The 110,084-nt window shown below is 43.6% G+C and overlaps 1 protein-coding gene across 3 annotated transcripts; it reads left to right on the forward strand.

Annotated features, from left to right (window-relative positions):
* Positions 1-12,325: 12,325 nt before the first annotated feature.
* On the forward strand, positions 12,326-109,780 carry EPS8L1 (EPS8 signaling adaptor L1). 3 transcript variants are annotated; one of them, XM_077259574.1, is made up of 22 exons: positions 12,326-12,567; positions 43,441-43,486; positions 45,924-45,964; positions 84,829-84,887; positions 89,058-89,219; positions 91,532-91,681; positions 91,770-91,852; positions 92,972-93,191; positions 93,588-93,687; positions 93,782-93,831; positions 97,075-97,201; positions 97,730-97,818; positions 97,904-97,978; positions 98,186-98,334; positions 99,026-99,161; positions 100,534-100,583; positions 101,854-101,950; positions 102,651-102,797; positions 103,927-104,038; positions 104,872-105,052; positions 105,275-105,407; positions 108,856-109,780. In XM_077259574.1, exons 2-22 carry the CDS (start codon positions 43,470-43,472, stop codon positions 108,940-108,942), a joined length of 2,265 nt encoding a protein of 754 aa, XP_077115689.1. In that variant the 5' UTR covers positions 12,326-12,567; positions 43,441-43,469; the 3' UTR covers positions 108,943-109,780. The 3 variants fall into 3 exon arrangements, with proteins under 3 accessions (XP_077115689.1, XP_077115691.1, XP_077115692.1); XM_077259576.1 differs by having other exon boundaries at positions 12,428-12,567; positions 103,930-104,038; positions 108,856-109,082; XM_077259577.1 differs by lacking the exons at positions 12,326-12,567; positions 43,441-43,486; positions 45,924-45,964 and adding an exon at positions 72,254-72,335 and having other exon boundaries at positions 108,856-109,398.
* The last annotated feature ends 304 nt before the right edge of the window (positions 109,781-110,084 follow it).

Here is a 110,084-nt window from a genome sequence, read left to right on the forward strand (position 1 = left end):
CCAATTTTTGACTAAAATGAATGTGTGCTTAGGATCATTGTCTTGCTAGAATTTCCAGCCTCTGCGTACTTTGGTTTTACCATGTGGCAGCATTACATTCTCCAGTATATCCTTGTACATGGTAGCATTCATATTTCCATCAGTCTTAGGCCGGCGTCACACTAGGCGCGTGAAAATACGGTCCGTTTTTACGGCCGTAATACGCAGTAATTGTCCCAAAACACTGTTCCGTATTCAATGCGAGGATGCGATTTTTACGGACAAATTTATCCGTGTGTCATCCGTATGGCATCCGTAGGGCTTCCGTACGGCGTTTTTTTTTTCTCGCAGGCTTGTAAAATGGACATATCATAAATCCATCTGAAGGGGTTAAATCATTTTACACCCAGGAGCTCTGCTAATGCAGCTGTGCTCCAGTCTGTAAAACTTTGTGAATGAATGGAATGCAGGGGAATGTCCTGTAGTTACCTCGAGTCGCGGTGATGCGCCCCCTGCTGGATGAACTCATATGAACTCGAGCTTGGAACTGAAAAGACTGAAGACGGACGGTATGGAATATAGTTGTTTGTTTTGTTTAACTTTATTTCAGGTGACAAAGGTCTTCAGGTGGATTAAGAGTATAATAAAATATTAAAACACCATGTGTCTTTATTTCATTAAAATACTTTTTAATAATGTGTATGTGTTTTATTAACCATTTTGTACTATTGGATTAATAATGGATAGATGTCATAATTGACGCCTCTCCATTATTAACCTGGCTTAATGTCAATGACATTAACCCTTCATTACCCCATATCCCACTGTGACGGGGTGTACGACAGAGCAAGAAGGGACAACAGGCCGAGGGACGATTCAATGAGATTTATTAAAGCAGGGAGCATACAACATCAAATATCCATAATGTCCTTCAAGTCCACGAGAAGTCCACAATAAGTCCAAGTAAAGAAACAGATCTGGAGGTGCTTTCCAGTAATCCTGCACCCGATAAACGAAACAATAGTCCTTCCACGAGTCCAACAGATCCCAAAACAATCTCATGAATGACGAGATATGTCCTCAGCTCAAGTCTCGCCCCGTTCGCTTCCGCAGTCACAGATGGACGTGGAGTCTTGCCTCTGCTAAGAATCCCCACTCCTTCTTCTTTAAGGATCAACTCACATCTGATCTCAAAAATAAGAATGGATTGTCTGAGCTCCTGGGATCAGCCCATGAAGGAAGGTAGGGGTCACACCTTCTATTCAATGGTTGGGTCCACCAGAAGATTCTAGACTGGTCGGCTCCGCTTAGTCTATCTAGTATGTACATTTGACTAGCCACCTGCTGTGAGGAAGAATGGCTATTCTTCACTAGTGGTGTTGACAAAGCTTAATTACATTATAGCTTAGGGCTGCAAGTATTAGGGGAAGGAGGTGCAGCGCCCCAGAGTCCTGGTCGTTGCAGTACTGTGGCTCCGCCACTAAGGGGAGCTATGGCACGTCTAATGGCACTGAAGGAGTTCATCTCATCAGGTATCACAGACACCAATACATTTCATAGTCGGGCCTCCGGGGGGAGCTAAGGGTTCTATTCACTAGGCCACTCCCCACCATTGTGGGTAAACTGGGGGTCAGGCAGGAAGTTAGTGAAGAAAGCTGACTGGGTTGGAACCAGGCAACACCTTGTGGCAGAGGGTGTTGTGGGGGAAGATACAGTAGGGTCTCTGTCAGGGGTGGGATCCTGACAGAGGCTTGGCAACTTGAGCGAACGTAACGGGACCGTGCCTACTCAGGATAGCGGCGGTGCCCAAGGAAGGATCAGAAGCGAGATAGATTGTGCTGAGTGAGAAACAAGATCAAAGCAATAAGGAGAATACCAGTAGGAGTCGTGCTGTAAGACCGAGGCAATATCCTATTGAGGCGCACAACCGGTGGCCGGAAAGCCGAGAGAGTATTACAATATTCAGCTTCAAGCAATACTCTAAACAGCGGCAGGACAGTCAGTCTAAGGCGGGCTGTCTCACTTAAATCACCTATGCAGTCTTGGGGGGCAACTTGTGGAGAGGGGCGACTCTAGGGTCCCGGAAGAGCTCCGAGCCTACCCGTCAAACGGGTGCCGTCCCAACCGTAACATCAGGGAGGGACGGAGGATTAGCAGAACATCATCTAATCGAGTTGTGAGGGAACTTAAGAAACAGACACAACAGTTGTGGGGACTTTCTGTAAGCACAGCAGGGAAGGACCACAACACATAGCGCTAGAGGGAAGGCACAGATTTCCACCTGTGAAGAGAACTCTGGAGGTGCCATTGGACCGGCCGGACTTGCGCAGCCTGGTGAACCGTATTCCGGACTGAGGACCCAGAGATCTTCAGTAAAGAGGTAAAGAGACTGCAACCTGGTGTCCTCGTTATTTCCTGCACTACACCACTAAAGCGGCATCATTACCACCATCATCCATACCCCGTAGTTATCATTCGCTGTGCGCCCCATGGCAGGGTCACGGACTGGGGCCTAGCCACCGTGACAACCCCAGAGCAGAGACTCAGAGTCCCGGTACCGGGTACTCCTCGGCCCTGCGGCGGTGGGGGCGCTCCAACTTGGCGTCACGAACAGGATCTACTTAAGCCTGAAGAATCAGGTCATGTGTGCCTTGGAACTGTGATTTATTGTGCTTGGACTGTACTTCATTGCAAAGACTGTGTGTTGTCACTTGCCGCCAAAAGTTCCCGCCAAAAACCGCCGCCATTGCTGCGCCAAAGAAGAAGGAGGGTGTGCCATGGGAAGAGACTATCAAAGTGGCGCCAGAAACGGCGACCGCCCCCTGCGCCTCTTGCTGCAAAGCGATGACCTGCCTCAAAGCAGAGGACAGCCCCCTGACTTCCAACGGCGGGAACGAGGTGAAGGAGGAGCTCGACCCTGGAGAAATGGCGGAGCCAGATGCATGCATTGCCACCGAATGTCGGACCGCGATGATGATCAGCAAGTGCCCGGGCATGGAAGGAGCGGTTCCGACTTGCCCTCGCACGCCAATAGCGGACCAGTGCCCACCGCCGCGGAAGGATCTGAACTCCTTGGAGCCGGCGGCGGAGGAGCCGAATCTACCTATCCCAACCTTGGAACTAGCGGAGGAAGAGCCATGGAGAGCGGAGCTGCATCCAGAGGCTGCCGAAGAGGAACCGCGGTCCGGGCTGCAGCCGATTCCAGTGTCCTTGTCAACGGAACAGATCGACATCGGTGGAATCACATCAGGCGCAGGTATGGACGGCACCCCTACTCCGCCGGCCGATTCTGCTCCCCCGACCGATCCGGCTCCCCTGACCGATCCCGCTCCTGTGACCGCTCCTCACCCCAGCAATAATCGTTTCTTCTCGGTGGAGCGGGTGATCCTCACCTCTAACACGATGGGGAAGCTAGTGCCTCCGCTACCAACCAAGATGGGAGAACCCATAGATGTGGGCCCAGACGGGGTGATCCTCCGGTGGGACACCCCCTGGACCGGGCCGGATGGAGCCCGGGAGGACGGCCTCACCCTTGCCGTGCTCACTTGGGAGCAATATAAGCAATGTCTAATCCACCACTGGAAGGATCGAGACGAGGCCGGACAACATGATACACAACGTAGAAAGTCTGCGCACGGCAGGAAAGACGTGGTAAAGCGGGGAACTGTGCTGGCCTACCACCCGAAGAGGGGATGGGGCTCCATACAGGAACCGGGACTACCAACTGACGTCTTTGTTATTAGTTACAACGTGAAAACTCCCTGCTGCAGCCGAGATGGGGATCCATTGCAAAGGGGGGATCAGGTGACCTATACCCGCCACCGGAACGCACAAGGGTGGTGCGCTCGGAACGTCCGACGGTGTGAGCCTGAGGGAGCATCACCTGTTGCCCCGATCATGACTGAGCCTGATTTGCCAGATCTTGTTACTATCACCACCGTACGCCTTGTCGCGGCCACTGAACTTGCAAGCAGGATTAGTCTTCAAATCCAGACACCGGCTGATCTGATGGCATCTGAGAGACCAACTACCAGTACGGGTGCTGCATCGGCCGGGGAACAAAGGCCACCCCCAGACTTGGAAGGATAAACCTCGATACCATGAGTATGTATATAGTTACTGTTTTACTATTTTGCTGCTAAACCCGTTCAGGGTAAACTCTTAAAGGGATCCCTTTGTTGACCCGGGATCCCTATTGTTTTGTTTATTTTTCTAAGTTTTTGCACAAGTTTCCAGAACTGCCGCAATCATGAACAGTGCATGATACGAACTTTTTGTAAATAGTTTGCACCTTATTAAAGGTGCTCCCTACTGGTTTTACTTCAAAAAGGACTCTTTGTGAAGATACCACACTGGAACCTTTGCTGAGTACGGACTGGTAGCTTGAGAAAATATGCTACCTCATAGAGACTTGGTCCCCTCTTAAAGGGGATGTTCATTTGTTGCACTTGAAGAATGATATTGCTTTAAGGCTAAGAGATAGCAATAATGTTTTGATAAAGAGAACGTGATGATAATGTTTGTGTGAGAAAGTTATATGTATCCAACTAGTTAATTGTAGAGAAATGCTGATGATGTTCCCTGAAAGAAAGTGAAAGCTGGAAGAAGGATGCAGTGGGCCCGTAGGGGTAGACGTGGTGTCCAGCATGCATGTTAGTGAGAAAGATAATGAGACGGTTTAATGTTCTATAGAAAATGTTTGATATTGTTGATAGATAACGAGGACAGAAGGTAAACCCTGAGTCCTCATAGGAGTCATGTAGAGATGGCTCGGTGCTCTTAAACTGAAAGTAATGTTATGTTCTATACTGTGTATAGTAGTTGAAAGACAGAAGGCTCGGGCTGAAAGGAGCGGTCCTGTGAGAAAGGAGAGGCAGTAGGTCTGGTGCCGATAGGACAGGCGGTCCTGCAGATTTAAAGAAGGAGAATGTAAAAGTTAAATTGCCTTATAATGTGATTATAAGAAGGTCTTTAGCGGATTCCGAGTGTACATCCTTAAGGACAATGTTAACTTATTATTCAAAAGTTTGCACTAAGTAGAATACCCGGTTGGGTAACAGGAGTTATTTATAGCCTGTAATTTATAATGTTAACCATGTTTGTAACGTTCAAGCGTCCTCACCTCCCATAAAGGGAAGCTCTGTTCAAGCTTACTTATTGTTATTGCACTCAACAAAACTGTATGTCTTTTTGCGAACTTGTATTGTTGTTTTCTTCCCAGTCCCGGAGTACTGTGTTTAACCAGGGGGGAGTGCAGCGCCCCAGAGTCCTGGTCGTTGCAGTACTGTGGCTCCGCCACTAAGGGGAGCTATGGCACGTCTAATGGCACTGAAGGAGTTCATCTGATCAGGTATCACAGACACCAATACATTTCATAGTCGGGCCTCCGGGGGGAGCTAAGGGTTCTATTCACTAGGCCACTCCCCACCATTGTGGGTAAACTGGGGGTCAGGCAGGAAGTTAGTGAAGAAAGCTGACTGGGTTGGAACCAGGCAACACCTTGTGGCAGAGGGTGTTGTGGGGGAAGATACAGTAGGGTCTCTGTCAGGGGTGGGATCCTGACAGAGGCTTGGCAACTTGAGCGAACGTAACGGGACCGTGCCTGCTCAGGATAGCGGCGGTGCCCAAGGAAGGATCAGAAGCGAGATAGATTGTGCTGAGTGAGAAACGAGATCAAAGCAATAAGGAGAATACCAGTAGGAGTCGTGCTGTAAGACCGAGGCAACATCCTACTGAGGCGCACAACCGGTGGCCGGAACGCCGAGAGAGTATTACAATATTCAGCTTCAAGCAATACTCTAAACAGCGGCAGGACAGTCAGTCTAAGGCGGGCTGTCTCACTTAAATCACCTATGCAGTCTTGGGGGGCAACTTGTGGAGAGGGGCGACTCTAGGGTCCCGGAAGAGCTCCGAGCCTACCCGTCAAACGGGTGCCGTCCCAACCGTAACATCAGGGAGGGACGGAGGATTAGCAGAACATCATCTAATCGAGTTGTGAGGGAACTTAAGAAACAGACACAACAGTTGTGGGGACTTTCTGTAAGCACAGCAGGGAAGGACCACAACACATAGCGCTAGAGGGAAGGCACAGATTTCCACCTGTGAAGAGAACTCTGGAGGTGCCATTGGACCGGCCGGACTTGCGCAGCCTGGTGAACCGTATTCCGGACTGAGGACCCAGAGATCTTCAGTAAAGAGGTAAAGAGACTGCAACCTGGTGTCCTCGTTATTTCCTGCACCGCACCACTACAGCGGCATCATTACCACCATCATCCATACCCCGTAGTTATCATTCGCTGTGCGCCCCACGGCAGGGTCACGGACCGGGGCCTAGCCACCGTGACAACCCCAGAGCAGAGACTCAGAGTCCCGGTACCGGGTACTCCTCGGCCCTGCGGCGGTGGGGGCGCTCCAGAGGCATATTGTTACAGGTGAACTCCCAGCACAAGAACATACATAAATTACAGCTAATAGAAACCAGAGAACAGTTACATACATCAAATGGCATATTATTCAAATACAGGACAGGGCAAAAGTACATATCATGACAATCCCTTCCCCTCCCAATTTGTGTACGTACTAGGGACCTCTACAGGTCACTGGTTAAGTACACACAGGCAGAGTGTAACTTACATGTGGCTTCATGCAGCCACGAATTGGCATCGTAGCTCTCCCACATCATTGCCCAGGAGAACATCTGCAGGCAGACCACCCATCACCCCAACCACACATCGCCTGACCCCAAAACCAAAGTTCAGATCCACATTGGCAGTGGGAATAGTCCTCCATTGTCCACCAGCCAGTTTAATGACAATCCCAGGTCCTCTAGGAATTGCCTCAGGCCGAACCACTTGGGGATCAGCCAGTGTGAGGAAAGCCCCTGAGTCACAAAATCCAATAAGTCTCTGTCCATCCAGCACGACCTCCTGCAAGTGCTTACCTCGATGAGCAGAAGTCGTCATAGCTGCAGGTCGCACACCATAAACTCTTAGTGGTGCAACAAGGGTGGGTGAGGCACTAGGCCAGTCCTCACGTAGTGGTGACACGTCTTCCTCCATGGCACTTGGCTGTACATTATTAATAATACGACTGGGTACAGGATCAATCATTTGAACAGCTGAGCAGGAGGCTTGCAGATGCCCCAGCTGCCCACATCGATAGCATCTGTGCTGGGTCTCACTCCATCCAAGGCGTCCTCTTGGGCGAGGGGTAAGGGAACCTGGAGGCCGGCTCCCACCTGAAGGTGCTGTAGGGGTTTGAGGACGACTCCTCCATGGGCTGGCTGGGCATGAGGCCTGCAGATGCCCCGGATGCCCACAACCATAACACCTGCGCTCTGCTACTTCCTCTCCTCGTCGTATTCCAGAAAACGCAGTAGAAGCAACTGGAGGCACATTTACCCGGGTATCAGCATGAGGTGGTGGCTTAGAGGAACGGGGAACAATGGGGACAGAAGAACTGGGGGCTACCGGTGTTGTGGAGCTGGTAGGCCTCTCTCGATCCTCTAACAGAACCCTCCACTGAGGCTTGATGGTGAGAGCCTCATCAGCGAGAGATGCAGCTTCTTCCACTGTCGCTGGTCTCCTCTCACGCACCCATTCCCTGATCTCAACGGGGCACTGGGCAAAGAATTGTTCTTTTAGGATAACCCGGAGAAAGGTGTTCCAGGTTAAGGCCTCCTCTGCCTCCAGCCAGCGATGACATATTTGTTTGAGTCTATGAGCATATATCTTAAAAGACACTTCCCCATCACAGGCTAAAGTACAGAACTGAGTCCTGTAAGTGTCTGGCGTCACAGCATAATATTCTAGAATAGTCTGTTTAATCTCTGCATACTCACGGTTTCCCCGAGGGTCCATAGCTCTATAGGCTTCGGCAGCTCCACCCTCTAAGAGCCCCACAAGATGTCGGACTCGCTCCCTTTCCGGGACTTCCATTAATCGACACTGATGCTCAAAGTCCTGGAAGAAGCCCTCAATGTCGCCTGCAGCCTCATTAAAGGGCTTAAAGTCTTTGCGGGACACTCTGGGGAGTTCCCTCATGGTGGGTGCTGAGGTTACAGTCTGTCTGGAGCTTCTAGCTGCTTCCAAAGTGATCTGCCTCTCCAGCAATGCCATCTCCTGAGCTCTGTGAATGGCCTCCCTCTCCCTCTCCTGAGCTCTGTGAATGGCCTCCCTCTTATCTTCTATGGTGGCCTCCTCTCCCAGCACTGCCATCTCCTCCTCGTACCACACAGCCCACTGACTTTTTTGGGTATTTACCTCCGGCTGCAGTCTTTCCTCCATTTGCTGTGAGGATCCTTCCTCAGCATCATCTTGCAGGGGAACTCCTTCCAAAGCCTCAATTAGCTTCTCCTTGGAGAGTCCTTTAAAACGGACTCCTACTTCACGGGCCTTTGATTGTAGGCTCCCCAAAGTCCAGTTCTTGTACTCTGCGGTGCTGGTTCCCGATGTTGGGCCATTGTCCTCCATTCCTTCTGCTCTGATCCCACCGCTGCCAACCAGTTTGTGACAGGGTGTACGACAGAGCAAGAAGGGACAACAGGCCGAGGGACGATCCAACGAGATTTATTAAAGCAGGGAGCATACAACATCAAATATCCATAATGTCCTTCAAGTCCACGAGAAGTCCACAATAAGTCCAAGTAAAGAAACAGATCTGGAGGTGCTTTCCAGTAATCCCGCACCCGATAAACGAAACAATAGTCCTTCCACGAGTCCAACAGATCCCAAAACAATCTCATGAACGACGAGATATGTCCTCAGCTCAAGTCTCGCCCCATTTGCTTCCGCAGTCACAGATGGACGTGGGGTCTTGCCTCAGCTAAGAATCCCCACTCCTTCTCCTTTAAGGATCAACTCACATCTGATCTCAAAAATAATAATGGATTGTCTGAGCTCCTGGGATCAGCCCATGAAGGAAGGTAGGGGTCACACCTTCTATTCAATGGTTGGGTCCACCAGAAGATTCTAGACTGGTCGGCTCCGCTTAGTCTATCTAGTATGTACATTTGACTAGCCACCTGCTGTGAGGAAGAATGGCTATTCTTCACTAGTGGTGTTGACAAAGCTTAATTACATTATAGCTTAGGGCTGCAAGTATTGGGGGAAGGAGACATATTGTTACAGGTGAACTCCCAGCACAAGAAAATACATAAATTACAGCTAATAGAAACCAGAGAACAGTTACATACATCAAATGGCATATTATTCAAATACAGGACAGGGCAAAAGTACATATCATGACACCCACCGCTACACGGGAGTGTGGAGAGAGGCTAAGTGCCAGAATAGGCGCATCTTCCAGATGTGCCTTTTCTGGGGTGGCTGGGGGCAGATGTTTTTAGCCAGGGGGGTCCTATAACCATGGTACCTCCCTAGGCTATTAATATCTGCCCTCAGTCACTGGCTTTCCCACTCTGGCGGAGAAAATTGCGCGGGAGCCCACGCTAATTTTTTCTGGGATTTAACCCTTTAATAGCTAGAGACCCCAAATTTTACATAGAGACACTTGTTACATTAGTAAAGAGGAATATGTAATAAAAGAAGAGATATGAGATGGTTTACAGTATGTAAACCATGTCTCATATCATGTCGGGTTTGTGAAGGAGAGAGCAAAAGCCGGCAATTGAATTACCGGCTTTTCTGCTATCTAGCGCTATATGAAATATAAATATAAATATATATATATATATATATATATATATATATATATATATATATATATATACCTATTCTATGTGTAGACATTTATTCTACCTATTCTATTCTGTCAGTGTGATTTTACTGTACACCGCACTGAATTGCCAGCTTTTCTAGAGAACACCGCTGCGTATTTCTCGCAAGTCACACGCATGGTCCGTGTGTAATCCGTAATTTTCTCGCCCCCATAGACTTTCATTGGCGGATTTTTTGCGCAATACGCTGACAAACGCAGCATGCTGCGATTTTCTACGGCCGTACAAGACCGTATAATACGGATCCGTAAAATACGGCAGATAGGAGCTGGCCCATAGAGAATCATTGTACCGTATGCAATCCGTATTTTCTGCGCCTCTCATACGTCCATAAAACACGCCAGTGTGACGCCGGCCTTATGCAGAGGGCCAATGGCAGGTGCAGAAAAGCAGCTCCAAACCATGACATTGCTACCACCATGCTTCACTGTAGGCGTTTGGTACCTTACATCATTACGTCTTCCAATTGTGCGGTATATATAGTGCTTCCATCACTACCAAACAGATTGAACTTGGATTCATCTGATCACAATACCTTAGACCAATCTATCTCTTTCCACTGGCTGTATTCTTTGGCAAACTCAAGTCGGACGTCTGGTTCTTTGCAGAGGTGAAAGGCTTCCTGACAAGAACTTGTGCATTCAACCCTACTGCTCCTAGCCGTCGTCCCACAGTTTGACGACTCACTATGACCCCATACTCTTCATTTATTTCATGTGAAATCTGTACAGCACTTTTTTTTACATCAGATACTGACTGTTTCTTAATAATGTGATCAACTTTGGAGGAAGTTTTCCCTGGTCGTCCACTTCTGGGTTTGTCAGCTGTTCCACAACCTTCTTTTTCTTTCTTTATTATATGTGACACTTGACTCTGAGAACAGGTGAATTCCATAGTTCCCTCTTTTTGGCTTTTGCCTGACTTCACTCTCATAATAATAAGATTCTTGACATCTGGTGATCAAATTGGATTAGTCTTAGCCAAGTTTTAACCGAAAAACACACACAAAAAAAAATGTAGGCAAAATTTGACTACCAATGACAAAATATGCAAAACATTTGGCCCAGCAAATGTTGAAAAGTAACACATAAAGAGATAAGACAATGTCAAACACAATATTCATCCTTATATCTGACAACCATTTACTTCCAGTTTACTAAAATCACCAGGAAAATTGCATCACAACAACCAGACAGAAATAATCACACTTTAAAAAAATGCTAAACTTTTGGTCGCCGCTGTAAATACCTTATAAATAATTGTGCTTCAGTGTCATGCTGCATGATGTGATGATCTGATATCTGCTACATCCCAGGATGGATTGTTTCCAGCATGACTTCATCAGATGTATGTCATTACAAGCATGGCTGCAGGCTGACTAAGCCCAGCGATGAGAACTATTTACTGCGTCATGTGATAATGTTACACCTCCAGTTGCTTCACAATAACAGAACAATGCACTTATTACAATATCGTGCCATCACCACCACGATGATCTGCGACAAAGTGGGAAAAACGGTCAAACTTCCAAGAAATCCAAATTCCTTTGATGCTAATTCAACATGTCTCTGTTTTTATTTTTTGGAAGCCTCAAAAAAATATGGACATGTGAAAAGCTCCATAGTACATAAGGGGTGTGCGTTATATGCCTGAAAAACAGGGATTCGACTGTCAACGGGTAAGCAGAGCCCTGATTTCCCCACGACGACAATTTTTAAAAATTTTTTTTTTAGGTTTGTGCAATCCGTATGCAATATCATGGCAAATAATTATTTTAGCGTTGGGATTTGGATGTAAAAGAGTAATCAAATTTGCTCAAGACTTCTATTATGGTCTACGGTGGCAAAAGCTGCGTGCGTCTTGCTGCCAAAAGTCTAGGAGGTTGTGTCGTGTGAAACATTAGCAATCATTAACACAATAATAACACAATGCAATATTGTGATTTTCATGACCCCCCCCAAATAAAGTCACGCTCTTTCAGAAGTAATATATTTTTTTTTTTTTTTTTTTTTGCATATGAGATAAAACAGACCATTTTCCACTTTTCGCCCATTTTTGGCCCATGTGTCTCCAAATACCATCAGTGCATCGTCCGTTTCTCATATTTCAAGAAAAAGATTCTCACTAAACAGTAAAAAATGGACAACACAGAGTGCTGTTTTTTTCACGAATCCATTGATTTGAATGGGTAATTTTAACTAAAAAATGAACATGGCTCCTTTTTCTAGTGCAAAAACACAGACATGTGAACAGCTCCGTAGACTGTTGTGTGTGTTCTGATTAGTGATGGGCGAGTTTGCCCAGCCCTCGATCGAGGTAACCCACAAACTCCTTACAGACATTATCCTTTGGGGGATTTGAACCCAAGACCCCCAGCGCTGCAAGACTGCGATGCTAACCACTGAGCCACCCTGTATGAATTAGAAAGCAGGGATCATGGCCTGATACAAAAAGTAAAAAAAATTGATTTTTTTTTTTTGCAAAGGAATCCTCTAAAATAATTCAGTCTCATATCAAAAACTATATGGCTGCTTTATGAGTGCGGCTCTTTCTGTCCTTTTAACATCGCACCCTTGGGCTTCTTATAGGGCCACCTTGGCCTCGTTCTGCAGCATATGTTTGAGCAGGTTGCCAAACTACACCTAGTTTCCAAGTGTTCTGGAATGTGGGTGTGCCCCATGTGAGAAATACGGGCGAGGGACCTGCACCTGTCACACTAGTGGCTGGGGACCTGGAGAAGGTGCACACACTCCTGGAGCTGTCCTTGGGCCCTTTATAGAAGGAATGTGTATTTATCGCTCTGGGATTGTGGATTAACCCGCTTGGATTTGCCTGACTGCTCCTGTTCTAAGGTGAGCGCTTCACCTTCAGCTCTGTCTGTGGCGTTCATGTTACCGTCAGCGGGGTCCGCAATGAGCACGGTGCAAATGACGACTCCCTGATTTGGAGAAGGGTTTTTTATACTGATGAGATTACTCATGCGGTTCTTATTATTTTCTTACTTTATTTTCGGTCGTTATTTGATTTAGATATTTGCGCTACGAGCTTAGAATATTCTGCGTCCACCTCTATGCTTCGTCATACCGGTATATTTACGCAAATGTGTAAAGTTCTTTTCGGAATGTTTGCTCCGGTGGATCGACGCTTGGGATCGGGATCATACATTGTGGTTGTGCCCTTTTCCAATCCCCTCTTTGAACTGACTGGACATTTGTCTTTTTTTCAACCGTATTTAGGTTTTTTTTTTTTTTCACGTATAGCACTCGTACCTATAATCGTAAATGGGGCATTTACATGTCTGTGATTTTTAGCAAAACTGTGGAGACATTCTGATCCAATGTCTGCAATGGGTCCGTGAAAGAATCAGACAGCGCTCGGCTGCCATCAACGTGCAGTCCGATTTTCACAGATTCTTAGCTAGGGGTAGGTGGAGAATTTTTTTTTTTTTTTTTTATCTTACATGCAAGAAAAACTATTGAAACTCGGACCAAACTCTGATAAAATGTTGAAACTTGGAGCGAAATCAGTGATGAAATTCGGTCAGTTTTTTTCAAAGTAAATGATGTGTGAATGAGCCCTATCTCTGTTATCTGTCGATCTGTATAAACATTCTGTAGACAGAAGAGATACATTTCCAGAATAAATATCAGTGGGACTGGATGTATAGAAAAAGGATGTCCTTTTGCCATACATTTAGGTGCTAATCTTTGGCATACTGTTTTTTTGTTTTTTTTTCTCGCTTTATTCAGGTTCCATGTTTATCAATCACTCAAGACATTTTTGGACGATTTGTGATGTTTTAGAATACTTTCTTAATCCACTGCAGGCAGCACAAATTCTATGTCCTTTACTAAGGTTGTTGAGCAAGTTTTTGGCATATTAAGCAGTTTTTTTTTCCTTGCTATGCTTAACACTTTTGTTTTTCTGCTCCTATGTTAGCTTAGTTTAGTGTTGGGGTTTGTGCCAAATGTATTACTGGCATGTGTCAATTTGAAATCTGCATCTTGTCAATTTTTGCAACATTTTCTCAGCAGATTTGCTCTTTGCAATGGAAAGGCTATGTTCACACATTGCGTATTCAGAGAGGATTTTATGCACAGATTTCTGAAATCCGTAGCATTTATGTTTCTACAATCCATTAGGATTTTATTCTTATTCATGCAATTTTATGTGTTTTTTGTTGCAGAAATGTAACAAAAAAAAAAATCCTAGGTTAATGGATTAACCTGCAGATTTGGAATAAATGGGTAAAATCTAAACCAAAAAGATGCATTTCTGCAACATAAATTGAAATGCTGCTATAAAAGCCAATTTCATGCACATTCCACACCAAAAAAATAAAAGCATGTGGATGAGAGTAAAAGGAATTGGTCAGCAAGATTTCACCCCCAAAACGATTTATATGTGCATGTAGCACTTTCAAAAGACCAGTCCAACAATACCTCTACATGGTCGGTCGGCTCCTACTCGGAAATCGACATTTAAATTGATATACCAGTGGCCATTAGTCAAGCAGGGAATAGAGCTGGAGTGACAGAGGCTTCAGATTTAAGGTAGCTCTTTAGCCTCATTTGCAGGTCAATTCAAACCCTGATTTCTCTTTAAGGATCAAATGGACTTGCAGATTGGTGGTATTATGTCGATGAAGTCTGCTGTGTTTTTTGTTACTGTGGGTATTTCACTGCGAGAGTCCGCAGCGGATTAGTCCTTGAGGACCTACCTTATGTCTGGGTTTAGATGACCATCTGCAAAAACATAAAGCGTGACCTAAGGATGAGGACCTGTATGTGATCCATTTTTTACCCATCCATTGACTTATAATGGGCGAGTCTGATCCAGAATTTGGATTTTACACTCGGGCCTTTGGTCGATGTGTAACGAAAAACACATGAACCATCACATTAACTGGGTTAAAATTCAACCCTTGAGCAGAGAGCTTAAGGACCCAGGAGTGGATGGTTATGTTTTTTTCATACCTGCTCTCATCCATGGACGCGTAACAGTTCCATTTCCTTAAAAACAAATCTTTTCAGCCATGGTCCTCAAGATTAGGAACTAGCAAAGTATTTAGACCATGACGTGTAGCTTATTTTTAAAATTTTTAATAAAATGATCAATCCTATTACATCTATGGATCTTTTTGCCGACTACCGTACAAGAAGTAATTTTCAGTGCATCCAACGGGAACTGAAATAACTCTTCTTGGGCTTTCAGAAAAACGTAGATTTGTACAGCTGGTAAAGGCTCGGCTTGAATTGCGTTGGCTCATCTATTTTCAGCTTTTCACAGTTATGTTTATTATGACACAATGGCCTTTTATTGACTGTAGTGATGATTGGAAGTGAAAGATCAGTTCTGACTCAGCCGTGCACTATGGTCCGTCACGGGACGTACGATCGCTGTCATCTTCATGTAATCACATGGGAGTAGTTTGATGTATTATGGGGCAAATTTCAGCTGAATCACTGATGAATCACACAGCTTCTGTATTTAGGCCCAAGGAGGGTATTCGCTAACGGTATCGGTGCGGTTATGGCAAATACAAGTGTCAGAAGTCACTTCCGAGTTTTATGACATTCATAAAGCTTCTGTATATTACAGTTGTTCTCCTGTCCCGTGATGTTACTGTGCACTGAATACATACTGTCACCCTCCTGCTGTAAATGCAAAATATAGACATCAAATAGGGCTCGGCAACTCGTTATGGTGCTTTCTTATTGTTTCAGTGGTCAATAGAAAAAAAAAAGTGGACTATTGGAGTGGTCAACCATTTGGAAACATTTGTCAGATTCAGCAGTGATTGGCAGGTGTCATGTCCAATGAGATTAGATAGAAGTGAGTCCAGTTCAGAAGATGGCTCAGAAAAAGTGAGCTTAGGGTTAAGGCCCCCATAAACGATAGTTGAAAGTCAATCAAAATTGTGGAAAGTATGACCGTCCATTTGATGTACATGAGGGGGGGATGGACTTCTAACTCGCAAAAATAAAAAATTGTTTCAGCTCACCCTTGTAAATCAAATCCAATGTGGTTGAAGATGGGTCCGACACAGAGGTAGCGTTGCTGCCAAACAGACCTTGCCGGCAGATCGGCTTTAGAGTATATATTTATCTTTCTCACTTATATAGCGCCATCATATTCCACAGTGCTTTACAGACATAATTACTGTCCCCATCGGGGCTCACAATCTAGATTCTCTGCAAGTATGTCTGTAGTGTGGTAGGAAACCGGAGAACCTGAAGGAAAATCGTGCAAACATGGGGAGAACATAGAAACTCCTTGGTGGGATTTGAACTCAGGACCCCAGCTCTGCTAGACTACAGTGTTATCCAGTGAGATAGTCTCCCTGAATCATGGTTCAGTTGATTGTTTGGCGGCTATATTTCCAGTACACCGGCGCATTTGTTCATCTGAGTTCTTCAGTGTTCTATGGGAGAACAAAGGGATTGTCAGTCCAAAATAAGAAATTCCGGATCCTCATGTTTCGGGAGAGAGTTAGGGGCCTCCATATACATTAGACTGTCTTCCGAAACCCTTGGTCGAAGTTGGATTAATGTGTTTTGTGGCTTTAAGGGTCTCAATAGAGTTTTTACAGAGCTAACATGGCTACCATCTAACATTATTAAAAACCTTTCCATTACCAAGATACCGGCCTCAAGTCAACCTCTCCTCAACCTGACATGGTGGTTTATAGACGGCAGATGACCCTCAACAGCCGAGCCAATGTACATAACAATATTATCCTTAGAAGTCATCTATCCATAATCATTGCACAGAACAAGCAGTATTTACCTGCTTGTAGACCTTGGTCAGTTGTCAAGCTAATTATGTTAATCCCTTTCCTACCCTGAGGGGGTCAACTGGTTGAGCAATTGTCAAATACAACACCTTGTGATGGAAGTATTCTGACTGCTTTTACAGAATGTGCTTTTGCAGTGTGTATCAATGACTTCAACTGATTTCTTTGGAACTATTGGTTTTCAGTTTCTTTCGGGAACCATTTCGAGTTTTTCTCTGAGGCACATTTCTATAGAAGCCCATTGAGGTGTGCCAATAATCATTGAGAGAGTGTTGTAAGAACTCTCATCCCCTATTACCTACCATTAACGATGAAATAATCTTTGTGTAGACCTGTGATGTGCTGACGACAATGTGAACAATTTTATTATGGTACTGTAGGGGACAGGGACCTGGTGAGCTGTGCAGACGGGTGGAACCATTGTTGCCGGGAGTCGGGGTTCCGGGGGACGGATTTGAGGGGTGCATGGGAAGCCAGGCTCATGTGACAGGAGGCAGAGTGACGCAGGGAGAGGAGAGGATAAAAAGCAAAACGCGCGAAAGCAGGGGCAGAGAAGCGCGGGAAATCTCTGAGGAGAGGAAACTGCAGCGCAGTTGCTGTGAGTGTGCAGGCCGCAGTGAGACTTGCAGGAAGCAGGGGGAAAACGTGCAACAGACACTGCGGGCAATTACTGGAGCCCCAAAAAAGAGACGCATTCGTCGTCAGCGACCCCCCCCAGGCAGAGGGGTAGTGCTGACCAGCTCAGGGACAGTATTACCGCGCTCCCTGAGAACACCTTGCCAGAGAGTGCTACAGACTCGCATGGTTTCGTCTCAGCTGTGACTGATACTGATTATTCTCCTAATCCTCCTCAAAAAGACTCTTCTCTAGACTGGGAGGCTGTTACCTCGGATCAACGTCCGCCTGCAGGAGGGAACGCAGCACCGCAAAAGACATTCTGGACTCGACTCTACGCCTGGGCCCGTCGCCAGAAGACACCTCCTTCCTCCGCCATCAGGACTACGGCGTTGTCGGAGCCTCACCGTCAGGACTACATCGCTGAACCAGCACTGATAAGTGACCGTTGTTGACTTTATCTTAGTAGGGAGTCACTAGTGAGGCGCTGCCGCGTTCTACGGGTGTAGTTCAGGGCGGCCATATAATAATTGGGATTTACTGCGAGATTGTGTTCTTGTATATAAGTTCCCTGCGTGGAAAACGTTTGTTATCTTTTTGGTTGGAAGTTAAAAAGAAAGTTAAAAACGCTATTTGCTTTCTGGCTCCTATTTGTCCCTGCATCCTTCTTTACCTGCGGTCTCTACATTTGGCGTAGTCGGCAGGATGCAGGATCCAAAGAAGGAGCCAGAAGATACGGAGGATGGGGCTGGGCCTAGAGCTTCTCTCTCATTGGGGGCCATGTTAAACAATTTGCCCAAGTTTAATGGGAGCAACATGTTGTTGTGGAGCTGGACTGAGAGGATGAGGGGGCTGTTGAGAATGCATCCTATGACCCCGGCCCTGGAAGCTGAGGTAGCCATTATGGCATTAGACGGAGAGGCCCGAGATTCAGTGATGTTGAGACCCCCCACAGAGCGGAATACTTTTACCGGGGTGTTACATGTGTTAGAGGGGACGCACGGGGATCCCACCGACGTGGGAGAGCTGCGGGCCCGGTTGTTTGGACGGCGACAAAAAGAGGGCGAGACTGTCACTCAGTACATGAATGCTCTGCAAGAGCTAAACATTGCAATCGTGCGGAAAGATGGTATGGGGATGGGACATGTCGACGTGACCCTGCGCGACCAACTGGTGACGGTCCTGACAGGAGAGGCTCGGGTTATCCAGACCGCTGCACCAGGAGGGGGTGAGCCGTCGTGGGTTCAGGAGATGCGGCAGGAGCTCAAACAAATCCGAGACGAACTGGCCGAAGTAAAAAAAAATGCGCGAAGCCCAAGGGAGCTACCCCGGGGGCAAGGGTCTGGGAGTCCAGCTCGTGGCGTTCGTTCAGGATATTATCCGGTCTCCGGTGCTTGCTATGGTTGCGGGGAGGCAGGACATTTCGCACGGGAGTGCCCCCGGAGAGGGAGGGCCTCGTCACGGCGGGCGTTAAACTAGAGGACTCCGAGCTAAGGGGACGACGCTCGGAGTCAGAATCCCCGCGGATGGGTGGTGAAAGTCCCGAAAATTTGGTTGCCAGCTGCCCCCTGGTTTGGGCAGAGTTTGAAGGGCGGGCTGTACGTTGTCTGGTGGACACCGGATCTCAAGTCACGACTATGCCCGAGGCCTGTTTTAGAAAACACTTCCCTGTGTCAGTCAGACCCCAATGGGGCCCCGTAATCCGGTTGCAGGCCGCCAATCAGCTGCCCATCCCAGTGGAAGGGGTCACCTGGATGCAAATATCTTTATGTGGGAAAGACCTGGGCCGCCGGGGGGTTGTGTTGACACGGGGGGATCCCAGCCCACAACATATCGTGACTTTGGGGATGAATGTATTGAAGGTCTTTGGCAGTTTGCTGTTAGGGGAGACCACACAAGAGACACTCAATCAGTGGGGGACCAGTACACCTCAAGGCTCCGTGTTCAGACAGTTAGTGAGGGAAGTCCGTGTGCAAGAGACCTTTCAGGAGGGAGACATACTAGGGAAAGTAATCACCTCCCCGACAGCAGAAGTGACGTTTCCCCCAGGACAGACTGTTATATCCCTGCCCATCCGAGCTCGCATCCCTCTGGAAGGAGTGCAAGTGCAGGTTGAGCCCACCTTTACGTCCCCTTTGCCCACAGGACTGCTGGTGGCCCGATCTCTGGCTACTGTTAAAAATGGGGCCGTACCAGTGCGATGTGTGAATGTGGACGAACACGATGTCGTGCTACGGGTCCGAAGTGAGATGGCCAAAGTGTTACGACCGTTAGAAGTGATGCCTCCTCCAGATACTTTACAGTTAAAGGTGGATTCCCCTGATCCCTGGATGGTCAGTGTCCGGTCTACACAGGATCCTGAGCTGATAGCGTTACGAAAAGGTCAAACTATTCTGGAACATATGCGAGCAGAATTACCGGGTCTGGATCCATCACAAGTCTCGCGAGTGCAGCGGCTCCTTGGACACTATGCTGAAGTGTTTGCGCAACATGAAGATGATTTTGGCTGTACCACGGCCATCGAACATGGAATTCCGACCGGAGATACAGTGCCCATCAGGGAGCGGTACAGACAGATTCCCCCGCAGATGTACCAGGAAGTAAAGACGTTGTTAGGCCAGATGCTACAAAAGGGAGTGATCCGCGAGAGTCAGAGCCCGTGGGCTGCCCCGATCGTGCTGGTGCGGAAAAAGGACGGCACGCTCCGGTTCTGTGTGGACTATCGTAAGCTAAATGCATGCACCGTCCGAGACTCTTATCCACTTCCCCGTATCGAGGAGTCTCTCTCCGTGCTGGGTCAGGCCAAATATTTTTCCACCTTAGACCTAGCCAGCGGATACTGGCAGGTCCCGATGACAGAAGCAGATCGTCCTAAGACAGCGTTCATCCTTCCCATGGGACTATTTGAGTTCAATCGAATGCCGTTTGGGCTGGCCAACGCTCCAGGCACCTTCCAACGATTAATGGAGCGGTGTCTGGGGGATTTGAACTTCGAGGCCACTCTCATTTATCTGGATGACATCATCATCTACGCCCCAACATTCGAGGAACATCTGTGCCGACTGGAACAGGTACTAGACCGGTTGCTGAAATACGGGCTTAAGGTGAAGCCCCAGAAGTGTCACTTGTTCCGGGAACAGATCGAGTACCTGGGGCATGTGGTGTCCGCCGAAGGAGTCCGGCCATCGCAGGAGAAGATTGCTGCAATCCAGGAGTGGCCCACACCGGAGACCGCTAAAGATGTACGGGCGTTCTTGGGCCTCGCTGGGTACTACCGGCGCTTCGTGAAGAATTTTGCTCGCCGTTCTCACAATCTACAAGTCCTGCTGAAAGGAAGCTCCCCCAAGGAACGGGGAAAGAAGATACAATGGCAGGAGCCACAAGAAGCAGCGTTCCGGGACTTGAAGACAGCTCTCATGGAGCCGCCGGTGTTGGCTTATGCGGACTTTTCGCAACCGTTCATCCTACACACCGACGGCAGCTCTCAGGGATTGGGGGCTGTGTTGTCTCAGGTTCAGGATGGGCGGGAGAGAGTGATCGCCTATGCGAGTCGGTCTCTTCATGACTCTGAGTTGAACCCAGACAATTACAGTTCTTTCAAGGTGGAGCTGCTGGCCGTGGTGTGGGCTATGACGGAGCGGTTCGCTGAGTACCTGGCTGGTTCCGAGGTGCTGATACGCACGGATAACAACCCATTGGCACATCTGGAAAATGCGAAATTGGGTGCCCTAGAACAGCGCTGGGTAGCCCGGATGGCCAAGTACAGATACCGTATCCTTTACAAGCGAGGAGCGGAGAATGTTCATGCTGACGCATTATCTCGTCTGCGGAAAAATCCCCCAAGAACTAACCGAGATGAGGAGCTGGAGGGAGAAGAAATCCCCTACGCCATCGGGGGCGCTGCTCAGACGGCTGTGAGCCTGGAACAGACCGGGAACGGAACGGCTGCAGGACTGTTGGTTCAGAGTCGGGACGAATGGATACGGCTACAACAGGAAGACCAGGAACTAGCTCCATTGCGACAGTGGATAACGAATGGTCTATTGCCCGTGAGAACCCCTGGACAAATTCTCCCGTCAGATCTGAACCTTCTTCTGCGGCAGTGGGAGCGCCTAACTCTTCAGGACGGGCTCTTATGCCACTTAACCATGGCTCTGGCAGATTCTGAGCCGACCTGGCAGATGGTCTTACCAGGGCCTGTGGTGGCCGCAGTTGCTAAAGAAGCTCATGAGTCCGGGGCACACTTCGGAGTGAAGAGGACGTTTAAGTGGCTGCAAACTCGGTTCTATCATCCTCGGCTGCTTGCGGAAGTACAAACTGCCTGTAGACAATGTCGACAATGTGAGCTAACCAAGTCACCGGAGGAAAGGGCGCCTGTGCAGAGCATCACGACGTCTGCCCCTTTTGAAGTATTAATGATAGACTACATTACCATTGGAGCAGCGCATCAAGGCTACGAACACTGCCTCGTTATGGTAGATCATTTTTCAAAATTCGCGGTAGTCATCCCTACCCATGATCAGACAGCTGATTCGGCGGCGAGCGCTATCTGTAAGAACTTTATTCAAGTTTACGGCTGTCCGAGGCGAATACATTCGGATCAAGGCGCCTGTTTCTTGGGCAAGGTCATGGAAGAGCTGCATCGCCTCTACGGCATTGATAAGTCACGCACCACACCGTATCATCCCCAGGGAAATGGGGCTTGTGAGCGGTTTAACCGGACTTTGCTTCAAATGCTGCGTGCGCTAGAACAAGATCAGAAGGCCCGCTGGCCGGAGTACGTGTCTGACCTAGTGTGGGTCTACAACAATAGAGTTCATCAAGTCACAGGACGCACCCCGTATGAAGTGGTCTTTGGGCGCCCCGGAAAAGGCATGACAGATCTGGAACTGTCTTCGGAGGAAGAAGGCCCCCGAACAGGGATGGCTTCGTGGGTGCGTGATCATCGGCATCGGCTGCAGACCTTACACCGACTGGTACACACTCGAATTCGGGAAGTGGAGCATCGGAGCACCCCTACAGCAAAACCCCCAGAGTTCCGGCCAGGTGATCGAGTACTCGTTCGAGAGCAAAGACCGCAAAACAAGTTAGACCATCGTTGGGAAAAAACACCCTATCGGGTGCTTCGCCGTATAGACCCGCATGGACCTGTATATGAAGTGCAGTCTGAGGCCCTCGGAAGTACAGGTACTCGCATTCTTCATCGCAACATGCTCCGGTTGTGTCGCTCTGTTGACTCGGACACCCCGGAATCCGCAATCAGGGAAGAGCCACCTACGACTGAGTCCCTCAACAACCATTGGTGGGATGAAGAAGATGATGAAGAAGAAGAAGAATGGCGTCAAAATACTCCCCCTATCTCGACTACTACACTACCCCTGACCAGTCACCCTTCCGCTGACGACATTCCCCCAACACCCCCTACACAAGGACCCGAGCCACGACGTTCTGAACATTCTACTGCCGGTAGACCCCCAACTCGCTACAGTCCTGACTTACACACTAGACAGACCCAAGTGTGGAACAATCCGTCAGGTGGGCGACCTGTCAGTGCGAAGGCCTCGCCCAGGGACTGGCGAGCATACAGGGTGGGGGAATGTAGGGGACAGGGACCTGGTGAGCTGTGCAGACGGGTGGAACCATTGTTGCCGGGAGTCGGGGTTCCGGGGGACGGATTTGAGGGGTGCATGGGAAGCCAGGCTCATGTGACAGGAGGCAGAGTGACGCAGGGAGAGGAGAGGATAAAAAGCAAAACGCGCGAAAGCAGGGGCAGAGAAGCGCGGGAAATCTCTGAGGAGAGGAAACTGCAGCGCAGTTGCTGTGAGTGTGCAGGCCGCAGTGAGACTTGCAGGAAGCAGGGGGAAAACGTGCAACAGACACTGCGGGCAATTACTGGAGCCCCAAAAAAGAGACGCATTCGTCGTCAGCGACCCCCCCAGGCAGAGGGGTAGTGCTGACCAGCTCAGGGACAGTATTACCGCGCTCCCTGAGAACACCTTGCCAGAGAGTGCTACAGACTCGCATGGTTTCGTCTCAGCTGTGACTGATACTGATTATTCTCCTAATCCTCCTCAAAAAGACTCTTCTCTAGACTGGGAGGCTGTTACCTCGGATCAACGTCCGCCTGCAGGAGGGAACGCAGCACCGCAAAAGACATTCTGGACTCGACTCTACGCCTGGGCCCGTCGCCAGAAGACACCTCCTTCCTCCGCCATCAGGACTACGGCGTTGTCGGAGCCTCACCGTCAGGACTACATCGCTGAACCAGCACTGATAAGTGACCGTTGTTGACTTTATCTTAGTAGGGAGTCACTAGTGAGGCGCTGCCGCGTTCTACGGGTGTAGTTCAGGGCGGCCATATAATAATTGGGATTTACTGCGAGATTGTGTTCTTGTATATAAGTTCCCTGCGTGGAAAACGTTTGTTATCTTTTTGGTTGGAAGTTAAAAAGAAAGTTAAAAACGCTATTTGCTTTCTGGCTCCTATTTGTCCCTGCATCCTTCTTTACCTGCGGTCTCTACAGTACCATCAGGTTTTGATGGCCCCATGTAAAAAGGGCCAGTAAACGAGCGCTGGTCTTCTCATAAATAGACTGAAATCGGCAGGTCTGGATAGTCCTTTACTCTTTCTGGGAAGTGACAAGTTGTCTGTCTATTTTTTTCTTTTAGAAAACTCCACTAAAAAAACACAGCAGAATGACGTTCAGGGGAGTAACTATGTATAGTGGAAAGATAATGGCTGCCCCCTGGTCCTGTAGCCTGTTGGAGCCCAAAGGTCCCTCTATGTATTTGAGAAGCCCATTAATATAAATGACATATAATGGTTGTGGACAGGAGATGAGAAAATTTGCAGGACCCTGGTTAAGAGGCCAAGTCAGTATTCCAGTGCCGCTGACGATGAGGCATGAGAACCACCTCCTAGCCGCCGGCATCCTCTTTAGATTAGCCAGCCTGGTACAACGTCGTTTATGCATCACGCCAAAAGATTGGACTATCAAAAGAGGAGTCCGAGATGCCAGCAGGTAAGAGGCGGCTCTTAAGGTTCCAGTCCAGCGGCCATGGAATACTAACTGAGATTGCCGGGTCCAATGGATCGATTCGCTCCTCTCTAGTCGGGACCTGTTACAGTTTTTGCCCTGGGATCCATGGGCTTCGAATCCTGTCTCTCATGAAGTTGGTTAGGAGAAAAGGTGAATTAATATTTTCTGCGCTCTCACTTTGGAGTTCCATATTATTAATGTAGAAAAAAAAACATTTTTCCACTGTTGGGCGTCATTGAGATGTCAAGAGCTGCAGTTTTCCCACGAATGTATAGCACCTCCCCAAGGTTCTTAATGGATATGTACACATTTTATATTGACATGTACATACCTGGGGAAAATCCAAGTGATTGGTAAATGCAACATTTTCATGGTCCGTAACCTACATTGTTGTTGCCTTTGTTAATACCTTATTTGAACCAGTCATATATATATTCTTTTAAAAGGGCTATCAAGGGTTAAAAAAGAAAAAGGTAGTCCGCCTTTTTTTTTTCCCCTCCAGAAAACAGCCACCCTTGTGCATGTACTTCGTTTAGTATTGCATCTCAGTCCTACTTACTTAAAAGGGGAATTTATACATGCCAAATAAATCCTGGGAAAGGAAGCCAGCGCCATTTTTTGTAAAAATAAATAAAGTATATATTTTTTTCTAGTTAACATTTTTGATACAATGCTTAAAAATGTATTTAAGGTCAGTGGAGGTGTTGCTCACTGAACCCTTGCTGATCAGGTGTTGGTGGGGCAGTGGCACTCGTGAGCTCTGCAGCTACCTACCTTCAGGCTAGTGAATGCTGTGCAGGTAGGCCGCACAATGGATATATTAAGGCTGAAGCGATTGCCCAAAGGCTACAATACTCTTTAAAACAATTGAGAACAGGAGTGCCAAGAGTTTGACCCATACAGAACCAAAATTAATCTCCCAGAAAACCCATTTGAAGTGACACATGAAGATTTTCCGCTTGATTTTCTTTGTCAGCTTTTGTTCCTTCTAAACTGCAGAATTAAAGGGGATTCGTTACTATGAAAATGCAATCCCATCCTTGGGCACCATGTTATAGAGCAGGAGGAGCTGAGAAGATTGATATATAGTTTTGTAAGAAACGATTCAGTATAACCGATGTTGTCGTCATTTAAATCTCTGCTTTTTCTGGGATTTTTGGTCTAGGACCGCCCACTGAACCAAAAATCCCAGAAAGAGCAGAGGTTTAAATGGTTAAAGCACAAATTATACTGAATCTTTTCTTACAAAACTATATATCCATCTACTCCGCTCCTCCTGCTCTATAACATGGTGCCCAAGGATGGGATTGCATTTTCATAGTGACAAATCCCCTTTAATTCTGCAGTTTAAAGGATCGCACTGAACAAAGCTGATTTAAAGAACAGAATGTTAAAATTTATACCTAATTTTTCTTAATCTCTCCTACCCTTGAAGGAGCTTAGTTATCAGATAACTATGTGCACATACCAACTGATGCAATATGTAAATACCATAAAGGGGTGAAGTCTGATACTGGTGTTTGTATTGAAGTAAGAATCTCTACCAGATACACTAAGGTTTCTTCTCTAATATTGTATTAAAGAATCCAAGGCTGATGTGAAAACCTGCCTTTTACATTAATTCTCCTTTTAAGGGCGCACAGTTATATAAATTGGACCATGCATGGACTGGCTGGCAGCTCTCCCGACCACAAAGAGACATCTTCATGCAGCTGTCACGCTCAGCTCGGTTGAGCCACTGGCCAGTTCTTGCACGATGTTCCAATCGTGGTCTGTTTTATACATCCGTCTGACTGTGCTCCAATGATTGTTCATGCAGCACCACTCCCCAGTCAGCAGACTTTCTGGGGGACGGTGCATCATTGCACCAAACTGTGCGTTCCCAATGCTGAATTATCCAGGCAGCGTTTCTTCTTGTGCATAAGCATCACAGGGGGCCGGAAACTAACTGTATGTTCTAGCAATCCTGGCTATCTTCAGAGCAGTGCTTACAAGCTCAACTGGTAAGAGCTTGTAAGCACTGTGCATGTTCGTCCACCACTGGTAGACAACAGCAATGGCCAGACCCCTAGGCAATGAGCTGTAAACTATAAACGGAGAGGAATTTTAATAAATGTCAAATTACAAATTAGAAAAAAACAAACCTATTGATAAGCAGCTATAATCCCCAGAATGCTTTGCTTCACAGATCATTCCATTCTCAGATAATTATACAATACTCACCTGTTGCCCGACATACCAAGATGATTTAGTTCCTGTTATCTAATAAAATGTCAAGCCTTCCTGTCTGTCCTGGGCAAGGCGCAGCGCGGAGGACACCTCTTCACACTTATTACGGTATATTTTTGGCAGTGACACGTTGTGCTGATAGACGATTGATGAAGTACATTTAATTACACTAATGAGTGTGAAGGGGCGTCCCCTGCTTCTCCTCATAATGTCGCCCAGGGCTGTGTTACCTGCAAGAACATTTCATGCTATTAATAGTCCTAATAAATTTGCAAAAAATTATAATTGACACATGGTTTATATATAGCAAAATATTCATTACAGGGCTGTCTGGATTAGGAAATTAATTTCCTGACACCCTACAATGAAGGACAATCCCATACCTGACCCTCCTTTATTAACAACTTGCAATATTCACACTGGCCACTGGGGCTTTTTTAGACTTGTACGTCCTGTCCTTTCAGCAGGCTCCTTATCATCAGAGGCAGGATTACAGTGGCAGGTAACATCTTTATACCCAACTGATAACACAGGATCCACCAGTCCCAATAGGCGAGGTCACAGCTGACCCTGCTCCATTTCATAATGACCTTTCTACAAGCTCATTAGAAGCTTCAATACAAAAGATAGTGTCAGTCTAAAAATTGTCTCTCTGTACATGTGTTGTTTCCTGAAACAGGAAGTTAGAATCTAAAAAAATCCAAGTAGCCGGTATGAGAATTGCAAGAGCTCTATATTTTATTTTTCATATGGATTGTGATATGTTAAAAAAAGCCAAAAATATTAAACACATGAAACCAGAAGCAATAGGCCATTTTCTGATTATTGCTTCCCTTTAATCAGCTAATTGTCCAGTTGCCTAAAGTTGAATGCTCCCTGAGCTCATGTGGAAGGAAAACCATTCTCATGTACACTATTTAGTTGGCATTTATCACCACTGCCACCCCAAATATGCGATGTGATGCGTGTGATGGACACTATAATAAAAATCATGCATACTCACTGACTAAAGTTGGCCATACGCCTTGGATAACTCCCGGCTGAACATCAATTCAGCAGACCATTTTCTTTCCCGACTCCCCCAAACACGTGAGGACCCTGCTCAGCACCCTCCACGATCAGTTGATTGAAGGGGCAGTGGTGCACCAGGAGTGGCACAGCGCCATACATCCAGTAGTGGCCATTAGTGGTACTGCAAGTGGTCTACCATGCAGTTGTATGGAAGACAGCTTGCATTGGAGACATATTTGTGAATTACTTATCCTGGGAGAATCCATATATAAGTTGTTGCCCTTCTCCATCACATGCATTACTGTTTTTACTGGAGGAGGCCACCAATGACAAAGTAGTGAACACCCTAGAACACCTATCCCGTCCTGTGTGCATCTTAGTAGGTTAATGCAGGCAGATCACTGTCTGATTCTTGTGGTTACGGCCCGGTATTTGTACAGGTGAAGAGGTGGCTTCTGCTGATACTCAGCTACTTCTTCTAAGGGTGTTTATGAAATCTATGAAATACTAACCGAGCTTATGTAGCTGTTTACAATGCACTTTATGCAGATTTTAGTACTGACACTGGTTGTTCATTCTTGGGATTTTTTTTCTTACTTAAATGCATATATTTGGAGCAAAAATACTTTTTACAATTGGGTTTAATTAAAAATTTAGCACCATTTGGCTTTCAGAGGTTTTGCTTTTACTGCACATTCAACTTTGATGTGGTCGTAAAGTAGATGAGGAGGTCAAAAACAGAGGCCTATCTTACTGACAGATTCTCAGTTAGCTCTTTCTGCAGCCAACAATAGACAACACTATAGAAGGCAAACTGACAAATTTTTAATGAAACCCAATTGCAAAAATGATTTTTAGCGTAAAATACATATTTAAGCTTAAAAATATTCAGAAAGGTGGACAACATCAGACCAGCCGAACTTGCCTACTGGGGATATGTCCTTTCTGCAGGCCAAGTCAAATATCGTTCACCACTCAAGGAGTCCACAGAAATTATTGATGCCCAATGAGCCCTGTGCGATATTTGGTTTTTTTTTTCTGGGGCAGTTTGCAGGGGAGATGAAGTAAGAGGTCATTAAAGATTTATGGGTTACGAGATTGTGATGGACTGACATTCAGTAATCAACACAGCTGTCATGTCCGACGGTGGTGGTGCACACTCTATAAAAACCACCACTTTGGTCACCAAGAGAGTTTGTCCCATTGTTGATTTTTCTAACAAAACTAGGATAAAAACAATGATTAGAAAATAAATAAATAGTAATAGTATATGTATATAACATACTTAGTTGACGATATTCTGAGTTAAAAAAAAAAAAAAAGCACAAGTCATCATCCCACAGCGACAAGGTGACAAAATCGGGATAGTCCCTATCTCTAGTATTTCGCCATGTGCCAGAAGGCCTCAAAACGTGGGCAGAGCAGGCCCAGACCTGAGTGATTTTTCTAGCATCGCTTGCCAAGATGGTCCCTAGCACAGAAATAGGAGCATTGGGACGCCATAAGAAGAGCATGTTCTAACTAACTTTTAATGGATAAAGTGAAACCTTAAAGTGGCCATATCGAGGTCCTTATGAAAAGTTAAGATGTCTTCATATCCTCCAAATGAATTTCTGCAGATGCATTCCTGGCCCATTAGTGTGTGAAGGGCTGCCAGGTTTTATTCTATAAATGTACAAGGTGTGTCTGTTTGCACAAATCTTAGCGGCCCCTCCTGGGCCATTTACATGTGCAGAGTGCTACATGTAACTGCGTTAGCACAACAGTGATGTGAGCGAGGGCTGCGGCCATGACACCGAATATCATTCTCAATATTTCACTGTCTGAGATACAAATGGAGGCTGGGAAAACTGTTAGTGCCAATTTTTTACTTATTCCCTATTGATTGGAAAGGAAAAATTTTACTGGCCACTGGGGGTCCAGCCCTACGATCCTTAGAATGGGGTCCTTCTGAATGGATTGGAGGCTGGCCATGTGCTCCTCTGCGCCATACTTTGTCTATGGGGACAATGGATGGTGCACATGTTCAACGTCGGTCTTCTGATCACTGGGGTACCAGTAAGTTATCCTCTATTGATACCCTAAAAACTTGGTTAAAACCCACTAAGAACTAATATGGATATGTGTAGCCATACTTCTACAGTATTTGTGGTGTGTATCTTAACCCTTTTAGGGCCAGTTACACCCCACTACCAACCTTTGAACGGGACTCTGGACATTGGAGCTCAGCATCAATACCTAGAAAAACTTTTTAAGGAATTTCGGAAGTCCAAGGGATCTCTTATTTTTACCCCTGAGCCTCCCAGCTGTTCTAGAAGCTTTGGTTAAGCATGTGTAAAGCTTATAGGGTCATCCAGTACTGGACAACACCTTCTTATTAGCTTCACTGCCCATCATAAAATAATAAAAAAAACACTCCTGAACCAGCACCGTTCCTGCAATTTGTCACATGACCACTGCAGCCAATCAGCAGCCATTGATTATCTGCAGTCTTTCAGTATTCCAGATGTTGGCTGGTTGCTATGGTAACCAGGACGCACATTATATTAATAAGGCAGTTTGAGAACTAAGAATAATTTGTGTTTTACGATGGGCATTGGCGCTACTAAGAAGGGGTTGTCCAGTAGTGCGCAACCCCCTTAAGGAAATGCAGAGGCATCAATCTCACGCAAGCATTATATCAAACCACCAGTATTGTAAATGGCGTATGGTAGATCGGACCCTGCTACAGGTTTTACACTGGGCGTGAATCCCCAAGTTACGCATCTATGAATGATCTCAGCAGGTCCAGGATGATCATTTTCTAATCCAATTAAAGGAAATCGGTCAACAAAAATCTGGTTACCAAACCACTGATGAGATGTTATAGGGCCAGACTTGAACTCGGCTTATTTTTCAATCTGGAGTGAAAAAAGGGCTGCAGTTTACGTAAATCTCACCCCAAAAACTAGGCATTTGGAGCATGTGTTTTTAGGGCGTAATCAGGGCAAGGACTAAATGTCCCAATATTCAAATGTTGGAAAGGACGTAGTTCTGAGAACTGAGGATAAAAATGCAAATACCCTGCAGCAAGTAAATAAATAGTAATGATACATGTATAAAACACACAGGGGATGTACTTGACACTAGAGAGAATAAAAGTTGTACCCAATCCGGATGGATCCGAACTCTTGTAGCTACATGCCAGAAGACCTCAAAGTAGATGGGGACAGAGCAAGATCCAGACCTGACTGTAGTTCGTAGGCCTCATAAAAATATTTGTCGATCTCCCCTGTGACCACACAGCATTTAATCTTAATTCTGCCAGATGTATATTTTCAGAAGGCCGAGTCATAAACTATTGTTCACATAACTCTTAACGTTGACTCTTGAATTGATGTTTTTCTTTGGTGTATCAGGAGTCATAGACTATTGTTCATATGAGTCTGAATGTTGGCCCTTGAATTGATGTTTGTAAATTATTGAATGACTGCTGTTTACCTTCTATATCAGTTAATATAGGTTGTTGTCTATCTTTGGAGGACAGGGACGCAGGGTCATTGAACAATAGCAGTATTATGCCCACGGGAAAGGAGAGCCGGCGTTCAGTGGGACGAGTCCTGGTCCATGTCATCTCAGGGCAGTGGACAATAGCACCCACTGATAGCCGTGTCTCCACATCTCCTAAAGAAATCTCTTCTAAGATGAAGAAATCAAGATCTAAAACACCAAATCTGTTAGTAATCTTTGCGGTGCTGCAGTAGTGACTTTTAGGGCTCATTCACACATTTTTTTCATGTACAAGTGCTATCCATGATTTTGACAGAACTTGTACCTATGATGCTTTATGGGGCTGTTTACGGATTTATTTTTTTTTCCTGGTCCAGCAAAATCACGAAAACATGTCTGATATTGATCCAAGTGTTGGATGAAAATCCGCAAAGTGAAATCTATTTAAGTAAAAAAAAAATCAGCCATCTCTCAGATATCCTAATTTTTCACGGACTGATAGAAGGTAGAGAAACTTTTTTTTTTTTTTTTTGTTCTTTTGATAATGTGAGAAAAACTACTGATAATGATTGACTTGGCACACCTAGGTGATATGTCAATCAAAGAGTGGACGTGCGAAGAGCCGCAGCACCACGCAGATTACTATTGAGACTGGTGCATTGCGGATTATATAAATGTTTCCATCCAAATAAAATCCGTAATTTTAGCCATGACCCATCCACAGAGGTATTTACGAGCCTTCTATCACCCTGCCGCAGTTTAATAACCATAATTTTGCTGCCAGATTCCTTTAATTCCACATTAAGTGGCCCTTTACGAAAAACTTAGATAACGCACTGCTTGGTCTACACCCCTATAACCAGGGGCAATGTTGTCATTGTGGGGTTTAGCACTTTTTTACAATCCATAAAAGAAATCCTCTTAGGTTTATGAATTCAGTGAAGTTTATGTAGAATGCCGCTCTGTAAATTCCGCTCTATATGGTTATCTGTGTCTTCCTAGTCTTATATTGACCTCTCTTTATGTGCCATGGCCAAATGCTGACAGTAAACATGTCACAAAGTGCCCAAACACAATGGACGTCCTGCTATCGGCAGAAAAATCATTAATTCCTCCAGCATTTCTCCCATACTAAGAAACACTTATAGCCGAGCGATCCTGTGTTCTCATTGAGAAATTCACTAACCAACTTTTTCCAGTGACCGGGAGTACAAAAAGATATTTCCCCATATACAATACATAGATGTGCGATTTCATCCATATTGACTTTTTCAGATGACTTTTTATACAATGTGAATGGGAGCCTTAGGATTTTTCACTGGATTTTGTTCCATTTAAACTGAACACATCCTCCAATTGCTGCTGTTCCGCTGATTCTGGAACAGTTTTTCTTTTCTTTCTGTGCCTTTTAGTTCCAAAGTTATGCCCTATGGCACTAAAGAAGAAAATTTTCACTTCACTAAATGGGCGTGCATCACAGAACTTCTCTGTGGGTGTGGTCATGTTTTGATTGGTCAGCTTCAAAGGGAGAAAAAGCAAAGTTCTGTGGTTTTCTGGGTGGAAAATTTGCATCTTTATTTCCATGGGGCATAACTTTGGAAAGAAGAGGCAGAGAAGAAAAAAAGAAACTGTTCCAAATTCAGCGAAGAAGTGACAATTGGAAGAGATACTCGGTTTAAATGGAAAAATCCAGTGAAAGGTCCCCTTTTAAGTAAACTGAACTCATTGATATGTATTGGGAGGAGCTTTCATAATACCAGATATAAAATAGAGGCGTTCAGCATGTTGGAGATGAGCAAATGTTTATTCCTATTGACTCATTAATTATATATTATACGTATATTATATATGAACTAAGAGGAAGCCAACAAACCAATTTGTTTTTGCCAATATATCCAAAAACAAGATGAGGGCAGTGCAATGTACCTTTTACCGGTACATTGAATCTGAATTCATTGGCCCATTTAAAGCTAAGTAATAGAACCCTAGAATGTTAGAGTTGGAAGGGATCTCCTGGTCATAGTGTCCAACCCCCTGATCAGAGCAGGAGTCACTAAACCACCTCAGACAGATGTCTTTCCAGCCTCTATTAGAAGACTTCCATTGAAGGAGAACTCACCACCTCTCATGGCAGCCTGTTCCAATTATTGATCATCCTCACTGCCACAAAGGTTTTTCTAATAGCTAATCTGTACCTTCTCCCATTCAGTTTCATGCCAGTGAGTCTGTATCCAATATGACCTCTTTTTTTATGCCCATGTATGAGCTTGTGCCTACTTTGGCATCATCTGTTCTACTCATGGGCGGACATACCGCATGTGCAGCCTGTGCGGCTGCACCGGGGCCCGGAGGTGGAGGGGGCCCCTACAGGGTGGGTAATAATGAGGGCAATCTGGCCTTCTTATCCGGCTCTGGGGGGCCCCTGGCTAGATTGCCCTCATGTGCAGCAGGGAGAGATCCCTGTAGCTCCGCTGCCTACAAGAAAGAAAGGCAGTGGAGCTGCAGCGATCTGTCCTGCTTTCTGCCCGTGCTTCTGCAGCGCCCCAGAGTCCTGGTCGTTGCAGTGATGTTGCTCTGCCACTAAGGGGAGTGATGTTACGTCTGATTGCACTAAAGGAGTTCACCTGACCAGGTATCAGAGTCACACATTACACTTCACACTCTGGCCACCAGGGGGAGCAAAGGGTTCTATGTATTAGGCCACTCCTCACAATCTGGTAAAACTGGGGGTTGGATAGGAAGTTAGGGAGAAGCTGACTGGGTTTTTCCCAGGCAACATCCTGTGAGAGAGGGAGTTCCTGGGAAGATTCAGGGGGGTCTCTGTCAGGGGTGGGATCCTGACAGTGGCCTAGCGAAAAGGACAGATCGTTATGGAGCCGCGCCTGCACCCGTTGCGGTGGCATCTTAAGAAAGGACACGAAGTGAGGTTTATTGTGGAGAAGTGAGAAACGAGATCACAGCACAAAGGAGAATAGAACCAGTAGGAGTCGTGCCCTAAGATCGTGGCAACATCCTACTGAGGTGCGTGGCCGGTGGCCGGAATGCCGAGGAAGTATTGGGCTCTAAGCATTACTTCAAACAGCGGCAGGACAGTTAATTATAGGTTGGCTGTCTCACCTAAATCACCTAAGCAGACAACGGAGGCAATTGTGGGAGAGGGGCGTCTCTAGGGTCCCTATAAAATAACTCCAGGCCTACCCCGTCATACGGGTGCGTCCTAGCCATATCATCTGGGGGACGGAGAGAGAAAGAACATCAGAAACAGACACAACAGTTGTGAGGACTATCCCGTGGTGCTCAGCAGGGAGGTACTACAACACACAGGTGCTAGTAGGTAGGCACTGATTTCCACCTGCAAAAGGAACTCTGGATGTGCCCTCGGACCGGCCGGTCTCAGCCAGCCCTGTTAGCAGTGCTCTGGATTGCGGATCCCGAAGCCTTCAGTAAAGAGGTAAAGAGACTGCAACCCTGTGTCCTCGTTATTCATCGCACCTTGCACCACGCACCATCATCACACCTTTCATTGGACGCCCGTTAGCAGGGTCACGGACCGGGTCTAGCCACCATGACAACCCCAGCACCGAGACAGAGAGGCCCGGTACCGAGTACCCCGCGGCCCTGCGTCTGGGGGCCCTACACTTCCTCTCACACAGACAGCAGCGCCACTGGATGACGTCATCATTCAGCGGCTGGCTGTGCCAGAGAGAAGGTGGCGACGGTGATGCTGCGGCAGAGCGTGCGGAGAGGTTCTGTGTGTGTGTGTATGTGTGTGCACGTGCGTGCATGCGTAGCACTGCAGGGCAATGTGCAGAGAAGTGAATGGTGCTATGTGTGTGTGTAGGGGGAGGAGAGGGCAATGATGGGGTGATGGAGAGGGAAATGATGGGGATGGTGTGGGAGGAGGAAATAATGGATGTGGTGGAAAAGGCAATGATGGGGCTGATGTGGAGAAGGCAATGATGGGGTGAGGGAGAGGGCAATGATGGGGATGGTGGGGGAGGAGGAAATGGATGGAGGTGGTGGAATGGGCAACGATTGGGGTGGTGGGGGAGGAGGAAATGATGGAGGTGGTGGAAAGGGCAATAATGGTGGGTGGAAGGGGGAGGAAATGATGGATATGGTGGAAAAGGCAATGATTGGGTGGTGGGGGAGAATACAATGATGGTGGTGGTGGAAAGGGCAATGATGGAGGTGGTGGAATGCGCCATGTTGGGAGTGGTGAGGAAAAAGACAATGATGGGGTGGTGGGGGAGGAGGAAATGATGGAGGTGATGGGATTAGCAATGATATAGGGTGGTGGGGGAGAAAGCAATGATAGTGGTGGTGGAGAAGGCAATGATGGAGGTGGTGAAGAGGACAATGATGGGGTGTGTCTAACACAGTCCCTTAGCATAGAATGTACGTACTTATTATGTATAACACAGTCCCTTAGTATAGTGTACCCACTAATTCTGTATAACACCATCCTTAGTTGCATAGTTTCCTCTTTTATTATGTTTAACATTGTCCCTTATTTTATACCATCCTTTCTAGTTATGTATGGTTCCATCCCATATTATATAGCTTCCTCTGCTTTTATGTACAGTACTGTCTTTTACATAGTGTATTCTTGTTGCTTTTGTTATTTACAGCGCCCTCTTTTATTACATAGTCCCCACTCTTTTTAGATATAAAATGATTGCTGATGGAGGAGCCGGTGACCAGACGACCAGTCCATCAGCTCCTCCATTAGAAAAGAAGCTTTCCCATGCTCCATCAGCCATCATTGCATTATACATCTAACAAGACAGGATGGAATGTAATAAAAACAGGGCTCTATATAATCCAATATGTAAGGGATGGTACTGTACATAACAAGACAGGGCATTGTATAATAAGGGATGGCAACAGTACGTGTGGCTATACACACGCACGCATATATATATATATATATATATATATATATATATATATATATATATATATATATATATATATATATATATAATTTTTTTTTTTTTTTTTTTGTGGGAGGGTTCATCTGTAAACAGTACACCCCTTTGTCAGGGTGTAATATATTAATTTCCAGAAGTAACATCCACCTGATGTAGTATTACAGGGTGGTATTTGTGACATATAGAGAAAAGAGGGGGGGGGAGAAAAAAAAAAACATGAAAAATGTATTAAAAAAAAAATGTTCCCATGCTTGAAGAGGAACGGCTGGTATTTGGTGTAGATACCATTCCTTCAGGGTTCAGTTTGTTTCCTAGAATACATTTGATACAGTAACCACATTTGTGAGGATTATGCAAAGAACTTGCAAACTGTAGTATAATTTAATAGTAAAAATAGCATCTCAAAGTACAATATCTCATGTGTTACTGTGGAAATGAAGGCCCTGTGATGTTTTGACACAATTCTGTTTTTTTCAAAATATCATTGATTGTCTTACACTTTTTTTTTTTTTAAATTGTTAGTTATGGCTAAATTTTGCTTATATACATGGCTTGTGCAGTGTGGATATGAGCAGCAATCATCATATCATACCGTGGCAATAGGAGGATCTCATAGCAAAGGGAACAATGGTTACTGGGTGTTTTGGGGGAAACACTACTTATTTTTTTCACTGATAAGTTCGTTCTTTTTATAATTCTTTCCTTTTGATCCCTCTCTTGGCATTGACTGAAAAAAAACAAACAAACAAAAAAAAACCAAAAACTGATGAACGAAACATTGGTGTATCCAAAAAAAACTTGTGCTGATTTACTATGGGCAGCATGTTGGCTCAGTGGTTAGGATGTTGGCTCAGTGGCTGGCACGTTGGCTCAGTGGTTAGCACTGTTTCTTTGCAGTGCTGGGATCAAAACCCACCAAGGACAACATCTACAAGGAGTTTGTATGTTCTAAGTAAAAAAGGGGGAGAAGCCAGCGCTGCTTGTGGTCAGAATGCAAAACATAAAGTGCACATATTGATTTCTAACTGAGTTTCAAAAATGAGACATTTAGCAAACAATTGATCAATTCTTTGAACTACCCCGCCACTTCACGGCATTCTCATAATGGGGCAGTCCTACTCTACGTTTTTTATGTTCGCTGTGCCATTACAGCCTCTAAAAAGCAAGACCACATTAAATGCAAGCTGTACCTGAAGCATTTCTGAATCACTCCCATGGCACCAGAGGACAGCACGGATAAAGGTTGACCAGGTCTGGACATAGACATTTCAGGTCTGACCATAAGCAGTGCTGGCTTCTCTCCTCTTTTAGTCTGTATGTTCTCCCCGTGTTTGCGTGCGTTTCCTCCCACACTCCAAAGACATACTGATAGGGAATCTAGATTGTGAGCCCCAATGCGGACAGCGCTGATGATGTCTGTAAACACTGCGGAATATGATGGTGCTACATAAGTAAGCATAATAAATGCTATCCTGAATGCACCAGAATTCAAGGCAACATGTCCGACACCACATTTATGTGTTTTAGATCTTATTTCCAACACACTTGACAAGGAAGTGATGCCAATCAGATGGGAAGATTCAAAATGATGACACCATGTACCAAAATTTGGAGCAGATATTTGGACTATACTACATTTCTAGACTAGACTATCTGAAGATACACCCAATTTGTGAGCCACTTTATTAAGTTTGGTGCATTTAAAAAAAGCTAGAACGTCTTAGTAAATCGGTCCCACCACGTAAATCACCCTTGGGCTAAGATCCAGGACTTTGTGGACCAGTAATGGTTGTGACGGTCTCCATGCGCTCAACTGCACAGCATAATCTGTTGGCCAAACTGTTCCTTCCCGACTTCGATGGCCCCCATATAATTCAGATGATCTTCCGGTCTCTGGGAAAAATTGGCAAATTAGAACATGTATGGTGATCTTTAGGCTCTTCTGAATGTACCGAAGAAAAGGTGTTTGGAGTTGAGTCAAAGTAGGGCAAAGTGTGCAGTTGCAAACCAATAAACACCTATAGCCTTGCTCATCACCCAGTTGTCAGGTTACAGAATTTATGGAATTCTAATTACATATGCCCTATAAAACAATTATGGGGCACATGCTTATTTAGGATGATAATGGTGCACATAAAGTCGGTTTACTAGACCTAATGCATGGAGAAGGTTACTGTGCCACTGGTGTAAGTATAGTATCTGCAGGTCACTGTTGTGCTCAGACTATATCCTTATCTTTATGATGGGTAGTTAGGTTCCCATAAAGTAATTAATGATCATTTCTGAAAAAATGCACAAAAAGAAGCTTCTTACTTTTTTCCTACCGAATGGCCAAAGGGGAACATATTAAGTCACTTGCCACACAAAACCGGTTCAAATGAAACAGAATCTGTGCTCTGAAACGGAATATTACTGAGACACGATCAAGTGATGCCCTTCTGCCGGATAACACCGAGGTGAGATTCCCAGATAATGTTGGAAGCTTTTGTGACTCTATATTTTGCAGTCCAGGATGACACCATAGATGGCTCGCCGAGAAGACTGAATACCACGTCCTGCACAGGCACACTATTTTTATTCGGTGATTCGAGTCTGTGTATTATCGGTCTTCTTTATTATAGCTGCTCTAAGGTTATTTATGATCACGGACTACATCAAAGTTGAGCTGACCTTTGATGTGGTCATAAATCAGTTGAGTGAAGCTGATAATAGAGTTGCAAACTCTTCGGTCAAGAGGTGGAAAAATTTATGAAATCGGACTGCAAAACTGATTTTTAGACAAAGATAAATGAGTTTAAGTTAAACAAAGACTTTCGGATCTTTTATCTCTTGCTTTACTGCTCTTCTTATTGATGCAAACAGGTTGTCAGCGCAAGGAGCAATGTCAACACAATGTCCTTAGTTGACTGCAACAGGTATCAGATCACGTCTCTGCACCGTCCATAGTCTATAGTTTAGCTCAACTGAAAACGAGCTGTCGGCCTCGTTCCTTCTAATCTGCGTGTCCTGGAAATTATAGAGCTAAAAATTCCAAACCCTACTGATAGTTTTTTGTGGGATTGACCATCCTCATTAGTTAGGTGTTTTATCGGTTTCCTTTCTAGAGGGAACATTGCTTGCCGGTAGTTTCTAAACTGTCCTTGGTAAATGGAACAATACAATTTAGTAGTCTTTTATCAGGTGGTTGATAGATCAGGTGCCCTCTGACTATTGAAGTCTCCTTGCAGTCACTTTAGCCAATGGCACGTCCAAATTTTTCTACTCCATATTTGATCAGTGCTTGGTAGATCCAGCAGGAATCCAACTGACTTAGAGTGCTGCCGCCGTTGCTCAGTCTCTGATGCCTTTGGGCACATTGTGGATGGGTTAGGAGAATGACCCTACGTTCCTCCTGCTCTTGCTTTCACTCAGTAACCTATGATGCCATTTCCTCTCGGTACTACACTCCTCTCTACCAAACCCAACACAAAGAATGGCTTCTTTTAAACGGCAATGCCTTTATCCAATGTTCTGTGAACCTCTTCCCGCTCTCGTATTTGTTGACTAAACTCCTCGCATGACCCGTTCTTCTAAGCTAATGTCATGGTTTCTCATCAATCTTCAAAAAAAGTGAAAATTTTAGGAATATCTAGAATGTGATTTGAAATGTTAGAAGCCTCCATCAACAAGGAGCTTTGTTCTGCGGCACAAACCAGTCTCTTGCATTTAAGGAACCAAAAAATCTCCAACTCGATTGTGACTTTATTGCAATTATTTGGTGTTCCAAAAATCTTTTGGTCAAAGTGAAAGATCTGGGAAAATTTTTTTTAAATTCAGGTCTTTTGTGGGTGTTTCTGTCCCCCTAACCCATACTCCTTTTTAACCTTTTTATGTATTTAAATTGAATTCCAAAAATTCCAAAATTACTGTCAGGACCAATATGGTGCAAAAATTGATGTTCACTACTCTACGAGCTCTACTTTAGTAGCACCTTGACTGCTCCATTTCTTTGGTCCAATGGCACCTTGGAACTGGTGTCTATCCCTACCACCTTCTTTATAAGTTTTGTGGACCCGTGAAGTGCTCTCTATCTTCCAAGAGCTTGTTGGCAGTTGAATGGAGGTTACCAATGAAGACTGCTGGCACAATTTATCACGCATGAAGGATGGCAAAGCTGGGAGAACGTGTCAGTGGGAAGACCTCCAGAACTAGCGTCACTGAGCCATTTTTCCTTTTTTTGTAGGGTCTTACTCAGACATGAAGATGATGAATGTATCTGAAAGTAATTAGTTACGTTCTAATTTTTCTAAGCGTCGGTGACGCATCCAACCTGCTTTCCCTATACTTTTTACCGAGTCGGCCATGAGTATTTACAGTCGCTCTGATAGTAATGTTTCCACGTTGAGGAATGTAACCTATGAAAAGACCTGTGTATTTGCCACTCAGTCCCTCCTCCCCTGCGTCAGAGCTCAGCTCAAATTATTTGCTATCTACGAATGCCAAAATAGCCTCAACATTGGGCTGGAATTTAAGGCTCCGCATTCTCGAGATATAAATCTTCAAAGAGCATCACGCACCTACCTGTAATCGAAGCGTTTTTGCATGCTATCATCCTTGTTTGTCTCGTGATTTATAACTACATTTTTAATTGATGGCACACTAACCCTTTAATAACCAGGTAGACCCAGACACAATTTTTGGTATGTGCTGTTATTGTTTCCGGTACTGCAGGTGTTTTTATGCACAGGTGTCATGACACGGTCTCTTCTGGCCAGAAAGAAAAAAAAAAACCTATGTCCTGTACATTTCGTAAGGCATAGTGCAATTGTCCTATAATTTTTTTTTTTTCCTCCAGCAATTTTATATAAAGGTTTTTACAAGTAAAAAGAAAATTAAAGGACCGTTTCTGCTCTTCTGTTTTATTCTTTTTCTATTCCTGTGAGTATTTCATTGTTTGGGTTTTTTTTTTCTTTTTTTTTATTCCTCCGTATGGTTCTAGAGCAGTAATTCCTAAACTCCAGTCCTCTCGGCTCAAACAGAGCCTGTTGTCAGGATTTCCATCATTTTGCATAGGTGATGGAATTATCAAGGCATCAGAAGTTGCCACAGGGTCTCTCACCAGTGCAAAACTAAGGAAATCCTGACAACATGATATGTTGAAGGGCTGGGAGGTCTGGAGTTTGGGAAAAACATTTGTGGAAATATGGGTCTTCTTTAGTGCAACTTTTTATTGTTTTTAGCAAAAAGGTGTTGCTCAGAGGATCCTCTGGGGCGTGTGTTTAGACTACTCTGCAATATTACCCTGTGAATCACGCCCCCCTAGTGAAAACCAGAAAAAATAGCACTAAATAATGGCCCATATCTCAGGAACCGTATGACGCATTAAGAAAAACGGAAAACTCAGGAGAGCAACAGGAATTCATAAAATACTGACTACATTTGAACTAGTGATAAGTCATTTTTACATCAGATATACAGTTAATAGTAAATTACATAACTTATTTATTATTAAATCTTTTGTAGCCAATCCATCCTAGGTCCCAGCCTAAACCCAGGAAAGAATTTACCTTGTCTGGTCATTTCAATAGCTAACCCAGCTCCTTCTACATAAAAAGGGGCTGGCTTAGCTATTGAAATAAGCAGTTTGCCGACCCCTTTCACACATCACTGTCACCACTTACTGCCACATGGGAAGAACACCGGTTTATAAATGTATTGTTTCTCCTTGCGGAGAGTGACATGTTAAGCTAGAGATAAGGAGACTTAAAGCTGCAATGCTCCTCTGGGAAATATGCAAATTGTCTCATCAGAGAGGAAGAGGACTAGAACTCTAGTGCCACCTATTGGAAGTAGCAATCCTAACAGTCAATTTCGACCCTTTAATGAGCCTTGTCACATGACTTAGGATAAGAGCCAAACCAGAATCTCAATTTGAAGACACACAGTATTTCGGGGTACTGCCCCTCGTCAGTGCAAGTGAAATGTACATACATACTGTACTGTCAGCTATCGCCTTTGCATACAAGACTACCCGCAGCAGTCGTCTTTTGGAATGATATCTATCTATCTATCTATCTATCTCAGATGAACTGGATGACTTGATCTTTTTCTTAGCCTTACATCATTGTTTTAGTAATGCTCTGGATTAAGAATAGTTAATGTGCTGGCACAGTTCATCTGATTATTCAGAACTACACCCTGGCACCGCCTTCTGCTAATGTTACACTCATCGCTAAACGATGTATTAATTATATGAATTCCAAGGCGTGAATCAAACAAAACAAGCAGTTCCATCTAAAATATGAAAGGGTAAAAAGGTTCATTAAAAACTGCAAATAGCAAATTTACTACTTCCACATGGAAATTTAATTTTTCATCTCCAGCTATTTAGAGCATTGATGATCTAGTCAGAGCCCTTATTGGCACTGCTGTGTGACTACCATCTACCAGGCCCATCTAGACCCATTTTTTTTTTTTTTGGTCTTGAAACATAAATTACATAATATGTCTGTCCTGTCTACAGCTTATTTCTAAGGACCAAAACAATAAATAGGTGTTTTTAATAAAACTTAGTACATTAAACATTAACATTAATAATACAGAATGATTTTCAATATTTTGTGTTTTCAAAGAGGAGCTGTCACCAGGTCAAAAGGGAAGAGTTTTTGCTCTTATTTTATTCCCACTGCTCTCTTGACTATACCACTTTACTCTTTATCAAGGGGCGTGGCTCACAGGACTCCTTGTGGGCGTGGCTCACAGGACTCCTTGGGGGCGTGTATAAATACTGTGCACATTACCTTGTCTGCCCCCTTAGTAAGGTCATAAAACTGATATTCCAAGAAACATAACTTTTTTTTTTTTTTTTTAAATCCTATAGCAAAATTGTTGTACAAGGTTGTTTTTTTGCTGTTGTTGTTTTTTTGGAATGAACTGTAAGAAAAAAAACTCCAGGTGCTGTGAAATTGCGGGAAAAAAATACAATTCCGCAATCTTTTTTTTTTTTTTTTCTGTTGGGGAAACACAGGGTTTGTTTTTATGGTGTTCATAGGAGACATGTACTTAAAATGTATGTGCTATTTCAAAGAAAATATGGAAAGAAAAGAATATAAAACAGCTATTGATGAACATACCGGTTTAATATGTCCATGAACTGTCCTCATTCTCATGCTCTGTCACTTAGCATCCACTACTTTTGAGTACCTAGTTCCTTTGTCATTCTGCTAGCCCTATTGGTACCAGAACTTCCTTCACCTTACTTACCAGTCTGCATTGATCCATATATGTACTAAAGTGGAAATTCCTCCTCTTTATGCAGTTTGACAAATGGTAGAGCAGGAATAGATAAAAATCTGCCCCCACTTCCTGCAGTCCATGTTGCATACTTTCCTGCCGTCATCTAACAGTTGCCACTTTCTACTCATTTTTCGGGAGTTAGGCTATCGTATTTTGTATATATTTTCGTCTGTTTATGAAAAAAATAATTGATATTTCTATATTATACATAGATTATATTTGTGCCCATGGTTTCTTAAAATGTTAAATTTAACTTTTTTCCAATATTGTGTATGTTTTAGAAATTAAGATATAAGAAAATTACCGTAATATATATATTTGTTTTTCCACAATTAGGAAGAAGATCTCTTAACCAAAGTATCAAAATGAGTTCCTCACCTCGGTACGTACCAAGGATGACACTAGAAATAAAGCTGCATTTAGTTTTGAACTATGTGTGCCGCCATATAGTGCATCCATGCAATACCTCCTCAATACGGCACCTCGTCTGTTTGCTCCTTCTACGGGGTGCATGAAATATTCCGCTATTCTAATTCTTTGAAGATTTTTTTTTTTTCTCTGCTTGGCTTACATTGATGGCTTTCCAGGTTGATCTGCCATTTCCGTTTCCTCGTCGCTCCTGCCTGTGCAGTAACCACACATGATCTGATATGTTCCCGCTTGTGGATGTTGCTGTTTGTTTTGACTACCAGCTTTTACATTTTGTCCTGCCTTTTCTCTGTTGTTTCATTAAGTTAATGTGATATAATGGTAGAAAACTTGGCAGCTGCTGTGTTAGCAATCTCTTATCTTCTCCCTAATCTGGTCTGAAACTACATGACAGGTGTAATGAGGAACACAGAGGACTGTGAATAGAGGGTGGGAAGCGAGCGGGACTGCGCTCAGGACAAACCACTCCAGCTGGATTCTTTTGGGTTCACCCATAACAACACTTCCGTTTTTTTTAGCTTTTTTTTTTTTTTTGTTTAACTTTGTTTTCTCTTTCACATTCATACAGGATGAAATTTTGTGGTAAAAAATTCTATAAATGTTCCATTCCAGGCATTTGTCTGGTGCACGTTCACCACCACTGAGTAACACAACCGTTTACCTTAGGCCAGTCTCACACGTCCAGATAATTCCGGTACAGGAGTTATCCGTGTTCATGTGCTCACGTGGCACATCAGTGTGGCACACGAGCGGCAGCCGTGTGCCGCCCATGTGCCGACTGAGGACCACACGGACCGTGCAGGAGACAGTGCTAGAGTTAAGCGCTGTCCCCTGCTTTTGGTGCTGAAGCCGGCATTCATTCCTTCTCCCCAGCAGCATTCGCTGGAGAGAAGGAATGAAAAGGTTTTTTTAATTTTTTTTTGTGTTTAAAATAAAGTTTGTGGTCACCTCCCTCCTTCCACCCCCTGTGCACCTGCCCGCTTGCATTAAAATACTCACCCAGCTCCCGTGATGCTTCCTCTCAGCGTTGGCAGCTTGTCCTGTGTGAGCGGTCACGTGGTACCGCTCATTATAGTGATGAATATGCGGCTCCACCCCTATGGGCGGGCGCACAGGGGGTGGGAGGCGGGAGGTGACCACGAACTTTATTTTAAACACAAAAAAAATAAAAAAAACCCTTGATTTTTCATTCCTTCTCTCCAGCGAACGCTGCTGGGGAGAAGAAATGAATGCTGGCTTCAGCACCACACGCAGGGGGGACAGCGCTTACTGTAGCACTGTTTCTCATGCGGCGGTACGTGCACACGGAGGAGAGTGCACACTGTTCTCCGTGTGCGGGACGCTTTGCGAACCGTGCTGCCGGAGAAACGTAGACATGTCTCCGTGTTTTGCACACGAACACACGGTCCGCGAAAAATCACTGACATGTGCAGAGACACATTGATTTTAATGTGTCTACGTGTGTCAGTGTCTCCGGTACGTGAGGAAACTGTCACCACACGTACCGGAGCCACTGACGTGTGAAACAGGCCTTAAAGCGTAACTAAACTTTTTTTTTTTTCCTACATAATTTTGTCCAGCAGGAAAAGTTCTAAAACTTTGTAATTCATTTTATAAAGGGATGTGTCTAAATTTCTCTAAAAAAATAAATGCAAGTAAGTGGCTTCCAAACTTTGGCTTTTCACCAGTCTGTTTCCCTGTCTTCTGCTGCATTGTAATCATTGTAATCCTATGGAGTACAGATGATGGCAGTGATGGGTCAGCACCTGTGTCTCTAACTCTGGGGATACACTGCTGCAGGAGTCTGATCTGATGAGCACATCACTGATTGGAGGAAACGCGAGCTGACCCATCACTGCCATCATCTGTACTCATCTGAGAACCTGCTGATATCAATACAGGTGAACGAACTGGGCAAAGGCTTAAGCTTGGAAGCCACTTACATGCAACTTTATTTATTTTTTTAAATGACTGAAGAGAAATCCTCTAAAACTAAGTAATTTGCACAGTTTCATCACTTTCCATACTGGATTAAATAAAAAAAAAAAAAAATATATATATATATATATTTTTTTTTTTATATACTTTTACATCTATAAAAGAAAAACATCTCAAATGTGTCATGTGATCGTGTTGTGCCACTAAGGGTCTGTGCTGTGGATTCTACATGCCGCCATGCAGAGGCCATGCTCACAACACTGGTGTGTGCACATTCCTTCTGTATCACTGACAACCCATGTAAGACCTGTACGGGTTGTCCTCTACCTTTCCAACCAATAGATATAACGAATAACCAACTGAATGGAATTGATCAACACGGTAGCATAGAACGCCTGTGTGTTGTAAGTGCAATCGATATATTCTAACAGTTGCTTTGTGTTCTGTTTTAGAGTAAATGGGGTGTCCAAACCAAACGCCAAATCCATTTATGGTAAGTCCAATATTGTGATCCCATTCAGCAATGTTCTGTACTGTCCTCCTTTACCATATGGAATAATCAGTGGATTACAATGTGGTTTATTTTCCACAACACTGGCTGTCCAATTGTGCTTTAGGGTTATTCTCAAGAATCCGGTTCAGGAGCGCAGCGCTCCTCTGCCTCATGACTTCCTGTTAGCTAGGGAACGGTGCGCTCCTGATGATTGACAACTCCAACCTATGGCTGAGCTACTGGCCCAAACAGTGCACTTTCCCATGTTACAAGCAGAGGCAGGGGCGCTGACTGAAGCTGACCTGATGCAACAATCCTTGTAGCTTTTTATGCACAAATTTTGAAAAGATATGTTCTACACATTTGGAAGTCTTTTGCTTTGTTGCCATATGGCGCAACCATGCAATAATATACTCTCACTTAGAACTAAGGCTTCTCGAAAGAATACCTCTGTAATATGACGGTTGTCAAAGCACCACTCCAGCAAATTTTTTTTTTTTCAGCGCTTGAGTGGCACTTTAAATTATTATTATTATTATTTATTGTTATAGTGCCATTTATTCCATGGCGCTTTACATGTGAGGAGGGGTATACATAATAAAAACAAGTACAATAATCTTAAACAATACAAGTCATAACTGGTACAGGAGGAGTGAGGACCCTGCCCGCGAAGGCTCACAATCTACAAGGGATGGGTGAGAATACAGTAGGTGAGGATAGAGCTCGTCGTGCAGCGGTTTGGTTGATCGGTGGTTACTGCAGGTTGTAGGCTTGTCGGAAGAGGTGGGTCTTCAGGTTCTTTTTGAAGATTTCAATGGTAGGCGAGAGTCTGTGGTGTTGTTGCAGAGGGTTCTAGAGTAGGGGTGATATGCGAGAGAAATCTTGTATGCGATTGTGGGAAGAGGAGATAAGAGGGGAGTACAGAAGGAGATCTTGTGAGGATCGGAGGTTGCGTGTAGGTAAGTACCGGGAGACGAGGTCACAGATGTATGGAGGAGACAGGTTGTGGATGGCTTTGTATGTCATGGTTAGGGTTTTGTACTGGAGTCTCTGGGCAATGGGGAGCCAGTGGAGGGATTAACAGAGGGGAGAGGCCGGGGAATAGCGGGGGGACAGGTGGATTAGTCGGGCAGCAGAGTTTAGAATAGATTGGAGGGGTGCGAGAGTGTTCGAGGGGAGGCCACAGAGCAGGAGGTTGCAGTAGTCAAGGCGAGAGATGATGAGGGCATGGACTAGGGTTTTTGCAGATTCTTGGTTGAGGAATGAACGGATTTGTGAAATATTTTTGAGTTGAAGTCGGCAGGAAGTGGAAAGGGCTTGGATATGTGGTTTGAAGGAGAGATCAGCGTCAAGGATTACCCCCGAGGCAGCGAGCTTGTGGGACTGGGGAGAGTGGGCAGCCATTTACTGTAATGGTTAGGTTCGTTGGGGGGGTCACGTGAGATGGGGGAAAGATAATGAATTCTGTTTTGTCCATGTTAAGTTTGAGAAATCTAGCGGAGAAGAAGGATGAAATAGTGGACAGACATTGAGGGATTCTGGTTAGTAGGGAGGTGATATCTGGTCCAGAGATGTAGATCTGTGTGTCATCAGCATAGAGGTGATACTGAAAGCCATGAGATTCTATGAGCTGTCCCAGGCCAAAGGTGTAAATGGAGAAGAGCAGGGGCCCAAGGACTGAACCTTGCGGGACTCCGACAGATGGGGGGCGAGGTGAGGAGGTGGTGTGTGAGTGGGAGACGCTGAATGTCCGGCCTGTTAGGTATGATGAGATCCAGGATAGGGCCAAGTCTGTGATGCCAAGGGATGAGAGGGTCTGTAATAATAGGGAATGGTCCACTGTGTCAAAGGCAGCCGACAGGTCGAGGAGGAGGAGAACAGAGTAGTGTCGCTTGCTCTTGGCGGTTAAGAGGTCGTTGGTGACCTTAGTTAGGGCAGTTTCAGTGGAGTGGTGTGACCAGAAGCCAGATTGTAAGAGGTCAAAGAGGGAGCAAGAAGAGAGATGGGAGGACAGTTCAAGGTAGATGTGTTGTTCCAGTAGTTTGGAGGCATAAGGGAGAAGTGATATAGGGCGATAGCTAGATACAGAGGATGGGTCAAGAGAGGGCTTTGAGGATAGGTGTGATGGAGGCATGTTTAAAGCTTGAGGGGAAAACACCAGTTGTTAGTGATAGGTTGAAGACATGGGTTAGGGTTGGGATGAAGACTGTGGTGAGGTTTGGGATGAGGTGGGATGGGAGTGGGTCAAGTGCACAGGTGGTGAGATGCGATCTTGAGAGTAGAGTGGAGAGTTGATCTTCTGTAATGGTGGAGAAGTTGGTTTTGGAGGTGGAGGGCTGGGAAGTCAGGAGGAAGGGCTCTGGGGCTTGTAGACCAAAACTGTCTCTGATGCTATCAATCTTCTGCTTGAAAAATGAGGCAAAGTCTTCAGCTGAGATAAGTGGGTAGGGAGGAGGTGCTGGGGGACGGAGGAGAGAATTGAAAGTGTTGAATAACTGTTTAGGGTTGTGAGACAGGGAGGATATGAGAGATGAGAAGTAGGTTTGTTTAGCTGTGGCGAGTTTGATCTTGAAAGTAGTGAGGGACTGTTTGAATGCGATGAAGTGGTCGTTGGAGTGGGATCTTTTCCATCTGCGCTCAGCAGCCCTGGAAGCTCGCCTCAGTTCTTTGGTCAGGCTGGTGTGCCAGGGCTGTCTGTTGATTTTGCGAGCTTTGGTATGTGTAAGTGGGGCAGCAGATTCCAAAGCTACAGCTATTGTGGTGTTATATAGAGCGGCAGCGTCATCCGCATTGTGTATGGAACTTATATCTGTGAGAGGGAGGAGGGATTCCGAGAATGAATGTAGGTCAAGACGTTTAAGATTTCTGCGAGGGTGTGAAAGTTTGTGGGGTGGGGATTGTAGACATGGAGTGGAGAGAGATGAGAATGTGAGAAGGTTGTGGTCAGAGAGTGGAAGAGATGAGTTAGAGAGGTTAGATAGGGAGCAGAGGCGGGTGAAGATGAGGTCCAGTGTGTGACCATCTTTGTGAGTGGCTGCAGAAGACCATTGAGTGAGGCCGAAGGAGGAAGTGAGAGATAGAAGTTTAGTGGCAGCTGAGAGGGAAGTGTCAATGGGGATGTTGAAATCGCCCATGATGATAGTGGGGATGTCCGCAGAAAGGAAATGAAGTAGCCAGGTGGTGAAGTGGTCAAAGAAGGTGGTGGCTGGCCCTGGGGGGCGGTAAATGGCAGCCAGTTGGAGGTTGGAGGGGGAGTAGATGCGCACAGAGTGCACCTCAAAGGAAGGAAGGGAGGGTAACAGAGGGTGGCAGTGGGATTGGGGTGAAGGAGCAGTTATCTGACAGGAGAAAACCAACTCCTCCGCCATGCTTGCTGCTGGGGCGGGGTGTGTGAGAAAGGTGGAAGCCACCGTAAGAGAGTGCAGCAGGGGAGGCTGTGTCAGAAGGGGTGAGCCAGGTTTCGGTAATGGCGAGGAAGGAAAGTTTGGTAGTAACAAAGAGATCATGGATGTAGGAAAGCTTGTTACAGACAGAGCGAGCGTTCCACAGAACTCCTGTTAGTGGGACTGGGGAAGTGGGGGCTGGGCGAATGGGTATAAGGTTAGAGAGGTTACGGAAGTTTGTGATAGAGCATGGATGGGAGGTAGAAATGACTGTGGGAATATGGTGAGGAGGACCAGGATTTGGAGAGATATCACTAGCAGTGAGAAGGAGCAGAGATAGTGTTAGCAGGTGGGAGCAGGAGAGGGCATGAGGGGGCTGCCTGTGCTTTGAGACAGAGGATTGTATGTTAAGGAACAGTTCTGAGGAGGAGGTGAGATGGATGGGGAGGATTGAAGAGGAGACTAAGGGTACCGTCACACATTGAAATTTCCATCGCTACGACGTTACGATTTGTGACGTTCTAGCGATATCGTTACGATATCGCTGTGTCTGACACGCTACTGCGATCAGACACCCTGCTGAGAATCGTACGTCGTAGCAGATCGTTTGGAACTTTCTTTCGTCGCTTGATCACCCGCTGACATCGCTGGATCGTTGTGTGTGACAGCGATCCAGCGATGTCTTCGCTTGTAACCAGGGTAAACATCGGGTAACTAAGCGCAGGGCCGCGCTTAGTAACCCGATGTTTACTCTGGTTACAAGCGTAAACGTAAAAAAACAAACCGTACATACTCACCCGTCGGTGTCCTTCAGGTCCCTTGCCGTCTGCTTCCTGCTCTGAGTGCCGGCCGGAAAGTGAGAGCAGAGCGCAGCGGTGCTGCGATCTGCTCTCACTGTACGGCTGCACTCAGAGCAGGAAGCAGACGGCAAGGGACCTGAAGGACACCGACGGGTGAGTATGTACGGTTTGTTTTTTTACGTTTACGCTGGTAACCAGGGTAAACATCGGGTTACTAAGCGCGGCCCTGCGCTTAGTTACCCGATGTTTACCCTGGTTACCTAGGGACTTCGGCATCGCTTCAGCGTCGTGATTGCAACGTGTGACCGCAGTCTACGACGCTGGAGCGATGATTATACGACGCTGCGACGTCACGAATCGTGCCGTCGCAGCGATGAAAATTTCAATGTGTGACGGTACCCTAACAGTTCCTTACTTGGTGTGGGGATTGGGGGAGGTAGCAGAAAGTGAAAGATTATAGGGGTAAAAGTGACAACAAACAGAAACATTGTTTGCAGTGCCTGGCCAGTTACCTTCAGTTCCCTTCAGGTTCAATTCAGGTTTTAATTCTAATGTAATCCACACTTTTAGGACACACTTCTAGAAATCACACTGCAGACTGAAGTCTATGCAGACTTTTGCTATGTAATATATGGAAAACTAAGTGCGTTCAGGTGTGAAGCAGAGAGGAGTGGTCTCTGCTCATCTTGGTCAGAGAATTAAGGGTGGACCAGATGCATACAATCAAGCCTAAGTAAACAAGGTCATAAATATCACAGGGTAAGTTGGGGTTAGCTGAAAGGCATACCATGAAATTGCTAGGAGCAGAGGAAAGTCTGTGTGCAAAGCTGGGTGATGTACTATGTGCACTTCATAGCAGGAGAGCTGGGTGGATGAACATACCATTAAATCTAAGCTTCCTGACGCCGGTCTTATACTCACCCTCTGGCATCTTCAGTTTTTTTGGTGTCCCTACGCCATCTTGTGTTCGCAGCTTCTGACTGGTCAGAAGTCAGAATTGCGTCACAAGAGCTCCGTGCAAGTCTACGAGAGCCAGAACGAGGCCAAATGAAGCTCTCATGGACTTGTATTGTAAAGTGACCTCCGCGCCACTCCAGGAAACACTGGAGCTGTGAGCAGGTCGTTTTTCAACCAGAGACCACGGCAAAAAAGGATGAAAACGCTGGAAGGGGAGTATAAGACGGGGCGGGGGCCCAGTCCAACCCTGTCAGTAGTTTCTGGCCACTGGACGGGAGGTTCGCAAATCTCTTACCTTCCTCGATGCAACTTTTGATTGGCTGGGCTGGTACGAAGTCATTATTGCTGCATGATACGCCAACCCAGCTAATCAAAAGCCGCTCTCTGGGTCCTGTAAGGTCAGCGGTCACAGAACACTGACCTACCCAATGGTCCAGAGTCCTGTGAATCAATCCGGCCAGGACGGTAACATTTTAAAGGCATTGCCTCCACCTTTCTTTATATTGAATATGACCAGGTGGTCCACACATAGCTCGTTGGAAAGCTCGGACGATATATTTCCCCGGCACAGGGACTGCTACGTTCCAGGCTCTCTGCGCTGGGGCTGAGGACCCTAACCCTAGACAGATAGCTGACATGTATGCATTCACTTTAGCCTTGCGTTGTTGATGGGGGAGTTTAGTTTTGCCTTCTGATCTAAAAGATCAGTTACTAGAAAATCAAGACTATCAAGTCTCTCCATGTGTAATTACGAACACAAGGTCTGTCATGATGGTCTAGGAAATAATTAGAACCGGGAGGACGAGCTCGTCACACCCGTCACAGGGATGGATCTCTGGTCTGTAATTACTGTATCAATAGGTGTACGTGCATGACTGTATATCACCGTCCTCCATTCCCATATTAAGCACTTAGCAGGGGGGGATTAGGGGGTCCCCAATGTAAAGTCCATGACTGGAGAACCATACAGACATTAATGTTCTTCATTTCGGGACTGATACACAGGGTGGACTGGCACTTCTACTAGAAGAGAGAAGACCACATTTACTGATTAAGTTTTTAGATCAGTGGTATTTGCCGAGAAAATGATATTTTTCTTGCCTTTATCTCTGCAAATTTGCATGATCTGTATGTTCAAAAAAATTGCCCCATGTTCTGACGAGGCCAAACATAATTCTGTAGTTTTTACAAAGACTTGCACCCGCTTACTAATACCAGATAGTGATTCATATTATTTTTTTTTCTGAAGTTATTTATTATGATTATTGTAGCAGCAATTTTTCCTAAGTTGCTGTTAGAGATTTTTTCATCAGTAATTGGTAAAATTGCAATGTGTTTTTTGAAAACAAACAACTTTGTAATTTATTTCTTGTTAAAAATCCTTCCCATACTCAAGAACAGAGGGATTTTTAATTCTATTTTGTACCGCTTATTGCCTAGGTTACCGGCCACTGCTGCATAGGAGGCGGGTTTCCTCGGCAAAGGAGCGTGCACTTGTGAGGTGTTTGCTATAGAGCTTACATGTGTAACTGGATCAGATCCTTCTAGTTTCAGGGTCCCTGCACCGCTCCGAGTGCAGAGGCAAAGTGCACTGTTGGGGCTGGAGACTCAGCCGTATCATTGGTCCAAACTGTCAATCACCAGAAGTGTACTGACTGCTGGAAAGCAGGAATCCGGGACCTAGGGCAGCTGTGCACTTCTGAGCTACAATCTTCAGAATAACCCACTAACGGCATTTAGAGATTCGCTTTACATCAGTCAAATGGATATAAGGAAACTATAGTATAGAGATGTTCATTGATGTCTATAGCAAAGTGTTGTGGGCATGCTTTATGACCTGTGCAGACGTCATTGTGCAGGGAGGGGAGGAGGTTCACTGACCTACGGTGGATCCTGTATTATCTGTACATAGAAGTATGGGTCTGATGCTACAGCTTATATAATTCATGCCAAGCTGTGACATTCCTTACTCCAGTCTTTGACTAGAGTAAGATTTCTGGTGTAAGATTTCTGGCGAGGTGCATTCTGCTTTTTAGCACACCTGATTCATTAATTGTGCAATAGTGATGAGTGCTCGTTACTCGAGTTTGCCCAGGGTGATCAGGTATGCAGAGTAACGCGGGTGCTCGAGGGACATGTTTGCATCCCCACGGCTGCATGTTTCGCTGCTGTTAAATATGCAAGGATTGCACGTGTTTGTCAGGTAATCCCCGCTTGATTTGTGCCTGTCTAACAGCCATGAAACATGTGGGGTGGGAACACGAGCACCCTGGGCAAACTCGAGTAACGAGCACTTGAAATCACTATTTGCACCTCTTAATGAGTCAGGAGCGTCTGACTCCAACATACCCGCTCATTAAGACCGGTGAGACAAACGCAGGTCTTGATGAATCGAGGCCAACGTACAAAGCTGTCCAATTTCAGACTCCTTCACGCAGATGATTAGTGACTGTGCCGGGAATGCTAGAGAGAATTAGGAATTGCCTCCATATTATCGGAGCTCAAATGAGGTCCAAAGTTTTAAAAACTTTTGTTTGCGTTAACGAGTTTCATATGGACACTGGAGATTGGCAATTAAGTCTTGATTAATTGTGGGTTGGAGTAAGATGGGCGTGAGCCTCTTGATGAATTTCAACTGATAAGCGTCTGCGAAAGAAATGTAGTAACCGGAGTACATTTCTGCGGTTGATTACGCCACGTTAATGGAATGAATTCTGCGAATTGGAATTAATTTGTTGGGTTCGATCAGCCACAGACCTTCTTGGATACAGGACTAGTCCAGAGAATGTGTCTCCTCCCCTGGACTAATCTGACCTTTTAATCACGCCTCCTTGGGTACGATTGACAGTCTGCACACACTGCTGTTTACTGTAGCACCATTATGTGCTCTGTCAATTATGGCCAGGGAGGCGGAATTAGTAATCCATGGGAAGGGACACCACGCCGGACAAGTCTGCCTCTGAAGCTTTAAGGATTCAAGCTGCTACAAGTGCATCTCACTAAATTAGAATATCCTCAAAAAGTTAAATTTATTTCAGTTCTTCAATACAAAAAGTGAATCTCATATGTTATATAGAGTCATTACAAACAGTGATCTATTTCACGTGTTTATTTCTGTTAATGTTGATGATTATGGCTTACAGCCAATGAAAACCCAAAAGTCGTTTTCTCAGTAAATTAGAATACTTTATAACACCAGCTTAAAAAATGATTTTAATATCTGAAATGTTGGCCTACTGAAATGTATGTTCAGTAAATGCACTCAATACTTTGTCAGGGCTCCTTTTGCATCAATTACTGCATCAATGCGGCGTGGCATGTAGGCGATCAGCCTGTGGCACTGCTGAGGGGTTATGGAAGCCCAGGTTGCTTTGATAGCAGCCTTCAGCTCGTCTGCATTGTTGGGTCTGGTGTCTCTCATCTTCCTCTTGACAATACTCCATAGATTCTCTATGGGGTTAAGGTCAGGCGAGTTTGCTGGCCAATCAAGCACAGTGATGCTGTTGTTTAATCCAGGTATTGGTACTTTTGAGAGTGTGGACAGTGCCAAGTCCTGCTGGAGATTGACATTTCCATCTCCAAAAAGTTTGTCGGCAATCACTGAGGAAACTTCACACTAGACCTCCAGCAGCTTGGATTGTGGCCTCTCCACTGTTCCTCCAGACTCTGGGACCTTGATTTCCAAATGAAATGCAAAATGTACTTTCATCTGAAAACACCACCTTGTACCACTGACAACAGTCCAGTTCTTTTTCTCCTTGGCCCAGGTAAGACGCTTCTGGCGTTGTCTATTGGTCATGAGTGGCTTCACACAAGGAATGTGACACTTGTAGCCCATGTCCTGGATACGTCTGTGTATGGTGGCTCTTGAAGCAATGACTCCAGCAGCAGTCCACTCCTTATTAATCTCCCCCAAATTTTTGAATGGCCTTTTCTTAACAATCCTTTCAAGCTGCAGTTATCCCGGTTGCTTGTGCGCCTTTTTCTACCAGAGTTTTTCCTTCCACTCAACTTTCCATTAATATGCTTGGATACAGCACTCTGTGAACAGCCAGCTTCTTTAGCAATGACCTTTTGTGGCTTACCCTCCTTGTGGAGTGTGTCAATGACTGTCTTCTGGAAATCTGCCAAGTCAGCAGTCTTCTCCATGATTGTGGAGCCTACTGAAACAGACTAAGGGACCTTTTTAAGCGCTTAGGAAGCCTTTGCAGGTGCATTTTGTTAATTATTCTAATTTACTGAGACAATGACTTTTGGGTTTTCATTGTCTGTAAGCCATAATCAACATTAACAGAAATAAACACTTGTGTTTGTAATGATCCTATATAATGAGTTTCACTTTTTGTATTGAAGAATTGAAGTCATTAACTTTTTTGATGACATTCTATTTTAGAGAGAAGCACTTGTAGTTGCCCTGGAATGATAAAATTCAGGCTGCCTATAGTCACCACTAGGGGGCACTCATAAGCTTACTTCTGTTACTTTTGAAATTTTATAGTCAAGGCTTCTTCATGGGAATTAGGCCATGTGCACACGCTGCGGATTTTTCCGCAGCGGATTTGGATTTGCACTGCGGTTTTCCAGGTCGTCCCTTATGACAGCACCACAAGGAGGTTGCTCTTCATATCCTTGATAGGGACAGGAACACAGAAGAGGTTAAATAGCCCCTCCCCACCTCCACCCTTCAGTGTTTTTCCTGTCCCTATCAGGGACAGACGCAGGAGAGATCTATGGAAGATCAGGGTTACCTGATTGGAAGCGGCGCTTCGGTCGCAGGCAGGCTCAGTTGAGCAGGACCTCCTGAGTGCGGTCCCATCCTCCTGAAGGGGGCTCTGGCCGCGGGAGTCTGAGACTCCCCAAGTCGCAGGATACCGACAGAGGTCCCTCCACCAACAGAGGTAGAGCTGGGTGCTCCCACACACAACCTCATCCCCTCACAAAGGGGGCTCTGAGGCAGCGGCTGCTGCTGCAGGTGTTCGGCTCCACGTGCGGCCGGTGCTGGCGTCGTTCCCCGGACTTCCGGTCCGGCGCTTCGGTGACTTCCGGGGGGCGTGGCCGGATTCCCGGGGTCGGCGGCGCGGAGCATTTCCGGGGCGCCGGGAGGCTGGGGGAGCTAACAGAGAGGCCGGACAACACCGGATTTTTCGCCGGATCTTGGTCCCAGGCTGTCGGCGTGCGTTCCAGATGACGCATGCGCAATACAGCTGGGGACCTGTAATCACCATGGACGCCAGCAGGTGAGCTCGGAAGGAGGACGAATCAGATGTCATGAAGCCGGGTAAGACTGACTACTTAAATGACTGACAACTGACAGCACACTTGACTCAGATAAAATGGAAGGTGCTAGTCGTCCAGACGTCCAATCCTTAGAGCCGCCCACGGACCATGTGAGTAATACGTGGTATGGTAAACATTACAGTGCCTTAGATCCGTAGCTACAGGGGTCTCCCTTACGTTTACAGGACAAGGACACCTCTGAAAGGCCGACTGTTAAGAAAAGGTCCACCAGATGTCCGTTATGCACCGTCAAGCTTCCCGATGGCTATAAAAAGAAGTTATGCGAAAAATGTATCTCTAAACTTCTAAAGGATGAACAGGTTTCGTTACTGGATAATATTAAAACCATGATTCGAGACGAAGTCCAAGCTTCGGTGTCTACAATGGTGCCACCCCAGTCTCCACGACCCAAAAGGCCCAGATGGGATATGGACCTAAGTTCCGAGGAAGGAGAGGTCTCGGGGTATTCCGATCCAGGCTCAGAGGAACAGGGTCCATCCGCGGTATCACCAGAAGAACAGAAGAGATACCGATTTTCATCCGAAAATACGGACATACTGCTCAAAGCAGTTAGAAGCACCATGAAGATAGAGGACTCGTCTGAACCACTATCGGTTCAAGACAAGATGTTTGGGGGCCTAAGAACTCGCAGAAATAGAGTCTTTCCGGTCAATAACCACATTACAGCAATGATAATGGAAGAGTGGGAAGACGTAGGGAAAAAGCTAGTAGTCCCGAGAGACTTCAAGTACCATCTTCCCTTCGATCCAGAAGAAACTAAAATCTGGGAATCGGTTCCAAAGATTGATATTCCTGTGGCTAAGGTCACAAAGAAAACGGCTATCCCCTTCGAGGACTCATCAGGATTAAAGGATCCGATGGATAAGAGGTCAGAAGATCTTCTCAAAAAAGCCTGGGAGTCGTCGGCCGCCATTATGAAAACGAACATAGCGGCTACCTCTGTTGCAAGGTCTATGAGTCTTTGGGTAGACGAGTTGGAGAGTCATATTACAGACAGAACCCCAAGAGAAGAGATCCTAAAATCTCTTTCAGTGCTGAAAATGGCGACTGATTTTATGGTGGACGCTTCCGCGGAATCGGTACGTTTTGCTGCCAGGAACAATGCACTGTCAAACGCAGCAAGAAGAGCCTTATGGCTGAGATCATGGTCGGGAGATACCCAATCCAAAAACAAGCTGTGTTCGATTCCATTTTCAGGATCTCACGTGTTCGGTCCAGTCCTTGACGAGCTACTCGAGAAGGCGTCCGATAAGAAAAAAGGCTTCCCTGAAGAGAAGCCAAAGAAGACACAATTTTTTCGTAGAACTCGCTCTCACCCAAGACAGGACAACAGAGGAAAAGGGAAGTCCGGCAGATGGAGCTACCCTAAAGGGGGCAGAGGAAGAGGTTCCTTTCAAGACCAGTCATCAGGACCCAGCAAACAATGACGCCAACAATATAGGAGGAAGACTACAATACTTCCTGGAGGGATGGCAGAACATTACTCAGAATCACTGGATTCTGCAGACAGCGGCACAGGGGTACAAGATAGAGTTTACTCATCTACCCCCCAAGAGATTCTGTTTGACACAGACGGAGTCAACAGCAGTACATCAAAGACTGCTAACGGACATACAGGAACTCTTAGAGTTACACGTCATAATACCGGTACCCCATCATCAGCACTTCCAGGGGCATTACTCCAGTCTGTTCTCCATAAGAAAACCAAGCGGAGAATACCGCACAATAATAAACCTAAAACCATTAAACAAATGGGTGGCGTACAAGCGCTTCAAGATGGAATCTCTCAAGTCAATCGTACCGTTAATAAAAAAGAATTCGGTAATGTGCACGCTAGACCTCAAACATGCGTACTATCACGTTCCCATCCACCCATCACATCAAAAATTCCTCAGATTTGCAATAAGAAGTCGCAAGGGGATTCTGCATTTCCAGTTTCAATGTCTACCTTTCGGTCTCTCCTCTGCCCCAAGAATATTCACAAAGCTCATGACAGAGATCATGGCCCACTTGAGGGAAAAATAAATTCTCATTACACCCTACCTGGACGATCTGTTGCTGGTAGCAAATTCATCCCAACAGATGGAAGAATCCTTAAGAGTTACCATGTCACTCCTGAAACATCTGGGGTGGGTAATAAATTTAAAAAAGTCGAGTCTCGAACCAGAGACACAAAAAATATTCCTGGGTGTACTTCTAAATTCCGAGCTGGAATACTCCTTCCTACCAGACCAAAAACAACGGTCAATCAAAAAAGAATTTCAAACGATAAAAAAACAGAAATACATTTCCATCAGGAAAGCCATGAGGAACCTAGGACTGATGACTTCGTGCATTCCCAGCGTACAGTGGAGTCAGTTTCGCTCCAGAATGCTCCAAAAGGAAATTCTTTTGGTATGGAATGGAAAGGAAGACTCCTTAGACAACAGGATGCGGTTATCCAGCGAAGTAAAACAGTCCCTCTCATGGTGGATTGATATAAAAAACCTCAAAAGAGGAAAACCATGGAATATATCTCCATGCGTCAACATAACGACCGATGCAAGCTCAAAGGGCTGGGGAGCCCACATAGAAGGACGATACCTTCAGGGGACATGGCCACCATCGATACGCAACAGTTCCTCCAATTACAGGGAACTCAGAGCGGTCTGGGAAACACTAAAGGGGTGCCAACACGAAGTGCAGGGACACCATATCCGAGTCTTCAGACAACTCGACCACGGTAGCCTTTCTCCTACATCAAGGAGGACCGAGGCACTGTCCACTTCAAGCACTAGCAGAGACAATATTCTCCTGGGCAGAGGATACTGTGAAGTCCATCACAGCAGTTCATCTAAGAGGCTCACAAAACCAAATAGCGGATTTTCTCAGCAGAGAGAAATTGCAACCGACAGAGTGGTCTCTAAACGGAGAAGTCTTTGCTCAGCTAATCCAACAATGGGGCACTCCGCAGGTAGATTTATTTGCCACAAAGGACAATACAAAAACAAAAGAATTTTTCTCATTAAATCCAGGAGACAATCCAACTGGCATAGATGCCTTGGCTCAACATTGGGACATGGAACTTGCATACGCGTTCCCTCCCCTAGCTCTAATTCCCAGAGTTCTGAGGAAAATTCAGGAAAGTCCAGCGGTAGTGATCCTAATAGTGCCATATTGGCCCAAGAGGAGCTGGTTTCCTCTGCTGAAGTGGATGGCGATAGAAGACCCAGTGCTACTACCGCTGAGGCGGGATCTTCTGACGCAGGGACCGCTGGTCCATCAAAATCTAAAGATGCTACAACTCTCAGCATGGATCTTGAGAGGGAAATCTTGAGATCAAAAGGACTGTCGGACTCGGTTATCTCAACCATGAAGAAAAGCAGAAAGCCGGTAACCTCGGCTATATACCCAAAAATTTGGAAGAAATTTTGTACTCAAACTAATACTCCAATATCCGTTCTACGAGAACCAGATATCTCTCAAATCTTAAATTTCCTCCAAACAGGTTTTGATATGGGCTTGAGGCCTAGTACGCTAAAAGTACAAATCTCAGCGTTAAGTGCCTTTTATGATTATCCATTAGCAAACCATCCTTGGATAATGAGATACATCAAAGCTACGCAATGTATCAGACCGACAATAAGAAGTTCAGTACCCTCATGGAACCTCACATTGGTACTTAATGAATTACGGAAGGCTCCTTACGAGCCGCTTGATCAGTCAGACCTAAAATTCGTAACATTCAAGACTGTCTTTCTGGTCGCAATAACGACAGCAAGGCGAATAGGCGAAATTCAAGCCTTGTCCATAACAGATCCATATTTAAAGATACAGGAAGACTGCATCATTCTAAGGTTGGATCCTTCGTTTCTTCCAAAAGTTGTGACGGACTTTCACAGAAGCCAGGAAATAATTTTGCCTACGTTCTGTTAGAACTTTAACAACGAAAAAGAACATTCTCTCCATTCCCTGGATGTTAAGAGAACAGTTTTGCAGTATTTGAAACTTACAGACGGATGGAGAATTGATACAAATCTCTTTATACAGATGTCGGGGAAAAATAGAGGCAAAAAAGCCTCAAAAGCGACTCTAGCTAGATGGATTAAATCTACTATTTGCGCTGCGTATACTTCAGCCGGTGAATCCCCTCCAGAACATCTAAAAGCCCACTCTCTGAGAGCAATATCTGCTTCATGGGCAGAGAGTGCGGGTGCATCCATGGACCAAATTTGCCGGGCAGCAACTTGGTCTAGTTCAAATACCTTTTGTAGACATTACAAACTAGACGTTCTGTCAAAACAACAGACCGGCTTTGGGAGGAAGGTCCTCCAAGCTGTAATCCCGCCCTAAGTAGGAGTTATTTGGTATTTCTCCTTGTGGTGCTGTCATAAGGGACGACCTGGAAACTAGGAGTTAGACATACCGGTAACGGTATTTCCAGGAGTCCATTATGACAGCACCCATTATTTACCCTCCCTTGAACTCCTGTCTGATGTGTGATATAAACATGTATAGAGAGGAAGTTCAATAAAATTGCGTTGTATCCATCCTGGTGTGGTACTTTGTAAAATCACTGAAGGGTGGAGGTGGGGAGGGGCTATTTAACCTCTTCTGTGTTCCTGTCCCTATCAAGGATATGAAGAGCAACCTCCTTGTGGTGCTGTCATAATGGACTACTGGAAATACCGTTACCGGTATGTCTAACTCCTAGTTTCACTGCGGATTTTATTGCGGTTTCTTCTGCGGATTCCTCTGCGGGTTTTCAACTGCACTTTCCTATTGGTGCATGTTGAAAACCGCTGCGGAATCCGCAGAAAGAATTGACATGCTGCGGAAAATAATCCACTGCGTTTCCGCGCGGATTTTTCCGCAGCATGTGCACAGTGTTTTTTTTTTCCCATAGGTTTACATGGTACTGTAAACTTTGGGAAAACTGCTGCGGATCCACAGCGCCAAATCCGCTGCGTATCTGCAGCAAAATCCGCAGCGTGTGCACATACCTTTAATCTGTCTTGAAATACCAGTGTATTAGATTCAAATTGATTAAAAAGTTCATCCACCTGCAGTGAAGAACATCGGCAGCATAAATTTTCCAGAGCTGCGGATTTGCAGACGTTCACCACAAATTGGGTGGTCAACAGGATATTTGCGTTATGTGCAATATTTGCACAATTTAGTGCAGTTATTGCCGCTGCGAGTTTGCTGCAAAAATTTGGTTACAAATATGTTACTTAGCTCTTAGTTCTGAAATTTACCATTTAAACCTATGGCTGCACATCAGATCTAAAGCTCTGTTTTTACATAAATGATGTATTAAGAGACTACAGTAAAACCCCAAATTTAAGTCACGGGTGGACATGCACTAACTGGAAAATCAGACCATGAAATCCGGACCTCAATAATGTGTTTTCCTACATACAACCCGTGCACTGATATGTAAAATATTTTTCGTTTGCCTATCCCTAAGTAGGAGAGGATATACTTTTTGTTAAGTGTGTGCCTCGCCCTGTTTTGCTCCATTCCTTTCATATTTCTTCATTTTGCTGTAAGAAGTTTCTTATCTTGAGAACGCATCCCTTCAGTTGGTGACATGTTCTTCCGGATCATCATCCAGATCATAATGTAGATTTCTCTGTTTTGATACAGTGCTAAGTTAAAACAAATTACCTATAAAGGGTTATCCCCAAAATCCTAATTAGGTCTTATAATAAAGTACACCTATATTTATTCATATGAACCAATATAACTCCTTTTTAAGTCTGCCCTGTTTTGCACATATTACCCTCCAGTGGTCATTGGGACCATCCTGCTGAAAATCCAGGACTCCCGGTCGATCATGCGCAGCACTGTCTCTCTAAGCTGCTTCCTGCCAGCACTGCTCTGCTTTGCCTCTTTCACTGACTGTGTGTGCTACATTTACAATACACTCTATGCCTCTGTGGTCTCAATGCTTCTGTACAGTACCGTGCCTAGACAATTTTATCTTCTGCCACTTGCGTTATAGCTGACTGTTTTTTAATCATTTATAGTTGGTTTATTTCATAGCTCAATTCTCCAATGGAGCCTGTAAGGATCAGGCAGTAAAGAACTGTATTTCTTGCCCACAGCTGACCTCTCAGTGATGTGAAACTAAAAGTGCTTTTCTGGTGATGCATATGGCAGAAGATAATCCTTTGCTATATGCATCAATAACACAGCATTTGCAGTCTAACATCTCTGAGCTATTAGAAGCGGGCAACAAACAAAGTTCAGCTCTGCTCTACCTAGTTATTATGGGCTCAGTTGTGGAGTGCAGGAGAGTTGAGCTTTACTAGAACCAGCAAATGATGTAAAACCACACTGCAATATATAGCGATGTATATGTTTGAAGATCAAATCGGTCAGGCAGGGTACTCCAAAGGTGCAAAGCACCCATAGAAACATAAGGAGAATTCTACACTGAATTCTACACTTAACTTGATGATATCTCAGAGAGGATGGGCTAGTCCGGAGCATACAAGATAGGGAGGGAGGAGGCTGCAGCACTGAGGAGAAACAAGTGCTGCTGGGAAAGGTAGTTTTATCAATATAAGAATAGGACCACCCTTTCTGCTATGTGAAGCTGGATGCACAGAGGGACAGAGATGAAGTTAGGACACAAAGTAACAAGAAAAACCATATAATGGGCTTTGACTGTATAATAACAATAAATATGCTTTTACTAGGCTTTATATAAAAAAAAAAATTAAGCTTGTGAGAATAACCCTTTAAATACAGTAATAATGAAATTTAGAACTATGATCTTAGTTAATTAGAAAACACGTTTCCATGTCTCCTAATCTGGGTAGAACTGTAGCAGTCGGTGGCATAGCTATCCTAGAGATCGATTATGGAGGTGAAAGGTCCGTTCCCATCCATTCCGGACCTTTTACCGTGCTATAATATTTATTGTTCTTAATCATTTTCAGCAGTGCTTTACAGCCCTCATCATCACTGTCCCAATTGGGGCTCGAAATCCCTACCAGTATTTTTTTGGAGTGGTAGGAAATCAGGAAACCGGAAGGAAACCCAGGCAAACATTGGGACACCGTACAAACCCCACGACTGATACCCAAAAAAGTCTGCATAAGTTATAAAGTATGTTGTGTCAGAGGAGAAATGTGCTCATGATGTTTGGGACAAACCCTATGGATTCCCTGCCGTATTGTGGGTGCGTCATGGTATGGGGCACCATGAAATGCACATGAAAATACATTAAATTCAGTCCTTTGTGTTGAAGACTTGCATAATCCGACCAGCCCTTGTTGCCAGGAACATACAATCCGACAATCACTGTATTGCTCCAAATAACACATATTAGATTGTCATGTGCTTCTCAAATATTAGCTAAGGGAAGGATGTCATCAGTAGCCGCTTGGGGCCACACAGTGACATCATCGGCAATACAAGACTCATTCTTCAAATAGTCACATAATTCCTACCGAGTAAACAGGTTACCTGCCGTCAGCCCCATGTAAGTCACGCGTGCCGCATTCAGGGCTCCTGCTCCGGCTTCACAACTTGGAATTTACTACAGGAGTATATCTTGCTATAAACTATCTAGTGTCTGAATCTGTTGCCCAAGGCCCTCAGGTAGAATTGACTCTAGGGACCCACATTACAGCTAAATGCAAATATCAGGTATTGTCCCCAAAAGAGCAGAGCGTCGACTGTGAAATACAGGTGGCTCCTGCACATCTACTGTGTGCACACCATAACTGTGATGCACAGTCATGGTGGATTATATTAAAGAGCTGCTCCTGTTTAAAACCAGTTATCACCTATCCTAACTTATTTATCGGTTTGGGTCTGACTTTTGGGACCTGCACTGATCAGCAGAACAGGGAACTGACAAGATAATTTTATTGCCTTTACAAATCGGAATGGCAGACCAGACGTCCGGCCGTCGCACCATTTATCAAACATGGGGCAGCCAGAAAGTGAATCTCAGCGCTCGATAGCCAATTAGGAAATGAATGGGGCAGTGGTTGAACGTGATGCTCCATTCTAAGTGTGTAGTCAGACGGTCATATAAATTGGACTGAGATTGGAACGCAATGCTTGGACAGGCCAAGGCTTTCCGGACCCAAGCGTGACTGCGGCTTAGAAATGTATGAAGCTGTCACGCTCAGGGTGAGTCAAGCATTGCGTTTCGATCTCTGCGCAAGCTATTTGGCTGTCTGACTGCACCTTTACAAGGATAAAAGTTCCCCATTCTGTCAATTGGTGGAGGTCCCAGCAGTTGGACCACCACCAATCAGTTAGTTGTCACTAGTGATGAGCGAATATACTCGTTGCCTGGGTTTTCCCAAGCACGCTCGGGTGTCCTCCGAGTATTTGTTTGTGTTCGGAGATTTAGTTTTCCTTGCCGCAGCTAGATGAGTTGCGACTACTATACAGCTTGATTACATGTGGGGATTCCCTAGCAACCAGGCAACCCCCACATGTACTCAGCCTGGCTATTAGCAGTAAATCAAGCAGCTGAATCAACAAAAACAAAATCTCCGAACACTAACAAATACTCGGAGATCACTGAGCGTGCTCGGGAAAATCTGTAGACATCTATATCTTGTTTTCAACAGAGAGAATCCCTTTAAGTGCATCTCTGTGACCATGTAATAGGATGTCACAGTATCGGGGAGGGGTTAAACTTTATTTAAAGAGAACCTGACTGCTTTCCCGTGTCACACAAACAGGTCCCATGTCTTTATCCCACTCTTTACACTGCTTCCAACAAGCCACTTTTTTCAGTTTTAAGCTTAACTTATCTCCATAAAATAATTTATATAATTTTAGCCACGGACATGAAAATCAGTAGGTGACTAGTCAAGGGGGCTTTTTCTTCACCCTGATCGCCCCATTAATCATGTTTATTCATCGGCGCACTGCACATGCCCACTGAGGCAGCGATGATGTAGGACATAGCCAGCCATTACTGCCGGTTCTGCAAATCTCATGGCTGGCGGTGTTCTACATCCCCGCTGCCTCCCTAGGTATGTGCAGCGCACTGATGAAGCCGGGGGAAAATCAGGGAGGCGGTGAAGAGATACATGGAAAATAAATTGCATAGAAGGACCTCTGAACTTCTCAACCACACCAAGGGTGCACCTAGCAAAACCTTAAAAATCACTTATTACCTTTATTTGGTAGAACATAAAGATGGCAGCCCTCATCGTATCCGCCTCAGATATGTGACCATTGGAATGGCTGTGGTTTGGCGCTATCAGGAGGCATTAAGTGACTATACAAGGACGGAAACTTCCTCTCCGGGTAGGATGCGGAATGTGCTTTGTCTTTGTGCAAACACTAGAGAATAAATATCTTGTGTCTCCAGTTTTCTTCTGCTTGGAAAGTGTTACACTAATAAAATAAGACGTTCTCTAAATAATGGTGTCCTGCCAAGTCCTCAATAAATATGGCTATACCGAACCCTACAAATGTGGCTGTACATAGTAACGGAGGAAGACGCGGGTCCTAAGACTGTGCGAAGAGCTGAGAATAGTCAAGCTCATCATTTGGTCGGGGTCACCACGGTTATACACATGAACGGCCACGGATTAATCTTTATAAGAGCTCTCCATCTAATATTTACAGACGTGTTGCGGGAAGTGCAGCAGATTATGTCCCTTTATGTAAATCATTACTTAGCACTTACCATTAAATTCTAAAAATCTCCTGTGAGTAGAAGTCCCTGAGTTGTCCTCAAGTCTTTCCAATAGTTTCCATAGTCCGATTCTAGAATGAGGAAAAGGAGCGATAACCAGGGGGCCGCTACCACCTAGAAAAAACCAAAAAAGACTAACAAAGACCTAAAAAGATAATTTTAATGTAGTAATTAAAACAAGAAGTAGACCAAATAATATATATAAATACCAAAAGTAGAGAGCCTGTAGGGTCTCTGGTACCTAATATGAAATACCAATATATATATGAGGAATGACTAGGGAGGATAGGAGTGCCTTATCCCTACATAAATTCCCTTCCTTGCAGCGGAGGTTGGCACCCTGGGATACGATATGGCGCCCCCGCTCAACGTAGACTGACCCTGAAGACCCTAGCAGGTTTCCCTACCAAAAGCCACCACCAAAAACACCAAAAAAAACACAAAGAAAACTAAGTGATGATATACACTAAAACAGTGCTACCAATGCTGTCTGTTGGTGCAAGACAATAGCATAAGCAAGCTTGTATTCACTAGACTCTGGCTTAAAGTGTAAGCTAAAGATAATAATTAATAAAAAGATAAGAAACAATAATATATTCAAATCTAGTATTTGGTAGAAAAACTAGAGCCAGTATTTTGGTTATAACATATAGTGTAAACTAAAAAAGGTTTGAGAGAGATTGAATGAATAGATATGTCCAAATGTTACACTTAAATTCAGATGTTGCACAAAACTAGTCTCTTATATCTGGTATGTTGCACAAAACCGATCTCTTATCTGGTATCAGTAATGAAAGAAGCAAATGATATCCCAGATGTATTAACCTAAATAGTCAAGGACACAGATATCTCTACAAAAAACTTAGTTAGACACCATGGTGTCCTCTATAGAGAGGCACCCTTGCCAGAGAATAGATGAAAAGAGATGCTCAATAGCATCAACGCCAAAAACAAAAATAGCCCTACTGGTAACATATTTGTCAGGCAGAATGATTCCAGCACCTAAGGACAAAGTCACCTCAAGTCTCGTTACTCAATACCAGTAGGATCTCTGCTGGAACGAAAATGCGCTCCATATACCAATGTACATATGGTTAAGCAACATTTGCATTAAACTTAATGATCAACATAATGTCAAAAAATGGCGTAATCACAAGCCACCAACATAGCAGCACGTGTATATGATAAAAATACACTTATCTCAGAGAGACAAATGTCTCATCTCTCTGAGATAAGTGTATTTTTATCATATACACGTGCTGCTATGTTGGTGGCTTGTGATTACGCCATTTTTTGACATTATGTTGATCATTAAGTTTAATGCAAATGTTGCTTAACCATATGTACATTGGTATATGGAGCGCATTTTCGTTCCAGCAGAGATCCTACTGGTATTGAGTAACGAGACTTGAGGTGACTTTGTCCTTAGGTGCTGGAATCATTCTGCCTGACAAATATGTTACCAGTAGGGCTATTTTTGTTTTTGGCGTTGATGCTATTGAGCATCTCTTTTCATCTATTCTCTGGCAAGGGTGCCTCTCTATAGAGGACACCATGGTGTCTAACTAAGTTTTTTGTAGAGATATCTGTGTCCTTGACTATTTAGGTTAATACATCTGGGATATCATTTGCTTCTTTCATTACTGATACCAGATAAGAGATCGGTTTTGTGCAACATACCAGATATAAGAGACTAGTTTTGTGCAACATCTGAATTTAAGTGTAACATTTGGACATATCTATTCATTCAATCTCTCTCAAACCTTTTTTAGTTTACACTATATGTTATAACCAAAATACTGGCTCTAGTTTTTCTACCAAATACTAGATTTGAATATATTATTGTTTCTTATCTTTTTATTAATTATTATCTTTAGCTTACACTTTAAGCCAGAGTCTAGTGAATACAAGCTTGCTTATGCTATTGTCTTGCACCAACAGACAGCATTGGTAGCACTGTTTTAGTGTATATCATCACTTAGTTTTCTTTGTGTTTTTTTTGGTGTTTTTGGTGGTGGCTTTTGGTAGGGAAACCTGCTAGGGTCTTCAGGGTCAGTCTACGTTGAGCGGGGGCGCCATATCGTATCCCAGGGTGCCAACCTCCGCTGCAAGGAAGGGAATTTATGTAGGGATAAGGCACTCCTATCCTCCCTAGTCATTCCTCATATATATATTGGTATTTCATATTAGGTACCAGAGACCCTACAGGCTCTCTACTTTTGGTATTTATATATATTATTTGGTCTACTTCTTGTTTTAATTACTACATTAAAATTATCTTTTTAGGTCTTTGTTAGTCTTTTTTGTTTTTTTGTGAAATATTAGACCTTAGTCATTATTTTGGTTGGTCTTCAACGGCCGCTACCACCTAGGAGAGTCCACCATAGTTTCTAACCTCTTGGTTGGTAAAATAGAGACACTTATGTCTTGCACATAGAATCATTGCATGAACGACAGAAATAAAAGGAATACCCAATTTTGGGCAGCATGTATGTAGACCCCCAAAACTTTGCAGACCAAATATGACGGAATTTTTTTCCGAAAATTTTGGACAGTCCCAACCGTTTCCAGAGTGTTGGAAACTTTGCTCAGCCGCCAACCTTTTCAGTCCCTAAAGACCATGAAAATTTTAATATATGGCAAAAAAAGGATATTGCCGCTTTGGCTGATATTTATGGGTGGTGTTCTACAGAAGTAGGATAGATCCCAACTTTAATCGCATGGTTATAACTGGAAATTCTAAAGCTGTTGTGTATTGAGCCTCATGTATTTGGCGGGCATAAGGGTCCATTTACACAGACTGGCGGCACTATATGTCCCCCCAATCAATAAACCTTACATAGGCAGACCAAAGGAAACAAGGCGCACTGAGCCACCTTGTAGTAATTCGGTCAGTACACAAAAGCTGCCGAGAACCATGGAAACCTGAGTCCTGTTTACACAGGACAATGTGCTGCCGAGAATGATTATTTTTTTTGTGTTGTGTAAAAGATCATATCACTTGAAAAATCGAGCATTTTCCTCTTTCATCAGGTCAACGTCAGCCTGTTTACACTGCACTATAATCAAGAAATGAGCATTTTTAAGAAAGCTCATTTGATTATCTTTCAATGTAAATGCACCTTTTGTTATATGATCCTGATACTGTAAAGAGAGCACTATGAGCAATTTACCGTAGTTATAGTCAACTAATTTGCCACGTGAAATTGATAATTGGCTTGAATTACACTAGACACACCCCGGCCTGGTTACTGCCGGCACTGTTGAAGGGTAAACCTATAAAGTAAACAGGTAGGAAAGCTTTGCAGCAATGTGAAGTGGGCAGAGTTGCATTCGCACTTTAGCAATGTAATCTGTATGGCAGCACAGAGACCACCATGGTAGGTCTAACACTGAACCACAATGCCGGCGTGTGCATGAAAACCAGCTCTGCAAAAAGCACAGAAAGAATGACATATTAGAACACAAATACACAAGGAAGAACATATAATTTCCAAATAATAAAAACACTTTAATGACAATAAGAATATGGAAGAATGAATGCCAAATGTATGATGCTCCTGTCCTGAAAATGTGCTGCATCCTACAACTGGAGGAAAAACAATTTGTGGACCACATGGAAGTTAAAAAAAACAAAAAAAACATTGCACCAGTAATATTACATTTATCTGACTTTTTAAATATTTTTTTTATTTTAACAGTGTTTGGTACATAAAGGGATCTATCCATAGGATACTGGAGATCACCCCTGATAATAGGATTCTGACCCTCATATATCTCATAGTGGTAGCGACTCCTGTTATTTCTCATGTGTCCTGCTGCCGAGAATTGCAGCACACTGACGACCTGATCCCTTTAGCCCTTTTCCTTCTGTGTTGCTCACGTTTCTTTATATTGATTTTTAAATGACTGATCTGGCTGCCAGCCATGGATATATTGCTGACTGTTCTTGCTCAGGTATCAGATGTGTTTGCAAATGTAATTGAAATCTATCGCTCTGAATTGTTTGGCTATCTTTTATATGTACTGATGCCCGTGTGACCTGAATAAAGTTCATGTCAGAGATCATCCTGATTATTTCTGGGCACAATATCTATATTCCACCCTTACTTTGTGGTATAAAGACTCTAGTATTAGACATGAAAGAACACTTCTCCATCACATCCATTCACCTTCACACATATTCTGTGCTGATCCCCATAATTATAGCACAGGGTATGCTCATTTATGATGTTTGCTGGCGTTGCTTCATGACGCAGGGTGGAGTGTTGCTTACTACCAGACCACGGAACAACTCTAGTGTAAAACGGGTACGATGTCACTGCAAACCATGTGGATGCTTCTGGTGCGGGACTTGTTTAGGTCAAGGTTTTGGTTCTCTTTTTAAGAGCATACTATAAGCGGAGGATGGGTTTGCAATTTACTTTTGACTCCATATTTTCTAAGACGGTTGTTCTTTATTGGCCTAAGAGTTAGGCAAAAAGATCCTGTGAGTTTCCCCGGCCAGTATTCGGGGGTCCTTATAAAAGTCATAAAATGTGACGTGCGTCAAGGGTGACTTATAAATACCAAAGGCGCCAAGGATGACTGCATTCAAATGGAAAGTTCACATGACCCTGATCTGGTTACCATGATGTTCCACCACTGAAGCTAGACCAGGATTCAGAGAATATTTTTACTGATCTCTAATTGGCATCAGCAAGAGCGTTACATAGAAGTAAGAAGAACTCGTAGCAAATTATAAATGGTGCTTTCTGCTGGTGCAGACTGACGCCACCACAGAATTTAGACTCGTGGGTCCATAAACGTTCATTTTTCAGACTAATACTAAAAAAAGCGTCCGTTGGGTGGTCATACCTGGGGGGGGGTTCCCATTTTTTTTGTGTTCTGTAAAAGCACAACAGACCTCACTACTGTGAGATATGCACGGGGGTCTATATGTGATAGATGACGCTCAGTGGTGGCTTCTTTTGTGGCACAGGTACCAGTGATGTCAGTGGAGAAACGATGGCAATCTCAGGGGGTGCAACCTACACCGGAACTATAGAGATAGGAGTCTGCCATTCCCACCTTGCAACTCCAACAAATAGGCAGTTATGCTCAAAGTGCTGAAATAGTGGAGACCCCAGATTTATAGCCCTCGCATCAATTAGAAGAATCGCGGATGTTGCCTGCAGTGAGTGACATGGGAAGGACGTGGCCACTGCACCTTCTCATTTCCTCTCCTGTCCCTCTATTTTTCACATGTACCCGATGCAGGCTCTCCAGGGAATGATTTATGGGCAGTCACCTGGGAAGCCTCCTTCTCCAACCATATCTTCTAGTGATTGACAACTAGCCACCTCATTACGCAATTGATCAGCACCTAAAATAAGCAGAGATCTCTTTCCAAACCCCAAGAAGGCCATTCCTATCACTATACTCCTAAACATCTGATTCCAGCAGCCCACCTTGTCCTGGTGCCCTCAGGTCTACATATACCAGGTACAGTGTACATTGTCTATACATGATTTTAGATTGGTGTTAATTTATTTTCAGGATTTATGTTTTTCATTTGGCATAAACTGAGCACTTTAATAAGTGACGTCTTTTTTAAGCCAAACCTTTTAATAAAAGGGGGACAGAGAGGAACATTACATATATGTGGGCAAAAATGGTGACAATACTACAATAAGGGGATATAAAGTATTACAACTCTGTGTTGGCACAAGGAGAGGGCAACAATGGAGGCAAATTACTTGTGTATGGAGCAGAAATGGGACTTGAGTCGAAAGATATTTGTGTAGCTAGGGTCCATGCATCCAAACAACCAGCAGGTGGATGGGTAAAATATTTGCCTTGGGGTCCATAGTGACACCACTTAGGCATCGGAGCTGTGTGTTACTACCTTGCTACGATCAGTAGGCCATGTTGTATCTATTGCTGCAGTTTGGGGTATAGTGCCTTCATGGGCTTTCCAGACCTGTAATGAAGTAGGGGCGGTGAGGTCCCGCACATCGCAGTCTAATATGTTGGGGATTTAAATTTACTTTTGAGACTACTAAACACAATTTTTGCAAACATCCTACAAGAAGCACACTAACTCTCGGCTTGAGTAATCGTGCATCAGGAGGGTGCCAAATCCTGGGCCTCATCTGTCACAAGACAAACTGGTTCTGCCAGACAACAGCCAGGTCGTGCTTGTACAGCCGCCTGACAAGACGCAGAAACCAGGAGGAAAGAGAAGTCAGTCTTGTATGGGAACCAGCCGTACACTCAACCTGCCCCAGGTAAATACCCCAATGATTAATATCTTTAGTGCATCTACAGTATAGATTCATATATATAGCAATAACTGTTAGGGCATAGGTGTGCAGAGTATATTATATACAGCTGGTTTTTATCTCAGCTTGTGCTTGCAGTCCCCACCCTGTACATATAACATAGGATGTTATCTTACACCTACCTGGAGATGTGCTGCAGGAGCGAGCGTGTCCTATACAGGTAGGCAGGGGAGAACTATGGTGGGGGTAGGGGTAGCCTGGTGGGTAGAGGGGACCAATATGAGATGACCACTACTATTACAGACCTGTGATAGTTGGGGACCCTGTTGGAGATTTTGCATTGGGGTTCGTGACCTTCAGGTTATGACCACTGCAGATTGGAAATAAAGAGGTGATGCAGAAGTGGTGTTTCTATGCAGCTACCTGAGGATTGAACCCTAGCAGAATTGTCCAATCTGCTGTCACAAAACCAGGACCCTGTTCAGTGCAATATATATTCTGATTGATACTTGCATTGGTCCCCAAAAGCAGATCTGGGTATTTATAGGTGCACTTGGGTGAAAAATGCATACACCAGGTCTCCCAGATCTGATGCGTTACAGTATATGTACTCATCACACGCCTACCTGCAATATACTTTAAAATAAGTGCAACTTGGTGAGATTTACCTTAATCTCGCATTATCTGGGATCTCACCTTATCTGTAATCTTGCCCTTATCTGGAATGTCGCCTTATCTGGGATCTCGCCTTATCTGGTTTATCACCTTATCTGGGATCTCAATTTGTCCCTCAAGTCACAATAATTTTGTGACAATTGTAGAATTTCGACCATTTGTCAGAATCACGGCTACAGTCTCATAACTTTATCCTGAAACGGAAACTTTTAAGCGTACCATGATTTTAAAGGTGACCAAATATCACGTGTTATACTTTAAATTTTTAAGGCGCCCCATTTTTTAGCTTTCACCTTCGATTTCAGGTTCGACACCTCCATTTCCAGCTCAGAAAACATTTTTTATATCTGCATGTCATCAGTGCCTTGTGTGAAGGGGACTGGCTAACTACACCTTGAACAGATCTAAATGTAATTTTTTGGGAGGTGGACAACCCCTTTAAGTACCCTTAATATGTATGCATAGCATGTGTGTATGTACATAACAATAGAAACCACCATGTCACTTGGTGTCGTATCCCTGCTGCACTCAGAGTATGTTACTTGCACACTTGAAAGTGAAGGATTGTAGGTGTTGGCAGCGTATGAAATAGAAACTCAAACAAACCTCCGAGTAACCTGTGGACACGCCGCACACCTTACCCCTGACAGGCGTTGTCACAGGGCTGCTGCCTTTCCAGTTGTTTTGCACAGAACGGATCCTATATACTGTATGTCTGTACAGCAAAGGCGGCTAGTAGTGATGAGCGAGTATACTCGTTGCTCGAGTTTTCCTGAGCACGCTCTGGTGACCTCCGAGTATTTGTAAGTGTTCGGAGATAAAGTTTTCATCGCCTCAGCTGAATGATTTAGAGCTATTAGCCAGGCTGAGTATATGTGGGGGTTGCTTGGTTGCTAGGGAATCCTCACATGTAATCAAGCTGGCTAATAGCTGCAAATCATCCAGCTGCCGCGGTGAAAACTTAATCTCCGAACACTAACAAACACTCGGAGGTCACCAGAGCGTGCCCGGGAAAACTCGAGCAACGAGTATACTCGCTCATCACTAGCTGCTAGACATCACACTGGCACAAAGCATATCGAAAAAATGTGAAAAATATTTTTCACATTAAAATGGAATCTGCTAATTGCAGAATCCAAGCTACTTATTTTTCCATAGGAATAATGAATGATCACAGTCTCGCTGGAGGTCCAACTTCTCGCTGTTTCTCATTTTTCAGTTTCGTATAGTCTTCATTTTTGTCGTGGCAAAACTAGAACTTGAGACCAACATGCATTGGAACTTTTGGAGTTTTGGGTCAGTTTGGCTTCTCATGTAAGCGATTTTTGAATTTTTGTAATAGTTGCGAGAAATCGGCCACTACGGCAAAGGGAACCAGACTGGTCGTCATGCATGAGTTCTTACTGTCTTCTTCTGAGACCTCTCTCGCCCACTGTGTATTTAGGTGTGTTCCTGAAGGAATGAGCTCCTGTTTACAGAACGCCCTCAGAGCTCCCATCTTGCATTCCTTTCCCTAATTACATTGTTAGAAAACTCTATTGTTCCAGTATTGACTTCTCGGCTGGTGGGAGGGAAATCCTGGGATGCAAGAAGCCTGTGGTGTATGATGCTGAGTGTAGGGAGTGCAAAGTCCAACTACCTCACCTGCCGATGGAGATATGAGGTGATGTTTTCTATTAAAGGGAACCTATCACTAAATTCAATGGGTGGCATGAATCGGAGCCAGGCTGCAAGATTGCAGGCAGGGATATTTTTCTGTGAAACGCGCCGGCATATATGTGTAAGAGGCTGGACAAGGGCAGTAGTCATGGCTGAACACTCTGGTGTATCTGTGTCCTGGCCCCCCATTACATGAAAACATTGTCCATCACTTTGTGTACCTGTGGCTCCATTCTCTGCACCGTCAGGGCTGCCTCTGTTTCGCTGTGGGTTCCCATCAGTCGATGTAATAAAGATTGAGACAGTCCTTTTCAACTTTCAAAACAATAACTTTGTTAGCTTTTATACAGCACATCCAGACTCTTCACAGTAATTACAACAGGATCCGCATTACACATTTCTTCTTCTCTCCCTGCACCTTCCTTCCTTTCACATAATGCATACCAGGGTCGGACCATGCCGCACGGGTCCTCAGTGTCCTCCCAATTCAGCTCTGCCACGGTTAGGCCTTCCTTGGTCTGCTTCGCCCCAGACAAGAGTTTCCACCTCCGAAGCTAGTTGCCACCTGACGGGTGACCTGCCCGTCAGTATTGTGCTCTGTGAAGTCCCAGCACTGTCCTGCTCACAGGTCACTGCTTCTGAGTTCTGCCTCAGCCACCGTTTCGCCCTGGTACTGAGGACATCTACCCAAGCTATAAGTTGCCACATTCTAGGGCTACCTATGCCCGTGTACTGTCTTCTTTCCTTCTTTCTTACTTCTGTGCTGGCCTCTGCTTTTCTGGCCTGATGCTGTGGATGGCGGAGCTCTCTCCTCATAGTCAAATGATGTTGCATGATAGCTACTAATGTCCTGGGCACTTAAGCCAGTGTGGACTGTCTGGGGGCCCTTCTGAACTGTATAAGGAAATGTTCCCTCTCTAGCTGCAGCTGACCCCTCCTACATTAACTAGTAATATGTACACTGATCCACAACTATGCTAACCTAGGTGTTCCAAAATGCCCCCATCTAGTGGCAAAACTACTGCACTATGCTTTCCCTATTTAACAGGCACACCAAATAACAATATATACATTTAGCAGAGCAAGACATGGTAATGCACTTGATTGTGTAGCAGTACCATTATATAAGAGGTGGTAGTACACTTAAATCGTATAGCAATACCATCATATGTAAACCTATACACAAACACTGATCACATACGACATCGGGACAAGAGGCAAAGACAATAACACACTTTACCATACCCCCTACAAATGCTTCGAAGGTCCAGCCACGGTTCATAGCACTTACTGATTGACATGTACATAGGGAGGGACCTGTCAATCATCTCTAGCAGCACAGGAAGAGATTATTCCAGTAGTCTATCAGCCCAGCTCTTCCCAGCGCTGTTAGAGGTGATTACCCTGTCAATTACCTTCAACAGCACTAGGAGAATGTGGCCGGTTGCGGCGCCGGACTAATCAGGTCCATCCCTAATGTACCTAGCTGGGTATTTAAAGCATATCACCGCTAAGCACTAGGTGAAAACTAGTCTGGTACCGCCTTAGGCCGGCTCTTCCCAGTGCTGCTAAAGACATGATTAACCTGTAAATTGCCTGCAGCATCACTGGGAGAAGGTTGCATAGGATGGCGCTGGATTAGTCAATCCCTCCCTAATATTTCCAGCTGGATATTTAAAAGTATATCACTTCTAAATGCTTAGACAATGTAAACTTAGTCAAGTACTGCCCTAGGCCGGCTCTTCCCAGTGCTGCTACAGGTGATTTGGCTGTCAATCATCTGCCAGAGATTTGTTAGTCAAGCTTTTATCTTAAACATATTGTTTTAGTTTTTTGGTAAAGGTGTTGTGTTTTTTTTGGTTTGTTTTTTTTTCCTTCCAAAACCGAATTATCAGACAAGAGTACACCAAAATGTAATGTCTAAATATAGATAACACATGATCCACTATTCACAATAAGGGATAGTGACAGCTCACCTCCTCCCCCTCCCTGCGTAATGACCGCTGCACAGATCTTTGAACATGCTCGCAACACTGTTGTGAATTTGGTTTCTGGGCTCCCCCGGTGGTCACTGGTGGTACTGAACTTGTGTGCTTCATCTCCTCTGTTCACCTGTTTCCATCAGGATGTGGGAGTTTTCTATTTAACCTTGCTCCTCAGTCATTTCTATGCCGGCCAACAATGTTACCAGAAGCCTTTCTGTTGCATGTTCCTGCTCCTAGACTACTATCAGCTAAGTTGGACTTGTAGTCCTAAGTTTGTTTTGCATTTTTGTTCCAGTTCTCTGTGATTGAATATTTTTGAGGCTGGAAGCTCTTGTGAGCTGAAATTGCCACTCTGGTGTCATGAGTTGATATTAGAGTCTTAAAGTAATTTCAGGATGGTGTTTTGAAAGGGTTTTCAGCTGACTGTGAAGTTCCCTTTTCTGTCTTCCTACTATCTAGTAAGCGGACCTCAATTTGCTAAACCTATCTTCATACTTCGTATGTCAATTTCCTCTGAAATCACCGACAATATATGTGGGGGCTACTGTCTGCCTTTTGGGGAAAATTTCTCTAGAGGTAAGCCAGGTCTGTATTTTCCTCTGCTAGGGTCAGTCAGTCCTCCGGCTGGCGCTGGGCGTCTAGGGATAAAACGTAGGCACGCTACCCGGCCACTGTTAGTTGTGCGGTAGGTTTAGCTCACGGTCAGCTCGAGTTCCCATCCTCCAAGAGCTAGTCCTTTTGTATGCTTTACTACGTTCTCTTGCCATTGAGAACCATGACAGTTTGGCCGGCCAAGGGTTAAAATAATTGGCAGAAGAAAGGAGAGAAAAGAAGTCTGCAGAGAATTTTTTTTTTTTTTTTTCTGAGTTTACTCATTAGTTGATTCACTAGCATTTCTGCTTACTGCAGCCTTCGTCTCTCTCTCCTTCTAATCCTTGAATGGTTCTGATTTCACCTGATTAAAATGGATCCTCAGAGTTTAGCTACAGGTTTGAATAATCTCGCTATGAAGGTTCAAAGTTTACAGGATTTTGTAATTCATGCTCCTATATCTGAACCTAGAATTCCTTTACCTGAATTTTTCTCCGGGGATAGATCTCGCTTCCAGAATTTCAAACATAATTGTAAATTATTTTTGTCTCTGAGATCTCGCTCCGCTGGAGATCCTGCACAGCAGGTCAGGATTGTAATTTCCTTGCTCCGGGGCGACCCTCAGGATTGGGCATTTGCTTTGGCACCAGGGGATCCTGCGTTGCTCAATGTGGATGCGTTTTTCCTGGCTTTGGGGTTGCTTTATGAGGAACCTCATTTAGAGATTCAGGCTGAAAAAGCCTTGATGGCCCTGTCTCAAGGGCAAGATGAGGCTGAAATATACTGCCAAAAATTTCGTAAGTGGTCTGTGCTTACTCAGTGGAATGAGTGCGCCCTGGCGGCGAATTTCAGAGAGGGTCTCTCTGATGCCATTAAAGATGTTATGGTGGGGTTCCCTGGTGCCTACAGGTCTGAATGAGTCCATGACAATGGCTATTCAGATTGATCGGCGTTTGCGGGAGCGCAAACCTGTGCACCATTTGGCGGTGTCTACTGAGAAGGCGCCAGAGATTATGCAATGTGATAGAATTCTGTCCAGAAGCGAACGACAGAATTTTAGGCGAAAAAATGGGTTATGCTTCTATTGTGGTGATTCAACTCATGTTATATCAGCATGCTCTAAACGTACTAAGAAGGTTGATAAGTCTGTTTCAATTGGCACTTTACAGTCTAAGTTTATTCTATCTGTGACCCTGATTTGCTCTTTATCGTCTTTTACCGCGGACGCCTATGTCGACTCTGGCGCCGCTTTGAGTCTTATGGATTGGTCCTTTGCCAAACGCTGTGGGTTTAATTTAGAGCCTCTGGAAGTTCCTATACCTCTGAAGGGTATTGACTCTACGCCATTGGCTAGTAATAAACCACAATACTGGACACAAGTAACTATGCGTATTAATCCGGATCACCAGGAGATTATTCGCTTCCTTGTGTTGTATAATCTACATGATGTGTTGGTGCTTGGATTGCCATGGCTGCAATCTCATAACCCAGTCCTCGACTGGAAAGCAATGTCTGTGTTAAGCTGGGGATGTCAGGGGACTCATGGGGACGTACCTTTGGTTTCCATTTCGTCATCTATTCCCTCTGAGATTCCGGAATTTTTATCTGATTATCGTGACGTTTTTGAGGAGCCTAAACTTGGTTCACTACCTCCGCACAGAGATTGCGATTGTACTATAGATCTGATTCCGGGCAGTAAGTTTCCAAAGGGTCGTTTATTTAATCTATCTGTGCCTGAACATGCTGCTATGCGGGAATATATTAAGGAGTCCTTGGAAAAGGGACATATTCGTCCTTCGTCATCTCCCTTAGGAGCCGGTTTTTTCTTTGTATCTAAAAAAGATGGCTCTTTGAGGCCGTGTATTGATTATTGGCTTTTGAATAAAATCACGGTTAAATATCAGTATCCTTTGCCACTGCTTACTGATTTGTTTGCTCGCATAAAGGGGGCCAAGTGGTTCTCGAAGATTGATCTTCGTGGGGCGTATAATTTAGTGCGAATTAAGCAGGGGGATGAGTGGAAAACCGCATTTAATACGCCTGAGGGCCATTTTGAGTATTTAGTAATGCCTTTTGGTCTTTCAAATGCCCCTTCAGTCTTTCAGTCTTTTATGCATGACATTTTCCGTGAATATTTGGATAAATTTATGATTGTGTATCTGGATGATATTTTGATTTTTTTCGGATGACTGGGACTCTCATGTCCAACAGGTCAGGAGGGTTTTTCAGGTTTTGCGCTCTAATTCCTTGTGTGTAAAGGGTTCTAAGTGCGTTTTTGGGGTTCAAAAGATTTCGTTTTTGGGGTACATTTTTTCCCCCTCTTCCATTGAGATGGACCCTGTCAAGGTTCAGGCTATTTGTGATTGGACGCAGCCCTCTTCTCTTAAGAGCCTTCAGAAGTTTTTGGGCTTTGCTAATTTTTATCGTCGATTTATAACTGGTTTTTCTGATGTTGCTAAACCGTTGACCGATTTGACTAAGAAGGGTGCTGATGTTGCTGATTGGTCCCCTGCTGCTGTGGAGGCCTTTCGGGAGCTTAAGCGCCGCTTTTCTTCCGCCCCTGTATTGCGTCAGCCTGATGTTACTCTTCCTTTTCAGGTTGAGGTCGACGCTTCAGAAATCGGAGCTGGGGCGGTTTTGTCGCAGAAAAGTTCCGACTGCTCCGTGATGAGACCTTGCGCGTTCTTTTCTCGTAAATTTTCGCCCGCTGAGCGAAATTATGATATTGGTAATCGGGAGCTCTTGGCTATGAAGTGGGCTTTTGAGGAGTGGCGTCATTGGCTTGAGGGGGCTAGACATCAGGTGGTGGTATTGACCGACCACAAGAATTTGATTTATCTTGAGTCTGCCAGGCGCCTGAATCCTAGACAGGCGCGCTGGTCGTTATTTTTCTCTCGGTTTAATTTTGTGGTTTCTTACCTACCGGGTTCTAAAAATGTGAAGGCGGATGCCCTTTCTAGGAGTTTTGAGCCTGATTCCCCTGGTAATTCTGAACCTACAGGTATCCTTAAGGATGGAGTGATATTATCTGCTGTTTCCCCAGACTTACGACGGGTCTTGCAGGAGTTTCAGGCGGATAGACCTGATCGTTGCCCGCCTGGTAGAATGTTTGTTCCTGATGATTGGACCAGTAGAGTCATCTCGGAGGTCCATTCTTCTGCGTTAGCTGGTCATCCTGGAATCTTTGGTACCAGGGATTTGGTGGCTAGGTCCTTCTGGTGGCCTTCCCTGTCGTGAGATGTGCGAGGTTTTGTGCAGTCTTGTGATGTTTGTGCTCGGGCCAAGCCTTGTTGTTCTCGGGCTAGTGGATTGTTATCTTTGCCTATTCCGAAGAGGCCTTGGACTCACATCTCCATGGATTTTATTTCTGATCTCCCTGTTTCTCAGAAGATGTCTGTCATCTGGGTGGTGTGTGACCGTTTCTCTAAGATGGTCCATTTGGTCCCCTTGCCTAAATTGCCTTCCTCATCCGAGCTGGTTCCTCTGTTTTTTCAAAATGTGGTTCGCTTGCATGGTATTCCGGAGAATATCGTTTCTGACAGGGGAACCCAATTCGTGTCTAGATTTTGGCGAGCGTTCTGTGCTAGGATGGGCATTGATTTGTCTTTTTCGTCTGCTTTCCATCCTCAGACTAATGGCCAGACCAAGCGAACTAATCAGACCTTGGAGACTTATTTGAGGTGTTTTGTGTCTGCGGATCAGGATGATTGGGTTGCCTTTTTGCCCTTGGCGGAGTTTGCCCTCAATAATCGGGCTAGTTCTGCCACCTTGGTTTCTCCTTTCTTCTGTAATTCGGGGTTTCATCCTCGTTTCTCTTCCGGTCAGGTGGAGTCTTCGGATTGTCCTGGAGTGGATGCTGTGGTGGAGAGGTTGCATCAGATTTGGGGGCATGTGGTGGACAATTTGAAGTTGTCCCAGGAGAAGACTCAGCATTTTGCCAACCGCCGTCGTCGTGTTGGTCCTCGTCTTTGTGTTGGGGACTTGGTGTGGTTGTCTTCTCGTTTTGTCCCTATGAAGGTTTCTTCTCCTAAGTTTAAGCCTCGGTTCATCGGCCCGTACAAAATATTGGAGATTCTTAACCCTGTGTCCTTTCGTTTGGACCTCCCTGCATCTTTTTCTATTCATAATGTCTTCCATCGGTCATTGTTGCGCAGGTATGAGGTACCGGTTGTGCCTTCCGTTGAGCCTCCTGCTCCGGTGTTGGTTGAGGGTGAGTTGGAGTACGTTGTCGAGAAGATCTTGGACTCCCGTGTTTCCAGACGGAGACTTCAGTATCTGGTCAAGTGGAAGGGCTACGGTCAGGAGGATAATTCTTGGGTGACAGCCTCTGATGTTCATGCCTCCGATTTGGTCCGTGCCTTTCATAGGGCTCATCCTGATCGCCCTGGTGGTTCTGGTGAGGGTTCGGTGCCCCCTCCTTGAGGGGGGGGTACTGTTGTGAATTTGGTTTCTGGGCTCCCCCGGTGGTCACTGGTGGTACTGAACTTGTGTGCTTCATCTCCTCTGTTCACCTGTTTCCATCAGGATGTGGGAGTTTTCTATTTAACCTTGCTCCTCAGTCATTTCTATGCCGGCCAACAATGTTACCAGAAGCCTTTCTGTTGCATGTTCCTGCTCCTAGACTACTATCAGCTAAGTTGGACTTGTAGTCCTAAGTTTGTTTTGCATTTTTGTTCCAGTTCTCTGTGATTGAATATTTTTGAGGCTGGAAGCTCTTGTGAGCTGAAATTGCCACTCTGGTGTCATGAGTTGATATTAGAGTCTTAAAGTAATTTCAGGATGGTGTTTTGAAAGGGTTTTCAGCTGACTGTGAAGTTCCCTTTTCTGTCTTCCTACTATCTAGTAAGCGGACCTCAATTTGCTAAACCTATCTTCATACTTCGTATGTCAATTTCCTCTGAAATCACCGACAATATATGTGGGGGCTACTGTCTGCCTTTTGGGGAAAATTTCTCTAGTGGTAAGCCAGGTCTGTATTTTCCTCTGCTAGGGTCAGTCAGTCCTCCGGCTGGCGCTGGGCGTCTAGGGATAAAACGTAGGCACGCTACCCGGCCACTGTTAGTTGTGCGGTAGGTTTAGCTCACGGTCAGCTCGAGTTCCCATCCTCCAAGAGCTAGTCCTTTTGTATTCTTTACTACGTTCTCTTGCCATTGAGAACCATGACACAACACTGTCTTATAGAAGTCATTGAACGTATCCAAACTATTGGTATCTATGGTCCATGTTGCTGCTGCAAATCATATTTCTGAATTGCTTCAGACAGGAGCTCAGGAGAGATGACCGCTCTGGTTGTGATGTACGAAAGAATTAAAAAAAAAAAAAAACATACTAAATGAGAAGTGTGCTGGATGGCTGCTTTAGTCTGCTGCTGTGATCCTGTTTTAGCTCTGACTGCCAATATCTAATGCTTGTTGAATGGTTCTCCACTCTGCAAGAAGTGATGAGGAAGAAGAAAATAGTCATGGACCTTTCTCCGGCTACAATGCCTTTGTCTGTTTCAGGCAGTGTTTGCTTTTCTTTAACTTTTTTTTCCAGACTCTTGTTTATAAGCAAATCTTTCTATTGTGCTTCACCTTTGCTGACTTCATATCATTCAAGAAATGCAAACTGACCTGTTCCGAAAAAGATATAAAGGGAACCTGTCACATTGCACATGCGGTCTAACCTGCCTGCCGAATATTATAGAGAAGAAGCTGAGCAGAATGATATATAGGTGTGTGGGGAAAGATTCAGTATAAGGCTATGTGCACGCGACGTCTTTTTCAGGTGGTAACCGCCTGACAAACCTATGGGGAAACACTCAAAGGAATAAACGCATGCATTTCTATGTAAAAAAGTGACTTGCTGCGCTCATGTTAATGCTTTTCAGTGTCTTTTAATGACTTCAGTTTTCTAAAAATGCTAAGTGGTAAAAAAAAAAAAAAAATGTTTCGCCTCCGTTTAAAAGACACCTTAGGTTATGTGCACACAGTATTTTTGCTGAGTTTTCGGAGCAGAAACTAATGCAGAAAGGCTATGTGCATACCGTGTTTGATGCTGGCGCAAACAGCAAGTATTCCCAGGCAAAGATGCTTCAGGAAACCGGCGGCGGTTGTTTTCCCAAAGCGGTTTCGCCATTATTCTTGCATTGCCATCACTCATACTTTGAAGTGCAGATAGCTTCCCGGCAAAAGACACTTGAACAAGCAGCATATCACTTATTCTTTTAAATGCTTAATTGTTTTCAAACCCTGAAGCAATGAGGACAACTGACCTAAGATAGATCCTGTGCACAGCAATGTTGGTTTGACATTGCTGTGCAATATTTTTCTAAAACCATTTCAACTGAAAAATACGTTGTGTGCACAAACCTAAACTTAGTTTTGAGATAGGGAGGAGGACTTGGATAGTTTTTGCTTTCAAAAACTTTTGTGCACATACTCTTATTTGTATTATATTTATTAAAATCCCTGCTAATTCTGAGTTAAGCAGTCAATAGGGCGGTCCTAATCAATCACTGATTATCACCGCCCCTTGATTACTAAACTAGAACTAGCAGGATTTCTATGAAAAGAATACAAGTTTTAACAAATATTTGCAAAGAAAACAATCTCCATCTGTTCAGTTTCTTCTGCTCTATAACGTCTACACAACATTTCCAAGATGACCGATTCCCTTTTAGGAGAGTATGACTTAATTTGGCAGTGTCAGAACAGATCGGTGTTGATTTTAAGGGCTTTTCTTTCATGCCACCCCATCTTAGATTGTTTTTCTCCAGCATCTAATCTACTCCGAGCTCCTGCCTTTATTTTTTGTAGAGGAAAAGTTATGTAACTGCTGCTGGAACTTGTTGAAATCACCGGGGATAAGTTAGTTGTGGCTCTTTAAAGCCTAAAAAGTCCGATGATGATCTACCAGGGGTGCAGGACCTCTTTAAAAGGTGTATGCACAGAGGTGTTTTTTTTTTTTGTTTTTTTTTAAGCAGTTTTTTTTATAGCAAATCTGCTAAAAATAAAAGCTAAAAAATCACTAAAAAATACTTGAAAGACGTTTCCGCTTCAATTCTATTGTAAATCACTTTGCTGTTCACATGTTCAGTTTTTTTTTTTTTTTTTAGAGTTTGTTTTTTTTTTCCTGCTTGAAAAAGCCTGCTGTAAAAAAAAAAAAAAAGTGCATGTCACTTGTTGAAAGTGCTCCAAATTAGACAGTTGTCAATGAAAGCTGCAAAAAAAAAATTAAACAGGGAAAAAACTTTCAAAAACTTTTTAAATCAAGTCAGGAAACTCATCTGGAAATTTAAAAGCTTTGCCAAAAACTCCCCCCAAAAAAGGAGTTTCCACTAGAAACTCAAAAATCCCTCTGTCTGCAAATAGCCTAAATGCTGCATATTTATAGCTAATTATGGTTTAATCCATCCCCCGCAACCATATGACAGCGTCACTAGACACAATAGACATATTTCCCATTCCTTTTAAATCTACTTCTTGCTTTTGGCATGAAAATTGTAGCAGTTTTTTTTTTTCCCAAAGAATGCTCTGTGTGAAACCACTTTTTAGTCTTTCATTTGTATAATTATTTTTAATGTATTTTTTTTTTCTTTTTGTCTACAGAACAAAGGAAGAAATACTCAAATGTCATCATGGCAGATGTGTCACAATATCAAGTGAATGTAAGTGTGCGAGTGAATCGCCAAGGAAGTATGTGCACAATGACAGTTCCCCTTATGCCGCACCATTGTGGTGTCACCAGAGTCATAAGCCTCGGGATGAGATGTCGCAATAAAATGACTCTGTTATTAAAGAGTCTGTCGGCTGAATGTCGCTTCTGACACGATTGACAAATATTTGATGTGAAACCAGTTATTAGCTGTAAGCCTAATATTCAGGTTTATTAAAAGGTAAAAAAAATTCCCCTCTATTGGTCATAAAACATAACAAAAAGCTCATGTGCCCCTTTTGTTACATGCCCCACCTTCCATTTGACTTTATCATACTGGTGTCTTCGCAAGTGGTACCAAGTCCAGGTAATGACAGAGCGTGGGCAAGGAAGGGGTTTATCTCCGACACCATAGCCAAAATTTTACCTTGGAGCTGCTTATGTAGAGTACAACAGGTGAGATGAGTTTGGTTTTGGCTGATGCGTTCTGCATAGGCAGTAACCAAAACGACTGAGAGCTTTATCATCAGCTGCTGCGCTCTGCATAGGCAGCAACTGATATGATAAACAAATTTTTATGGATGCCCTCTGCATAAGGTTAGAATAAAATGAAAACGCCTGTACTGAATCAAGTGCAGTTCACATGGATCAATACCATCCTTATTCATTATGAAGGGCTGCTTTTATGTTTTTACACTTTTTTTTTTTTTTTTTTTATATAACCCTAAGGTTAAGGATTAGTTTAGGGTTTGGGTTAGGTATTAGACTAACGTTAGTCTTAGGCAAAGGGATTGGGTTAGAGCAAGGGTTAGGGTTAAACTTGGGGCGAGATATAAGGCTAGGGTACTAAACTTATTACATCAAAGGTATAACTTTATTTTTAAAGTTTTAGCAAAAAGCTGAAGAAGACAGAAGTATATTCCTCGATACAACTCATGGCTTAGGGATAAGGGGATTAACACTGGACTGATGAAAGGAAGGAACTGGAGTGCTAATGGTTAAGAGGCACAACAAACTTGCCTTGCCCTGAGTGCTGGTGTCCTACTGTGCCTGGGTGTGACTGCTACCTTTATACACCCTGAATAGCACTGCCCTAACATAGTGACCAGTTTTTCAGTCCATTTCTTCTTTTTTTTTTCATCTGAAAAGAGGATATATAATATATATACGGCCGTTCCAAAGTTTAGGGTCACCCAGAAAATTTTGTGTTTTACATGAAAACTTATACTTTTATTAATCAAATGAGTTGCCAAATGAATTGAAAATCTAGTGCAGATATTGACAAGGTTCAAAAAACAGATTTTTATTTGAAATAATAATTTTCTCCTTCAAACTTTGCTTTTGTCAAAGAATACTCACTTTGCAGCAATTCCAGCATTGCAGACTTTTGGCTTTCTAGGAGTTAATTTGCTGAGGTAATCTGGAGAAATTTCACCCCATGCTTCCAGAAGCCGCTCCAACAAGTTGGTTTGGCTTGTGGGAGCAGCTTGACCATATGGTACGCAAAAAGTGCCCATCAACAGTTCAATGGGGTTGAGAAGGAAGGTCAGGTTTATAGGTTCTCTAATCAGCCAAACTGTTTTTAGCTGTGCTAACATACTTGCACAAGGGTTTTCAAGGGTCTTCTAACCATCCATTAGCCTTCTAACACAGTTAGCAAACACAAAGTACCATAAGAACACAAGAACACTGGAGTGATGGTTGTTGGAAATGGGCCTCTATACACCTATGAAGATATTGCATTACAAACCAGACGTTTGCAGCTAGAATAGTCATTTACCACATTCACAATATATAGAGTGTATTTCTGAATCATTTAATGTTGGCGTCATTGGAAAAAACTGCTTTTCTTTCAAAAATAATGAAAATTCTAAGTGACCCTAAACTTTTGTTCTGTAAGAAGGGTCCTTCAATGATACACTTATCATAGAGAGTCTCACTGCTTGGACCTCCAATGATCAGCTCGATCTGAGATTGAACCCGACAATCCCTTTCAGGAGGCTGTTAATTGTTTCCCAATATTTATTTTCTCTGCATCTGGTCAGCAATACTACAACTTGTGTGTTTTTTGTTTTTTTTCTTCCCTTTCCTTTGTGCAAATACTGAAGAGCTTACATTTTAAAAAAAATGGACTCCTAAGGAAAAGTGAACTATAAATCAACTCTCTAAACCCTTTACTCCAACTCCACCACATGAAAAAACCGCACCCTCAGCCCATCCCGTACACTGCCCACCCCCCCATTGTTTTTGCCCAGATAATATTTTCCGCTTACATAAGTTCATGCTGAACTTTCACCATTACATAAACACTTGGAAGATGTCTCCATGTGTCAGATGTGGGACGGGAGCGTGACGTCAAGGACAACAATAGCCTTAAGGCCGGGCTTTAACTAACCAAGGTTTTTTGCTTTTTTTTACCCCACCCAAGTGATATTTTCTTCACAAAGGAAATGCAAATATAAAATGAGTAATTGGATGGAGAATAGAAACGGCAGCAATAGTGAGCAATATGTGAGTGTCTGTCAGTGTGCGATGCCTGACGCACCCGCTAATGGCTTCATCAGGGCTTAACTATTAATCCCTGGCCGTCATTGTAGATGCATTATGTTAATCTGGTTAGATCTAATAGTCGGGATGAACCTTGCTGCTCCTATAAATAAAATCTTGACATGAAACCAAAAGTTTAATTTGTGATTAGTCCAGATTTGTCATTTAACCACCTTATTGGTCCATACAAAGCAGCATCTGACTACCAATGTCGATGTTGGGTTTGGATGAGATTGTCTCAACTTGGAAAAGTTCCACATATTCCGATCAGGCAGAAAAAAATAATTATGTGAGCGCTTTTATAGGGCTACAAAGTATGTAGCTGGGGGTAAAGGGAAAAGTTCTCCTGTATTACAGCCCTGTGTCTCTCTGCTCATCTGATCAGGTTGTCTAAAGCTTTGCCTGTAAAAACCTTCTGCCGGTGTCTTGATGGCTCATATATATTGATCAGTAGGGTGATAAGTGCCGGTACGATTGTGCCGCGCTGCAGTACAGGCCGGAGATAATTGTTCTCACTCTTAAAGCTCTATTGAAGGTGTATCAACGCGTTTCAGGCTTATCAAGATACTACACAGCACAGAAAGCAGATGATGCAGATAGCTAAATCCAAAAAGGCAGCTTAAAGTCACATCACACGTGTAGATAGTATACAGGATGCGAGGGTTCTGAAGTAGTGATGGGGGATCATGTCCAGATAACGTCTTATTCAAGGTGTTATCTGAGTATCTTGGGCATGCTCGTATATTATGTTCAGGTCAATGCAGCTGCATGATTTCGGCTGTTAGGGAATTCCCACATGTTTAGGTATTCCCTAACAGCTGCGAGACATGCAGCCACGGGGACTCGAACATAATGTATGAGCATGCCCAAGATACTCAAATACTGTAACACCCGAGCATGGTCAGAAAAGACGTTATCCGAGTACGTTCACCCATCACTATTCTCAAGTCCTTTATTCCATTTTAATACTTTTTTTAGCTATTTTGATAAATAAAACATATTAATAGTATCTTACAAATAAAAACATCTCCCGACTCCCCCATAGATTGGAACATTCGGCTCAGCTAAGTGCTCACGTCTTATCTATGACAGAGCCTCCGGTAGATGCTTATCTCCTGTCCGAACAAAAGGATCGGTGTTTGGAAACCCAACCAGCCACATCCCTCTCTCCCTCAACATCGCCTGTTGTGGGAGAGTAGAGAGGTCCACATACACGTTACATAATTGGCCAATTCTGCAGATATCGGCAGGATCTATATGAGAGCGTTTAAAAGTTTGCTTTGTTACTTTTGTACCAACCTGGCACTTTTATGTCTCAATACACTTTAGATTAATATGGGCTGAACTCGCGTATTTTGATAGATTGGCTAAACATCTGATTTACTTTTCTGACGTGGGTTGGATCAGTTATGATGAATTTCAGCACCCGATCCTTGTGTCCATGGAGGTGTCCAGCAGTAGGTTACTCTACTAGCTCCATTGAAAATGTGTACAGTCATTGAACAGAGTCTGTGTATGAAGTGGTGGTTTTTACATTCTCTTCCTTATTTCTAAAATCCACATCAATGGATTATCTTTTTTCTTGTAAATATTGAAATTGTTTCATTATTTGATTGCTTTTTGGTTTTTTTTGCAGCATTTGGTGACTTTCACAATCGATGAAGAAGATGATGTCCACACAGTGGAAGATGCAATTCGGAAACTTAACATGATGGATGCCAAAGGCAGAATCTGGATACAAGAGATGGTGCTGCAAGTCAACAGTTCCAGTGTTAAACTTCTAGATGTGGATTCCAAGGTACATTTGTTAGTTGTTGGTACATTTTTACCCCCACCTTCTCCTTTCTGCTCCATGTAGATCTACTTTTCAGGCAGGTGTGGGGGAAAAATGCTGCAAAGTAAGAAAGCTTTCAAAAATGGAAGTGTTCAATGGTTTATTTTTATCAATTAACAAGATAGAAAATGAATAAACAAAGGAGAAATCTAAATAATTGTTTCAAACATCTTGGAGAACTAACCACAGATCTTCTGTGGATGACGCTTGTGCAGATCCTTCTGTCTCTTCATGAGGTCCCAGATAGACCCAATGACGTGAGATCAGGGGTCTGTAAGAGGGTGGTGCTGTTATGGACAGTAAGGAACACGCTGTCACTTTAAGATGCTGCACCCACTCCCTTGTCTGGCGTGATGGAATGTTCTGATTCTCCCCTGCAATAATCGTTGTAATGAACTAGTCTGTGCAGTGTGCAGGTGTGGAGCTGGAGCAGCGTGTGTGAGCTGAGGCTGGTGCAGAGAGGACTTTTTGTGCTGATAGCTGAAAGAGAGAGAGACTGTGTCCTGATATAGCTGCAAGAGAGCCACGAAGATACAGAGAAAGGGATTTACAGTTTCAAGGAGCATCCCTAGGATCCAGAAGCAAGGAGAAGACCACGCTTCACAGAGCTGACAGAAAGCCGTGCGCACCACCATATTAGACTGCTGGGGGCCCCCCTGGGACTGGACCTGATTCTCCAACATCACCGTGAGTCTGTTCCTGTTTGGTGCACCTGTTAGGGCTTAGTGTAGGCTTCAATAGTCAGTACACGTGAGCCATGTGGCCTGCTTAGTAAAGGCCAGGGAGGTTATACATAGAGTATCATCATCACTTGCTGGTTAGAAATATTTGGAGTCTGTAATAGTTGCAGCACCGTGCTATTTTACGGGAAAGATAAAGTTTATTACTCTTGTAAATTGTCTTTTGCCATTGCATACCCCTGTTTGCATCTTCCTCATTCACTTCGTTCCTTGCCTTCCAATAAATCTTCTTTGTTGTTTGCACCTCATCTTGTGTACAGTAGTCTTCCTGCACCGTGGTGGTCCCCCGGCCATCGCTTCAGCTCTGTGGGGCATCACTTCCAGAACTACTTGTTCTGCTTTACCCTGTAGATTGTTCTAATCAGATGCCTACTTGATGGTACTACATGATGGATAAGTATCTGCCTGGATTTCTCAGTGTTGCGAACACCATTAATCCTGAGCAAATCCCCAACACCATTTTCTGAAATGTAGCCTCCAGCTTGCAGGAACCTCCACCATGCTTCACTGCTGCCTGCAGGCACTATTATTGTGTCGCTGTCCAGTCCCTCAGAGAACAAACTAACTTCTGTTACAGCCAAATATTTCACATTTTGACTCGTCAGTTCAGAGAATCTGCTGCCATTTTTCTGCACTCCAATTCCTATGTTTTTGTGCATAGTTGAGTTGCTTGGCCTTGTTTTCACGTCGAAAGTATATTTTTTTTGGCGACAAATCTTCCACGAAGACCACCTCTGGCCAGACTTCTCTAAATAGTAGATGGATATATTTGGGTTCTACTGGTTGCTGCCAGTTGTGAGCTGATGGCACTGCTTGACATCTCCTGATTTTGAAGGAAAGTAAGCATGATTTCTTTCTTCTGCTGCATTAAGTTTCCTTGACCAAGTACTGTCTACAGTCCTCAACATTGTCCATTTCTTGGTCCTTCTTCAAAAGTATTTGAACAGCACATAATGACAGTTCAGTCTGCTTTGAAATATTTGCCTAGGAGATACCTTGCTGATGCCGTACAACTACTTTGTTGCTGCTGATCTCAGTTTTGCGATCTCATATGACCTGTGACATGACTGTCTTCCACAACCTCACTGTTGTAGCAAAGTTTGGCTGTTCCTCACCCAGTTTTAACCTTTCTACACATCGGTTTCACCCTAAGGTGTTTCAACTTACAAATAAAAATTATGCTCATAATCTACTATTTGGTATAATTGGTCAATCATACACTTGACTATAATCCTACAAAATCCATGACTTTGTTCAAGCAATTGTACTTTGAAGAATTGATGCTGTTTTGAAGGCAAAAGGTCACATCAAATATTGATGTGATCTAGCTTTCTCTCTTGTTCATTCACTTTGCATTTTGTTATTTGACAAAAAAATTATCACTTACATTTTTTTTTAGGACATTGTGGCTTTGCAGCATTTCGACACTCTCCTGAAACTTTTTCACAGTACTGTGTGTATATTTAACGTATATGTTCTTATGTAATATACATATATGTAATGTGACTTCTGATGATTTTTTCTTTGTGCTTACAGGAAGAGCTGGAAGTTTTTTTGATCCCCGCCATCCAACGTTGCAATACTTTTCTCCCGGAAAATAGGCATCGATCTCTGTTGGCGTTAGTTTGCCAGGAGAGATACCAACCCAGACCTGATGTTCACTTCTTTCAGTGTGATGATATTGGGGTAAGACGCTTGGATTATGGACAGTGAGAAATAAACAGGTTACACTGTAGTTTGTCAGTTTCTCAATAATTTATTTAAATTTTTCTAGGTGGAGTTGATTTGTGAAGATATTAATAGTGCCGTGTCCGATTCCAAAACCGGAGACAACGCCAAGAGACCTGCAGCCCTTCGGTATTACAGCTATGGGTTGTACTCGATCTGTGTAACCTTAGGGTGTTTCTCTATCCTTTTCTTAGTTGTTTGAGTCATATAATGAGGTAGATAATATATTCATCCATTACTGGTCGTAATTTTGGACTGTGGCAGAAGTAAACCTCTGCAGGGGCGAACAGTTGTGGTCTCCAAAAAATCAACTACTGCCAAAAGCAATTCGGAACCTTCACCCGCTTACCCACAAATATGTCCATCGACCTTCTAAAAAATCTGAGAACAGAGGAAGGAAGGAGTCAGGGCCAAACTGTACCTCCCCTGAGCACCAATAATAAAAAATTTTAAAAAGTAGTAAATCACCATTTACCAACTTGCAAGGACGCTCACTTCATGGCTATTGGATTATATCTGTATATGAGGGTCACGGGCTAGACTGAGAGCGCAGCTGGGGCAGGATCTAGTGAGGCATTTGCCCTCGATGAAACGGGAGGAAAGCAATTCGACTTGCCCTTGTCAGATGTTTTTGTAGATCAGAGCACAGGAGACATCTTTGCGTGGACGCAGTAACATCAATGCAAAAAATAGTCATGATTGCACTTGAAACGCATAGATGTCCTAGATCTGCTACAGGAAAAAAATATATCTTTGTACCGTGTAAGCCATTACGGAGTAAAATATTACAATTTGAGAGTCTTCAGTGGTTGATACCTTTTAATGGCTAACTGAAAAAATGGTAATAATTTGCATCGAGACTACTAAGATCTCTTCATTGGGCATAGAGTATTACAAAATCTGAAGAATCACATATTTATACACAACAGAACACAGGAAAAATGCAATAGATAAGTGACGTGAAGGAGAACTATCAGTATGGGACAGGAGGAAAACAGTTGTGGCCATAAATATCGAATCCGTTCATAGAAGTTCTTGAACCTGCAGTATCCATTTTCTGCATTGATTTGCCTTTGATGCTAGATGCTTGTGATGGGTAACAAGCTGCTTAACCTTGGCTGGGGCATTTAGATACAAAGTTAGGGCAGCAAAAAGAACCTTAAATTTAGGTGAATGAAAGCTGGTGACTAAGACTCTGACTAGCTGGATAACTTGTATATCATCACTACGTATCTTCCATGTTTTAAGGAACACCCAAGAGAAGATAAGTCAGCAAAGCACTAGTGGCTCCAACTCCTACTTGCCTCAAACATCATGGAAGCCCCAGACACACTACATCACCCCAGCAGAGATCCTGCAGCGGGAATCACAGCGCAGATATGGAAAACCCTCAAACTCATCACTGAGCCCTCAAATTATTATCAATCCAGTTCCACAGATGCAGCAGCAGTCAAGCAGTTCCGCCAAGGTATCTGGATTTACACTAACCAGATTTGCCAATTACTAGATTATCAAGGTTTTAGGGTATAAAATAAACCAATACCTACTCCTGAAACCCCCCTCTGTTTCAGCCCTGCCTCTCCGTGGTCCCTACCAGTCTCTGCTCACCTTTGCTGCAGTGATCACAAGTCCCATGTATAGCAAAGTCAACAGAGACTGGCAGGGACCACCAGAGTGTTAGTGCTGCCGAGGAATTAAGTGGTGGGTAATGTTTATTTTATTCTTATTTTATACTATTCCTTGCTATTGGGAAAGTTAAAATAAATCCTGGGCAACTCATTTTAAGCCGTATTTATTTTTTTTATTCTATTTTATATTTTTTGTAATTATTTTAATATTCAATTTTTTTAATATATTTATTTAGGATGATCTTTACAGCCAAGTGATACGACAAGAAAAGGGCTTGCAAATCCCACAGAATCCACAAATGCAACAGAAAAGTAGTCCAGGAGGACAGTCATTTGGTAAGTCCATCGCAAGTGTCCGGGAGGAACGGACTCTAAACACGTGACGAATGGCGGGGTATTAAACTAATTGATTTATCGATTGTTCTTACAGTTGATGGGGACACCCAAGACCCTATGGCTGTCAGAGCTGGACGGGAAGTGGTGAGTATCGAAAAAGCGAAATAGGAAACGTGGTCATGGTCGGGGCTGGAGAAGTCTTGATACTTCTTGATACTTCTTGATACTTCTTGATACTTCTTGATACTTCTTGATACTTCTTGATACTTCTCTGATTTCTAAATCTGTAGTCTCCGTTCCCTTAGAATGACTTCTACCTCTTGTATTCTGGTATTTATACTATTAACAGACGGCAGACCCGGTTTTAGTACAAGACGTCCTTGATATTGTCTCCACTCCAAACATAACATGAAAGACGCCAAGAGGCTGAGATACAAGTCTCCACCAGGCCTGATCTGGAGAGTTCTGTCCTGAACTAGCTCACCCTCCACGTCGGTGGCTGGGTTATATACACTAGAGGAGAACACTAGACCTTCTATTGTTATATTGACGATGACTTTAATCCCTTTTAAGGGGCACAAAGACAATTCGAGGTGTTACGTATATTTCCATTGAGTAGAAGCACTTAGCACAATTTCTCCTAGAAATAAATCTTACAGTAATTGTCTTTTTATTTAATTTTTATTTCATCAATTAATAGTACACGTGAAAATAAGAAACTTTGTAATCTATCATATTACAGAAATCTGCTTCTTTCTCCTCCTGGACTGATCTTTCACTCTCAATTTATGGGTAAATCTGTATTCAGTGAAGACAGATTTTCCCATTACTGAGATAGGAGATGACAGTTGGTGCTCAGTAAGTTCTACGGAGAACTTGTATCAGAATGTTCTCCTCCCCTCTCCATAGAACTTTATAAGCACCAACTGTCATCTCCTATCTCAGTAATGGGGAAGTCTATCTTCACTGAATACACATTTTACCCATACATTGAGTTATTGATTAGTCCTGGAAGAGAAAGAAGCAAATCTCTCTGATAAGATGTATTCTAAAGTTGTTTATTTTAATGTGTACTATTGATTTATGAAATAAAAATTATGCCGGTTACTCTATAAAGTGGTTTTTCACCTGCTTTCTAAGCTTTTTATGAGCTTTCGTACATTCACAGTAACAACAATCCCCTCTTTATTCATGCCGGTTCTGTAGGGGTGGCTTCTAAAATTTGATCCTTATACAGGTGGAAAATCATCTTGAAAAACCAGGTCCTTGTCCTCATTTTCACTTGGGAAGAAAATGACACGCAAAAAAAAAAATATATATATATTTTTTTTTTTTTTAGAAAGAGCGCTATAAACTTTAAAGGGGATATCCAGGCGAATAATATGGTGACCTATCCTTGGGATAGGTGGCCACAATATTTTATCATGGGAATTCAACCCCTTGCACCCCCACCAATCAGTTTTTATCGGTTCCAATGGCAACCAGCTGTAAACATTGGGCAGAGCTGCACTGTACACATTCATGGTGTAGACGCTGCTGCCGAGTGCTGCAGATTGGCTGTTCTTTTCAAGAATAGGAGCTGATCTGCAAAATGGTTCAGTAGCTGCAATGGATTGAAATTAGTTGTCGGAGCCTGTAACAGCTGATCGGTGAGGTTTGCTGCGTCGGACGCCCACCAATCTGAGAATGATAATATTATTCTAAGGATGGGTCAGCAGATTCATCAATATCATTTGACCAACAACCCTTTTAATCAGTGGCACCAAAGTCTATACAGGTGTAACATTTCAACCAATTTGGGCTAGGTTTAGGCTTAAGATTAAGAATGGGGTTTGGGCAATAAAATAGTTACAAAAAATAAAAATGTACTCAAAATAGCAAAAAACTTATAAGAAAACTTTTAATTTTGTAAATTTGAGTAAAAATTGGAAAACTACTAGAGGGTTAAAGCACAAACAATAATTATATCTTCCTCAAATTACAATACTTGTGATTGTGGCATAAGGGGTTCAATGCTGGACTAGTGGAACAGACGCACAGTCCACGGTTTAGGCAGAGGCAGACATAACATTGGTGCAACATGTGCAGTCGCACAGGGGCCCAATGGGTAAGGGGGCCACTATCACCTCCAAAGCAGGTGACCTGATGAGCTATTGGCTGTTAGGGCCCATATACTGTTCTTACACAAGGGCCCAATTCAGTTTGTTTCCGCCATTGGGTTTAGGGCTCGCAAAATACTTGTTTTGCCCCAAGCACTAGAGACCTACGCTACGCCTGTTCCTTTAACTGCTCCCACTGAGAATTTTTCAAAATTCCTACTTTCCATTGGTGAAAAACTGCACAGATACAAGCCGCGTCTCCAACACACGTCTGATTCGCTTTTCATTAATATTCAGCTTAGGAAACCTGTTAACTTAAAGGAAATGTGTCATCCAAAAATGGCTTTCTTAAATTGAGTTTTGGTGTTTAAACATTTTTTTTTTTTTTTACATTTTTCATATCACTTTGCTTAAAAAAAAAAAAATAAAAAAATAAAATCTTGAAATTTTTGCTTTGGTCACTAATTATAATATTGGGCAGATACTTCCTATTCTTTACGACATAGTCAGACAGCCGTATAAATTGGACCACGATGCTCGGACTGGCCGGCGGCTCTCCCCACCCGAATCTGACAGTTTCATGTATTTGTATGAGGCTGTCCCGCTTGGGTCGGTAGAGCCGCCGGCCAGTCCGAGCATTACGGACTGATTTATACGGCCATAAGACTGCACCCTAAAGGATCACTTTGTCATTGAAATCACAGGCAGAATTAATTTTCTGTGTTAGTAGCCCACTTTTAAGTGATATTAGAGCAAGTCGAGTCGTATTTGACATATTACATATATAAATATAAAAAGCTAGGTTTTTTGGCAATGAATCGGTGTCTTCCTCGGTCACTTAGGAAAGGTCATGGTCACAGCTCACCCTCTCCCTCTTCCTGCATATTAACAGAGCATGCCTAGAAAACTCTCCCATAGAAGTCAGCGAACATCTATGGACGATCAAAAATAGAGTGAAAACTTCTAAAGTCAAAAAATAAAAATAGAATAGAAAAATAGAACAGGATTCACGATCTGGCTTTAATTATTCCAAAATACTATATTTGATACACTGCCTTTTAATTTAAGGACTGGGACCAAACAATGACAGAAGCAGAAGTCTGGAGCAGCTAGATGATATTCAAATTCAATAATTTGCAGAGTCGGTGCTGGTTTGGCGCACACAATACGTAACATTTGCATTTTCATGTTTGTACTTATTGCTTGCTGCTTTCTTATTTATATATTAGCACTTTTTTCATTGTAACTTTTCTACTGTATTCCTGAAGTTGGTTTGTCTGTCGCGCAGGATCTGCTGAATCACTGCTTTGATGACATTGAGATCTTCATGGCGAATCTCCAGAAGTCAGCGGAAGCATTTAAAGTCCTAAATCAAAGGAAGAAGTCGAGAAGGAGCAAGAAACCAGAAGCTGGAGGTAAAACTTGGCACTAGTGGAAAAAAATGTAACGTCGTATGTGGCCACCGTGCTAACCACTGAGCCACCGTGCTAACCACTGAGCCACCGTGCTAACCACTGAGCCACCGTGCTGCCCCTTCATCACATATTAATGTAGATTGGCTCCATAAAGCACCTCTCTCTTTGGAAGCTCTGAAAGCTCTGTGTATTAAACAGGCATCCTAAATATATCAACCGGCACTGTGTAATGCTTAACGATCCCTGTGGTGGCGCTGTTGTGAGATTGAACTCTTACCGACAAGTTCCGCCATAGTTTACAGCTGGGAATCTAAGCTGTGAGATGAGGGGTAAAAAGATTTTAATTTGGGGAATAAAATTATCCTAAGGGGACGAGCCCTTTAAAGGGAGGGGTCCAAAAAAAGCAGAGCTTAGTCGTGTAGGATTTTGCTTTGTGATGGTCTTCGGAGCCGTGTGACTGATTTTATAATGCTTCTATTTGGAAAAGAAAACTCTTGCAACATAACCTCTAATATTTGTTTTGCACAGAGGGATTGCTGACTCTTCGAGCCAAACCCCCAAAAATGGAAGATTATGAAGAAGCTGCACGGAAATTCAAGTACAGCTTTTGTCTACTGGTACGTCAAAAGCCACCAAAAAACTCAACAAGAAGAGCTACAAAAAATGGTGTCCATAATTTGTCCCCCTGTGTTCTCTACGTAGGCCAGACTTAGAAGCAACATTATGAATCCCAGTTCGGTTGAGCTTGTTCACTTCTTATTTGGACCACTGAAAACCGTAAGTTTTATTTATTAGTTTTTCTTCCGATAAGATTGTTTTGGGAATTTTTAGATTCGGCCACCATGGTGACTGGACCCCCTGATGGTCACGTAAAATTGTGGCATTATTAAGATAATATTTTCCAGTTTTTGGGAGATAGACATTATTTTAGGAGGGGGCTTCTCATTGTATGAGACTTATAAATGTATCGTTTCTTCTAACCAGCTGGTGGACAGTTCCGGAGGTGCGGACATGGCTGCTTCTATACAAAGTCCAATGCTCACCAAAGAAGCCGTCAGTCTGCTGAATGAGTGCTTAGATGACAAAGAACTAGAATTATGGAATTCGTTGGGACCAAACTGGACCAGACCAAGGTACGAAGGGATCCTGGGTCCTGCATTACAACACCTAGGTCTATCTTGGAATAGTAAGAGATATCGGAGAAGGAAGAGGAGATAAACATTAATGTTTAGAGATCGTTAAATAACATTTTATCCTAAAATATATCTGGTTCTGTTGAGTAGGTGTGCTAACAACCAATATGGCACCATTACACATCCAACAAAAAGTATTCACCCAGGACTAGATGTCTCGCGCCTCTTGGTCCAACCATGCCCCCAACACTGATTAGCAGCTTCCTGCCAGTGCACAGTGCACACAGAAAGCAGCCAATCAGTGATGTGGGCGGGGTTATACAGGGCTGAGCATTCTGAGCTTTGCTAGATTTACAGCAGAAAAAACTGGGATTGTATCACAACTACTGCACCCAGTAAACTAAGTGACACATCGCCGGAATCAGGGTCTCTACCCCTACATCATGCTGCTGTCAGATTACATAGCAAAAACCTGCTGACGGATTCCCTTTAAGGGAATATTTTTCTTTTTCTGAGCTTTGCAATTTAGCATCCTGTTTCTAGAGCCAGAATATGAGCTGTAAATGCATCATCACATATTTGCACATTAATCCAGTGTTGGGAAGCAACTGTCTTACAGACGACCTATCCTCACCAAATAAACAAAATATTGTTACTCGCTTTACTAACAATTCTAATTTTTCTCGTATAGAGTTGAATTTCCCCGGGACTATTGCGAGCCATACACTCCCACGTTTATGAGTGGCTGGGTCCCCAGTAATAGTGATGGAAAGCCCTGGGAAGATCCTGTTGAGCTTCAGCATCGCCATGAAGAATTAAGGTCGCAGGTGAGTGGTCTGTGCGTGTTTGTAACACGATTACTGACACATTTCACCATTTACATTTTTTAAGGGGGTTATATAATATAAGAAAATGGCCTGGTTTCTACAAATAGCGCCATTCTTGTCTGCGGGCTGCTGGTACAGGAGCCTCATTCACCAACATGTGAATTAATGGCGCTCCGGGTCAGTGCAGACAGGACCCTTGTTCTATTTTTCCTTTTTGCAATGCATTATGACCTGTGTACAAAACACAAAGAAAGTTACGGCAGGGTTTGTTTGGCGCGTAACCTCAAACCAGAAAGTCCTGTTTCTGATTAAACACCAATCTGTAACGCACGATCCCAGGCGGCTACTTCCCTGGACGTCCATGCAAGGAAAAATGGTTGCCTGCCTAGGAGCGGGCAAGCGGTGCTAATGGCAAGGAGAACAGGTTTTTACGTGAGATTTTATTATGCATTTTTAGGGGATATTCACATTGCGTTTGTGCCACAAGTCAGTGACTCCATGGGGTCTTCCATCTGATGTGCTGAAAAATAGGATTTGGGCCGAACCCCCAGTATGGTTATTCACTTTATTGGCTCCGTGGTCAACTAGACAGTGCACATACTGGCTCCGTCAGCCTCATGAAAGTGAATGCCTCTGCCTGGGGTTTCCCCTGAATTCTGTTTTTCAGGAGTTCAGACAAAAGACCCGAAAAGTGGGCTATGAACCTGCATGATCCTTCAGTTGTCTACACTGCATACAGCACAGAGACTCCATTAGCCTCATTAAAGTGGCCCCGTCTGAGGTTTCGCCCGAATACTGTTTTTCAGGAGTTCAGACGGACGACCCGACAGAGCCACTAACGTGTGTGGCACAAATACAATATGGCCTTGTGTGATCCTTCAGCAGTCTGCACCCCATGCCGCCCAGTTCAGCCCGTCTTAAAACATTTGGTGCATTTTTCTCCAGCCTTTTTTGATTAATACCAGTTTGTGAAACGTAAATCTTGGTAAATGTCCCCCGTTGATTTTTGTCTATCCTAAGTAGCATTATTTCATACATTTAAAGATTTGCAATGGAAATGGAAGCACTAGATTTGCCCACAAGCTAATGTGGCTTCTTGGTGCAATGCAAATACAACTACCGGAGGAGAAACAAATAGACCATGACCAGAGGCCTGCAGCGCCCGGCAGCAGGGACTACACTGTGTACGGAGCAGGGCTGTTTGGCTCCCATCAGTTTTGACATCAATATAAAAGTAGTGGTTAACCCCTTCAAAACATTTTTTAGACCTTATAATGTAAGTTTTCATCACTTTTGTAAATATTTTTCTCTGTTGCTTTGTTTTCATTCACTTTATTTCTTTTGTGTGTGTTTTTTTTTTTTTTTTTTTTAGCAATCATCTCCTCAAGTTCATCAGAAGCCACCAACTCCAGTTCTGAATGGGTACGTGGCATTGTATTATTGGCCTTTCTTAAAATAGATTTTTCTAGGAATATAGGTTTGCTCCTTGGGATTTTGTGATACTTTATAGAAGGTCTCGTGTTGTAAAGATCTGTAAGACGGCTCCTATAGAAAACTATGGCCTTATGCTATATAGTTGTCCGCAACTTATTGTGTATGGACCTTTTTTTTTTCTCAGATTCCTATAGATTCTGATGTAAAAAAAAATATGACCTGTTCAATGGGATCACATAAAAGGCACCTAAAATCATAACTTAAATGGAATTTAAAGTCTAGTCTAAGGTTCCCAAACTTTAGACACATTAATAAATCTGCCCCATTCAATCAAGTTTTGTTTTTTTTTAACAAATTTTTTTTTGTACTTTTTTAACAAATTTTTAGATCTTTGTTTTTCCTATTTTTCTTATCAAAATAAAAGAATATAATAAATATATATATATATATATATATATATATATATATATATATATATATATATATATATATAATGTATATGTATATAATTTTTTTTTATTTTTTTAAAAATAGAAATCTTGCAATTTTCACACCCATAAATTAAGACTTTTGCTCCCATTGGGTACATGTACATTGGCAACAACTGGCCCGTTTTATTTACTTATGTTTTTTTAAACAGCCTTCTAAGCTCCTCTAATTTGGGCAGTGGTGATTGTGAAGGGAGGGGGTGGAGGGTGGGCTGTAACATCACCTATTGTGATTGGTGGGTCCTGTCTTATCAGCTGGGCATTGAGGTGTTACCTGTTATTCTGATCCTGCCTCTGCTGATAATGAACCTGCTGAAAACTCTTAATGAAAAGACAGGAAGTGTGAGTCTAAAAAAGCCCCAGTGGCCAATGTGATTATTGCAAGATTACAATTCTAGAATTGGCAATTTGAAAGCTGCAAGATTTGAGCTTTTTTTATGGAAACTTACAAAAAATAAAATCAATAAAAATTCAAGATTTTTTTTTATAGAAAATCTGTAAGCCATGTGGTTTTGTACCCTTTTTTTTTTTGGGGGGGGGGGTCTTCGTAGCAAAGGTCAGGTCTTATAGGACAATCACGTGATATATTTTGAGCATTTTCAGATTGTCTAAGGTTACATTGTTCAAGATGGGGACATTTTTCCCTACACAAAGGAATCAAATATCACGTGGTCATTTAGGCCTAGAGAACCATGGATTAGTGCGGCGCACAAAGGAAAAATTGCATTTTTTTTCCCAAAAAAATCCATAACATTTTTTTTCTTTTGCAGCCACAAGGAGACAGACGACAGATGTGTGAGCTGCACGTACGATTTTGTTGCCAGGAACAGCACGGAGTTGTCAGTGTTACAGGGAGAAGTTCTGGAGGTACGTGCCATGTCTGTGCCATCGGGCATCCTACTAGGGTTATGATGAGCTCCGGATCGGTTGTGACGTTCCATTTGGCCAATTACCCCCCAATGTTGCAGTTCTCCCATTGTTAATATTATATAGTCAGATAAACACCGTAATAATAATTTTTTTTAAGTTTATACATGGATGAAAAATAAAAAATAATGAAGCAATACTCATCCTTTCCAGTCACCCGGCCTTTCTTTGGCGTCCAATCTATAAACACCCAAAATGGCCAAAAATCGGCCAATCACTGAATGAGTCTGGTCACAGCAGAGGCCAGTGATTGGCTGAGCACCTTTTTGGGCCTTTCCGGATAGAGCCGGAAGATGGGGGACTATGGGAAGTGTGAGGGCTCGGAGAGGGAGAGTATTTTTTTTTAACCAATCTGAGCAGTTTTAAAATGAATTTTAATCCACTATTGGTTACGAAAGGAAAAACATAAGTTCCCTTATAAATGTTCATAACATACTGGAATCCCCTAAACCTTCACAGCAGGCAGTGTGATAACAACATGGTAAAATAACCCACCAGAATGTTAGTGTTTCATTGTCTAAATAGGGGAATCATGGCTTTGGCCCCCTATAATGATGCTCCAGAAATGAGTACAGGATGCAGGACCTATCAATGGTGTTAATATAAAGGATCCACTTTAATATTTATTTATTACGTTTAGGTTTTGGATGATTCCAAGAAGTGGTGGAAGGTGCAGAATCGCTTTGGGCAGATTGGTTACGTGCCTTACAATATACTTTCCCCAGTCACAGCCGCAGAACTTAACAAATCCAAACAAAACGGAATCCCACCCGGAAGCCCAGCGAAGGTACGCTCACGTAGGAGAGCTAAAGACGAAATTTACAAGACACACTTGCTTATACCGCAAGGTCATTGAACCAGAGACATGAAATGAAGTCACAATCACGTCATTATCAGATCTTCCAGTACAACTGGACCTATATACCTACTGAATATCCCTTTAAAGGCTATGGACACCTTTAACATTTGTCCTTTGACGTTAGTGGTTAACTTTAGCGAATACTAAGTTGCAGGCTGCATTCTTCATCCCCCCATTAGTTTTCAGGCTTCCTAATATGCAGTTTGCAGCCAAGTTTCCAAGTTTTCTCTTGTGGGAGTGTCTCTCCGTGTAATACATGCTGGAGATGAGCTTTGAGTTTCCCTCACAGTAATGTAGGCTGAATGTGAGTTTTGTTTTTTTTCCAGGGTGCTACTGTCTCCACTTGCTTTCGTGTATCAGCACAGCTCCAGATCTGCACTTATTTAATCTCCACTTATTTTCCTCCTTGTCTATAGGCTGTTTTTTTTTTTTTTCTGCTCTCCATAAACCTTTAGATGCTTTCTCCACTGCAGATCTTTGAACAGCCCCATTTATCCTGCGATTTCTAACACTGGGAGGATGAGAGCGTAGAGAATAGACAGAAGGGAGGATGAGAGCGTAGAGAATAGACAGAAAGGAGGGGCGTTAGCAAATTTAGATATTGTTTTCAGACCACTGCAGCAGAAAAACTGCAGAATAATTGTAGTGAAGATTATTTAGAAAGTACAAATAATTTCTGAGTGAAGGTGTACATAGCCTTTAAGGGGAAATTGTCACATTGGAAAATGCTATTTACCTGCAGTTAAAGGGTTGATCTGCAAGTAAACAGTGTTATGATGCCGCCCAGCTGCTTTGAAGAAAATGCGGCTATCGGAAGAAAATGTACGGTACTTCTTTTCTCCCTTGAGCCGCCGGCTTTCCCTGGAGCCCCGGAACTTTGATAACCAACTCTGTAACTAGCACAATTGTGGCGCCATTTACCCTATAACTGTAGGCAAATGGCATTTACCAAAATGACCGGATCCCATTAGGTTACTCTCATTGTGATACTACAGCCTTTAATGATATTATATTCTAGACTTGTTCTATTGTGTAACCCTTTTAATCCTTCTTTCAGAAGACACAACCACCAACACCTCCCAAAAAGCCATCCAAATCAAGTCTCATCAGCTCAGGACAGTGGGACACCATAGACAGTCAACATCCAGAGCAGAATCTCACTACACAAGGTGAAAATTGGATCATAACACTCAGCAAGTTTCTATATGAGCAGAAGACAAGAGACTTTCCAGACTTCTACAGTTTGGACATTTATTAGGAGATGTGCTGGTACCTCTAATTATTAGTGATGAATGATGAGCGCACGTGATTGGATAAGGTGTTATCTGAGCATGCTTGGGTGCTAAGAGTATCTTCAGCATGCTCGAAAAATATGTTTAAGTCCCCGGCGCTGTTCGACAGGCGCAACACATGCAGGGATTGCCTGTTTGTTAGACATGCTGCCGCGAGGACTGGAACATAGTATTCGAGCATGCCGATGTCACTTGGTTAGGACCCAAGCATGCTCAGATAACACCTTATCCGACCACATTCACTCATCACTAATAATTATACATAACATTATGGGATCAGCATTTATGGATGACATCCTTCAAAATCGTTAATTAAACTTATAGAATATCATCTTATCGTCGACTCTTCCAAGTAAAAGTTTTAGAAGTGAATTGTGTCCTAAAATAAAGCTGGATAGTGGGGGCAATATTGTAAATTTACCAAACGCTCTTATATTTTCTTTATTTTTTTTATTTTATTTATAATTCTATTTATTTATTATTATTTATTTTCGTTCATTTTTTATTTTATTTATAATTCTTTTTATTTTCGTTCTTTATTTTTTATTTTATTTATAATTCTATTTTCTTCTTATTTATTTTCATTCTTTATTTTATTTATAATTCTATTTATTTTCTTATTTATTATTATTTATTTTTGTACTTTATTTTTTTTATTTATTTTCTTTATTTTCTAAACTTATTTATTATTTACTTTCTTGTTTCTTTAGATAAATTTGACAGAATAAACAGTATGAATGAAGAATTGCTGCTCAGGCTGGCCAATGGCCGAACAGTCCCACAGAAGAGTCTAAATATCCACAAGATGTCAGATACCTCCATACCTCTCACCGATGAGTCCAGCCCCGCCGAGGTCTCCTCTTGGCTCCAGGCCAAAGGCTTTAACACATTGTGAGTCTTCACCCTTAATACTGAACATTCCCCCTTTTTTGCTTCTCGGCGATACGTTATTTCTCCATTATTCGCTCCCAGAACGTTTCACTGCATTTTAGCGAATTGTGAGGTTCACCGAGGGGACAATGTCTGATTCCGGTCCGTGACGCCCTTTCTAATGAAGTATAAGTGTAAGATTTTTTGCTAATAATCATAATTTCTGATGTTTGTTTTTTTCAGGACAGTAAAATCCCTTGGGGTGTTAAATGGAGCTCAGTTGTTCTCTCTCCGGAAAGATGAGTTTAGAGCTGTGAGCCCCGACGAAGGAGCCAGAGTCTACAGCCAGGTCATGGTGCAGAAGGCTCTTCTTGAGGTATGGGATAACCTACTCCTAAGGGCTCGTTCACAGTGGTGTATGACCCGGCCGAGTGCTATGTGATGTTTTATTGGATAGCACTGGGCCCAATATTATATTATAGGGCAGAGCAGATCTGAAATTATTTACTAATGCCGATTCAGTATATTCCGATCACTCGCACCCATACAAGTCTATGGGTACGTATAAAACATCGGACTGCACTCGAATGTCATCCGAGTGCAGCCTGATAAACGTACACAGAGAAAATGGAGAAATAAAGTTCTCCGTCTTTTCCACACCTGTACTGTGATTCTTTTATTGGAGAGAATTGGATCGCACTGAGATGACACTATCAGAGTTTGAGCAAAGTGTCATTAGCATAATTGTCTCGATTCTCTCACATGAGCACACATACCGCAATGTCAGCGTGCCCCATCAGTGTTTTATACATAGCTTAAGTTTTAAAAGCGTTTCAAACTGTACAAACTGCATACGTTATTAAGTAAATCTAAGCCCTGATGAGGCTGGTGTACTTACTTTAAAAAACATCAAATTCAGAATGACTATCATTTTTGAGTTCAGCTGTAGAGTGACTGAGGATATGTTCATTATAATATCAAGAATTATGCAGCCGTTCTAATATTGATTTTCAAAGTAAGGACACCAGTCTCATCAGGTCCAATAGATCTATTTAATAGTGTATGCAGTTTGTATTGTGTTGGGTCCACTTTAAAACACCATCTTAAATATTTAAACCAGTCGTCTCCAAACTGGGACCTCCCAAACACTGGTGACCCAATACTTGTATATGAGGATATATTCTCCTACTATGGAAATTATTCTTTTGTGGCAGTTTTTAGTCTGATCTTGAGTAAGACAGCGAGGAGATCTTTTTTTTTTTTTTTTGTTTGGGATCCAAGGAGTAATTTTCTCCTTGTGTTGAATGACATGCCAGTGTAAGGAGACTTACAAGCCATGCAATGCTCCTCTGGATAAATAAATATGCAAATTACGTCTTCAGAGAGGAAGAGGATTTGAGCTCTAGTGCCACCTATTGGAAGTAGCAATCCTATAACTCCTTTCTGACCTCGGACGGGATAGTACGTCCGAGGTCAGATCCCCCGCTTTGATGCAGGGCCCGGCAGTGAGCCCGCATCAAAGCCGGGATATGTCAGCTGTTTTGAACAGCTGACATGTGCCCGCAATAGCGGCGGGTGAAATCGCGATTCACCCGCCGCTATTAACTAGTTAAATGCCTCTGTCAAACGCTGACAGCGGCATTTAACCGGCGCTTCCGGCCAGAAATGAGCGCATCGCTGACTGATGATCGCTGCTATGTAGCAGAGCCGATCGAGTGGTGCCAGCTTCTAGCCTCCCATGGAGGCTATTGTAGCATGGCAAAAGTAAAAAAAAAAAAAAAAAAAAAAAAAAAAATGTGAAATATATATATATATATATATATATATATATATATATATATATATATATATATATATATATATATATATATATATATATATATATATATATATATATATATATATATATATATATATATGTGTATATATATGTATATATATATGTTGAAATCACCCCCCTTTCGCCCCATTCAAAATAAATCAATAAAAAAAAAATGAAACCTACACATATTTGGTATCGCCGTGTTTAGAATCGCCTGATCTATCAATAAAAAAAGGATTAACCTGATCGCTAAACGGTGTAGCGAGAAAAAAATTCAAAACGAAACGCCAGAATTACGTTTTTTTGGTTGCTGCGACATTGCATTGAAATGTAATAACGGGCGATGAAAAGAACGTATCTGCACCAAAATGGTATCATTAAAAACGCCAGCTCGACACGCAAAAAATACGCCCTCAACCGACCCCAGATCAAGAAAAATGGAGACGCTACGAGTATCGGAAAATTGTGCAATTTTTCTTTCTTTGCTTTAAAAAAAAAAAAAAAAAAAAAAGTTTGGAATTTCTTTTCACCACTTACATAAAAGAGAACCTAGACATGTTTGGTGTCTATGAACTCGTAGTGACCTGGAGAATCATATTGACAGGTCAGTTTTGGCATTTAGTGAACCTAGTAAAAAAGCCAAACAAATAACAAGTGTGGGATTGCACTTTTTTTGCAATTTCACCGCACTTGGAATTTTTTTCCCGTTTTCTAGTACACGACATGCTAAAACCAATGATGTCGTTCAAAAGTACAACTTGTTTTGCGAAAAATAAGCCCTCACGTGGCCAAATTGACGGAAAAATAAAAAAGTTATGGCTCTGGGAAGGAGAGGAGCGAAAAACGAACACGGAAAAACGGAAAATCCCAAGGTCATGAAGGGGATAATCAATATCAACCCTTTAACGAGCCTTAGGATAAAAGCCAATCCAGATTCCCAATTTGCAAACAGTGTTTCGGGATGTTGCCTCTCATCAGTGCAAAGCATGAGATCTGATTTTTGTAGCTTTATAAATATTATTTTATGAACAGCTGATAAATGTATGAGTCATAGAGATCTAGTAGCTAGGACCCCCACCAATGACGATATAGGGGTCCAGTGCCCCATATTAATAAAGTGGTAGTATGCATTCATGATCCCTGCATGCTGGGGGGATGATCATAGATTTGCACTACTAAAGCAGTTAACAGGGTGGTGGTCACAACTACCCTCTGCCGCTCATATATAGACCCATAAAAGTGAGTCAACTCGTGGTTGTGCACACTAATGATACTCCATTCACACATGATTTTGGGACCCCCATTTATCAATCAACAAATCCTTTAAGTCAATATTTATTTTCCTTGCTTATATAGTGCCATCCTATTCCACAACGCTTTACTGTCCCCATTGGGGCTCACAATCTTTACTTCTGACCATTATGACTTCAAAGTGTTTGAGGAAGCCTGAGAACCTGGACGAAACCCACACAAAGATGGGGAGAACATACAAACTCCTTGGTGTGACCCCAGAGCTGAAAGGACTGATAAACACTGTGCTGCCCTCTAAATTTTTCATTGAAGCTCTATACACATAAGGAGCTTTATAACAACTCAGTATGATACTTTAATTTGCAAATTGTTTTCATTTTCAAGGGGTTGTCCAGCCAGCCTTAGTCTACAAGTCTGCATTCCCTGTAGTCAGATTCGCATACATGCAGTCACATGCCGACTAGACGTGCACAGTCTCACTCAATGCAAGTGTATTGAAGCTGCACAGGTCTAGTCGGAATGTGTCTGGAAGTATGTAAATAACATACTCGCAGTCACATGACCGCCCGCTCCCGACACCGCAGAATCCTCACAGCACACAGTGTGTGCACACTGTGAGGATTCATAAGTCTACAGTCACATAGAGTGACTGCAGACTTGTAGCCTTGGGCTGGACAGCCCTTTAAGTTCCTTCTTTTTTTCTTTTATTTACCTCCATTAACTGGAATTTTCTTCTTTTGTGACTTCTTAGGACTCTAAGAAGATCTCAGAGCTGGAGGCCGTGATGGAGAGACAAAAGAAAAAGGTGGACAGTGAACTTGAGAAAGGCAGCCTCTGAGCAGATTTATTGGGATACTTGGACTTGATGCTATTTAATGTCTTCCAAAGAGTATATAAATATATATAATATATATGAACTGGAATATATGGATGTACCAAAGACGCCTCCAGTCATCTCTGCTGGAGAAGTAATCTCTGTGGAGCCGCTGTAGAAAATGGCCATTACCCGGTGTATAATGGACTGTACCGGGACGTAGCGGTCTATGCCTTACGGCAGGATGGGAAGTTCCGCCAATGCACTATGCCTTATTTCCACATTCTACGAATGAAGAATTTTTATAATGCGACAGATGCTGGTGACCACATCTGCCCTCTGATCTTCTTCTATCGTTTCGGTCAGGAATGTCGCGCTCTCGACTAATTCCTCCAGGGTTTCTGATCGGATCATTTGCTTGTAATGTTACCAGGTTATTAATGTTACTAATCTTTTAGCCTCTTGTTTTGTGGAATCGGGAAACAAAAAAAAAAAAAAAAATCTCTTTTTTAATATATATGTATATTTGTTGCCAAAGTTTTGAAATTTTAGATGTAGGTGGCAATAATCTTCTGTACGGGTATCATAGGAGCAAAGAATGTGAGCTGCAGTGTACAAATGGACTCGGAGACAGTGATTGCACGCAACGTATCAATTCTGACGAATATACAGGTGGTTCGGAACTTTTCTCTCAACCAATATATACCGTACACTGTATTTTAAGTGATGGGTCAGAAATCTTATGTATTATTCTGCTGGACCCTTTTTTTTTTTTTTTTGTCTTTCCTTTGTATGTAATTATGTCTGTCTACCTATTTAAATACATATGAATAAATTAAAGGGCTATATATTTCTTTATAAATACTTTCACTGTAATCATAATGTCTGCTCAGTAATTTAAAAAAAAATGTCCAGGCTTGGGCTACAAGTCAGCACTCTACGTGACTGCGAACCTGTGAATCCTCATAGCGTGCACAGTGCACGCTGTCAGGATTCTCCCTTGTGGGCGGTCACTTCCGGCCACATTCCAACTAGACGTATCTCTGGCCTCACTAAATTCACTTGTGGAATGAAGGTCGCGCACGTCTAGTTGGAATGTGGCCAGACGTATGCAAATCGCATACTTGCAATCATGCACTTGCCCACTCCTGGTGACAACACTGTAG

Source organism: Ranitomeya variabilis, chromosome 4, assembly GCF_051348905.1.
Source record: "Ranitomeya variabilis isolate aRanVar5 chromosome 4, aRanVar5.hap1, whole genome shotgun sequence".
Classification (NCBI taxonomy): domain Eukaryota; kingdom Metazoa; phylum Chordata; class Amphibia; order Anura; family Dendrobatidae; genus Ranitomeya; species Ranitomeya variabilis.

Excerpts from the sequence above, each read along its gene's own strand:
- EPS8L1 (XM_077259574.1), top strand. Across the intron at positions 93,832-97,074 it reads TCAGAGCTGGACGGGAAGTG|GATCTGCTGAATCACTGCTT; the intron begins GTGAGTATCGAA and ends TCTGTCGCGCAG. Across the intron at positions 97,202-97,729 it reads CAAGAAACCAGAAGCTGGAG|AGGGATTGCTGACTCTTCGA; the intron begins GTAAAACTTGGC and ends TGTTTTGCACAG.